Raw genomic sequence first — 144,179 nt, forward strand, 5'->3', positions numbered from 1 at the left:
GCCTTTGCAGAGAGTTTCCTTTTTTTTATTTTTTCTTTCACCAAATTAAGGAAAAATCAAACAAAAGCAAGTCTTTGGGTGGAGAAAAGACATGCTCAGGTTTTAAGAAAACATTTTATTCTGCCCGTACAATAACTTAATGGGGAAAATGTGAGCTTTTAGCAAAATGTCCCTGTGCTGCTGCAGCTGTTCCACCACTGTGATGAGTAACAGGCAGGCCTGTAAGACTCCTGTAGTTCATCCTATGTGAGGGTCATTGACCACTTATCACTGTAGGGTTCACTGGCATCAATGACACTGGAAGATGTGGAGGTAGCTGGATAAATAAATACTTGCAATTTCCTTTGCCAGAAAAAAACAACAACAAGCAAACCCTCAAAACAAAGCTATAAAAATAGTTATCCTCTGAGTTAGGAGGATAACAGTATATATAACTATCAATAGGATATATATAGTTATATAGGATATATAACATGTAATTTAAATAGTTTTATGACTGCTTTTTGTCCATATTCTTATGTTAAATATTATTATTTCTATCTGAAATATTCATCATTATTATGCTTTTCCAAAGCGAATTACAAAGTAATATACACCCACCTTCCCAAAATCTGATGATAAGTGTTTGCAAGTTTAATCACTTAGGAAGCAAAAGGAACCCCATGTCTCAGGATCAATAAAAGGTAACCAACAAAACTTGACAAAGTATATTAAATTGTCAATAAAGTCAGTAAATATTTTCCACTGTAGAGATAGATGCCACCAGTTCATGAATTTTGCTAGTACAGATTTAGTGAAGAAAAAGTAAGTCTGTACTGCCAAGTCACTTATGAGGTGTTCTATTCTACTGCCAGTACGCTGTGGGTATAAACACCACATTCTTCATACTCTCATCCATGAAGGAAGGGACTCCACTTTCAAATTTGGTCTGGTTTTGAGTTTAACCAACCAAACGAAAATTCCGTATGACAACACGGTGATGGCAGAAGGGTCAGTCTTTGCAATGAAAATCTAAGATTTCACAGTATATTCCTGATCAGATCTCCAGGGCTGAGTATACGTGGTTATTGTGGTGGCTTGGGTCTTGCTGGCAGGCAAACTTTCACCCAGACATTGGCTCATTCCCTCTGCTTAGGAGGAAAGGGAAAAAATAAGAAAAGTAGGAACAAGAAAGCTGCCTCAGGGAGGTCACTGATGAAACTGACTTAACTTGGAAAATCTTATTTATCACCACTTAAAACGAGTATTTTATTAGTATTTGTTATTATTAGGTACTCAGAGACAGCCAACCGGACTCAAATCACTAAGCCACCCATCTTGTTTTGGTAGTGAAATTGGAGGATGACAAAAACATATCACATTCCCCTGCCACAAATGTCTTCACTCCAATTTTAATAAAATAATGTTTTTCTGTATTTGTTTAAGAAATAGCTAATGAAAAGTTATTTCTTTATTCTAAAAATTATTCTATTACAAGGAACAATTCAGTCAATGCTCTTATAATTTACAATAGACACTAAAATACTCAAACCAAGTTTTCTTTATACTGAAATTCTTCATTATTAGATTGGAAACTCCTCAACACAGGGTCTGTAATGTGGTAGGAAGAGTGTTGTTAGGCAACAGACATATTACTAAAGACCAACTATATTCCCATTATTTTGCAATGTATACATTTCTTCAGCACACAATCACTGAAATTAAGACTAATTAATTAATGATAAATTATCTGAAAAAAGATGCGAAGGTGGTAAAGTGTACTGTTAATACAAAGTTACTGAGAGTAAAGACAGAAATGACTGAGGGAATGTGCTTACAGCCTCACAATGCTGAGTTCATAGGCAGGTGAAATTTACTGTAGATAACTGTAATGTAAACACAGAAAAAAATCCTAATCTTACCTATAAAATTATCTAGTGGATGTAGATGTTAACAATCAGAACACAGAGCCTGGGATCTATATACTTAACGCTGTGAAAACAGTGTTCAATGTTCAACAGCCCCACTTTCAACAATGCTCAGTTTATCTGCAGTCTCACTTCCCCAGCAAAGCAAAACAAACGAGAGACAGGAATTACAAGGAAAGAAACATTAATTGGACTGTGCTTCTGTCTTGAATACTGGGTGTAACTCCTGGTCTTCTCTGCTCCAAAAGCATATAGTGGTGCTCAAAAAAAGAAAAAAAAACCCCACAGTAACATGAAAAGAATCTGAAAAAAATATGCCCAAATTCTTCAGCTTACAAAATAAATGCAAGACTGAGGAAATATATATAATCATGAATTGAAGTGACGAGGTGACTAGAGAGAAACTGTTCATTGTTTCTATCACAATGAGAAGAATATCAATTAAGACAAGTAGGAAACTTTAAAAAAACCCCATATTTCACACTTGCATAGTCAAGTTGCATTGAGCAAGGACCTTTCCTTGTACTACTCTGCAGATGCTAAAAACCTATGTGGACTTAAAAAAAAAAAAAAGACTGGGCAAATTTGTGGATTAAAAATCTACTGAGAACTGTCAAGAATAAGACACCACTTCTGATTCAGAAAGTGCTGAAGCCACAGATGGTTGCATCCATGGTATTTAGGGAGCATGTGATATCCTATCTCTGTAGTCTTCCTCAGGCACTTCCTAGTCTCCACTGCTACAAATACACTCAAACGTGTTTTAATGAAGATTACACCACCAAATTATTTCTCAAATGCATTTATTTATAGCTGAATTCAAGGGAATTAAAAAAAATAAAGAATATCCATAAAAGCAAAGTATTTCTCAGCCTTAAAAGCATTTACAAGTATACTTGATTGTGGTCCAATTGATATCACTACCATGAATACAAGAAAATATAATAATCCCAAAGGAACTACACATTTTCCTTTTTCAAAACTTTTTAGAACTAATATGATGGCACAGAACCTTTGTTAAGTGTACCAAGTCAGAAGACAGTATTTTTCTTTCTTTTGGAAAAAAAAAGTGTAGGGTTATTTCTAACAAAGGAAGATGTACTATGGTATTAAAATTCCACCAGATTGATCTGCCTTTGAAAAAATAAATCATTCCTTATTTCCCTCCTGTGTACGGGAGTTACTCTATTTGCCACTGCATGCCGCATTTTCTGTCAGGAATCACGCTTGACGATTTCTGGTCAGGGCCAACTTTCAGGCCGGTGTCCTGCAGCAGCGCTTCTGCCACCCCACAGCTTCCACACACCCGCTGCTATCGGGGGCTGCTCGAAGGGAGAGAATCACAAGCAATGGCACCAAATCATTTCAAGAGTTGCTTGTTTCAATAAAAGAACCAAAAAGTGCAACCACTGACTTACCTGAACTGATTTCTAAACCAGTGTAAGTAAAGCAGTACAATATTATGTGGAAACATGGCTCAAAGGACCTTTGTTCTAAGTAACAAGGTAAACATGCACAGTTATAATAAATTTCAGAAGTGCTTAGCAGTTACTTTTCCAGAAACAAACAAACAATGAATGAGCACAGGCATTACTCAAAATCCCATTAGCTGCCTATTTTCCCTTACAGCAGTCTAAACACTTCCAACGGTCCGTTCCAAAATTATTATTTTGATCCATTCCAAAGGTATTAGCTGTGCAAATAAACCTGGTCGTGCAATGCTGTCTAGTCTGTAACTTAGTTAATGAGGGCGGAAAAAAAAAAAAAAAAAGTAGACAACTACTCTAATCCGTACTTACCTCTCGCCTGCTAAAAAAAAAAAAAAAACAAAAACAAACAAAACCCAAAACAAACCAACCAACAAAAACCACCAAAAACCAAAAAAACACCAAAAAATAATCCCCCCTAAAAAAACCGAAAAGGAAAAAAGTGATACTTCTCAGAGGGAAAACACTTCAATACTGTGTGTGCTTTACAGCCCGTATGAACAACTTCTCCGCGGCATCTCGAAGCTAAATGACAAGATAAAGCCCAAAGTTGCGCCCGTTCAGCTTCCCCTGCCCCTCGTTCGCTTCCCCACGAGTCCCTTGCTGCGGCTGCGGCGCCTGGCGGGGGCCGGCCCGAGCCCCTCACGCTGCCCCGGGGGGCGGCTGGGCAGACACAGACATGGAGATTTATATTTTAAAAAAGATCGCGGGAAGTGCGGTTCGCGGGGGAGGAGGGGAGGCGGGCGGGGCGGCGGGAGGCAGGCAGGGGAGGAAGGGGGGCGGCGGCGAGCGCTGCTCCCCGCCTCACTCCCACCCCCGCCGGCTCCGCCGCGGCCGCTGCCGCCGCTGGGCGCTGGGAGGCGGCAGCGAGTGCCCGCCGCCGGAGCCGTTTGAGGAACGCGAGCGGGCGAGCCAGACTTTTACCTTTTCTCTCTTTTTCCCGTCCTCACCCACCATGCCGCGGACGCCGCTGCCCGCGGGGGACGAGCGGCGGCTCAGCCCGGCGCCCTTCTCTTGAGGGGATGCGGGAGGCGCGGCCGGGACACAGCTAGCGCGACCCGCGCCTCTCCGCCGTCCTCCCCCTGCCGCGTCCCCGACCACCATGAGGGAAGAGCGAGAAGCTGCGGCCGCCGCCTCCCCCGCCGGGACCGGCAGAGCCCCGCAGCACTGCCCGCAGCCGGACGGCGGCGGGGCGGCCGCGCCCGCAGCGCTGCCCGGCAGCGCGGAGAGCCTGCGGAACGGATACGTGAAGAGCTGCGCGACCCCGCTGCGGCAGGACCCCCCGAAGAGCTTCCTCTCCTTGCTGCTCTTTCCTACCGCCTCCTCCTCCCGGGCTCGGTTCGCCCTGGGCGTCCTGGCCGCCGCTGTCCTCTCCCTCCTGGCCTTTCCCGGCCGGGGCAGCGCCCGGGAGCAGCAGGACGGGAGCAGCTGGCGGAGCCCGCGGCCGCTGCACGCCTTGCTGTGCCTGACCCGCTGCCTCAGCCCCCTCTTCAGCATCGCCTGTGCCTTCTTCTTCCTCACCTGCTACCTGGTCGGCGGCCGGCGCGGGGAGCACGGCGGCGGCACGACCCGCTGGTGGCTGCTGGCGCTGCCCCTGTGCTGCTACTCGGGGGACTTCGTGGCGCTGCAGTGGCTGCTGCCCGCGGAGGGGCACGAAGAGGAGCCGCAGATGTTCCTAGGAAGGCTCCTGACGGTGCTGGTCTCGGTGGCAGCGCTGACCCTGCCGCAGAGCTCCCTGAAGTTGCGCCGGAGCCTCCTCGTCTTGGTGTTGTGCAGCCTGGTGTGGCTGGTGTCGCTCAGCAGCCTCCAGGCGCTGCCCCCAGCGCTCGGCCCGCTGCTGGCCGGCACGGCCGGGGTGGCAGGCTGCCTCCTGGCACTCTGTGGCGGCGAGCACGGCATCTTCTCGGCGCAGAGCCGAGGAGCGCACCACCAGCATCACCGCCACCCACGGCTCCCCAGCGTGGAGGAAAAAGTGCCTGTGATCAGACCCAGGAGGAGATCTAGCTGCGTGTCCCTAGGGGAAACTTCGGTCAGCTACTACGGCAGCTGCAAAATGTTTAGGAGACCCTCGTTGCCTTGCATTTCCAGAGAGCAGGTAGGTTTCTCCGAAACTTGAAGGAGAAACTTTCGGAGGAATGAGCGCCACTCCATAGCTTTTCTTGACTGCTGTGTGTGTCTGTGCTGGATGTCTGCTCACTAACAAACTCCTGCTAGAGGAATGGAAGAGAATGTTAGTCCCTTAGCGGGTTTCTCAGCTCGGTTCTGCAGAGCCGATATAACCATTTATTTCTGCGTGGGTGCTAAATCATAATAATGCATTTGCTGTAGGACAGAAGGCTCCCTCGCTTTTTATGCAATCTCAATTATTAAACAGAAGTTCTTATTGATCAGAGCGAAACCTCAAACCAGTCAGCTTTAGCTATCAGTTACCTTGTTGTTTTGTTTCTTTTCCGAAGCCCCCCACCTCCTCCGCGTCTGGCAGCCTTTCCGAGAGAAAGAAACCACAGCTTTCTAAGCTGCTCGGCACTTCTGGTTCTTCCCGCTTTCTATCGGCAAACCATTGCCAAGTGCTAAAGAAATACCAGGTTTTGAGGGTTATTGTTTATCGAATGCTGGTGTCGTTTGGGAGGCAGCTGTCCTTCTGCCCTGCAGATTACTGTCGTTTGTTCCTCTCTCTCCCCCTCCCTCTCAGCCCCTGCTCCTCGCTCCACCTCAGTTAACGTTAGTTTTGGGTTGATGGGTTTTAAGAAACTTCTTTTTACTGAAGAGAGAGCTGTTCAGTAGGGGCTGGAGGGATGCCCGAAACGCTCAGTTTTCTTGAATGGAACTCTGTTGGTTTCTACCTCCCGGAAAACTTTTCAATGAGTCTTGTTTTTTGTAGCGTAAACCCCCGTGCGTGTGGGGGAGTTTGTTTTTATTTGGGCACTTGCACGTCAACTGCAGGAACATCGAGTTGTGTTGGAACTGGCCCGAGGCTGCTGCAAGTGGGTTATCAGCCCGTGGTAGGAGGGAGAATGAGGCGAGTGTATTTAATAAACGTGCAAGTGAGTAGTTTCTGCGAAGTGATTGTTGCTGCAGAATTCCCCGTCTGTTACTGTCGTGACTGAAAGTCATCGGTGCCAAATTAAATTTTCTAGTTTTTCCTTGACATTTATGCCATAATGCAGATCTTGTGATTGACTGTGAATGAGGTCTGAGGAAATACGAAGTGAATCTGAAACGGTGGAGTATTTTTCGAGTATTCCCCCCGAGTTTGCAGAACAGAATTAATACAGTAATTGTTTACAGTGATTAATACATTAATTGTTTCTGCATTAAAGGTTAAAATAGAAGTATGCTGTGACAGTCTTCCGAAATAACTCATTCAGCAAGTTGCAAATTATCTAATGCATACAATGAAAGAAACATTAAAATATTTTACTAGCAGTTAAGATATGTAGGCACTATCATATAATAATTTACTTTCTCTGTTCCATTCTGGATAATACTCTCTTTTGCTGTCACGTTTGTCTGTAGCACAGAAATCCCAGAAAATGTGATTTCATTAACCTTTCTAGATGATAGAAGATATTTGTTCATATGCAAGTTACTAAAAGCTTCCTTTGACGTTCGGCTCACTTCTTAAAGGCATGTGCATATTTCAAGTTAGGGCTTTCATTATTCAAGTAACATCATAAATGTCAGCTATAACTAAATACGTAGGATTTATTGGCAATGCTTAAATCATATATGTTCATAATAAACCACAACTTTTTGGTAGACTTCCAGAATTTGATGTCTTTGTTATCACTAGATGTGAACAACAAAGAGATATGAAGTTCTTAATTTTCCTAATAATCTATTATGCTTTACAATAAATATTTGTGCTTTGTTAAGCACAGTTTAAATGAGATTCACAGATACATGTTCTCTGCTGTATTTTATATGCAATTTTACAAGGATAACACAGGTTAAATCTTCTGATGTCCTATCTGACTTGGAGAGAGATCAGACATTGCAGAGCTGGTAAAACATCAATTGTTTGGGCAGGGGTGGGGAGAAGTAAGCCCGTAATGTGTGACTTTATTTGAATAAACAGTACAAGGTTTTTATATTGCTTCCTTGAAGCTGAAGGAATGTGTGTACTTAATGCTTTTCAGAGAGCATCTATTGTGTGGCTTTTCTTTAAGGGCTGATTACACATTTTGCAAATCCGTATAAAGCAGAACAGTGGTTCTTTTCCAATATTAATATTTCAAGGAGTTTAATGAACATTGTTAGGGAGATGCTGCTGGCCCACCATGACAGAAACACTTTGATGAATGAGAGATAAGTTATTGTGATTCTATTAGGTGTATTCTGTGTGACTGTCACAAGCCTCTTAGATGTAGAAGATGTTTATGTCGAATATAGAATAGCAGGTCAGTAGGGTACTCCAGGGATAATCTGGTCCTACCTTTCTTGGCAAAGTCACTGTCTAGACAAGTTGGCCCAGCACTTTGTCCAGCTAAATCTTAGACTTGTCCTATGTTGGGGAATCCATTACTTCTCTGGGGAGATTATTCCAGTGGCTGATTTTTCTCATTATTAAAAAAAAATCTCATTTTGTGTAGATTTTAGTTATTATTTGATGAAAATAGAGAATGTTAGTATTGACCTTAAATTTTCAGTAACATGTTGATTTGAAGCTATATGTGCTCTCTGTCTACATAAATATACAAGAAAATAATTATATTTATTTGAATTTTTTTTTAGCCAACAATTCCAAGGGCTCTGTGTGCATGGAGGGGGTGGGAACAGGATGGAATACTAACACAGGGGGGAATATGCAACCAGCAGCACACGAACACAAAAATTGGATGGAAATATCATTTTTATCTGGAGTACAAGTGGAAAGAGGCCCTGTAAGCATGATCCTGTAAAAACTTGCAAATTTGAGTAATCCTCATGACAAATAGATATTGCTTTCTGGACTTCAACAGGTGCAGGAACTATAAGGCTGGAAAGTTGATAAAATTAGATTCTTCTTACCATTTATATGAATATCTATATCTACTTAAGCCGTCAAAGTACCTAAATTCATGCTGTGTGTCTCTTCTGCAGTACATATATCTAACAATATAGTTTGAAGTGGGAGGAAAGAAACTTGAACAGATTATGTTTTTATGTAAGTATACTTGAATTCCAATATCAAAATACATAAATACACATAGAGGGAAACAATATGACTAAAATTATGGCTAAAATTTTTGCAAAGGCAATGCCTTTTCTGAGCTCTACTATATTAACACTTGTGCCTATAGAAATTGTTACAATTTTAGCAGTTAACAGGCTGTTTGTATTCTTATTTCAATATTCATCTCAGACCTAGAGAGGAATTGCAGTAAGACTGCAGTATTGATTGGTATTTCAAATTTTGTGTAGGTCATATTTTGACTGCATGTATCAATTGGAAGCTAATCTGCCTATTAGCTCTGCCTATTACTACTGATATCAAAGGGTTATCTTTATTGACTGTTGCACATTTAGCACTTAATTTTATAATTTTTTTTGTTTGAAAGCTAAATCAGGTCATCTAAAAGGTACTTGTCAGTATTGCAGATCTTGTAAACACTATGTCCTGAAAAATACGGTAGTAAGATTTTTTCTTTCTTTAACTTGATGGTGGACATGTATATGAGAGCAAACAACTATGTATAGGAAATCCTACATAGGAGCTTCTCAGAATCCAGAAAGAATATTCATATTTTTCCTTGAGTAAAGAATAGGCCTTCCTAATTAAATACACATGATACGTGTCCAAAGCAGTCTGCAAACAGACCTGATACACACTTTTTCTGGTTATCTGACTAGGTTCAAACACATAGGAAAGCTGGGATATTTCGTGGACAAAGACTGCTTTCATGTTGCACTCTGTTAATTACAGGAAGAATTGTCTTGTGGTTAGGGTTGGATTGACCACCACCTCTCTCCAGTTTCAGTTCCAAGCTATCTCGCACCTTTGATGTGTTACCGTAGGAAAATCAGGAATTGATTTCAGGAGTCTGAAATATTTGTGTAACTTGAAATCGATGCAGTTCCTTATTTGCTCAAGAAATTTACATCTGTGTCTGTTACCTATTTGCGAAACAAATTACACTTTTTCCTTAAGCTTTCAGGGTATAAACTTCCTAGTGCAGAAGCTGTCTGTTAGTGTGTATTTTAGAGTGTCTTAAAATTGTTCCACTCAGATACTGTTTGCAGCCCAGAAACAGGTGAACCTTAACCTGTTGAGTAAAATATAATTCTCCTTGCTATGTGTTTGACAAACCAGCTCTTTGCTAGTTGAAGTTTCCCCCTCACGTTTCTGATAACTGTTACCACAGCTGTACCTGCATGGCAGGATGTTTTTCTGTTGTTCACCAAATCTTCCTGTCTCTGGGGTTTGTCTTATGGGGGAAAAAAAATCAAGGTAGCAGTGTGTGTTGAGCTGTGAATCAATTCCAATGGGATGCAGCTGAGAGTGAGGAATGTGAAAAGAGAAGGATTATGTGGTGAAAGCAACAGACTTGGAAAACTGTTTCTGCAACCTTATTTTGGATAAGTAGGATTCTGTTTTTTCTGACTGGTTCTCTCTGACATTAACAAAATATTTTGAGCTAGATAAAATGTGAAATGAGAAGGCTCTTGGTAAAAGTTCCATCTTTCTTTCTCTCTTGTAGGATTATACCACAAAGAAAGGATGCCTGAATCATGGTTTGCCCATAGAGGGGTCAGAGTTTAAGATGTTATCCTCTGGCAAAGTTTCACCTGGGACCACGGAGAATGACAAAGAAGGGTTTTAGGGAGACTGAGTGCACTTAAGAACTCTGTTAGCTAAGTTTACCTTTAGCTGGCTTTTAGATATCCAAGACTTGGTTCTGCATGAGTAAAAGCAGGCAAGAGTGTCTCTGAGCTGTCCGTGTAGTGAAGGAGGTTGACTGTTGCTTCAGGTGTGTTTTCCTGGAAAGAAAGTATAAGTGGAGAAAGGAAGGAGATCAAAGACCACTGCTGTGGAAATGCTGGAGAAATTTATTGGAAGGTGGGGGAGGCATGTTGCAGAGCACCAGTAGGAAAGAAATGAAAGAAACTGTGAGAGGCAGTTCCAACAGCTGCATGATTGACTGTGTTGAAGAAAAATAGCAGAATAAGTTGCATAAAGTACTAATATTCAGCTTGGACCAGGAAGATCTTTTAAATTTATGAAAGAAACTTGTAGAGATGAGGAAACAAAAGGTGCCCAGGAGAGTCTCTAGAATGAAAAAGAGGGGACAGCCTCCATGCTGGGGTTTGTGAACAGTGTATTCTGGGAGGTTAAATATGAAAGGGAAGAGAATAGCAAGAAATTTGGTATATTTTCCTAAGAAAAAGACTCATCTTTTGACACAATGTATGTCTGTGCACGTATATGCCTGATAGTACTGTTCTAATAATTGAACTTGAGCAATGGAACTGATTGTAGTATATTGGCCTTACAAGATTAAATCCCAGCAAATTTAATGAAAAACCTATGAGTGGGAAGTGAAGAAACCTTATGGAATATGGCCCAGTGCAGGGCAAGTCTGCAGTGTGAGCTGAACTCTCAGAATGCCCACGACAGTGTCTCATGTCACGAGTGAACTCCAGAACGATGCAGGTGGGGTGGGGGGTCTGTCACAGCCTGAGCCCTATGTGACATTTGATTAGAAGTTGATATTGCTAAAAAAGCTTTTTTATTCCTGTTTTGCTTTTCTGATACTTTAAAATGTAAACTTCATGCAGCCTTACTACTGGTGAAAGAAATCGCTGAACAAAGCCAAATGCAACTAATAGATGATGCCAGTTGCTGAAGATGGGAAAGAGTAAATCCTGTACTTCTGTGCAAAGATTGGGTATTACAGACAGGGAAATTGGGGGATGTAGTCTATTCTGTTGTTGATGTAAAAGGTTCTGGAGGAAAACAGATGAGAAACTTGTGTCTGCCAAATGAGAAAAGAGAGGCTACAGACCTAGAATATTTTGCTTGAATCTCACTGATTTTTCCAGGATAAAACTATGTGGAGAGCAAGCTGAAAGAATAGTTGAAGATGAGAATAAAAGAGAGTGAAAAGAAATGTTGAAATTCAACATGTCCTTTCCAGTGACTGAAAACAATGCTTAACAAGACGCAGCTACACTACAGAATAAATTTTAATGGTGAAAATAAAAAAGGGGACTTTCCTGCAACTCAATAGCAGAAATGAAAATTCAAGGTTAAAGCTAGGGCTTGGACTGCTCAGGGCAGACAGTGCAATGTCTGAGTGGTTGTTACTGAAGCATAAAAAGGATCAATAACTTTAAGAATCCAGTGGCAGTAAAATTGTGCTAGAGCCTTCAAAACAGACATGAGCCGTGGATGTTAATAAATGAGAGTTCACAGGGTAACAAGTAAACTGGCAGATGATGGTATTTGGGGAAGGGAAGTGTTACCGATATTTGTGAAAGAAATAGGTCAGGGAACTCTGTGTTTAAGGAAGACCAGTTAAGTGAATGGCCTTATTGATGAGTGTGGCAAAACAAACTGTTCTAGGAACTGGAAGGGCCATAACAAGGCATGACTGCTGAAACAAAATGTCAGCTTCCAGAGCAGTTTTGTATTTGAAAATGGATCATTCAGCCATGGGGAAGGACATCATTCATATCAATACAGTCAGCTGGTGAGGAGTAAGTTTTGATGTGTTGGGCCATCCTTGCTTTTTCACACAGAGCTTTTGTATGTAGCACATTCCTTTGAAACAAGTGCAAATTTATTGGGAGAGGGACAGACCAGAGCACAGATACCCAAGTCGGTTTTTATATGCCTCTATTTGTTTGATAGTACAATATTTATGGAAAACAGTGCTGTTACACAGAACATTTGTGACCACCAGTATTCACTTCAGTTTGTACAGGGGTGTCTGAAAAAACCTGGCATATTTCCGATTCTGTGCCTGACCAAATGACAATGTTGACAAGTTCTGTTACCCAGTACTGAGTTGCCAACCCTAATGTCCCTTTATGTGAACCCAAATATCTTCACTAAGTTAAAGGCATGTTTGCAGCAAATGTTCCATTTGTTGTTAATTTGATAAATAGAAGTTTGTTTTATGGAATATGAAAATGATATTTTCCCTCTATAATTTCCCTATTTTTAAGTTATTCAAGATACTGTAGAGGGGGTACCATATGAGGCTGTATTTGAGAGCTTTGGATTTGGTTTTGAGAGATCTTCCCTCTTTTATGAGAAAAATCTCAGGCTTTTTGTGAATTTGCATTACAGGTGTGTTGGTTTAGCTGTATCCTTGCTGATGATGGTCACAGAAATAGGAATGGGTTTAATCTGGGGCGTGTTCATTCATGATGCCCAAAGCAGGCAGTGCTGCTCCCCCACCCCAGAGGAGCTGTACCTCCGAGGGGTGGTGTTACAGCAAGCCTATGTCACGCCTGCCTCTTAATATCTGCTGTCAGGGTGGCTTTATCAGCAAAGCTCATAATATAGAAGGAACTTTCCTAAAAGTGTATGAAAGCTTAAGTTATCAGAGGGAAACTTCATCAGTTTTATTGAAATAACAGCTTAATTATGACTCCCTGCATAGGCATATGGTATTAGCATGTCTCTTGAACCTTCATTACTGGTCATGCTTCATTTGTTTTTGATTAATTGACACACTTTAAAAAGATAGGAACTAAATTAAAGGGTAAAAAAGACATTCTTACACTAGGCTTAATGTCTGCATGACCTTTTTTCTGCTGTGATTTAAAACAAAAGGCCTGTGTTTCTATTTAGGGTCTTCTTATTTTTCTTAGTCAGTTGATATTGCATGTTCAAACAGAACATATTTTGAGGTGTTTGAATTTATTTAATATTTCCTCATAAGTATTGTTGTATGATACCTGTTTGCCACTTAAGGAATATAATTCTGTTCTTTCTGCCTAGTAGAGTCTCTTAAAAGAGTTCTAAATTTCTGAGTACTCTAAAGTTACTAATTTAAGAAATACAAAGAGTTTTTTCAAAGGAGTTTTTTTCTCATACCTTTTGGCTGCCCAGAAGAGTTTCCATCCTTGCACAGAAGTTGTTGATACATCTCCTGCTTTTGAACATTTGATGACTGCTCGGCAGTGATGCTGGGGTACCTCATTATCTCCTGTGTGAGGGCTGTGGGGTGGCCACGGAACCTCACACCGTGTGTGCTCTACAGGCAGGGATGGCCTCTCAGCTGGGCTTGTGCCTCGCAAAGTGAGCTGCCTTTTTGTGAGCTTTCTCCAAGGCAGGGACAGATCTCTGTATTCATAGGGTGTCATTAGTAGTTAATAAAACCCAGTATCATGTGTAGTTTAATGATGCTAACTTAAAAAAAAGGAATGTGTTTTGAGAGAACTCTTAAGTGATTATTATGTTGATTAGTGTTCACAGTGGCCTTCATTTCATTTGATTTGCCACTTAGACAGTGTAATGTGTAAATACACTCACAGGTTCTTCCATACTTGCTCTTGCAATTCCGTAGTTTCCTACACATTCTCCCTCTCTCATTACGTAGTATGAAATGACATTTCATTTACTTGAAAGTTAATTTCTCTAGATACAAGCAGTTATGTTCCAATGTGTGAGTAGAAAGGGAGGGAAATTTGTGTTGACACCTGAAGGTGTGATTAGCAGGCTGAAAAAGTTTAGATCCTGCTGTGCCTGTGAAACACCATCTGCTCTGGCAGCGACTGCCCTGAAGGAATTGGCTCAGACTGGAAGGAGTAAAGGCACGCTAGCACAGTTTTCCTCTCGGCCAGTCGGATCTACAAGAAACAGACTTCATTTTGCTCAGGGAAAGATGAGTATTGGTCCAGGTTTTACTGTTTACACTGAGATTGTCCATACAAAAGGACACTGAGACACAGATGTAAATAAATCATTAATGATCACCTGATAATTCCTAGCATGTTAGTATAGGATAGAGAAGTATATTTCCTATCTTAACTAAAAAAAAACAAATGAGCTTGTCTAGTCCGCCCTGCATACGTCCTCCTTCTGTCCTGGTTTCTAACTGCATTTTTGGGGCAGCAGAATATCCTTTTGAGGATCACTGGAACATGCTCACAAAACGGATTTTGAATGAACCTTGCAGTGAGACAATTTCCATAGATTATTCATACAGATGTTTAGGCTTCTTCTAGGTGGTGGTGGTTTTTTTTTGTTTGTTTTTTTTTTGTTTGTTTTTTTTTTTTTTTTTTTTTTGTTTTGTTATTGTTTAAATAGTAGGAAAGCTGTGGAATATTACTTAGGATCTTTCTAATTATTAAAGAACTATAATATGTCTGTCTGAAGTTAAAATGAGTTATTACCATGATATAAATGACAGCTATTTGCTTTATGGCAAAGCAGAATTGGAAGTATTTTGATTATAAGTATCTGTTAGCTAATTTTTAGGCAGATGTAGAAAGCATTAATTAGAATTTTTATCAGCATTTCTTGCTTATTTTTATTCAGCACAGCAGAATACTTCCATGCCCTCATAATACTGAAAATCTAATTTTTCCTTTTATTTGGAGTCTCTGCTTGAACAAGTTGGATTGAGAAGGAAGAGTTTGGAATAGCTTTTGTGTTAATGACCAGTCTTTTTTTTTTTGTCACTGCTGTTACTTAATTTATTTTTCATAATTGACAGCCTGTTCATTATATGCCAGAGAATTTCAAAGAAGTTTGGAAAGAATAAGTTTGCAAGTGATTTTCTATGATGTCAAGATGAAAATAAGAAAATGGGAGTAGATGAGCAGAGGCAGATGTGATGCTGGCTGTTGCTGTAAGTGTGGTCTGTGTTTTCAAATCCTCTGAGGCAATGTCTGTCATATCAGGGACATCTGCAGAATGGTCTGATTAAAAAAACCAGTACTTTATTCTATGTGTGATGGATAAGAATTTTTTATGAAGAGCAAAAATCAAAAGTAGATAAGAGACCCTAAGCTTCAAATAGTCATGTTAAAACTGAGTAAAACTCCATGCTTACATGTAAAATTTGCATAACTCATTATTAGGCATAACATTTCAGGACAAATTAAGTTAGGAACTGGCATTACACCTCTAAACATGAAATTGATATCTTGTTTAGGAAAGTGTCTCACAACTTTAGAAAATATTTAAACTGTTTCATGTAATAAAGAGATGCCATTTCAGGTAATTGCAAAAGTCAGTACAGCTTCAATAATGGACCTCTAAAGGTATATTTAGTTCTATGTGATTTGTCTTTTATGGGAGTAGTTGCTGTTAAAATCTCCTTTCTAAAGATTTGTAAGTCTTCCATGCTTGCCTTAACACTTGTTCTAGTCGGAAGCTCCCTAGAGTCAGCAGAGCACTTAAGCTTTCAAGTGGAAAAGAACATGTGTTTTGCAGTGTTTAAGGATTGAGATTATAGTCCTTACTTGTTTAAAAATTCACAGAGCTTAATGTAATTTATAACTTTAACAAGTGTTAACAGTCTTGAACACATTCCTAGAGCTATGTTTCTTTCACCTGTCTGGTGATGGATAGTTTTGGTGTGCCTTTAGAAGCCACATTTTTATTTTTAATTATTTGGGCCTTGAAAGTACAAGGAAAATAATTTTCCAGGAGATTAACATTCAAAAGTAAATTGCTTCTTTTCTTGTCTTTTTTTTTAAATATATTTTTTCTTTCTTTGTGCTTGTGTTTACCTTTTCTTCATTTACAATAATTTGAACACCTTTTCCTACCAGTTGTTCTTTCTTTGTTATAAGATCAGTACCATAATTTGGTGCAAAATTGCAATTGTCTGTTTCAGCAGAGATATGAAAATGTTCTGACTCAAAATATTTTACTATTTAAAAACTTAGCAATCAAATTATTGTTTAAAAATTATAGAACATTTTGTAACATATAACTTTTAACACAGAAGAATTAAATATTTATTTGTAGTTATAGCATTAAAACGTTTCCAGAATCTGTTACTTCTAACTGTCCATTATTGAAAAGTTATACACTGTTGTGGTTGAGGGAGAGTGAGTTTTCCAGGAAGTTGTGGGCAAACCAATCAGTGGTCAGGTTTCATGCTGGCACCTGGAGTAGCCACTGTGACATTGGACACGCCTCTGAGAACACAAGGGGTTAAAAGCAAGGACTTCAGAGGGACTGTCCCTCTTTTTGTTTCTGGTTGCAAGGTGAGCACACATCCTCCCCTTCCCCCCAGCTCGCGGGGCTGGGTAGAAGAGGGGAGGGGAAAAGCCATGAGGGGCCTCTTCAAGATGGAAGGGTGGAGGACTGTGGAGGTGCCCTCCATCCTCGTTCCCCTCCAGGAGAGAGACAGCCACTTCAGAGCTTCGGAATTGATATTGGCGGCAGCCGGCACCGAAGAAAGAGCGGGGTGGCGGGGGGAGGTGCGGGGCAGGAGAAAAGTTCTCAGCTGTGTAAAGATGTGCCGAGTCTGCAACCCTGCTGGGAGCTAAAAACTGTTGACTCTTTCTTGGCAGAAGAAAACTTTTCTAGACATTGATTCTCATAGCTGGTAGTTTGTAAGAAGAGAGAGACAGCTTGAGACTGAGATGATAAAACAAGATGAAGAGAATCCCAGATGGGCAGTGATGAAGAGTGGTGGCTTTTAGGCTGGACTTTTCTTGCGTAATGTTAGCCATAGACTGAACTTGAGTCTCTTTGAACATAAACTGCATTTGGGTGGATGCAGCCGGCTCAGCTTTGCTGCAGTGACTGACACTGTAGGAGTGGAGCGAACAGAGAAGAGAGGGAGAGGGTGTGGTGGTGCCCTCTGCCCTCAGGGAAGATCTCTGTTCTTAGAAACCCTCGGCCCCAGGGGAAAGATGGGAAGAGCCTGGCATGCAAGCATCCTTAAAAGAGCCCTATATGCAGCTTTGGCCCGTGGACAGTGGTGAGAGCAGTGGACATAGAAAAGAGAGTGTCACCCTGGCAGACTTCTCCGGGCAGTGCCATGGGTGACATGGAAACACATAAGGGGTGGACCTGTGTTTTCTGGAGTGCAGTCTATGGTGAGAGAGACTCTTCTCTCCCTTGCTGAATTGAAAATTAGTTTCTTTTTTGAGTAGTGATTGTTTGATATAGAGCCCAGGGTTTTGGTTTATGGAGGGTAACGTGTAAGGGGTGAAAATTGGGGGAGGAGAAGAAATGTTCTGAGAGATTTTCATTTCTGTTTTCTGTGTGTTTAGGGTTTTTTTCTTTTCTATTTCTGTTCTTATGTAGTTTAATAAAGTTTTTTTCTGTTTTCAAGTTTTAGGCCTACTCTGCTCTGTTCTTGATCACATCCCACAGTAGTTGTTAAGAAAAACATATATTCATGGGTGCATTAGCATCTGGCCAGTACCAACCCATGGCATACACAAATCAGCTACATTCAAGATGCTGCATACATTTATTTTTTACAGTCATGCATACTTTCTCTTTTACCTTGATGCTATGTTTTATTGTGAAGCTCTTTGTTCATTTTGCTCTTTTAGTTTTGCAGATTAGATGCAAGGTGATCTGCTACCTTCTCCGTAAGTGCAACTGCAAATTTATTTGTCAGATCTGAGCTTTTAAGATGTGAGCTCTTAAGATGGTGGCTAGGAGCTTATTCTTTGCTGCCCAAAGAGTGTCTGCATGTGTTTGGTAGTTTCAAAACTCAAAACAATCCCTTGTTTGTTTATTTCCTGGATGGAGGGGACAAAGGTTTTCTAGGTTGGGTTGGGGTTTGGCATTTTTGGGTGCCTTTTTTTATTAAGATGACGAAATCTTTAGACACCTTGTTTTTGTTTTGCCTTGCTCTCTCCTATTATAAGCAAGTGAGGAGGGAGAAATGAGTAGTATAGGCTCGAGGGCTGCAGTTGTAGCAAGAGGAGCTGGCTGACTAATGATAATATGGAATGAACTGTGCCTCAAAAAATAAATACTGAGCATCTTCCTCCCTTCAATTCACAATTAAGAATGGAGCTAAAGACTCAGGATTTGTATTTGTTGTACTTTCCTTCAGTGTTTGAGAGCTACAGGAAAGCTTTGTCTGATCTGTATAGTACTGACAATGAATTTAGTTGAGGTGTTTCATTCTGATTACAGGTTGTGTTGGCACAGGATCGATAGGAGCAGACGAATATTTTTTGTCCTGATACCTTGAGCTTTATTTACCTCCATTAGGCTAGCGCATTTAGAGTGGATTTTCACAGAACTTTTCTTTCTTTTTAAAGAAATTTTGAACTTTACCTCCAATATCTGAGTAATACTTTGGTTCAGCAAATCTGTTAGATTCCCAACTGTGTCCCAGGTCTGTCTTGTTCTTCCCATCAGCTCTGATTCACTCTCTGAGGTGTTCTGCAGTGGTACCCCTGCAGATTTCAGTAAGAGGGGTAAGCCAGGGGAAAACAGAATTAAAAAGGACAACTAGTTCCTTGCCTTGCTCTTATCATGAGCATCATTTGGGATGTCACCTAGCTTGGTGACCAGAGCTGTATTTTTCTTCTTGGGTCCCAGAGTGTAGCAGGAGACACAGCTGGAGAAAACTACATTGTGATGGTGGATTCCATAGTCAGTGGATTGTTACAAGGCAGAGGACAATTCTGAGGATTGTAAAAGTACTAAGTCAGTAGTATTTGGATAGATTTCCAAGCCTTGTAGAGGTTTTTGTTCATATTTGTATATAAATATCTTTTAGTGTCCTTTAACAGAACTTGTATGTGGGTGTGCTTCCACCTGGTTCTAGTCCACTCACCTAAAAACTCATTTTATCAAAGATATCCTTGGCAACCATTTTATGTTTTAGTTTTGTAGAACTTGTCTGAACCTTGAATCCCACACGCTAAAGCCATCATGTGGCTCATCACTTTCCTCAGGGCTCCCTAATCCACTGCTGGATACAGTTAGGGTGGGAATCTCCTGTAACCTTGCTAGCCTGTGCTGGTTTGCTTGTCTCCCCTATAGGGACATTAGGGTTCCTCAACATGCCTTGTGCCATTCCAGATTTTCTGCTTATCATTGCCTCCTCATCCCTGAAACTGCTTGACCTCATTCTGGAATTTCCATAATCACATACCAAACTACTGCCTTTATTTTTTCCCTGAGCTAGCTTTCCATTCAATTGAGGAAAATTATCTATGGGTGAAAAAGACATTTATTTCTGCTTTTCTTCTGCCTTCCTACAAACTATGTCGGTGCTGTAGCACAGAGGAATAACATGAGAGGAATGCAGGTGAATGGGAAGAAGCTAAGAAGTGATGCAGAGAAAAATCTATAATAATAAAGTAGAAAAGCCTATTGCTGGAAACATCTATATTTTGAGAAATACACTACTGAGATGCTAGCAAATAGTTAATTGCTGACTAAGCCGGAGCATTGGTCAGGTTGTGTTAACTTTTTGGTTTCTTCTTTTCTGCAGGAGTACAGGTGACTGTGTAACTGCATACTGTTCCCGGGAGTTTTATTTCAGGCTGCTCCTTTCTCTGTACCCCTGGGCTTTTTAGCCTACAACTTGTATTATATTTTGGAAAATTGTTACATTGTGATACTAGATTTGAGGAGGAAGGCTTCCCAAGAAAAAGGAGAAGCACAGTGTATTAGAAAGAATGAGAGTGCCAGTTAGTGGAAAATCAGGATGTTTTTGATCTCCTTGCAGAGCAGTTCTGCCGTGATGCGGACTGGCCCCTGAGTGAGTAAGCTTTAGGTAAAGGAATTCTGAGAAGTCCCTGCCATTGCCTCCTGCCTGCACCTTCACATTTTCAGTACCCAGTTCTCTTTGGTGGTCAGGAAATTGCTGTGACAGGTTGTTCTGGCTGGCCATCATCCATTTCAGAATGCTCGAGGGGGATTTCCCATTTGAAAGTGCACTGAAGAGATCACTCTGTGAAGGGGGGAGACTTTTTCACCAGTAAATTTCATGTGCATTATTCCTTGGTGAAGAATTGCCCAGAACTTTTAACAGCAACAACAACTAATTACTTTTATCTCACATTTTTGCTTTCTTTGTGGCCCACAACTATTCCCATAGTACAGAAAAACAGTCGTGTTTTACACCGGATAAGCACTGATGTCAGCACAGAAAAGCTCTGTGCTGAAAATAGTTTGTTTCATGTTTATTCATGTCCTGAAATGACCAAATTCAAATTTACATATAAGAAGTAGACTGTAAAATAATCTATTTTTTGTGTGTTCAGTAGATTGCCAGAAAGGTCAGCATTTGTTCTTTTTTATATTTTTTTTCTCCAGAATCTGCAGTTTCCCTGAACATCGATGAGATCCATGCTGTCTACATTTTTTTAGTTCAAAATGGATTTTTTTTATTCTTTGGTGTATATACTATTTTTGATACATTTTTAAAATATGTTTGCTACTTATAAATGAGTCTACATCTATTTGAATTGAATGAGAAGCAGTTTGATAGATAATCTTGATATTTGTATTTAATTTACTTTAAGTATAGTATAAAATCAGGAAAATTCTGTAGCTATAAAGTTAAGAACAGAGATACATATATAACTCATTGTTTTATGTAAAGTCTGCAGGCGACTAAATTTTTAAATTTAATTTGTGGCTGGAACTTTCAGTACTGCAAATAGAAATTACAAATGAAAAGATACATTTTAAAAAAACCCCAAATTTAAATTGTTTTCTTTCTCATCTTTTTCTTCCCAATTAAAAATAAAAAGGCAGTGTAGACAGCTGCTGCTAAGTTGTGAAAAAATGCAAATGCCTACACAAAGCCTGGCTGTAAAAAGTTGGTTTGAGCTGAGCTGGGCTAAGGGGAAAGATGTAACTCAAGGGTTAAGCTGAGCGTTTCTCTGGCTGCTGAGTGAAACAGGATGCAGTGACTACATTGTCAGACTGCTGGTGTGAGTGCAAACAGATGAGGAAATGCTGGATCAGGCACTTCAGCAACTTGGGCTGTTACCGAGGAAACTGCTTGCGTCATACTTGCCAGCAATTAGCTTACAGTTCTTTTATTTTTGATAGTGTTGCAAGCTGAACTCGCCTGTTACAAAGGGAGAGACTGGCTCCATCTCAAGCCCTCTGCTTGTGACTGCGGCCACGGCGCTCAAGAGAATTTGCAAAGCGCTGCTTGGGAAAATTTTCATTTTCTTTAAACTTTCCATGCTGCTTCTGTAAAGAACATTGTAGCTGTGCTTGATTCTCAAAAACATACAGTCACATTTTTGTGATCTGTATGAAAATGACCTTCCCTAGATGCCCAAATTAAGCGCTCTGCAAGTTTCACCAGCATTGTGGATATCACTGCCTTTTCCAGCAATTAATCTGAAGTATTTTTGTGTGCTACCTATTAAAAACTAATGGTACCTGAGGCTTAACCTCTAAAGCAATGGATGTTTTTCCTAAATCCTTTTATATTTGTTGCTTAAAATTCAGTTATTTCCAGTGGTTACCTAGCCACCAATATAAACCAGTTAGTGTTGAAAGCAGTGTGTGTTTTATCTCAGAAAATCATCATATCCTCTGTATTTCACTTAAAAACTGTAAACAAATTTACAGTAACTGGCTAAATATTGATGTATGTTGTTAGTATGGGTATTGCTTTGTGGCTAGCTATGCCTGGGTTTTTTTAGGGAAACATCACACAGTGACCAGCAGGTTAAACCAGAAAAGTTTGTGGTTTTATTTTTCCATGGATTTGTTGCATAGGCAAACACACGAATAAACTTAGATTTTAACAAATTAGAACAATAGTACATAGCTGAAGGCCAGAGTTGTTAAAACATCAAGGTTAAGACAGAATACGCATGTTCCTCAGTTCATGTAATGCTTAAAAAGTCAGTATAATTTAAATGCTTGAATAGTTGGATTTCCAAATTATTTTCAAAGATTTTAATCCTTATTAAAAGCATAAAGGAAAAAAGGCAACCAATCATCGAACCTTGCCAATTTCAAACCCTACTTTCCCCTCCCCTTCCCCCCCGAAACCCTTGGATACAAGGCTTAGAAAGATTGAGTATCTTCATTTCTGCACACTTATGATAAATTGCCTTGGCTGTAGGAGTCTGGCAGCCCATATTCTTAGGGCATTTTTTGGCCTGCAGGCCAGTGTCATTTATGGTTAGCTGGTCACTGGGGTTGCATTCCAAATGGTGATCACTGTCTGTGTGGCCTGGGACCTTTGTACAGGTCTCTCTTCAATTGTATTTTACTTAAATTTAAAAAAAAAAAAAAAAAAGTGTGGAGGTAGCTAAAACACCAGGGGTTTATTGGCCATTTAAAAGGAAGAGCATCAGGTTTTGCTGATATTTCAGAGTAGTTTGGCTGCCTTGCCTGGCCTCACTAAGACATTGCATGTGGCCACTGGTTGGTAAGGGCTGTATTTGGTGTGTGTTTGTATTGGCTCAGCTGCAAGATATGAAGTTTTACTGTTGAAGTCAATGGATATTGGGACTTAAATCTGGGTGATCAATAAAGAGCTAGTGTAGGTGTTAACAGAGCAAGATGTGGAAATCACAATTTTGAATTTTGTCCTTAATTTTCTTTGCCCCTTCAATTCTGGAGAGTAAAATGGAGGCTATGGTGTCATCAGGTCCCTGTTGGGTTCAATTATATCCTGTAATTCTGCCAATTTTTTAGGGCAATTCCTGCAAGTTACGCACTACATCAGGCATATTGGATATTTTGTTTTATCTTTGTTTAGTATTTTATCCCTGTAAGCCTTGTCAGTTTTCCTTCGATGAAGGAAATGGAGGTTACATGATCACATACTTATGTTTCTGCATAACTTTTAATATTATTTAATTATCTGTATTTGATCTTCATTCTGGCACTTGTTAGCTATTTTCAAAGTGCTTTTATGAGCTGACAATACTCAGTTTTTGTTTTGTGGGTTCTCAGCCAGACATTTTGGTGTACATGCATGTTTCAGAAGATAAGTCTGTAATAACAGATGGAACTGCATGCTACTTGGCTATTTAATCTTTCAGGCATTACATTAAGGGACTGCATGTTTTTCAACAGAATCAGTGATGTTTTGTCCAATTCCTGGGAATACATTTGGTTTATATCTGTCAGTGTCATGACAAGTCAACTTGTCTCATACTGTTTGTTCTGTAAAAGAACCAGTCAAATAGGTGGGGGCTATGAAAGAAAGGGGATCAAGGCCACTACCATCTCCTTCTGATTTTTACAAATCAGCAAAATATTGTTGCAACTTTTATGAACTATTTTGTAGAAAATTCCACTGAAAACAAGAAAAAAGTGACTGACTTTTTTTTTCTTTTTTTTTTTAAGCATGTGTGAAGCTAAAATGGCCATCAGTCTCATCACCTTGCATGGAAAGTTTTGCGCATTGGGAATGTTTTCATGCTTTTCTGAGCAGCACAAAGTGGTGTTTTCTTTGTTTTGTGTTCTCATCATATTCCTAAATGACAATTAGAATCCCTTAAATGGGCAGCCTTTAAGTAATGATAATGATAATAATAATAATTATTATTATTATTCCCATTGTCTAATTTGAATTACTTTCTTCCAGGTCTTTTTATTTTCAAACTATCTTTGCTGAGAATGTTTTTTATTTCCATGTAATCATTGAGATCAACAGTGGAAATTATGTAGATATATTTCTGTTTTCCAGACCCCTTCTCCTGATATTAAAATCTTCCTCTTTCTTATGAATAGGAAGTTTCTCTACATCTCCACCTTAGAACAGCACAACTTCAGCCCGTGGTAAACCTGTCATTTGGCTTCTTTGTTTGTTTTGGATTTTCAGAGGATAAAAGCTAGGGGGAATAACAGAGAGGCATGCCATAGCCATCTCTAAATTTTCCTGGCATGTCACAAGTTTTCCTTTACTACTTTGCGATTTTCACAGTTTATTTATTTGCTGTGTCCAAGTAACTAACTTGTTCCCAGTTTCTTCAGTGTTAGGCTTCCTCCCAATGTGTTTGGTGTCCACACAGAATTTGAGTCCTTAACTAATCTATAGAATGTAACAGTTTGCTAAAATCCTGGGGAACAGAAAGCTCGTTTGTCATTCTCATTGCTCTAGATTACAGTTGCAGATGATTTTTCTCAGTCTTCGTATTCCACTACAGTTTCCTTCTGGGGTGGTAATTTTATAAGCATTTTTGACTTAGTGTTATCCTCTGTATAGTGTACCTATTTAGAGGAAATGTTTTTATTAAGATGCACACTGGAGGCCAAGACTTCAACAACTTATAAAATCAAGTGATTTAATGCTGTCAATACTTTTCTATACCTCCTTCCTTTCTTCCCACCCTTCTTTATTTACTTTTTAAAAATTGGAATGGTGACCTCTTGTATTTTTCTCTGCGATATTCTATTTTTCCCCCCCAGTCTTCCTAATTGTTCCTTCACGTACTTGTGGGTTTTTCCTTTAGGGTTTGTTTTTGGGTGTTTTTTTTTTTGTTTTTTGTTTTTTTTTTTTTTTTTTGTTTTTTGTTTTTTTTTTTTGCTCGTAATCCCAGCAGCAGAATCAAGTAAAGTATGTGGTACAACAGCAGGTTTTTTTGGCTAGGAGGTACAATTGCAGTGCAAGTCTTGATTAAAGTTATAAGTTCTGAGGTCAAAGCATAATTTTTGATGCTAAGAACTATGTCCAATCTAGATTAGTTTTTTATATAGTCACAAAAGGTGATTCTGACCTTTGAACATAGAGTTTCTAATCTCAACACCTCTACTCAAATAGTCCAATTCCCTGAATGCTTTATGGTACTAACACTGAGAGGAGTAGTCCTTCCAAGCCCTGTCTGCTCATTCCTGCCCTGGCACCATCCTCCATTGTGCTGACAAGCATTCATGAGACTACACAGTGAACTAAATTGGGGAACTAATCCGTGTTAAAAGTAATCAGTTCTTTTCTGTAGCTCCTTGCCACGTGTCTGCGTAAAGGCTTTTGCTGCAAAAGGGAGGGAGTCACCCAGGGATGGGAATGAGCAGCAGAGGGAGGGCAGGACTGCAGCTTTATTGTGACCATGCCAAGTTGTGCTGATTTAAGAGAACTAATGGCACTGCCGTGTAAAGAATAGATGTTTTTAGAATTTCCCAATAAATCAGTCAAAAGAGCATCCCCTCATGCCCAAAAACCTCTGTATATTTTTCCATGTCTTGAATGAACCATATATTCTGCATTGTCTGTTTGATGTAAAGGATCAAAACACTTCAGCATTGGATGGCTGAAATATGGCAAACAGGTAGTTAAAATTAAGCAGTTGCCGGCAAATGTGGTACCATGCTTGCAATATACAATGTTTTACACAAGGTTTTCACAAAGGCTTTGGATGGAAAGGTGCAATTTATATATTTAAGTGAGACTTGTACATAAATGGAGCAGAGAACCCTCTGTTTGAAGAACAATTGAAGATCATGTAGTCACAGACAGAATCAGAGTGCATTGATACGTCAGTACAGAATGAACTGGAAAAGGGCACATGTGAATTAGGCTCTTCCAAACACCAGAATATTTGGCACTCCTTTAAAACAGCGCTTTAATACTGTTCTGTTTATGTGAAAATTCTTCATAATTCTTGGAGCTAAATAAAACAAAAACTTTTAAAAACTGTAACAACACATCTGTGAGTCACCTTCTGAGTCTTGGACTCTCATCAATCCATCATGCTTCCATTTACAGGAGTAAATGTGTAATGTAGTAGTGAAGAAAAGCTATTACCTGGGAATGCAGAAGTGGAAATCCTCTCATACTGAGGCAGCAAGTGTCCCTCTGATGCTTCTATGTGATGATTTTTCTGACTTTTGTGGGTACCTGAAGCTCCAGATAAGTAAGTTGCTACAGTCAGGAAGCTTCTATCTAGCTCATTTTAGTAATCCTCCTTGGCTCTTAATCTTCACATTGCCAAAAATTTGCATATGTGACAGCAAGAAATAGGAAAATATGATGAAAATGTTAGTTTCTCATTTATATTTCAAGCCCAGGCTGAATTTTATGGGATAAATAGGTCCTACGACTTTGCTCCATCCAGTTTAAAATTTTCTGTATTGTGGAGCTGGGCAATCCAATAATATATTTGCTTACTGGATTTATAATAACTCCTTGTCCTTGGTATATGCATTTTGTGGAGTTATTCTGTCTGTCACCCCTTCAGTAGAATCACCAGTGTAAGATGTATTAAGTCACCAAGACAATTTTTTGCAGAAGGGCTTGGGAGTGGAGATAGAAGCAGGAGCAGCATGTCTCTCATTTCAGCTTTTGAACAAATTCAGCTGCTGAGGAATAGACAGGAATGACTTCAGGTATCTGTTTCTTTTGTGAACTTTTTGTATTTTCTTCTACTGTCTGCTCAGGGTTTGTGATCAAAGAGAAAAACGTGTGAAAACATCTGTGGCCCTGCTGTTTGGAGTTGTTAGCTGTATTCCTTTATGAAATGTGAAATATTAAATCTTGCATTGTGCAACTAATGATGCATTCCTAACACAAGGACCATTGCGTATCACCTAATTATTATTATTAGCTTTGAAAATAATGTTCAGTAGGATATGGAGGAAATTTGCTCTTGATTAAATTCTCATTTTTTTAAGCAAAACATTAACAAAATGTTGATTACATAGATGAAGACAAAGATCAAACATGAGAGAACTGAGAGGGAAGTGAAAAATAAACTGGAGAGAAAGCTCTAATCACATAAAGAGGAAATTTTAGAAACCTGAAGTTTGTAAGTAAAGCCTAATATCAAGCTAAATTCGCTTGATCATTTTTGATCTTCCATTTCAGTTATTCCTAGCCAGAAGATGGAGTTGGAACTCTTTAATTTTATAATGTCAAATAAGCAATTTTTAGAGCTCTATCCCTTTGGTTCTAGATAACCAATGTGAGGTGTTCTAGACAACGTGGTGTGAAGTATGAAGGATGTGCAGGGTCCTCTGTCACCAGAATTCCTAGAATATCAGAGAATCATGGAATAGAAGGTCATCTCATTCTATACCCTCCTGCCATGGGCAGGGACCCCTTCCACTCAGATGGTGTCTATCCAGCCTGGCCTTAAACACTGCCAGGGATGTGCTCTGTTAGGTCTTTAGTAAGTACAGCTTCATTGGCACAAATACACTGAGGAGCTGAAATAGAACAAAGGCTTTTCAACTGAAAACATGATTAGACATATTTTGTAAGAAATAGTTGAAGAGAATTATTCATTGACTGAGGCAGTTTGGCAAGCACTTTGAAGACTGTGGCTCTTAGCAGTCATCCACTATAATGACGATAAAGAGCTATAAATGACCCTCTAATATCTCAAGAAAAGGGGCACAGTGACTCCTCTTTGTGATGGCCCCAAACCAACTGTATGTAATGCTGCTAATGGCTCAGTATTCTGTGAAATCTGCTCAGAAAATTGGGTGGGCATGGGTGGATATTTTGTGCTGAATTCCATTCTGCCATTAATCTTTCTGATAAATTAAATATTTGGAAAAGTAGCCCACAAGACTTGAAATATTTTGCCAAATCTCCTTGTTGTGGCTGACAAACTGTCAAAAGTTGAATGCTCTGTGAATTTAGCCAATGTTTCCTGTAAATGCTCAGTGCCATCAGGGATAAAACCCCAGGCCAGACCAGGCAATTCTAATCTGATTTCCCTGCTTTATTTTTTAAACCTCACTGTCTGGTGGCCTTCAGTCAAAAATCTGTCTTTCTTATATATTACAGGCTTGTTCTCAATGCAAATGTCCTGTGTGCAGATTTTAATTAATTAATTAGTTTGGTTACAGCCCTGTGTGAGTCGAGGAAAAGTAAAGGTCACCGTTTTATCTATTGGTCAGAAACAAGCATCAAACAGAAGTGATTTCAGAATCTCTTAAGTGTTTGCTTTGGTATTTAATATATGGCTTGATTCATGATAAGATTACAGATTTTTTTGTTGCTTTGTTAAAATGCTGAAGAAAGCTATCATAGATTTGTGTTTTTTAGGTTTCTTTATGTAAAACTTTTAGTCTCTCTTCTCTTGGAACACTTGTAAAGGATTCTTATTTTGACAAAGTGCTTAAAGATAGTACTTTCAGAAGACAATATTTTGTCAGAAAATTTCAACTAAGTATTTAAAATGTTTCAAACTTCCAATATGAAAACTAGGAATACTGACATGATAATTAATACCATTCATTCTCCAGCTTCTTGTAAGTTCTTTGTGTAGCTTTATTGGTTTTATTTGACGAAAGAATTGCTCTGTTCTGCTATGCTGGTTACTTGGTAGTGATAGAATACTTACTTTGAAGCTTGAATTTATAAAAAACCTCGTTATGCCACGAAATCTAAAAATTTTATAAAAGAAAAAAAAAGAAAATTAGAATATCCAGCATTCACAGAAGATACCTGCCTTCCCAACCCCATTTTCAGATCTGTTTATTTAATGACTGAACCATTTTGATGACTAAATATTGTAATGTTCCCCGTATATTCACACTGAAGTCTCCTAACTTCAAGAGAGTTACCTAACTTTTTATATTATTAAAATTGCCAATGTCAAAAATATAATCAAAAATTATTGGAATGAGATAACAGCTTTTTTAACATTTTGACATTTAAACCATACTGCTTAGTGTTCTGATTAGTTTGATAACTGATGTGAACGGTACAGAATGTCTTTGTTTAAGCAGTTGTAATAATTTTTAATAACCATTTATACACACTGAGAAACTGCATTTTCTAGTTTGCAGAATAGTAGCTCATTTTCTGTGGCCTGAGGCAGTTAATTAAAACTGTTTCAGTGTGAAAGTGGGAGTCAACATTGTTTAAACATAGTAAAGTGACTCAGTCCTATGGTGTTAGTAAGTTTGAAGTTTCTACATCAGTGTTTTCAAGCACCAATAGATTTTTTGTTATTGAAGAGAAATTAATTAAACTGTTTGATTCAGCATTTCTTTTATAAGTAGCTTTTCCTAGTCTTAACCAGCTTGTTTTTGTGAACTCTCAAGTTGGGTTTCCTCAATATCTTTCATATTTGAAGCTTTAGTTCTGAACTCGCACTGATTCTTGAAATCATAGCCCTTTCAAGAAGCTAAAGCACAAATACATCCCTAAAGTTTATGATAGAAGACAAAAGTCTTGAAGAAATAATTTCCTGTTTCCTACTTTATTTTCCTGTTAACTTCTGATATAAGACATTGTCCTGTCAGGTCATAACAACCCCCTGCAGCGTTACAGGCTGGGGGAAGAGTAGCTGGAAACATGTCTGTCAGAAAAGGACCTGGAAGTGCTGGTGACAGCAGCTGGGCTGAGCCAGCCTGTGTCCATGTGGCCAAGGCAGCCAGTGGCATCCTGGCCTGGATCAGCAATAGTGTGGCCAGCAGGACCAGGGCAGGGGTTATCTGCTGTGCTGGGCTCTGGTGAGGCCACACCTCGAGGGCTGTGTCCAGTTCTCGACCTCTCTATTCAGGAAGGACATTGAGGGGCTGGAGCGAGTACAGAAAACAGAGCTGGGGAAGTGTCTGGAGCACAAGTGCTGTGAGGAGCAGCTGAGGGAGCTGAGGGTGTTCAGCCTGGAGAGAAGGAGGCTGAGGAGAGACCTCATCACTCTACATCTGCCTAAAAGGAGGTGGTAGCCAGGTGGGGGTCTATCTCTTCTTCCAGGCAGCCAGCAGTAAGATGAGGGGAGATAGCCTCAAGTTGACCCAGGAGAAGTTTAGATTGGATATTAGGAAAAGTATTTTCATGGAGAGGGTTGTAAAGCCTTGGAACAGGCTTCCCAGGGTAGCTGTGTAATCATCATCCCTGGAAGTGTTCAAAAAATATGTGGTTAGGGTACTGGAGGACATGGTTTAATGGTGAACGTGGTGGTAGTGCTAAACCTAGTTGGACTTGATGATCTTAAAGTTCTTTCCCAACCTTAAAAATTCTATGATTCTATAATTGTATCTGGACTAGGTAAAGAATTTTTGTTCCCACAGATATCTGTTTTCCAGGTTGTTTCTGAAGTGGCTGTTCTGACCTTCTTTTTGGATACACCTCTCTAGGGTAATTTATTTGGGATAAAACCCTCTATTTAATGAAGACCTTAATGTGAATGTAGACAAATTTATATATCAACACACAGTGTAGGTGTGCATGCATTGTAGTTGTATTCAAATACCTTTCTGTCATGCAGTCATTCATAAAATGATAGAACGGTTTGAGCTGGGGCGTTCTTGTTCCACCCCTCTGCCATGGACAGGGACACCTTCTACTAGACCATGTTGTTCAGGGCCCCATCCAGTGTGGCCTTGAACACTTCCAGCTTCTCTGGGTAACCTATTCCAGTGCTTCATCACCCTCACAATAAAGAATTTCTTCCAAATTTCTAATCTGACCCTGCTCTCTCTCAGTTTGAAGACATTTTTCCCTGTCCTGTCACTGCAGTGCCTGATGGGCTCCCTCACTGGCTTTCCTGTAGGCCCCTTTCAGATTCTGGAAGGTTGCTATGAGGTCTCTATGCATCCTTCTCTTCTCCAGGCTGAGCAGTCTCAACTTTGTCAGCCTGAAGTATTCATCCTTAGTATCTTTGAAATCACTGCTTATTTCAGTGAAATTTGACAGAGGATAAACATCCAAGTCCAAGTTGCCAGGTAATTCAGTCATAAGAAAACCTGTAAGGATTTCATTTGTACTCCTCACAGAGGCACTTACCCTTTTACTGAAAAAGTCTGTTTATTGTCCTGATACTCCTTGTTGAGATGTTTATTCAAATTTTGGGAAGATTCTCTTCTATGTAGTGAAACATTACAGTGTATGTCCTGTGATGTTATAAGGACTTAATTTGTTGCTTGTCAGTCTTTATCAGTTATCAGAGTTGATTAACAATGACAGCACCAATATAAATGAAATGCTGACTTATTTATTGGCTAATTTTTTTTTGTGCTCTGTGCCTTTGTTGCAGAGACCACAACTTTTCTTTTCTTTCTTTTACTAGATAGAAATGGCAATGGCCATTCTTTGGAGGATGAGCTTAAACAAGTTTTGATCTGGGATGAGGCCTGATTCGCTGCTGCTGGGATGTAAAAGAAAGTTATCTCACTGGTATTTTATTTTGTGTTGTATCTAATAAGAAATAAAAAGATTGATCACAGTCTATTCTTCTGGAGCCCTGAGGAGTAAAATGGACAGCAGATTAAAGGGTGAAGCAAAGAAGCTCGCTTTTCAGGCAAAAGATGAGTTTTCACAGAATTTTTCACTAAATGACCAGAAAGCATGCAGATTTTTTAACATTGATTACCACTCATTTTCCTCAATATTTTCTGATGCTCAGAGTTATTTTTGCCCCATTCTAAGAAATGGAACATACGTGTATATGAAGAATGTTTTTCATTGGCTCTCCAAATTTACATTTTGCTTACAGATAAGATGATTTTTATGTTTATAGTTTATTACATTGCTCATAGGCATGTGTCATCTGTTTAGGCAGTGAGGTGATGTTTTCATTTGTTTTAACATCAATTGGCGAACATTTACAAAGGGAGGGTGAAGAAGGGGAAAAGACACTTACTTAAAATTTGGCCATTTCCAAGACCAGTTATTAGAACAACAAAATAATTCCCCCAGTAAGCCTTACCTCTTTGTGGGTCACAAAGCTGTCATTGCGGGAGCATAATTCTGACTAGAATTCTGTGTGGTGTGTGCTCAGTGCACAGGCTGCATTTCTTGGTAACAACTGGCCATTTGTTTCTCTCTCTTTCCTTCCTACCCCAAGTAATGTTGAAAAGGTTATCCAGGTAGCTTCTGAAAGTCTCTGTTTGGGAGGTTTACCAGCAGTGGGACTTGGGAGAACAGAGTCTCCTGCTGCTGCTGTCCAAGGAAGCACGGTTGAACTGTGCTCTAGCCCCTCAAAATTCTCAAAGTACAGGAGTTTGAACAGCAAGTTGTTCCCTTCAGCACCTTGATTGGTTCCAGATACAGCGGCAGAAAAGCGATGCTTTGTTCTCCAAGGGTGGTGGAAGACTGGCAACTCAGTTTTCAGCTGTCATGATGAGAGGTGTGATGGGCAGTAAATTCAGAATTCTGGAAAAGTTGACTTAGAGCCCAGGTACAGGCATATAAATCAGGAAGCAAGCTGAGGCGATTTCAGAGCTGTATCTGAATCAATATGTAAGGCATTGCTGAGTTTAGTAGAGCCATTTATTTCTTCAGATCTCTCTGCTTCACTTCCAGATAAACTACTTAGGCCTTTAGATGGTGTTGAAATGTTTCAGTTTGGGATCATATAGCTGTTCTTGGCCCAAATTGCCTCTGGGCTTTATCCAGAGATAATATTCTTTAGGGGTGCATTGGAATCACCCCTAAATTGGGATCACAGCTTTCTCCCAACCCCTGATAGAAGACAAAAAAAATACATAGATGAATAAAATCAGTCATTATCTGCTTCAGATCAAGTTGGTTTTACTTGCTCCTTTTGCTTGTTCTAGAGAATTGGCAAAACTCACTGCATGCCAGGAACTAAGTATTTAAAAAGGGAGGTTTACCTGTTTACTGCCTTTTCTATAGTTTTTCCACTTTGCATATGGATGGTGGGGTTTTTTTTGGTGAAGGACGAATGCTCCTGATTTTGATCACTTCTATTTGATATAACATATATTCCAGTTAGCCTTCCTAAATTTATGGTAATGATTATATTAGGCAGACTGTGTTCTCTTTCCATGCAGTTTTGGTTTTTTTGGTTGGAGATGTGTGCAGCAAAAAAACTGTGATAAAAGCACACACAAACTCTCAGGTCTGAGTAAATACTTACAGTTCAGGGGTTGAGAGGGGTGTTGAATGTGGGGTTTCATATTGGATATATGTCAAAAGCCTATGAAAATAAGCATTCTGGGTTTTGTAATATTGACTCAGATTATTCCGTGTTCTTCTCTGCAGTGTCCTTTCTTTGACCACTTGAGTTTTAGCTTCTTCCTTCATGTTTTCTCAGAGCCAGCAGGAGGAATGTGAGCACACAGGACACAGACTCCCTCTGTTATGATGTCTAACGTTACAGTGCATTCCTATTAGGCCCAGCTCTGATGAGAAAACGGCTTCATTTCCAGACTGGAGCTGGGGAGTGCTTACTAGAGGTATAATACTTGTACCTAGCGCTTTAAATGCCATTTTTTAAACTTGTAGAGAATATGCCTTTTTTTTTTCTTATTTAATGGATTTCCAGAAATGGTTAGAAACTTTATAGGATGTTGTTAGAGAATGGAAGGTATCAGGCTACTTAGAATTTGAGCTTTACTTGTAAATTACACTGGACCAATAAGTAAGTCTGTTCACAGAGTTTTCACACACATTTTTTCAAAATTAAAATTCTGTAATTGTAAATTCAGGTTATTTGGGAAGTTGTCTCAAGCAGCTTTGCATCTGCGCAGTTTTATGTTTATTCTTCAGGATCTTCTGAATAATTTTTCTACTGAGTTATTTGAAATACAACACTTCTAAGTTCCCTAAATACTAGACTTTCTAAATAGTTGATTACTTAGAAAAGCATGATGGAATGATTATTTCTATTGGTACAGGTTGTTTTGTGACATTTTTTGTTTTCTTGCTGTGGGAACAACAGGGCTTTGTCCCTGTAAACAGTTACCCAACTAAGTTATTACTGGATTTGAATTTTCAATTACAGATTATACAGAAGTGAAAGAAGCTCAGAACTTACACTCCAAACTGAAAAAACTGACAACTACTTTTTTTTTTTTCTTCTGGGCAGAGTGAAATTTCTACCACTGAAGATATAAAAAATAAATCTATTGCTCTTGGTATTCACCAAAAGAGATTTGAGCAGCTAAAATGTCTTTGAAAGCCCCCTGAATTTTTCCAGAAGCTCTTTTGTAGTTTACATGTATAAATTTCTCTCTCTTTTCCCAGCGCTCTGGTGAGCCCTGCATACTTCATTCTTTTTCAATTGTAAACATAGTTTCGGTACTACCACTTTTGCACCAAACGCGGTTCCTAAGCGACTGCTGACGTCAGTTGGTGCAGCACAAGAAGGTTTGTGTGTTTATCTGCTGTGGGCAGACTCTTAGAAAAGACGAAAGTATGTAACTAGATTAGACCAAAGAGATTACTGCTTTAAATAAGCATACGTACTGTTTGCAATGCCTTACTCTTTTTTTTTTTAATGTATTTTATTTTGATTAGCAGTTGTATCTTCTTTTGCATGTGCCACAGTATCTCATTTGCAGGGGATGATAAGGAGGGGTATATATTCTGTTTGCTATTGCTTTAAAGGGGCAGCTGCTTTACTTCTTTTCTGCAGCATGGTTAGAATGAGAATTTAAAAGGAGTGTGTGTCATAGCGTGAAGCTTTCACATACCTGATCTCAAGGTTAGAAATAGAACTGTTAGAAATGAAAGCAGGCTTACAATTTTCAGTTTAAGTGAAGCATATTTACTTAGAGATTTTTGGCCAGAGTCTATATGTTTGGAAAAACTGGAATGATACTCTTGGAATATTTTACTGCATGCCTTTGTGTCCAGTAGAGTTGGAGTGGAGCTGGCTAAAATACCTTTGTGAATTTTTTTAGTACTTGAATATACTTGCAGCACACCTACAATGAAGAGAAATTACCTGTAGCAAAAAATCTTTGTTTGAAAATCTTTTTATTCAAGTAGTGGGACTGCACTCATGGTAGGCCAAAAAATGAAGCTTTTGCAGTAGTAGTATTGAATGGCATAATAAGGCAGGAAGAAAAACAGCAAGCATAGAATCTCCTCTTCAGGTTAAAGAATAGAAGCAGCAATCTTCAGAACCAAGTAAAAGCCAAGAACAAGTGCTCCAAATAAATTTAAACCAGATTGAAAAAAATAAGTGCCTGTGGGGCATAGGAGGATATTAGCAAGTGTAAAGGTGAAAAGGTCAGGTTAAATAAGGTCCAGTTTGAATGTGGCTGTGGTGATGTTCTTGCCAGCCTTGAAGTCCCCATCCATCTTTTACCTGTCCTGTGCTGTTATTCTGTGCTATCCACTCCTGCCTTGAGAACCTCCATGGCTGGAGACTGCACGGCTTCTCCAGGCATTCTACTTCACCTTGTCTCCCTGCTTGTGTGCCCTCAGAGTGAGACGTTTTTTTCTTGCCTCTAGACTGAGGTCCTTGTTTCAACATTGCCTCACATCTTCACTCTCTGCACCACACAGGACAGCCTGGCTTTGTTGTTGTGATGGCCTCCTTGCAGACACTAGCAGGACTTTTGTCCCCAAAGCCAAAAATCCATTGCTTCTCCAGCCCGGATGAGCCCAGCTCTCCCAGCCTCTCCTTGCAGGGTAGGTTCTCCATTCCCTTTAACACATTCTTACTACAAGATATTTTTTCAGTTTTCAGTGGGGAAGGTAGACTTAGGAAATTACATTTAATTCAGTAAACTGCTCTTAAACAACTGATGAAGTTACTTGTGAGTTTCATTAGTATTAAAACACAAAAATAGCTCAGATTAAGAGTTCATTTATTTTAATATTCTTCTCTTATCTTTGTCCAATGTCAAGTTTAACATCTGTTCATAACAGTTAAATATCTTTTACATCCTTTGCTTGAAGATGTCATATTAAACAGACTTTTGGGGCCAAAGGGTGTGTTAGAACTTTTTCTGTCTGTCCAATGCATCTGCCTGCTACTGCAGTGTCTCTAGAAGCAGCACACCAAGGGAAAAAAATCAATAAAAGCTATAATCACAAGTTGCTGCTTATCATCTTCCCGTCCATTGCAAGGGCTAATGTGCAATTAAGTGCATTAAAGGTCATGGGGGAAAAGAAAGCAGCTGTAATCAGAAGCCAATGGAAGGATAAAAATATGGTCACATATGATACTCTTCTTTCTTTTCTCCCATCCCACCTTCCTACGCTCTCCCAACTTCCACCTGTTTTCAGCTCGGGGGACTTTCTGATGTGGTTTAGTTATTTAGTTGCAAGTGCTGTCAGTCTCTTTTTCAATGCATGGACCTTTCCTCCTTTGTCCAGTTTTCCCTTGAACTTATTTGAACTCCTTGAATCCTTTGATAAAGCAGGTTACTTCCTACCTGTTGGAGAAGAACTGTCTCTTTCTGGTTTGGACTGGCTTGTTCCTAGCCCATGCTAGTGGCATCTGATTCTTGTGGTGTAAAAAAAGTAATATGTTTAACTTTCTGCTGACCAGTTCCTTGGGCAGAGTTTGCAATAATCACGAGTTCGCTGTAGCAATGTGCATGACATCAAGCAATGACAATAACTGATTGATTTAAGAATTATTTTACAGTGCTTCAGAAACCCTCTTGATACAGCAAACTTCACAAGATTTTATATTCTGAATGTATTGCAGTAATACACAGGTTTTCTGTTTCCTGAAGGCTGGTAACTATTTGCCATTAGTATTTTTTTGGTCACAGACTGATGCAACTGAAAGTTCTGCCCAATCTTAGCAGATGTTCTTGTGGAAAACCCCTGGAGACAAAAGAAGAGCAGAAAAATCCACCCATTGAGCTAAGATACCGTGCTATTACATTGGTTTCCTTTTGCAGGGGAATGGTGTTGATTTGGTGTTGTGAGATCAGTTGGAATTACCTTAACTGTCTTTATATAATTCCTGGGAAATGGGTGCACCTTGGACATACAGTTTGGGTTTTTGCAAGTATTTATTCTGCTCTCGTTCACAGAGAGCAAATTTATAAAGATTTTGTGAAGAAATGGATTATTCAAAAAGTTATTCTTTCATTGTCACTGAGTTCAAAAAGCAGTCGCAGGAGATCCTAAAATACAGGTCTATAGACAGAAAAGGTTTCCTTGTTCATTTTTTATAACTTGTAACAGTCCAATTTCAAAATGTTAATCTGGGATACTGTACAAAATAAATTTAAATTTTATAATAATTTTTTAAAATGGAACTCTTTAATTTGTTAAGCAGTTTAGGCAGTTACTGTAACCTCTTCTTGAATTAAGGGTGTAAAATTAAATTTTTAAGAACACCTGTGACTTAACCATAATTATTTCGAATTGAGACAAAGCAACAGGCTTTTATTTTATTTCTTAATTGCAGTACAGCCTATAACAACCATTCTAGTCTCATGTTTCTTAGTTACCATCCTGTATGTTCTGCTAGTTTGTGAAACTCTAACTGGGTTCCGATCTATAACCTGCTCTCTGTAGGTTTATAATAGACAAATTGAGAAGTATTTGGGTCTAGATTTGCAAGAATAGCACTGCTGACTCTTTATAACTTTTTGATGACTTATTTGTTAGATTTTTTAAATAAGGAAATAGAATAATTTGGGAAGACGTGTATGTTACCATGAGATGTTGGAAATTAAATCATCTCCCACTGATAATTGGCTATCAGTGAGATATTATTTTTGTTTATATTAAGATTAGGAAAATACATATTTGACCTTTGGTCCTGTATATGTCCTCTTCCTAGATTTCATATGACTTTGGCTTTTATTCCAGATATGAAGTTGGGCAGTTATAAAGCTGTTATCTTCAGAAACACCTTGAAAGGCTAGGAGACTTCAACAGCTAACCAACACCTTGGGTTTGGTTAGCATGTGTTAGACAATTAACAGAAAAGTTGGATAATAGTGTGCACTTGTAAAGTTGCAAATCAAATATATTTGTACATATGTGCTGAAGATGATTTTTGTCTCTGTATCCCAGAATAAACACTTCTGCGAGGAATAGTTCACATTTGGCTACCAAAAATAGGGAAAGGTTTGTACCTAAGCTAGTAATGGCTGAAAGAACTAATTTCAGCTCAGTATGTTAATGCCTAATGGAATCTTTGGAGGCGATCTGGACATGTAGGCTTTATTTTGTGATTTCCTTTTGCCGTGCTTTTTTTTGGATCCAGCTGTTTTATGTGGTGTTTCTAGAGTGGATTCAGAGCACGTTTTCTGAAATATTACTTATTCTCTCTCTGTACTTGGTTGCTTTGCCTTGTTGCCTTATTCTGGAATCTGACTGTTCATCTTGGCCAAAAATTATTGCATTCTTATGTGTTGTCAGTTGTTCCCCAACTACTTGGGATGACCAGTGGTTGTCATCCTACTTTGCGTAACAGCAGTTGCAAAGGGAATTCCATCCCTGGTGTAGAAGCTTAACTGCTCATTATCGTTTGGAGTTCTAACCCTGGGAGAAATGAGGCTTGAAATGGAACTTATCACAAGGGAAATAAAATTGGCAACTACTCCAAAGTGAGAGGGGGATACGGGATAATTTTTATTCTTTCATAGAAAACATCTGCTATTGACACACTACGACTTTGTGACTCCTTGAGGTTCCTTTCAAGCAGAATTATCCTGGAAGACTGTACCTGTTGGTGTGAAGTTTGGTATAGACACAGCTAACTAGTGCAGGTACTGCTGAGGGCATGTTTGCAGTAGCACATGATTCTTCTCAGGCTGTGAATCCTGGGAAAGGAGCTGAGCAAATATTTAAGTATTGAGTCAATGCTGAACTCCAGCTACTCAGTGGCTACTGAGCTAGTACTGCCTGAGCTTTTTAGCTTATAGTTCTCTAGTTTTCTAGCATGCTCCTTGCTAGCTTTATGAATGAACTGGAAACATCTCAGTACCTTTGATGACTGCTCGTAACTCTCCTGTCATTGTAGAAATAGGCCATATTTCATATACATATCCCATCTTTCTGTTTGTGGGATTAAACTTGCAAAAAAACAGACTCCTATTGCTGTAACCAGACCTGGAACAGTCTGAGCTCATTGTGTTAGTGTAAACTTATCAGCACATATTAAATCTGTGTTTCAGAAGGTGGTGGGAACAGAATAAATGTTTAGTGTTCTGAAAGAGGCATTTAAGATGCCTATAACATTTTCTCATTCTGTAGCACAGCAGTCATAGTAACTGTGTGTTCAAGTCACATTGTCCCTTTAAATATCATTGAAACCAGAATACTTCTGATAACACAGCACAAACTTCTAGTTACTCTGATGTTTACCTCAGCATTTTGATTAAATCTTGTGGATTTTGGAGAAAAATATTCATGTGCTTTAACTCTGTGTTGCAATGCCCTCTGACTGCAGTATTAGTTGCCTTTAATCTCAATGACTGAATTCTTCAAAAATTAAACCTCTTGTGGCTATTTTTAATTTAGTTCTCTTATCCCAATCCTGGTGTGAAACTTTTGTTGATTTTGGATGCTGCTGTTTAAGGTTGCTGAAGGAAGTCATGATAGAATGAGCTTTGAAGTATATTTTGCTGAACAGCATAAATCTGTGCCTTCCTTTAAATGTCCCGTATAGAACTATCAGAAATTTGCACCTCCTAAACTGGGGAAAGAAGTGAGATGTGTGGTTCTTGTCCCTCACTACAGAGTATGTGATACAGAATGAATAAACTGCACGCATGCAGCTTTTCACAGAAAACACCCCTCTGGCCCCCCTGCTAGGAAAACTTTGCCACACAAACAAAGGTCCTTGCTAGATGTCATTCTCCTCCATCAGAAGGGGTACAGTGCTGACGTGTCTTTTGAGGCTTGGATTCTTTGATGCTTGTTAATATCTGCATTATTATAAGGGTTGAAGCAGTTCTTTGATGGACTGGACCACTAACAGATCATTACTAAACACTCTGTAACAGAAAAATATGCTTCTAAGGTCTATAACAATTCCTCATTGCATCAGTAGTACACTAGATTTATGTTATAGGATTTAAAAAGTTGGGTAGTCCTTTATACCAGGTTTTATGCAGAAAGTTAGAAATTAAAAGTGATTTTATGGGTAGAAATAACACACTAGCATAGTCTGAGTCTGAACAAAATAAAGAACACTTGCCATTTTTTACAAGTTGGCTTTCATGTTGAATTAAGAATAGTGAAAATCTCACAAGTAAAAAGAAAATCCAGGTAATTATAAATTGTTTGAGGTTGAATGAGTTGGAGGTAATATCAATATTAATTTTAACTGAAGATTTTTCTCCCCTCAGAGGTCTTGCATTTCATGGTACCTTAAAAATTCTAAACTACCTGAACTAAACATATCTTTATGTAGATTGTGCAGATTTTGCATGATGGTGGGGTGCTCAGATGAAATGTTTAGATAACATCAATGATTGTTTATTGGAGTAGACAACCAGAAAAGGAAACACAACTGTTAACTTCTTCCTGAGGAATCTATTTAGGATCTCCTTCAAAATAGCAGTCAGAGAACATTTCTGTAGTAATGCTTGCAGTGTCAGTGATCATTCAGAATTCATGTTGGAGCAGTGGAAGGCAAAATATCTGTTACATCTGGGCTCAGAAAAATTTTTAAAATAAAAGGAGAAAGTAAATGAAGTGGAATCCCTGCAGGCAAGATCAGGACTGTTCCAAGACATCATACTGGAAACTTGAGGCAAATACATGCCATTTATCAGAACAAGATGTAAAGATAAAAAGAAAAATGCCATGATTAAAGAGGATGCTAAAATGGACTTGTAGGAAAAAGTAAGTACTCTCAAAATAATTGTATTTAGAACAGGCAGAATAAATGTAATAGTTCAAGGCAGATCAAAAATAATCTGATGATCAACTTGTAGAAAATATATCAAGAAATTAATAGTATTTGTACAAATGCATTAGAAGCTTGAAGCCTGCTAGAATGCCTATAAGGACTAGCAGGCTCTCAGAAACAGAAGGAACCATCCATACAAGATGAGGCCACAGCAGGTAAAGAAAATATTCTTTCTGAAGAAATTCATTGTGGGAGAATCTTGAGAAAAACGCCTATGCCGGAAGTTTACAGGCAATGTTTCAGAGGCTTTAAGTCAAATTTAAGTGTTGCGAAGTAAATTTGCTAGCAGAAGAACAGCAAACTCTCAGGACCAGATAATGCATGCCCAAGGTTCTCAAGACACTTGAGGAAAAACCACCCAAACTGATGAATGTAATGTTCAGCTTTTCACTTGAATTTGATTAGATCCCTGTTGGCTGCAAGTTGGCCAATGCAAGACATTTAATGAAAGTTTCCAAGAAAGCTCTAAAGAACCGTTGGCCAATAATTATGACTTTCATAGCAGGCAAAATGGTAGAAATCATAAAAAATGATTAAATGACTCAATTCAGACAAAGATGTTTTGGGGAAGAGTCAACACTGCTTTTGTGAGTCTTGCACCAAACCAGCTTGTGAGAATTTTTTGCAAGTTTGTAGATAATAAAGATCCGTCTGCCGCAGTCTGCTTGGATTTCTAAAAGATTGTGCACTCTCCACTTTGTCACCTGAATTACCAGTTATCAGGAATTTGAGGAGCTGGAAGAATGTGGTTTGATTGGAATGCCAAAGACAGGGGCAGCTGGTGTGTGACAAGAATTACAGGATATACAGTAGGTACAGGAGGTACTTTTACTTTATGTATTTTGTTAGTAGGAATGCATAGAGTCCCTCTTGAGCAACTCAAAATACAAGCATGTAAAGTTCATTTTTATGTAATGCCATGGATCATGAAAATGTAAAACCTTGGCTGAACATAGATGAATTTGAGTAAATGTTTGTATGGTTTGTTTTTTTAGCTCTGCACATAGGAGATTGTTACATTTGTTAGGTTAGATAAAGGATTCTGAAGTGAAGTCAAGCTTCTGTTAAGCCTGTCTAGCCAAAATTGATTACTAAATTGATTTCTAAATTATAATCTAATTTGTCTTTGCCTCCCTTTTCCAAACGGAAAGCTACCAAATTGGCACATAGACTAAACTTGCCTTTTTCTTTCTTTCTTCTTCCTTCGGTGATTTGAATATTGTCTTGAAGTCCTCTGTTGTAGGACAAGACTGGAAGTTGAAGAGAAATGGCCTTTATGTCAAGGATGTGCAGGGTGTTGTCTTTCTGAAATTCTGCTCTCAGAGTAGCTGTGTATATATATATATATATATATATATATATATATATATATATATTTTTTTTTTTTTTTTTTTTTTTTTTTTTTTTTTTTTTTTTTTTTTTTATGTTCAACTTTCTTTTATCTTTGTAACAGAGTACCTGGGGACTTAATCACAATGTGTATGAACTGATCTGAAGTGGTCTTGGCCTGCAGTTTCTTCTCTGAGTTTGGGCTGTGCCCCAGAACAAAACAGGAGAACAGTTTCCTCTGTGCTTTGTCTCTCCCTTGCCTTGTCTTGCCTGATTTGATTGCAGCAGGGATAAGAACGGGATGTGGGTGTGGAGAAGAAAATAAGTCCAACGTTTTGGCAAGCAGAGGGGAAGGAGCTGGGCTTGAAGGAGAGGAGGCTCAAATGGTGGTTTGAGCTTGAATGAGGGTGGGATAATTTTATGTCTGGAGTAATGAGATTGACATGCTAGACAAGGAGGTTTTGGTGAGAACCTTGGGAAGTAAACATAGCTGGAGATACCTGAAGAATGAAACTGGAATAAGGAGGGATGGGGTGGGTCTGGATTAATGCTGAATGGATGAGGCTGTAAATCTTGTATTTGAGAGAACATGCTGAAATTTGAGCCTGTTGAGGAAGATCAGGAGCCTGGATGAGACCATCTCCCTCTGCTGCAAGAGCTCCTGAGAAAGGCTCTCAGTGCTCTCCAATACTCACCTGAAAAAGAAACCCTAACCTGACTTCTGCTATTTCCTGTTCCAATGGGACATATTTGTTGGTTTGTCACTCCATAAGTGTGATGACAAATGGCAGAATCTGAGAGTTTTGGTGTGCCTTAACAACAATTAGGAAGTAGCAACAAGAAAAAAATTAAAATGGGGTGTATTTCTGAAACATTAAAAAGCTAAATAATACTGGAAATAAGTGCCTATGACATTGCTACTCCTAAATATATAATTTGAACACCTCTTCTGTCCCCCTTTTCCCTCCAAATCCTGACATTTGTGGTATATCACAGTGAGCAATGCAAGATTTGGTTTGGTTCTATTTTCTCTTTTTGTTTTCTCGCTGTAGTTCCCAGTTCTGTGACCACAAGTAAGTGTATGGAATTGAGTTGGAGATCAGGTAGAAAAAGAAGAGATGAGCTTAGGCTTGAGGCAGTTAAACATTACACTGGAGAACTGAATTTTATTCTGACTTTGTCACCAAAATTTGTGTGTGTGAGATTTTTGGCGTTTCACTAAAATCTTGTTATTCCCAAGTGCTTCCTGATTGCCTGTGTGTGTTTCAGTTTTGTTATGTGTTAGGTTTGTATTTTGTGACTGGGGATCTGTTTTGCAGTAACAGGAACCATTCCTTGCTGTAACTGAAGTCCATCAATTCTACTTTGAGTGGCTGAAGTCTAAGTAATGGTGAAAGAAGCTGAACATTCAGTTAGGAATCCAAATTTAGCAAGATAATTTAATTTTTTGTTCTTAATCTGAGATACTGATCATTAAAGTACTGCAACATTTTGCAAGAATTTAGTTACTAATTTTGTAAGAATGTGTGTGAGTGTTCAGGTGTTATCATGGGAGGTACTATACCAAAAGCAGAGGAAGTGAAAAGAAAAGTGGTTGAGCAGTTCTCAATTGCAGTCAGCAATTTTGGGGCTGTACTCTGAACAATAAAGCAGCAGTGTACACTGCTCTTTCTGTGGGCCTCATCTGTTGTTTTTCAAGTGTGACAACTCACACTTGCTATAATCCTTGCTGGCAGACAAAATTTCTACCTCATTTGCCCATCTGGAAGTCCCTTAGAACTAAGTGTTTTGACGCTGAGGGTGTTTATTTCTTTTCCTATTTAGACACACACATTAGCATGATGTTTCCCAAACATAATCATTGCATCAAACCCGAGGCTACCTTATGTGACTGAGAACTTCGGAGATCCATTTTCTCCACGGAATTCTGACAAACGCTTTCCAGTTGCTGGAGTAAGCGATGATGAACTACTCACACGCATCACCAAAAAGGAATGTGACAGCTCATTAATTGTCCTGCTGCAATAGAACAAGTTCTGTCAGTCATGAATCGAAATCTTTGTTAATAACACGTCAGCACGTGGCAGGGGGACTGTGATTCTAAAACATTAACCGTAATATTTTTAGTGCCTAGAACAATGTCAGTGGTGCTTATATACTAAGCAACTTTATTAAATACACACGTATATATGTATATTATGTATTTTATACAATCTAGATTATACTGCGTGGGGGATTTTTACATACTTCAATTCAAATATTGACATTTTAAGTGCAGTAAAGCATGTGATGCATTTAAGAAACCTGCATTTATGCTTTGCAGTTCTGCCTGACATGTTGCCATACTAATAGCCCTCAAGTCTCTTCCATTGCACAGGATTATCATAAAACCTTTCCTTTTCCGGCAATCATTTTTCTCTTTTCCAGGTACAAACTGGATATGTTCAGTGAAAATACTCAGTGTTGGTAATTAGAGATATGCAATAAATTCTATTGTTGATGAGACTTTAAGAGCTGTGCCTTGTTTTGTTTCAGAGTTGAAAATATGGTAAGAGAGGATCATTTTGTGGTTGTAAAAACCAGATGACAAAGAATCTTTGCCTGATACAGCACTCTTATGCTGATAACCAAACCATTTCAATTGTCTTTCTGTCTTTGTCTTTAAAGTATTTATCATGGTGCTTTCATCTGTCTTGGAGAAGATGTTGTTTTAAATATCATCATAAAAAACACATTAGGAAATTAATCTGCATCACAGTTTGGAAGGTTTACAGTAAGGAACATATGAGGTCACACTAAAAGTGTGGAATAGAAAGAAATACTAAATTGTTTCCTTATTCTAGAATGGTCTAAGTTAACCTTTTATCCCATGATCCTGTAGTTGTGTGGGTGGGTGTGTTGCTATGGCTTGGCTGGTTTATGGTACATCAGCTGTTCTGCAGTAATTGCCCATGGATTTGCTTTTATTTCCAGTGCAGTGAGACATTCCCTGTGTATTATCTCTGAGGGGTGATAGTATTTTGGTTTTTAAAAAGAGTAAGATGCTTCTGTTGGAGCATTTGTAAAGTAGCAGTTCGAACCACACTAATTGTCTAATGGTTGTGTCTGAGGGGCCCTAATGCTTAGGAAAATGTCCCAGAGAGCTGGGGTAGTCACCTCCATCAGCAATCCTCATATCTTGAGTCAGGCAATATCACCCTGCTTCCATCATTTGAGAAACCTGGTAATTCACATTTCCTAGAATTAAGAGGGACATATAATGAAAGTCTGGGATTCATCCTGTTGCTTCAAAAGTTTATTTTAATTTAAGAGCTTTTATTACTTTTTCATAACTTCCAAGTGTTTACTTTGCACTTGCTTTATAATACTCAAAAAAAATTTGGATTACTGCTTGCACAGCACACATAAGAAAGTTAAATGGGTTAATTTAATTTATTACAACACCATTTTGAGGTATCTCAGCATTTCTCTTTGGTTTGATTAAAGGTTGAGTTAACAATTTCTGTCCTGTTGATTTGATGCAATAGTTTCATAGTGTCACAGGTGACTGACAGTTTTACACAGATGATAAAAGTCTCTTGAGATATGTATATTCTTTTTAAGATTTCATCATTTGACATATATTTAAACCTGAAGATTCAGGTTTAAACCGATGAAGTCCAGTGAACATCTAGTTGAAAAGCTGTCTCTACTTCCATGGCAGGCAATTTCTGTCATTGACTCCACTGTCCTCTTAAGTTTTTTAAACTGTGAGAGACCATCTCACAGTTTTTCTTGTCTACATCAGTGCAAAACTCTGCTCTTGAGAATGGCAGCTTGTGTCTGCTCACTGTGTAAGATGCTGATTTCTCAGCAGTTTGACTTCTTTGCCTTTCCTACCAGCCTGTAGCAATTTGGTTCAATATTTGCATGTTAATAATATCAGAAAAGTCAAATTTGCATCTTTTACCCCCAGTAATCATTTTGTATACAGACTGAGGATGCAGTAAGGAACCGGTTCTGAGAAGGCAACTCATGAATATAAATAGTCCCATTTTACAAGTATTTTGCCAAGGTCAGTGGGAGAGAGGAACGGGGTCAGAAGTAGCTCCTTAGTCACAATCACATCTGGAGCTGAAACAGACTCTTTCTTTGTCTGTAGAAATTTGGCAATGTCTAAGGGTTGCCAGAGTTTAGATGCTAAAATCTGGGACAATGTCAAAGAACTAAACTGTGCATATGTAGATTAACTGTGCATGGAAAGTATAATTTATCTGCATAATAACCACTTTTTCTAGATGCTTTGATTCTTGTGTGTTTGGAAAAACAACAGTTACTTCAGAAATGCAAGAAAAGCCATATCATAAAGGCTTTTCATAAAGCTCTAGATTTGGCCACTAGAACATAACTTCTTAATTATACAGGACATCTGGCAATCCTATGAGGTTCAGTCTGCATTTTTCCTTCATCACAGAAGAAATATTAATGCAGCAGCAAAGGCATTCTTTGGATGCAGTGATTATTGTTCAAGATAGCAATACTGGCACTAGGTTTTGACCTCTAAACTTGTTTCTGCTTGGCAGAGGCTTTTGGTATTGTCCAAGTGCAGACTGGTGTCTTCTTAATGCAAAAATATTTTTGTTTTCTCTTATCTTTCAATCTGTCCACTTAAGTAGCCTTTGCTATCATAATGTTATAAAATGCAACTTACAAGTTGTCTCTGAGTAGAAAAAAAAGCCTGTCTGAAAGTTCTGAAAAGGGTGGTGCTTATGTGGTTCTTTTTGCACTTTCTCATTTTAATCCCAGATTTTAAGGAAGATGTTGGGAATGTAAGCTCTTCAGGGGAAGAAGGCACAGATTGTTTTTAAAAAAAAAAAAAAGGGGCAAATCAAGATGACAGTAAGTTTATATTACTGCCACAAGAACCACCACAGTCAAGGGACATAGTGGGATAGTGGGTGGCACTTCATTGAAAGTATCTTCCAGACAAAGTAGTCTCCTTTTAAAAAAATTTTGTTCTGTATGCAATGTGTCAAACTGATGGAGTGCATAAACTTTTTCTGTAATTACTGACCAACCTTGTAGTTTCACTGAGCAAATATTTTGTGTTTGACAATCATAGTGCATGCTCAGCCTGGAATGATGCCATAAAGAGGAATCACTGAACAAATGCTTGAGGAACGAGATCATCGCCCTTTAGTTATCAGGTGCTGAATAATGCAAGCATTTTGTCCTCTTGTTGTCATTCTCCCTGAAACATTTCCACAGGTTTTGTGAATAAGGGGCTTACTGCTTTCCAAATTAAGGGCCTTTTATGCTACAGTTCAGCACAAAATCATGGTGCTGTGTAGATTTGGGACACTTGAAGTACTCTGAGATTCCCTACTGGCCATGATGACGTTTGTCTGGAATGGCAGAGCTGTGGTAAAAGGTTTTAAATAAGTTTGGTTCTCTCTGCAGTGCTGCAGCACTGCTGTTACCTGAGCTGATTGAAGGCAGGAGCTGCCTTAGCATCCCCTGCCCAGTCCCTCAGCACTCTGCCGGGGAGCCCAGAGAGAGCATTAAGCCTCTTGGGTTATTTGATTTAAGGTGTCTCATGTAGTTTGTCAGAGTGGTAACTTGAAAATAGGCTGTATCCTAACACCTTTCAAAGTTTTAAATGACACTATTTGAATTTGGTGTTCACAGTAGTTGTGTATCAAATTATGACCAGCATGTGTTATCTTTAGTTTTATCAGCAGCTCTGCTCTGAATGTTTTGAATTAAGACGGTTTTTCAGGAGCTTTTTTGGGAGACGTTTATTAGCCTGCTTCCAGAAAGGTTCATTGAAAGATGAGAAAACCATAGTGTGAACCACATAGATCTAATAATTGTAAGACATCAAGTTATTTTTTAAATCCCTCCTATTTTAGATCGATGCCATAAAGGGAAATAAATGGTGGCAGGAGGTATTTCAACTAAAATTAGGAAACTGATGATGCAGAAATCAGCCTATAGGATTTTTCTGTTTACTTTCATACCCCTGGAAATATCTACTGATTGTATTTGGTTTGTGTTTTGATAGTGAATATTTATATAACCTCATTTTTTGTTTCAAAATGTAATGACTAGTATAGAAAAGCAAACAAGGCAAAAAGCTCCTATTTAAGCATAATTAAGAAATCAACTTCAATCCCAATGCTAAGGTTATTCAACATGTCTAGTTATGGACTTATTGTATTTTCTTTCACAAAGTGATATGATGATGGGAAAAATATTAGAATTTTCTTGAAATTTAAAAAAATCTCATTGATCTCATTTGAGACTCTAAACTTGCTGCATGCCCATCACAGGGGTTGAGGTTGAAGAGGACCCTGGAGTTCTGTAGATTTTTAAAGACTGTCAGGTGTTACACTGAAAAATTAACTGGCAAAATATATTCAACTGGTTTGTTGAAATGTGATAGTGAGGCTTAAAGCGTGTCATTGTAGAGTAAAGTTCAGTTCTGACGTCAAACTTTTGACCTTCCCTGGTTTGTAGCACTTTGATTTTCCTGCAAATGTCTTTGTCATTGTTTTAACTTCTTTAAACACACAAGTGCTTATGGTGGAGGAGGGGGAATAAAGAGAAAAAAAAATATAAATAAGAAAAAATAATTTGGTATTATTATGGGTAAAATACTTAAGGAAATAATTCTTTAGCTTTTGTATACATTCTGGTCTTATTGTTGTGTGGGAATCATGTAACTTTTGTTACTTTTCAAGTTGATCCTTGCTCAAATGGACTGCATTACAAAAACTGAAATCTTACTCTTCACAGATTACAGAAACCACATTTATATTGCATAAAGATACATTTTCTTTTCTTTACTTATTATGCAAAATGATTATTTATGGGTTTAAACTTCCCATAAAATCAGGGGTATTGTGAAGTGGAATGGAAAATTTCACAACTGGGCCCTGGTATGGCTGACTAGAGATGCTCATAAGGCCCTTGAAGCACTTGCAGGATGTTGGCGTGTGACAGATGGCTCCTGGTTTTTAGAAGTTGTCAATCCTTGGCTTGTACCTCATGCCATGACTTTATTAAGTAAATGGCAGGCCCTAAATAGGCATTTCTGTCCTGCCAGCTTTATCCTCTCTGTATAAATAGTGAGGTAATAGGAAGCCTGTAGACACTTTTTCTAAAGCCAGTTATTAGTTGGGTAAATGCTGTGTCATAAAAGCTTGTGGAGTTATTATCTATCTAAATATTTTTGTAAAGGTTTTGATTGTTTTTGTTTCACTCCTTAAAGGTGACAAACGCATTTGTAAGTGTTGACAGTGCACTTTGTGTTGAGGCTTACAAAGCTAAATTTAGGGTGGTGCAAGTAACAAAACTGTGCCAGGGCTGAGGTCGCAGATAAATATTGACCTTATCTGAGTCTGAGGGGCAACTGCATGGCCTCAGCATTTCTGTGTGATATGGGAATGGAGAGACTGTGCAGTGGCAGGAGACAGACACAGCTCCTTTGCGTCCTTTCAATATTCTGGAGAGGTTGCCTGGCACTTTTTCATGCCCTTCTCAATTTTGTCATTCTAGAGTCGTGCAACCAATAGATTTGAACTATTATATTTCCTTAGTAGTAGCGCAGAAAGAACAATTCCTTTGGAGGAAGAGGTATGCTTGTTCAGTAAATAGTATTGGGTGTATAATATGTATTTTAGCTCAGTTTCCAAAGTAAGTGAAGCTTATATGATTTTGCCTTGCTGGCAGAAAGGTGCAGGGCAGTGTCTGTGCCGTCTTTATTTACCTGTACATCTGTCCCCTCTTGCTTGCTAGCTTTTGAATGTGTTGCATCATTTAAAATAAAACTGATAGAGAAGTAGATATTTTACTGATGATCCAGTTCCTTTAAGTTTTGGATTGTAGGTGTTAATGATTTCGTGGCAAGCTCCTATCTGTGCTCTACCAGGTAGAGATTACTGTGGGACAAAGACCTCACAAACGCTGTGAATGCAGGGCAATCTTAATTTTGATTCAATATTTTGGTGTATTGTTTTCAACTGTCCCCTTTTGCTCTTTTACCATGCAATATTTCATTACATGAATTTTGACACATCAGTCTTGAACTTTTGATTCTTAATTTTCTCACTTAAAGTGAGAACCTTTCCAAGAGATTTGCTAAAATTACAAGGAACAGTGTTCCTTTCAGTAAATCTTTAACTACATTGCAGGTGCCAGGTAATCAAGCAGGAGTTTCCCTGTTGCCTTCTTATCCTGGGGTTCCAAAGATGTGAAGCTCTTTATGGTTCTGTCTTCCTCCAGCTGCTCCCTGTCTACTCTAAAAGTGTCTTGTTGAGCCAAGTAGCTTGGTTGAGTAAGCATATGACTGTTATATACCTCTTGGAAGATGTTTACACTTTTGGAGCTAAAATTTGCCAAAATTATTTTGATCGTATGATTTCTAATATTCTGCTTTATTGAACATGATGAATAATTTCTGATTTTTGCACAAGTGTGAATAAATTCCTCTGTTTTACGAATGATTTAATATATTTTGCAGTGGGGAGAGAGAAAGAGAGGTGGCTGTTTTGGGCATCTTCTCAGTTTGTCTGAATTTGAAACTGATATACTTTATACTCTTATTTGGGGAAGTAATGTTGGGATAGAACTTGTAACAGAGCTATAGTTGTACTCTTCATTTTAGACTATCTCCTTTTGTAGTGATGGTTGCCAAGCAGTGGTACTGTAATAATATTTTGACAGACAAGTATTCCTGCTATGTCAGGAAACAAAACAGAAAGCTGCTACCAAACAAGGTACATTTACATGTTTAATCATGTTTCTGGTTTGATTTTTCTATTATGCACATGGATCAGTCTGTGTTCTTTTTAATAAACCTGGAGAAAGTCTCATAATACACAGCTCCACCAGTTAATCTGACAAAACACAAAGTGTAGACTAATCTTTTTATCTCTAACATAGCCTACATCTTCCTGATGAAGGCCTCCAGAGACTGAAACGTGTAGACCTTAATTTTCCTGTATTTTGACAATTAGTGAAACTTGCTGTGAACAAAAGAGCATTGAAAAATTAATTTGATTTGACACAACTGTCAAAACTTACTCAGATGTGCTCAGCTTGAATCTTGCTTTCTACCTGCCAAAAAAATAACTCTTGGCTGCATTTCAGTTCACGTCTGGAGAGGATTTCTTTATTAAATTTTAAATTATTAATTCTTTTTGAAAATAAAATATACGAAACTCAGATGGTGATATTTGAAAGAAGACAATAGAAATAATGTTCTAATTTGCTCGCATAGGTAGGGTAAAATAATGTCACTTGTGTAAATCATTATTGACTCTTTTTTCATGAATAAGAACCCTGTGCTTTTTGGATGAAAAGTAGCATTATGCAAACCTTGGGGCTTAAGCAATTATTTAAGATATTTCCTGCAATTTAAATATTGGCCTCTGGGTTCATATTTTTGAAGAAGCTCACTAGGCAGGAAAGATCAGGTGGTGCTGGAGCATCCATACAGTGAAGCTGAATGCTGAGAGTTCCTTCGGACTGTCCCATGCTCTCTCAACCCTGTTCTGAGCCCCAAGATTCAGAAATGCTTGCATAATTGGGCACTGCTTTGTGACTTATTAATTGCTCTATTGGGTGTACAGTTGCACGTGAGCCAGGTTGGCCACTGTCCCAGCTTGCATCACTGGCAGCTGTTTTGCTTGAGGCAGATGGCTTCTGAGAGAAGCACCCATAAATTAGGGCATGGCTTCTTTTTTGAACCATTCTGTGAAAGCAAACCTGATGAGATGATGTTTCAAAGTGGGTTTTGCACACCTGGCTAAATTTCTTTGGAAGTGTCTAAATAGCATGTTTTACAGCCGTCTCTATTTTTTAAAAAGAATTGCAGGATGGTGCAGACACTACGATGTAAGCAGCATGAAAATGTTAAATTATATTAAAAATCATTGGTGATGCTGTCTAAAGAAGACGGTGAAAAAAAAGTTGTATCAGAAAGAGGAAATGGCCTTTATATAATGAGAGTAAGAGCATTTTTAAGGGCTGTAGCAAGAGAAGAAATCCAATAGCATACAATAGGAAAACTTCATTGGTCTACTCAAGTGTTTTAGACATGTGTGTAACATTTTTCTTCTGGACTTCATGCTCGCAGGTAGAATTTTAATAGCTAGAATCCTAGAAAACTCCTTCTAAATAGTAGAATGAGACTTGTGCAACTTCCTTCTAGTTAAGAATTCCCTTATTGTGTTTCTTAATCCATAGTTGAATTCCATAGGTGTACGCAAATATTTCTTTGGAGACTGGAAGAATTCTTCCTCTGTCAGGACCTATGATGGACACTCACACAAACCTTGCCTTTCTATGTATCTTCTCACTGGCATAAACCAATCTAATCCTGAAAGTTTAATCCCAGAGTCACCATTTCTTAAAACTATGCAGCAGTTTTAAGCCTGAGTAATTTACTACTTTTGCTGAGTAATTGTTTGTTCCCATACTGTTAAACGTCTGTTAAAACAAATTGCTTTTGGTCTTTTCTAGTTTGTACCTCAAAGATTCTCATTTACACTTAATCATGCCTTAGAACCATCTTTATTACAGAGGCTGCTTCAGAGCTGGATGTCTCTGTGTACACCTTTGCAATTAGACTTGTGTTTGAGAAACCTGATATTTAATCTTGACTCGTTCCCAGGAATTAAAGGATATTTTGGGGAAACACCAATAATTTCCTCCAGTGAAGTCCTACACTTTCATGCTCTGGTGGCAAGTTGGGAAGGTTTCTAAATGTACATCAGGCTCAGTTAGGACCTGCTATAAATGAAGGGGAAATACGTTCTGAGAAAGAATTGGTCTTTAACCAAATTTATCTTGAAGAAAATAGTTTTTGCTTCTTCCTTGAGGAAGCAATTCTCTTAAGCTGAGCTGTGTCAGAGCTTTTGGTCTGTAACATTTGAACAATCTGCCTTTGTACTTGGGCTGCTGTTAAATCTGTGCCTTACTGCCTTACTGTGAAGCACCTGGGAGCAGTTGTGCTCACAAACTGCCCACAGAACCAAAGACTGTCTGTCTTTATCATTATGTTATTTATAAATTGCTTCTTAGTTGTTAAAGCATTTAAATAGTTTAGCTTTTGTGGTTATGGTAGATGTTCATCCCCCAGCCCCCTAGTATTTGTGATGGTCTTGAAATGAAAGATTTGTTTATTTTACTCCTGAGAGGAAAAGCTTAAGTGTAGCAGTGATCCTCCTGCTCTGCTGAGCTTGTCATAGGACTCCTCCTTGTACATGCAAAAGATACTGTAAGAAGTTGGAATCTGAAGAGAGGTATAAACTCTCTTGCTGTAATTGTTCAACACAGAATCAGTTTTTAAAATAACATTTAATTTTTGGAGGATGAGTTTTCTGTGCTCCCATGTAGTCTGGGGAGGTGAAGTGATTTAATGTAATCATGCTGCATATGACATAATCTAGAGCAAACATTTAAAGCATTCATTCACACATACTCTTTTTCAACTAAAATTAACTTCTGTGATAAGACCCAGACATTGTCATTAAAAATAAGTTCTAAAGTAAACCAGTTGGCAGTTATGGGATGGGTGCAGAAATTACTATGTTCTGCTCTGATTTATGTAATTAGATAATAAAATTAATCCCTCTGGGCTTAATATTTCATAAGTGGTTGTGTATCCTGTTTTGTCATCTGCTGTTAAAGCTGCTGTGGCTGCTTTTCCTCAGTGTTAAAAGATACTTTCAGCAATCAATGGCATAATTGAAGCACAAGGGAACAGAGGCAACTGCCAGCACAGAGTTCCAAAGAAGAAGAGTGTCCTCCCTATTTGATTTAACCTGGAATTAGTAATGGGTCTTTCTGGGACTTTCTGAGAATTTCTCACTGATTTCTGAGAATTTCTGACTGATAACTGCTTGACAGAGGAGCAAGGCAGACCTTGTCGAAATCTGCAGCTACATCAGGAGGAGCAGGCACTCATCTCTTCTCTGTGGTGACCAGTGACAGAACCCAAGGGAATGGCACGAGACTGTGCCAGGGCACATTTAGGTTGAATATCTGGAAAAGGTTCTTCACCCAGTGGGTGTTTGGGCACTGGAACAGCTCCCCAGCATCAACCTGACAGGGTTCAAGAAGCGTTTGGGCAATGCTCTCAAGCACATGGTGTGACTCCTGGGGTGTCCTGTGCAGGGACAGGAGCTGAACACCATGATCCTGGTGGGTCCCTTCCAGTTTGGGGTATTCTGTGATTTATGGTAACTGTCTTCTCTAAGAAAGAACTACTACACATGTGGGCCTGGAAAGATTGAAATCTTAATGGCCTGATGGAGAGAAGGGGTTGAAATAAGGGCAAACTGTAATGGGTTTTTATTGTAAAAATGTGAAAGCAGGAAAAAAAAAGAAGCAGCAAATGAAGTGGGTAATTTTCAGGTGAATTGGGTTGGGGGTTTTGTTTGTTGTTTCTTTTAAAATGACGTCTGTCTTCCTTAAAATTTGTGAGATTTTTGTTTGTTTGGTTTGGTTTTTTTCCCCATCAACTTCCTCCTGACTGATCTTTGGGTCAAAATTGCACCTGGCAATATGCATGACAATTATGTGATGTCTTGCTGATCTAATTGCCCTTATTGGCAAGCTGACTGTCCTTGGCAGAAACAAATACAAAAAGGTTAGGCAGATTGAAAAGAAAGAATTAAAAAAAATAAAAAAGAAGGAAAGGAAAAAAAGGTACCATAGAATAAATAATTCTGTGTTTCCTTGTATTTCAGACAAAGTGTTGTCCATCTGTTTTTACATTTCTGAGTTTATGGCTGCCTGATTTTAACCTTTTGTCTGCAAAGTATCTTTATTTACAATGGTATCCATGGTGTGTAAAATTATATGTCAGTGATTTTTCTTTCCAATTTCATTAGCATAAATAGAACTTTTTCTATATACAATTTGTTTATTTCTTTCTTCTTTCTTATGGATCATGTGATCATGAGCCATCACCATCAAATTAAAAATTAAGCACTTGTGTAGATATAGCAGATCATGGACAGTATGAAAATCTGAGAAGTCTGTAAAATACTTTAAAAATAATAAATAATCCTTTTGGAAGAAAATAGCAATTTAGAATCTCACAATAATATTTTCTTTCCTTAGTTCTCCTTTGTCGTCATTTTCTCCTTTTGCTGCAGTTTATCTAATTTCTTTCCAAGCAGTAATAGTAAAATTATTAGAGGATAAAGAATGGGGAAAGAAGTCATCTTGTTTTCATTTAGAAATGTAATTAGTAATGAATACATTCACATTTCAAATGCAGCTTCTGAAGGTCTCTAGCTAGCTTTGAGGGAAGTGCTAATCTCCTGAAGAATTCTTACACATCTTTTCTGAATTTAGGTTCTTTTAAGCTGTTCAGTGATGATCAGAGATGTGTCCCCTGTGCCTGTTACAGCAGTTATAGTTACAGTTGTGACAGTGCCTGTCATCTTTGGATTAGACTTGCAATTTCCTCTGATCTTCAAAAAGTAGATTCTAATTGGATGTGTGATAACAGATTGATCAATGTGTTTGATTAGTTCAGCATAATTGTAAGCAAGTTCTCAGCTCAATTGGCTTGACTTCAGTTTTGTGTTTAGTATTTGGTGCTGCATTTTGTTACTTGGGATCTCTGCTGCTGGAAGTGCTGCTCTTCCCCCTGTTTGTCTCTATTGAACCTTCCTGATTATTTTTAGTTGCCTGCCAGATGTTCACATTTTGAAAGTGTAATGAAAATAAGGGATGAGATGCATTGCATAAAAAAGTTCTGTAGCTTACTTTTCCTGTGCATTTTCTGAGCATTATGCAAGGTGTTGTTTTAACGTTTCTTTGTTTATTGTTAGTTTGCTGATGCTCTAGCATGACAGAGGTGATAATACTGTTAGTGCAGTGATATGTTTTAAAGAGCTTTTATAATGTGATTAGATAGTCTAGATCCCTTTTTCTATAGAGTTTGTGTGTGTATATGTGTACACATACAGATATATATGCACAGACGTGTATATAAAAATACAGACAGCCTGAAAAGGAATGTAAAATATAGACAGCCTGAAGAGCAATGTAATTAGACTTTCCCAAGCTGTTTGATCTATTTTGTAGTTAAGTTTTGAAGAAGCCACATGCTTAGTTATTACTGGAGGAGGGCTAGATCATTAATGTCACTTATTCTGCAAAAGGAACAAATGGATTAAATAATATCTGAGCAATAATATAAACAAATCAGGATAACACGTATTTTATAAAGAATATTTCTTTTAAAGTGAATGACTGGGTCATGTGGAACTCTCTGGGTCAAGTAGGAGACTGCTGCTGCCCTTGGCAGCATATTGGGTGGGGAGAGGAGAAGAATATTCCAAACTACAGGAGTGGAGGAAGAATGCTGCACCTATTTAATTGAGAAGAGAAGAGAGCACTGAGAGGGGATCATATCAATGCATACAAATATCTCCAAGGTGGATGTCAAGAGGATGGTGCCAGACTCTTTTCAGTGTGCCCAGGGATAGGATGAGGAGCATTGGCCATACACAGTAACACAGAAAGTTCCATCTCAAAGTGAAGAACTTTACACGGAGGGTGGCAGAGCACTGGGACAGCTGCCCAGGGAGATCTGGAGTCTCCCTCAATGCAGACATTCAAACCCACCTGGATGTGTTCCTGTGGCACTGCTCCTGTGACCCTGCCTTGGCAGGGGGGTTGGACTGGATGATCTCCAGGGGTCCCTTCCAGCCTGAACTATTCTGTGATTCTGTGAGATTTACAGAAAGAGGCTGGAGACCTCTCATGCAGACAGAAATGGATGAGAGGAGCAATTCTACAAGCAGGCCTCATTAGGAAACTTCCCAAGGATATAAAGAACAGTACAATTTCATGCAGCTAGGAAGATTTCTAAGATGGGCCCATTTTTATAATTACTTTCTTTACATTAATTGGAGATAATATCAAACTGGTCCACTCAGCCCAGGCTTTTTTATCTTTAGCAACAGTCAGTGGTGGCATTTCTTTCAAAACTTTTTCTTTTCCTTCTGGGGTTCTCTGCCATATTTTGTCAAATCAGAATTTGGGCCATCCTTAGCTAGAGGATACATATGTGCTGTGGTGAGTAGTAATGGATTGATGAGTCTGTGTGAAGTTTTTAACATCTTTGGTTACGTGTTTTTTCTGCAAAAACCAGCAGCAATTACTGCAATAATTTATTTATGTAGTGTGTGAGAAATACCTCCTTAGGCTTGTTTTAAGCCTGCTGCCAGATGGTCTAATTACATGGCCCCCATTCTAGTGCTTGTGAACAGCATGGACCAACCATTCCATGGCACTGGTAACTACAGAGCATTGTAATAATCCCTGTTTTCCTCATGCTTGAGGGATCCCAGTCTCACAGTCTGTGCAGCTCCTCACAGTAGAAACTGCTCCATCCCTCTGGTTTCTCTCATTAGTCTGCCCTTTTTTATTTCTTCAGTACTTCTGTCTCTCTGCAGCTCAGACTGTGGGTATTGCTCAGATCTACGCACTGATGCTGTTTTGTCTGTATTGTTTGATATTCCTTTTCTAATATTTCATTTAACATCTTTGAGAATTGCTGAAACAATTGAATCCAAGGTCTTTTTTCTGGTTGTTACTGCTGTAATATAAGCCCAGCTTCCTATATAAGTAGTTTAAAATTAATTTTTGTTCTCACCATTTACTCATTAGTGCAGAATTTCAGCAACGTTTTATTCCTATTTAATGACTATATTAAGGCCTTTTGCTGGTTTTTTCACAATTAACTCCATTTCTGAGTATCCTCAGGAATTTTTTGCTGTCAGTGGATGTTGAGACTTCAGACATTGATTGCTCTTTCAGTTCATTTTGGGTGGGCTGATTAGGATAGATTCCAGCTTGAATCTTTGAGGAAGTCCCTATTGGCATTTTTAAATTTTTTTTAAAATTTTCTTGTAGACATTCTACTCTCATTCTTTATTTTTTATGTTTTAACAAATTGCTAATCATGAGGAGAGCCATTCCTTCCTTCCCATGTAAATATGATTTCTTCAGGATCATTAAGGGGAGACCATATCAAAGTTGTTAGTTGTGTTTTGTTTGTGTTTGTTTTTAAATCAAAGCACACTGACTGCCTGGACCACTTTTATTGGTGTGTGCAGTCTGTTTCAAAAGTCTAGTAGATTTCTTTGGCAAGGTATTAGTGTAGAAAACCCTACTGATTTTTGTCAATATTACATTTACATGGTGTAGCTATAAATTAATTTTGTCAGATTCTGTCCCTAACTCATCCCCCCAATTTCTGTTCAAAATTTCTGATGTTTTCCTCATTTTTATGAATCCTTTTAAAAACTGATGGTGTAGCTGCCATTTTCTGGTCCTGTGGTACAAGACACAGTTTGTGATTAGTTTTAACACAATGTACAGATTTTAATACTTTGATGGTTCCTAGAATAAAATCTTATCTTACATCAATGACTAAATACCTGAATATTTGTTTTGTCCAGACATTCTCCTACTTTAATTTGCATGTGCTTTGCAAGAGTATTTGATTAATATATATATTTTGGACATAATAAGTTAACTATTGTTAAAAACACTCAAATTGAGAAAAAATTCTAAGTGCTTCATATCAGTTTAAATTTAGTAATGAAATGCTGTAGGAGATATTTTTATATGTATTAATCTGAGAGTAAAATGATAATTTCTGAAATGGAAAAAACATGTGTTTTTAAAGGTGTATAGCTTTCAGTTAAAAACACCCAAACTATATAAATATTTGCCTTTTTAATAAAGATTATCTGATTTTAGCATTTGTGTGTTTTTTTTTTTAATGGAATGGCAAATTACAATGGTCTTGTAACTTTTGTCAAAGCTTTCCTGCTTGTCTTGCTGGGACAGTATTTTTCTAGTCAGATATTGCTGGGAGCCTTGGCATCCCATTGTTTTTCTATGGTTAAAATTCTTGGTATTTTCCCTTTTTCTGCTTTAGAGAAAATAAATCAAGACATAAGCAAGGTCTATGAGATGCTAGTTGAGAGATGAATTTGTTGATAAGAACACAGAATTAGTCACAGATGAGTGTAGGTTTCTTTTTTTAAGGTTCTTCTTATTAGTAACTATTTTAAAAACACAGTCTGAAAGAGATTTCATAGCAAACACGTTAGACATTGTTAAAAAAAGACTGAGAAACGAAAAAAAGTTAGTGTTGTTCCCCAAGGAAAGTTCCTTTGCATGCATTTATAAAATTTGATGGATTTATTGGGCATGCTACTCTGCAACTTTATTGTGAGTAATACTTGTCCCAAATGGCAAATTATTTTCTCACTGCCAATGTTGTTCTCTGTAGATGTTTATGTAACTTTCACTATTGTGATGATTTTGCTAAAAATGTCTTGCAGTTTAAAAGAAGATTCCAGTGCTTTTCTGCTTGCATAGAAAAAACTGGCAAGCTATCCTTATTATCTTACAGTCACTGGAAGACACTTGACCCATCTTGACCTCTTTCTTTTATATTAGTTTCTCCATCTGAGTCATGCTACCAAAATGAAAGAAAAAAAAAAGATTTTGTGGACTCTGGGTATTTATAAGATATTTATTCTTTTGGAGAGGAGTGGGAGGTTTGGGTAACGATTTTACTCATCAAAATCATAAGTAAGATATGTTACAAGAAACTAAAGTTTGATTGTTTTAAAAGTTTTCTTTTAATGAAGGGGAGGTTGGATTAGCATTTCACTCATCAAAATTGTGGGAAAACCTGTAGAAACAAAACCAGGGAACAAGTCAGCATCACTTTCTTTTTCACAGTTTTTTTTTTGTGCTAGGCTTTGATTCAATGGTATTTAGAAACCTTTGCAATAACAATGCTGTACAAATAGGGTAGCAAAGGAGCTTAGAGAGTAAATCAAAACAATGGAATGGAACTAGGCTTTTGGATGCAATTTTCCACTACCTTTGTGCATAGTAGGTTGCACAGTTATGTCTTCAAGTGTGTGAGAGTTCTGTGATAGCTGAAACAGCAGAATGGAACATAATACATAAAAAGCCAATAAGAAAAGAACTTCTGATTTAGGAAATGTTGATTGTGGGACAGAGATAATTTTTCTGTCACTTAAAGAAAGTGCACCTTTCGTTACCACATTAGCGGAATGTGAAATTCAGTTTACACCTACGTAAAGAGGATCTCATTAAGAGGGATATGCTACTAAACCTTATTAAACCCACAGTATTTCACCATGACTTCTGGAGTTTGAGGCTGGTTGGGATTCTTTTTCCCTGTTTTAGCTGAAATCTGAGGCCATTCATCCCTCAGTCTTTTAACAGAGAACTCTTTCACCAGAACAGTAAATGGTAACCAATACCATTTATAGTCTGGCTGCATATTTTCTTTGATGAATCGATCATGAGGCAAAGGTGCAATGGTGTTTGTGACCCTCCCATACTGCTAGTGGTAATTCCTTTGTTCACTTTGCACATGCAAGATAAACAGGTATCTATGCAAGATTTGCATTTTGGGCACAAAGTTGATCTTCCCAAGTAATTTTGTTTAAGTTAGTCATCACCTAATGCTACTACAAGTGGGAAGGCATCATTGTTGTTTATTTTTCATTTAGAAGAGCATCACAGTGTTACTGTGTGGGAAAAAAATCTGCTTTCTTTCAAATTTGCTGTCATTTGATTCTTTTCTCAGCTGCTTACGAAGCTGCCAACTAAAGTACTACTTACCATGAATACATTAGAGAAAAGTAAATTGGCACTTTCTGTAGAATGCAGCAATTTGCATTCCCCTCTCTTTCTGAGAGCAATCTGTATTATATTCTTCAGAGTTTCAATATTTTTCTCCCCCTAAGAGATACCATTTTGTATTTCCTGGCACTTCAACCAGAAACTTGTCCATTAATATAATTTTTCTTAATACTGATTTAACTTTCATTAATGTATTTGCTCTTGCAATCAGTCTCATAATTATATTCTCATCTGTTTTTAAATTATTGCTTTTAAGTCTTTAGCTTGAGCAACTGAGAATGGAGTCAGTTCAGCCACAGTGTAAAACTTCCAACCAAAGCACTGCAGCAATATTTGCTTTCCTTTATGACATAATATCTTCTTTGGCGTCTTGACCAGTTTCTTTCAGCTTACTCCTCTAACTCCAATCCCTGTAATATTTCTTTTTGGGTCACCCTCAAGTCATTGAAAGAAAACAACACTCATTTGTGTAAAGCCTGTATCCTGTGGCAATTTTGTAAATAAAAACCCTAAGAGAGCAATTAACACAATCACTGTTGTTCAGTGATTTAGAGGGTTTGTTATGCTGAAGGTGCCGTGTCTTTGAAGTAGCCTGATGGATATGAAAATGCAGCCTCGTAGTCTGAAAAAATTTCTCTTGTGCCTGAAGTCAGCTGGAGAACAACTCAAAGCTTTTGCAAAAACAGTGTTTGGTGGAGAACTGCATGAAAGTGCTGCTGGTTGTTTGCTTCCTCACTGTACAGCAGATCCAGAATGAAAAGGAACTTTGCAAACTCTGCGTTTAACTTGTGAAATGCCTTTATGTGTGATGTTAGATCTGTCAGAATGTTATGTTAGGTCTGAGAAAGACAAAGGTGAAAAATCCCCTGGCTTCTGTAATATACCTGCAATATATATTGTAACATGTGGCTTCTTGGGCTGTGTTGCTGTTCACTTAAGAATATCCTTATCTTGAGGTGACTGTCGTTGCTAATGACAAGATACTGGCCTAGATGATCATTTGGTCTAATTAATTTGATGCTAACCATTCTCAGATTCACGTGCAGTTTTATTTTATGTTTCTTGTTTTAGAGAGGGAGTGGGGAGAGAGGAAAATATAAATATTTTTATGTGTACATATGAGATTTTAAAGAGAAACTTGGTGAGAAAACTCTGGGTGAAAAATTCAGTATCCCCTTTTTTCAGCTCATTCTGAAAAAACCCACTTGTGCTCATATGGCATAGTTTCTCTTTGGTGAAAAGAAAAAAATCCAAGATGAATACCTGTATTTCAGGGTGGAAAAACACCAAGTGATTGAAAAATGTAAGTCATAAGAAGGAGAAATTGGTTCATCTCTAAGTGTTTTTAGTTACTGCGTTAAGAATACATCAGTGTAAAGTGAAATATTTCAGCATAAGAATGTTGCACATCCTTCTGTTGAAGGAAGATAAAATGTATGGTTGTTCCCTCTGTCTGTTCCAACATGATGCATTAACAGTGTGTCAACACAGCAGTAAAGGCTTTTACTGTGTATAATTGTAAAATAATGCCAATAGGTAAATGGGAAAAGGATGTTTGGGGAGCAATTTCTAGATCTTGCTTTCTGCAAAATAAACACCACTTGAAAAAAAAGGCATTGGGTTTTGGATGACAGTAAAAGTGGTGCAGAATGCCAGAACACCAAAGCAACTGCACTGGAGCAGAGCAGTAATCCACCTAGCACTATTGCTTTCCTTTGATGGTGATTAGAACCACATGCTCCAAAGGAAAATGCTTATAATGGGCAATTAAAGGATCTGCACATAGCAGGCTTTTTTTTCCCCCTCTGCCCTCCCTCCCCCAGTTGCCATAAATTACTGGTTGGCCTTTACTCTGACGTGCAAGTCTGACAAAACCTAGAAGGAACAGGAAATGACCTAAGTGTGGTTTTAGACAGTTTTTTTTTCATTACCTACATAATACGAAAAAAAAACCCTCTACTTTCTACCTTTTAGAACCTTTTTGAAACCTTTAAAGATCTTAAATATATATATATATGTTTATAAAAGAAGATCAGATCAAATAAAACAGGCAATAAGAACTGAGAACTTTCTACAGCAGTCAAAGTAGACGCTGTCCTGCTGATACTCCTGGGTACAAAAGCAGAAGTAGCATGTCTTTTTAAAAACAACCAAATGAAACAAACATGTAAAAAAAGAAACAAAACCCCAGCCAAACAGAAGAATATTTTTCTGTTTGCAGGGAGTAGTATTAGCTGTAAGAATAAGCTTGCTGAAGGCTTCTTTGAAACTTTAGCATATGCTGGAGCATTTTTGCTCTGTTTTTGTATCTGTGCTGAGGGCAAAGTTACTGAAAATAGTAACTAAGCTTGTGAAAACTCTAAAGTGACTTACTAAAGTTTACTTAGGTGCAGCTCTTGTCAAAGATTTATATTTGTAGGGAAGATCAGGATACTGTGGAGTCTGCTGGAAACGTTATGATGGCGAGACACCTGCATGATCCAGTGTTGTTCTTATTCGTGCCACCAAATAAATTGTAGGTACTATTTAGTGTATAGAAGAGTGTTAATTAAAGCAATTAGGAAAAAGCAAATATCTTTTCATTGGAGGAAGATTTCAGAGCTCTTAAAAAAGCAAAAGTCATGTCTTTCATAAAAGAGTGCAGCAGAGTCAACAACGGAGTCGTTGGATAGGGGATGTGACTGTTTCCGTCAGGATGTGTGTCCAAACCTCAGAACCAAGAAAGTACACACAGCTTCTGTTCAAAGATTGTGGCTATCTGCAGACTTCACAACCCTTTGGCCATTTTATAACCTTGGATAAATAAATTGTGTATAGAGTCAGGAAGTGATAAGTATTAGGGTTCCAAAAATACCCTAGGTTTTTTTCCCTCTTCCATTTATTGTCATGGGAAGGTTTAGGGAGTGGAGAAATACTATCATGATTCTAAATGCCCAGGGTATGGTACTGAGGGCTGTATTTTGTCTTGATCACAACAATCTACTCAAGTGGCTGCTGTTTTGGCCTGCAAGTTTCGCAACAGAACATTGTCTTTGTTGTCTAAATAATGTTGCCTCTACTTTGAGAGTCATTCTTTGGTTGCATCACCTTTAGTTCATACTGAATACAACTTAACTACTTAATAACATACTGTTTTTCAACATTTACCTTCTCTACAGAGAGGGAAAAGACCTCTAATAATAAGTAAGACCCCTAAGACTTCAAGGTTGTATACTGCTTTGGTGGCGGTTTTGGGGGTTTTTTTTTGTGTTATTAAATTACATGGATAAAGAATGGTAATTGATTTTAAGCTGCTACAAAAGACTAATCTAGAAATAAAAGCAATGGATCAATCTTGTTTGAAAGGCAGTCATGAAAAGAAATGGGTATATAACGCAACATTTTTCATATTTTACAATAAATTCATTTCTCATCTAGTTGCAGAATTTGGCTTTTGAATGAGGTGATTTTTTACAGAGTTGATTTCTGAATCAAGTTGCTGTGGTGTTGGTTTCATTGTTTAGTTAATTCTATGCTTGGTTGCTATGGAAATACTTATTTACGGAGCTAATGCCTAATGGTGTCAAACAGATGCTACTGGCAACTAGGAATCCTTTATATTTGATCAATGAAAGACTCAGTCAGAAGTAGAAACTCAATTTTGTCCTCATTTTTCTCCATTAAAATTTTGGAGCATGGAATGGAATTGATGTTCTCAAATAGGACAAATTTTCTTTTCGTTACAAGCATTAAAGCACACTTTGAATCTCCTAAAAAGTATCATCACTGAAACAAAATCCTGTTTTAGGTTTAGAGAATCATATAACAATGATAGAAATCTTAACATTTTGTGTGACCTTAGACAGCGTGCAAGTTTCAGCTTGGGGAATGCTGAATAGTGTTGGTTATAGTCAACTTTTAAAATTGATTTTTAGATTTCTAAAGCTCTGAAATATTCTTTTTTTAGCTATGTATTTTAAATCTCTGCAAAAGCATTAGTATTGTTCTCACTTTAACTTTTCACAAATAAATAATTTTGGAGTAACTAAGCTGATATGATTTTGTAAGTTAAATTTTTAAAAACCATCATTGCACAGCTATCTAGTTAAATATATTTTTAGTTTAAGTTTGAAATTTTTTTTAAAAAGGTTTAAAAATGCTTGTGTGGTTATATAGTAATTTCAGTGGTAATAACAGTGTAGTAATTTTCAGCTTGACAAAAGTAAAATACATAATCTTTTGTCATGCTTAAGCCTTTGGAAGTTGAAAATACTCCTCAAACAGGTCTTTAGACAAATGGAGTTGTGGTAGTTGTATAAAGATGATCTAAAAAGCCTCCACCCTCTGTGGCATCAACTCTTCTGAGAGACACATCTATTCCAGGCCCCGGAACAGCTGGGTACACTGTGATAGGAAAGATAACCTTTTCTATGGAAAAGTTATTAAAAACAAAACAAAACCCCCTGAAGCCCTGCCGGTTTGCCTTGATTGTCTTCTCTCCTTTCTCATCTGTTTTTAGTTTACTTAGACTATAAACTTCTCAGAGGAGCACTTACTACCTATTATTTTGTGAAAAATAGTGTTGCCTTGCTGCTGCTGTTGGAGCTAGAAGCTGCTTTAGGGAAGGCCTCTGTTGCTGTTACCTTGTTATTTTTTTAACGTGCTTCTGATGCTGCTAACAGTGTGTGCTTTGCCAAAGTGCCATCCTTAAGCTTTGGTGATGCTTAGGTTGATATTCTTGCATTCAAATAGCATGGGAACTCCTCTGAAGTGCATGGAAATATTGGTTTTATTGTTTGAGAAAACATAGGCCTGATGCCTGCTGTCAATTTTTCATATATCCACTGAGTGACAGGAATTTGAAACCTCCTGACATCTGACTGAATACCCATAGTGCAGAATATAGTCTTCATTGTTCAGAACAGTAACTTTAGGGAGAACGTGTTGAGCTTTAACAACTTTTTCAGCCTTTAAAAAACCTTATTCAGCCTTATTTTCAGTGGTGCAAATTCCTTCACTTGAGGCTCTTAGCATGTTTTGAGTGACAAGTTTCAGTTTGACCTATGCTGGCTGATGATGGCCAAATTGGGAAAAGTCACTTGTCCTTAAAGGGGTTCTGTAAGCTGGCTTGTCTTCTTTTAACCATGTTGAAATTTATTTCAGAGACCAAATAGATTCAATTATATAGTTAAAAGTAATACAGACCCTGCCTGTTACAGAACAAGGCATAGTATATGTGTGGGGTTTTGTTTTTGTTAGGTTTTTTTCCTATTTGAAGCTGTCCTCCAAACCCTCGATCAGCTTGTCAGGAAATTATATCAAACCAGGAAAGAGTGTTCATGGCTGTCTGGATAAACTGGGAAGACTCTGGGGTTGGAGTCAGGCTGTTATGAGAACTCCTCCAAACTGACTGGTAATTTCCTATACACATTTCTGGTGGGAATGGCTATGGTTTTGCCCCCTTTTAGAAGTTTCATCTGCAGTGTTAGAGCCCACTGAAGTTTGATTTTCAGAGGAGCTCCAAAACGTGCGGTTGCTGTGATGTTGCCGCTGGCGAGGGACACTCAAAGCCAAAGTGTGTGAGTTACTAAGCAGAGGTCTAAGTTGCAGCTTGGAACTTTTATGACTCAAGTCCATCCTAGATAAGGTGTTTCTTGATGGAGGAGGTGAGGGAAGAACGTTATGTGCAATGGATTACAAAATCTTAGTATTACAGAGTACAGAGCTTTCTGCAACAAGTCTCATGGTTGCAAAATCAGAAATTGCTGAGGCTCTGCCTAAGACCTATTTTAAGGTCTCTTGGTCTGTTCACAGTAGGTCAAAATAAATGGTGTCTTTTCACTCCTGTTGTAAGATTAGTGGTACTCTGGGAATACTTTGTAACTTTTGTTGACGCACGGTAATGAACTTAAACTTCGGCTGCTAAGCTCTCAGCAAAAAGTAATGCCAGAAATGCTGCTTGTTTAGCATTCCCGATTTAACTTGCAAGGCATGGAGTTTGGCTGCTTAAACTAAGTCTGGTATGTAGGGAGAGAAAGAGTAAAATTCTCTTAGTCCTAAGGAGAAAATTCTTCTTTAAACGGAGAAATAGAATTTATCAGCTGTTAACCTTTAAAATCGTCACCCTCCTTGTCTTTCAAACCCTGGCAATTCTGCAGAAGGTGTGTTAAGGAATATGCTGCTGCTTTCTGCTGCTTTCTCCCGAAATTGTTTTTGTGGGAAGGCTTTCTGGATTTTGAGTGCCATCTTGTGGTGTGTTCTCAGCACCCAAGGAAAGGTAACCCCCCTCTCACTGCTAACCTCCGAGGGTTTCCTGAGTGTGGAGATGTACGAAGTCGGATTTACTATGGAAAAATATTCATTGTTTAGAAATCTGCGGGATTTTCCGAGTCGTGCTTAGCAGCAGAGATTGCTCCTAAACTTCTTATCAGTTCATGTTAATTACTTTGATGTGTGGCAGGTGGAATGACCCCTGAAAATGTGACAGACTGTGGTAGCTTGCTAGTTCTGTTAATATACTGTCTTCTCTCAGAAGATATGGCTTCTAATTAATGATGATATATAATGAATTAAAGAAAAATCTGATAGCAAAGTACATGTAAACTGAAGATCTATTATCAAAACTGTTTTAGTTTCTCTGCTGTAAATTGGAATCGGAGGAGAAGATTAAATCTTCTGGTTTGAATAATGACAACAGAAAATTTTCAGTGACGAATCCAAGCTGTGAAATTTTTCATTTAAATAAAATTCTGCATAAAATGATGCCTCATCATTTGAAATATCAAACAATTATTTGCACTGAAAGTAGATTAGAAGGTTTTTCTGCATTGTGTTTACTGGGTGAGCATGGGCCCTAGAGAGCTTATTTATTTACTATAGCAGGGCTAAAACCAAAAGGAAGGTTTTGAACCTTTTTAGTCACAAAAACTGACCCCCAAAATTATAACTTATGTGAGCATGTGTACGTGTACATGTGGCTTAAAGGATAATAAAGGAGTTGAAGTGAATGGTTTGGTTCAGAAATTTTCTGGAGTAAGCAAGATGTTTATTGGTTTGTTTTTTTGTTTGTTAGTTTGTTCAGTTTGTTTTTTAGTTGCTGGTTTCATATTATTATTGTGAGCTTATTTGTAGCAAATAAATAAAATTAGCTAACATACCACATATTTAAAAGAAAAATGAAAAGGAAACCTCTTTTGTGTCCCCTAATGGAGGCTGCAAGATTACAAGCGAGCTGACGCAACCCTGGTGCCCATTAGTATCAAAGGTTACTAATACAACTAACAAAACCCATGTGGACAGCTGATCTTTGCTGCTGACTGAGGCAAAAGTTAATGAAGCAGATTAATGCAGTCTCTGTGTGCGAGCACAGAATGAAACCAAAAGATTTACTGATGTTCAATACAGCAAAGAAACGTCAGTCTTGAAAGAGAAGCTTCATTCACAATGAAGAAAATTTAATAAAACCACTCAAACATACAAACAAATGAAAAAGACCAACCCCGTCTGACAACATGTTGCAAAAACAAAATGCATCATGGCAAAGTGGGTATGGCCAGAGAATGCTGGTCGTTATCTTACTGTTTGTCAGAGACAGAAAGCCAAAATAAGAAAAAGAAAACTAAACAAACAAACAAACATGGTAGCTAGATTATTCCCTTAAAAAATCCCCCAAACTCTCAAATACCTAAATTCTTAATTCTTGATCTGCTTGCTTTACCCTGTATGATTTTCTGATAGAGCACAACTTACTCCCAGTTCAAGCACATGCTTCATGGCAGATCTCTTCAGTTTTCCGAGCAAGTGGATGTCATAACTATTAACTTTAAACATGGTTTAGTGGCATCTCTGTGAAGATAACTGAAAAGAAAAAGATCCTTTAAGTGCCTCCCTTGCCTGGGACTGCTGGCATGTCCCCACCTGTGTTTCTTTTTCGACACTTTCTGGACCTTCCTCTGGATAAGCACCAAAACATTGTGTTTTCTCCATGGAAGTGCTGTTAGTCCTAGAGGAACAAAAACATACCTAGTTCTCACCTATAAAAATAAGCAAAAGAGCTTCCAGGATTGCAAAATATGAATTAGCAAGTGGGGTATTGGCATGCTGTTTTTGCTCTGTAGCTATGAAAAAAAGCGAAAAGCTATGTTTAATTTGTGAATACACATTTTGCAAATGGATTAATTTATCAGAGAATAATTAGAATCTGTCGAGAAGTCATGAAGATTGAAAGCTTTTGAAACAGAACAGACATCTGAATTTCATTTCTTGTATGTTGTTTTCATTTTTTGTCAGTATAGAAGACAAATTAAGTGAGTACTGTTGACGTACTTGAAGCTGATAGCATCTTCAGTTTGTGTTGCTGACGTTCTTTTGTGGGTTTGGTGGGTTTAGTGAGGTTATTCAGAACATGGGGCTTTGTAGCCATGTTCAAGCAAAGCCTAACAAAACCTTCTGCAAGAAAATGTTTTTTAAAGTACCAATTTTTAACCTCTTTTTGGAGAAATTTTTGCCTCCCTTTAAAAGTACATGATTTAATGTAATGCTTTTCTCGCTGTATTTACAAAAATTGCTTCTGTTTGAATGATTCTGGAAAGAAAAATATTTTGGTGGTTTTAGGCTAGATTTGCTTTTGTAGGTTGAGGTGAATAGAAGCAGGAAAGCACCATCATCACCAAAGTTAATGTGCATGTTGAATGATTTATAAGCAATCTAAAAATATTGAAATAAGGCCATATTATTCTGTGATCGTGATATCTCTGTTGCATGCAATTCTTTTAAACTCTTCTTTAGGGCTCTTGTTGGGTAGCATTAACTGAGAATATGGCCCAAATTATATATGAAAAAAATGAACGGAGAAACATTTCTCATTGCATCATATAATCAAAATTTAAGCCATTGCTGTTTTCCAACATCAGCACATCACCTATTAATCTTTTTTCTTTTTTTTTTTTTTTTTTAACCTTTACAGATGATACTTTGGGATTGGGATTTGAAGCAATGCTACAAGCCCTATTACCAGGTCAGTATATTACGAATTTGAGTTTTTTTCTGAAATGTAATTAAGAGTTCAAAACCGTCAAATTGTTTAAAAATGTTCAAACTGTCAGATTTCAGTTCTTCTGTTGATGCTCTATTTGCCTAATTTTTATCTCTGTCTCTTATATTGTGGTAAGCTCTTCTTATTCCTGTTCAGAGAATTAAAATTAAAAAATTAAAACTAATCACTTTTGTTTGGACAATTTTTTTTATAATTTCTTTCAGTAGAATCAGGGTTAATAAAAATTGGAAGGTTGTGGAAATTGTACCTCTGTAAGGGGCTCTAACAGTTTGACTGCCAAAATTTGTTGATATTGTTGGAAGAGAAAGGATACCAAGTTTAATGCTGAGACAAAGTAATGAAAACAGAGACAAATTGCCAACAGATTTCAAATAGAGAAAAATAAACTGAAAGCTAATGTTGAATTGTGACTTATTTTTTATTTTGTGAAAAAAACCCTGCAGAACTGTTGTCTGAATGTCTATATATATTTTATTCAGAAGAAATTATGTTGCACTGATTTTTTCAAATTTATCTTTGCAACATTTGCAATGCAGAAGATACTTATTTAAAACAAAGAACGCAGTGAAGTATTTTGACATATTAATAGTTTGCAACATTTCCATCTATTCCAGAGTGCTGGCAGTGGGAATGGAGTGGATGTCTCGGTACTGCACGAGGCTCGGAACATGCTCACGGAGCTCCTGAGTGACCCGTGTCTCCCACCACATGTGATCTCTTCTCTTCGAAGCATTAACAGCCTCATTGGTGCTTTCTCAGGAGCGTGCAGGCCAAAGGCCAGCCCATTCACACCCTTTCCTGGGTTCTTCCCCTGCCCTGAAATAGAGGATCCTGCTGAAAAGGACCGCAAGCTGCTCAAGGTCATGTGGCTTTCATTTTCATTCATGTGTGTGTTGCAATTAAAAAAAAAATAGATAAAGGAAAATTCATCTAGAAAGAATGCTCCTGTATGTGTAGCAGGTTCTCTACTGAGTACCCGTGGACAATGTTTAAGGTCAAAAGGGAGCAGCTGTGAAAACTCATTGAATTGAAATGGAGATAGGTACTAAAATGCAAATTCAAGTGGTTGATGGACAGACAGGTACAAGCAGTGGTCTGCACCCTGACCATATCATTCTTCAAAATACCAGCAAATATAAACTGAAGATGTTATAGTCTCATTGTATGGGACAAACAGGGCTGATCTGATTCTTCCACATTCTTTATCTAACCATTACTGTCAGTGTGGCTTTTTCATTGACCTTTTTTTCCCCAAGAAATTTACTCTTGTGGACAGCAAACCAGCCATCATACAGAAGCAAATCAGCCATGTAAAAGGAAAATTATCCCTTCTTTTTCTTCAGCAAATCAATTTATGAGACCAGTGTAAAATCTACTGTCACTTCTCCATTACTCGAGGTTAATAAGTGAAAGCAAGACTGTAGTTACTACATGAAATGCTAAGGAATGTGGTGGAAAAAAAAATACAATATAGAAGCTCAGCTGCAGAGCATCAGAGCTAATAATTCCAGCCCAGTATTGACAGCTTGAGCCTGTTTATTGTGGAGGCTGCTGTGGGACATGCCCTGTAGTTGTTTATGTTTCCAGGAAGTGGGCAACCTGGCCCAAACTGATCATCTGGTTGGCTTAGTATTCTGGAGCTGGATTCAGCCTGTGAAATGTCTGTTGGGAACCATATTTTTGGGGGAAACATAATTGTCTACAGGTTACTCTGTGGAAGATCCTGCAGAGCCACTGCAGTATGAAATTCCTTGTAATGTCACATGGATCCCTGCAGGAATCAGTTGGGCAGAGATTGCAGTCATTCAGCATGTTTTAATTTGTACAGTTCTTTAAAAGCTGCTAAGGATTGGCATGCCTTTTATTTTTTAAAATTTCTTAATAGCTAGTCAAAATAGTGTGAAATGAAAAATATTCACTGCTGGAGACCAGTTATAGAGTCTGTGAGATGGAAATATTATGGGTTTTGCAGCTATTCTCTTTTTCTCCTTCGTAAAAGTAACTTTATCGTCAAATTTTGGGGGGTTTCTGTATAGAAATTTGCCTAGTGCTTGGCACGATCATTCAGTAATTGTTTGGTTTTGGTGTATGTTTAAGAGTAAGCCCAAATATTTCCCCCTTGTAAGTTACTGCAAGAGAAAGATTTCTTTTGCTTTTAGAAAGCAAGTAAGTGAGCAAAAATTCCAGGTTATAGCACAGCAAAGAAAATATTATGAAAGTGTTTCTTCAAAATGGATGACCTTGGAAGGTTCCCATTCTCTCTTTCTCCGATTTGGAATAAAAAGGTCTCCTCCTTTTTTTTTTTTTTTTTTTCCCCTGTGGATTATGTGTATCTTTATTTCTCTTCTCTGACTGGTTTCCAAAGTGTGTTCAGTTATAATTTGCAGGTTGATTAGGGGGTCACCAAGTTGATTAGAGGGTTGAAGCACCTCTCATACAAGGCACGGTTGAGAGAATTGTGATTGTTCATGGTGGAGAAGGCTTTGGGGTGACCTGCTTGTGGTCTTCCAGGAGCTGAAGGGAGCCTGCAGGAAAGGTGGAGAGGGGTTATTTACACAAACATGCAGTGACAGGACAGGGAGGGAATGGCTTCAGACTGAAAGAGGGCAGGATTAGATCAGGTATTAGGCCAGGTTGGATGGGGCTGTGAGCAGTCTGGTCTAGGGAAAGATGTCCCTATCCATGGCAGGGCGGGCTGGAACTAGAGGATATTTAAGGTCCCTTCCCACACAGATTGTTCTATGATTCAACAGTGAACTGCCTGTTCTCCTTGATAGGAAAGGAATCAAAAACAAGGAAAAGAATGTAACTGAAACTGGGCTTCAGTCCTTGGGCTAGTCATAACTGGTTATCTAATGCTAACCCTTCTCCCTGGGTTTATTGGAAGTGTGAACTGCCCAGTATTCAGAAAAAAAAAATTAAATATGAAACAAAAAAACATTGCAAGGCTACCCTGCAACAGAAACACTTGCCACTTCCATCAGGACTGTCCCTAGAACTGTCCTCAGGTTTCCTAGTGTATGACAGTGGAATGCTTGCCAGATGGGTGAATTTCTGCTGTTACTAGCATGATTTTAACAGATTTCACAGAATAGGCAAGTAAAAGCTGTCTAGGCAAACCCCTGAGTATGCACATCTCTTATGTCCTGGCCTTATTGCCCTTGGGAGACCCCCACCTGGAGTAAGATACCATGCCTGTGGTAAGGTACCACATCAGCTGTTTCACTAGAAAAATTAACAATAAATAGCCCTTACAAACCATAAATAAAATTTTAACATCTGCTTTTACTTTCATGGATTTTAACCATGGTCAAATTACTCAACAGGGATTAAGTAGCAGGAGCAGCCTGCCTACCCCACAGCTGAGACGATCCTCAGGAGTTTCTGGCTTGTCACCTATAGAATCAACATCATCTCGATGGGAACGGAGTAACATTAGCAAGAGATCCCATCAGGAGTATAGCACACCAAGGTAAGCACTGAACAGCATTTTAAGGGCAATAGTAAAGCTGGGATTTGGCAGAAGTATTTGATGTAACATCTTGTGAATTAAGTCTCCAAATTCTGCCAGCATAAACTGGAAAAGTTAATTATGTACTATGCTTTGTAACTCTGGTTGATCTTATGTAGAAATCAGGTCATTTTGAGGTTAAATAGTGTGCTCTGTCATAATAAGTAGGCCTTGATATAAGCTTGAGTAGGAAACAGAAAAAAAGTCTAACATACATGATTGCAAAACAAACTAGTTTAGTCTCTAGACTCGTACTGACTTCCTCCTTCTTTTTTTTAAATATATGTATTACTTGCCAACTTTCATATACCCATACATAATTAAAAAGGTGAGACAATTTTCTTGTGGTTGGTTGCCACTGTTGTGTGTATTATTCCTCCAGTCATCAAGCAAGGTGTAAGATGCTTGGAGGTAATAATCTCTTCTCTGCTTGTTAGTAAATATGGTGCAAATAGAGTTTTTATTTCCAGAATTAAGATAACATTCTGAATTAGGATTAAAATTATTTTTTTCTTTTTGTGAAATGTTGTATATTAGTGAAAATTCACACATTTAATTTTATTTAAATGTATAAATGAGTATGCCTTTGCTTCTGAAGTCTGTAAAAATGTATGTGGTTTTGCTTTTCTTGTTTTGTTGGTTTTGTTTGGGCTTTTTAGTTGTTTGCTTGGTTTGTTTTTTGTTTGGTTTGTATTTTGTTGGGTTTTTTTCTTAATGGTTCTACATAGGTCATAAGGAAACTATAACAGATATATTTTTAAAAAACTTGTGAGTTATACTGATAACTGGTAATTATTAGTAGTAGATGGAAATTTATATACACATGTGCAAGAATTTACTTACCATTATTTTATTTAATATTAAAGTGAAGCACTTAAATAATTTGGCCCTTTCAATGTTTTTTCCCCCTTGAATAAAATATGATTTTAAAGGTTTTACATTGTAAAACTTAATTGTGGTTTATGTGTGAAGTATAATTGAAGATTCTAATACGAGCAGAAGTAGTCATTAAAATATTATATTTTCTTGCTGACTTGGTGCCCAGTGTCCAGATGAACCTCCCCAGTTGTATCCACTGGAAATAATCAGGGACCAGAGAAATGGCTTTAACCTTAGCAACCATGGGATTTCAATTTGAGGCTCAGCCCTTCTGCTGCAGTGTCAGTGTACATTTACAGAGGGCTTTCTTACTTTCCTTACTATTCAAAAACAGCTCTTGGGAACTTCTGTTCTATTTGTATGCAGATTTTTGTTTGGTTTTTTATTCAAACATGAGCTCAAAATGTAAAGTTCTTTCTCATGTTGAGGTGAAGTTTCTAGTGTTTCAGTTTATGGCCATTGCTCCTCCTCCTCTTTCTGGGAACCACTGGAAAGTGTCTGGCACCATCATCTCAGCCCACCATTGAGATATTTATAAACATTGGTGAGATCCCCTCTCAGCCTTGTCTCAACTAACCAGGCACAGCTCCTGCAGCCTCTCCTTATATGGGAGATGCTCCAGACCCGTCCTCATCTTTATGGCCTCCACTGGACCCTTTCCAGTAGCTGGGCATACACAGAAATAAATCCATGTTTATTCTGGAACTCATTTTTTAATATTCATGTATTTAAACTAGCGATGGGAGATCAAGTATTTTTTCTGTATTGGACTTTTTTTTGTGATTGGCTTAAGAAAGATTAAATCTGTTTTGATAAATACTATTTTCCCCTCCTGAGGTGAAATAGTTTTTTGTAAACTCTTTTCACTTCGAAGTAAACACATACAGTTATTTTTAATTGCATATAACGTTTTCGTTCGTGAAAGGAAATGTATTTTTAACTTACGGAGTGAAATTTGGTCCCTGGAACAGCAGATGGCAGGATTGAGCAATTGAGTAGAAGGACTTGGCCGCTGACGCAAAACACGCTTTGATGTCAAGAGCAGCTTTAGTTTTCAGGTTATAATACATAAAATAATTAATTGAATGTCCAAAATTTCTTTGGCTGTGTAAGGTTTTCATTGTATTTCCGAAGTAATCAATTCTCAGATCTGTTAGGAAACAGTCTGCTTCAAATGTCCAAGGAAGGTAGCGTGTTAGAAAGTAAAACCTGTCACACATTGTCTGAGTATCTTTACTGCATCATTTTAGGACTGTGTTAAGTTTTTTGTTGCTTTGAATCAGTACACAGCAGTTTTTATTTCACATAGTTGACATATATTTTCTAGCTGGTTTTAAATTTGATTGCTATGTAGTATTCTCTTTTCCTTGAATGGTGGCAGACCTGTTACAGGGCAGTGTAGCTATTTTTAAAGCATTTTATTTAATAAAAGTGGAAAACAAACTAGGAAACAAAGAAAAAAAAATTCCTTACTGTTTTCTTTTCAGCCAAGGATCTCACTCAAATGGGTCTTTTGGTGCAAACTTGCTGACAATACCAAAGCAAAGATCATCCTCTGTGACCTTGACTCATCACATGGGTCCCAGACGAGCAGGTAGGATCATACAATTTGTAATAACAGAATGGTACATCAAAGGTTTTTCTCATGTAAGCATAGCACTAAAATAACATCAGCATGTCCCTCATTGTTTAAATCCAGTCTTTGTAAACACCGACGACTTCATTGTCATCTGAACCCTGTGTAATGTTTGTTTTGGAAGGTGCTTCTCCTGGCCTGAGTCCCGTGGGTTCACCAAGCCATGGATCTGTCTCCAGTGGGGCTTTCAGCAACTGGTCACCCGTAGAGTTCCCTGACACTGCTGATTTCCTCACTAAACCAAGCATTAACATACACAAGCCTCCAGGACACACACCTAGCTCGCCAGATTTTCAGCAGCCAGTTAAAACACCTGTAGGTTATATGTGTAGCAGGTACTGTAAACTCTGTTATAATTTCAGTCACTTCAAATGGGTTGGAAAGAATGCAACTAAAATGAAACAAAAATATTATCAAGACCTATGCTCCTACTAGGATTGAAAAAGGGCATAAATTTCATAATAATCTGTATCTGTGTTACTCAGGGGAAAATAAACAATGCTGAGTGTATGTTGCTGCTTTGACACGGCCCATCCTTCTCAGCAGCTGTTATTGTAGAGGAACAGTATTGTATGGAGTTTTAGAAAAGGAGGGTTTCTTACTTGGGAATTGGATTCTGTGTTTCTGATTACTTTATTAATTATGAGCTGTACTTTAATAATTCGGGGGTCGAAGTCTGGGGGAGGTGATGGTTGATTATTACCTAAGGACAGATTAAACCTATATGTGCCAGATTTAGGAGAAAATACTCAGGTCAGTTGTTGAAGGAACCTTCACAAGCCTTTTTAAAAAAAGTGATCTGCAGATATTTTTCAGTAGAAGACAGCAGTAGCAAAACAAGAAAGTTACTGAATGTTGTAAATATTTTTCATGTATTCTGTAAGCTGTGGACGTCAGATACTCAAGCCTGTTCCAATACCAGAACCAGACTTTGCAGAATACAGAGACAGAAAATCAGGTGGGATTTCAAAATAGACAAATACTTGATGTCAACTTGCTGCCTTTTTTTCCCCCAAGCCAGTTAAATTAAAATTTTACTATTTCTGCATAGTTTTTCCTATATTTTAATGTATGTATTTAATTTTGTTTTGTGTTTTAGAATAATCAAAATAAAACAAAATATTTCCTGCTTCATAGTAAGGGTTTTAAAGCAGGCTTCTACTAATACCTTTATAGTTCTGTGCCCCATGTACTCCAGTGATCTACCAAATAAGCTAAACTAATCAGTGAACCAATTTTTTCAAATAAAAGCTATGATTTTATCTCTCTTAATCCTCAGATATGTTTTGTCTAATGAATTTTGTCCTTTACTACCTTTTTTTGCACATTTCTTAAAGAAAATGGTTTAGAAACAAGCTATTATTTATATTTGTGACAAATCTGTATGATCAGTTAAAAATGATTAAACAGTAGTAATTTACAAATCAGCTATTGATATAGAATTTCTGTATGTGTTTTCTTTAAGGTGAAATTGCAAGTGCTAGTGTATCCAAAGAATCTTTCCACCATATGGAGAAGAGGAAAGATGAAGGGAAGGAAATGATTGATCAAACACAAAATAAACTACTTGTAAGCATGTAATTGCAAAAAAAACCAAAAACTTGCTATAACTTTTCTCAATTCAGTATTTCCTTATCATTGCTAACTTGCTGTGAAGAGGCCTATACATTGCTAAAAAAGTAATTTCTAAAGGGTTATGATGCATGGTTGGAATTCAAATTTTCAGTTAACGATTGTTTACCTTGCATAAGCGTCATTAAAAAATTACAAGAAAGGTTGTGATTGTATTGATTTTGTTGGTCAATATTGATTTGTGTCGATTTAATGTTGAGAGGGTATGCTCAAACACCGATTGGCTAATATTTTCTTTTGGAAGTTTATGAAAGATGCAGCAGTTGCAGTGAGACTTACAAATGAATGTTCAGTACAGTGCTATTAACATTTTGGGTTTATACTTCAGGTGTATGGTTAATTGTCCAATTAACCTATTCTTAAAACTCAGAAAATCTTTGGTTAGCCTATGCATATGTTTTGCTTTGTTCTATTAACTCATCTTGTTTAAAAGTAAATAAGAAGGAAAATTCAGCACCATCTCAGAAAGCCCTGGAATCTGCTGCCCAGAGCAGGAAAAGTCAAGCCTCTAAGTGTGCTATTTGCGATATTGATTTATAATTTTCTCATAACCGTAGTTGCAGCACCATTCAATAAATTCACTAATGATTTATCATTTTCAAGGCTTTTTTTTGCCAAGACAACTGATAAATTAGTTTTCATTGTTATTTTAGAGATGATAAAGTATCTTAATCTCATACAGGTGGAACAGAGTTCTACATTAGAAGCAATGTTATTAGACCATGATTCACTAATGGAGAAGATGAACAATTGGAATTTCCAAGTTTTTGACCTTGTAAAAGAAATGGGAGATCAGTCTGGAAGGATCCTTAGCCAGGTTTGTTGTCCTTTATTATATGAGGGAGGGTATGTAAAGCTGTTCTTTATTGCAACCATGAAGAAGTTTTGCAGTCAACATTTATGTGAATGCTATCTTGAAAAGCAGAAATATGACTTCTCATGTACTCCATGTCATTGTAAACCATAAAAAATGGCTTATCTATAGAGAATGTGTTCCACTTTTTCTGAATTTTATTCTCAGTGTAAATAAGTTAGGTTCATACTGACTAGGTTTTGCCATAGTCTGCCATTTCCTGTGCAAAATTATGTCCCGCTTTCAGAATTACTATTCTGTGAAACCAATGCTTTTTTCTTTATTTCAGTAAAATACTTCTGCCAGTGCTACACCTGGGAGGGAAAAGAAACGATCTTTGAGGCAGTCTTTTGCCTCCTGATCCTACAAACAGTGGGATTTTTTCCATGCTGCTTTCTGCACGTCATATCCCTTTTATCTCTTTCTGACTTATTACTAAGCTCTTCCGTGCAGTTTCATGTTTGCTAAAGCCAAACCTGCTGGCAGGTGCAAGAGTAGGATTCTGTTTGCTCTTCCCCAGCTTCTCCCTTTCATCAAGGTCATCTGGAAGCTTCTGCCTCTTTCTTTAGAGTGGATTTAGCAATCAAGGACCTTCTGATCTGACCACTAAACAGTTTTCTTTCGTATCTTAGTTTTCCACTCTGGAGTGGTGTCCCCTAATTTGGGAGTTCGTGTTCCTCTGAGCACCTCCCATGCTTCAGAACTTCTTGTTCCTCTCCTGTGTCTAGGAAAAAAACTTATAAAAATGAGTAGCAGTGACTTGATTTATTTTTTTTTTAAATATTTGCAGCCTTGGGGAAGCATTAAGCTTTGAAGTACACTAAGTTCTACATGTAAAGAATAATATATGGTTCATATACATACATGGAAGTTCTGAGTACCTGTTTGAAATACTTCGTAATTTACCAACTTATTTTGTTAAAAACACTCAAGATAAATCATAATAAAGACAAGAAATAGGATCTTTTTGCCAAAGTCTCAAAAACAACCACAATATTGGGGAGCTAGTGTTGTTTCTTTCTCTTTATTATTAATGACTCTGCTGTTACAAGTAAATAATTTGAAATTTTGAATAAGTCAGAATACAAGTTTCTTCTTTTTAGGTCACTAATGGAATAAAGCATGACTTATTTAGTCTTATGAAAAATGTTGAGGTATATTATTAAAAATCAGTTTTATCAGTGCATAGAATTATCAGTAATGAAATTAAAGCTTTTATTATTCTTTATTGAGAAGATCATATTAATCCACATTTTTGTGCTAAAAATGTATTAAATATATCTTTATGACAATAGCATTCCGATAATCTTTAGTGGAATTTCAGTGATTTCCATGTCTGTCGCTAAGTAAAATTTTAAAAGCAAGAATATTTTTAAAGCTGAAAAAGCAAAACATGCATTGGTACATCTTTCTGACTTAAATTAATACCAATCTTTGTTTAGGTAACTTATACCTTGTTTCAAGACACTGGCTTGTTTGAAATTTTCAAAATCCCCACTCAAGAATTCATGAATTACTTCCGTGCGCTAGAGAACGGCTACCGGGATATTCCCTGTAAGTGCTCCAGGGTTACACATGGAATTTCTATATCATTGTCTCTCCTTTGGTGTGTGCATTTATATTTGTAGGCAGCTTAGTGTGTTTTTAATGGATGCACTTGACAGAGCTTAGAACGCGTCTAATGAATTGCAGGACAAAGTGGGTGGACTCTAAAACCGAATTTGTTAATTTGGAGTTTGAAGATAATCTTAAGGAATTTGAATTTGTAGTTGAATCAACCACGCTGAAGTCAGTGGGAGAATAGTTGCTGATTTAACAGAAATTTGGGTGAGGTCTTTAATAAAATGAGAAGAAAATAGAGAAATTTTTAGGTAGTTATTCACCTTGCTGTGCAGGGCAGACAGATTTATTGGAAAACAAAACAAAACCCACACTTCCCCACTCCACAGATGTTTGCCCAGCCCAGGTGCTTGTAGGCATCAGATTGCAGGCCATGCTTGTTTCTCAACATTATTGATTTAAAAGGCCATTTAATCCCTTCCTAAGGCCCAGGTAGGATGAAGTATGCATAGACAGTGTTTGATATTTATCTAACTGCCTTCTTAAAAATGTTCAGTGATACATAAACCTACTGCTGACATTTCGAATACTATTTTTCCTTTTATAACTAATTAAAATCTCACTTATACCTTTTGTCCATTTCTCTTTTTTTGTCGTCTTTGTTATTCCTTTTGATGACATTTCAGGTAATATTTTTTTCTTGTGTCTTGTTCAGATCACAATCGTATCCATGCCACAGATGTTCTCCATGCAGTGTGGTACCTGACCACACGGCCCATTCCTGGATTTCAGCAGGTCCGTCATGAGCATGTAATGGACAGTGATATAGGTATGTATTCACACAGGTTATTTCTGTTTGCTGAAGAATGTTATAATGAAACTACAACAGGTAAACCAAATTGCTCTGGAAGAAAATGTCTTATTATTCTTATGAGTCACTTCTTTTTTTTTTTTTTTTTTTTTTTTTGTGCTTTTATATAAGGCAGTAGAAAAAAAATCACAAAGCACACACCGTTCAGAAATATCATGCAATTGACTTTTAGAAAAATTATTAGATGAGTAATGGTTAGTTTGTTAGCCAAGAAAACTGGTTCACTTCATAAATTTTCTATGCTGAATGAAACCTCTGTATTCTGCCATAGTCAGGGTATTTTTAGCATTTGAAATACATTAGGCTGATATTTCTTAACTTTATTGGAAAGTTAAATAGACCGAAGAAAAAAATACCAAAGTATTTGACTTAATTGAAGTTCTCCTTAATGGCTTCAGTATAAAAATTAATATTTTAGAATTCTATGTTAGGTATCACATGCAGACTTTCAAACACTGAAGTGACCACCCCAACAATAACTGCATAAGAGCATCCCTGAAAAGGAAATAATACCTCCAAATTCAACTGTTACGGGAAGTTATTTCCAATTAAGTTTGCTTTTGTGTTGTCTGTGACTTCATAGAGGTAACTTTTTAATTTAGAATTTGTAATTTTTACCAATTGTATCCTGTAAGTAAAGGATAAAAAAAAAAGGTTGTAAACATAGACTTCGATGCCAAAGGGTTTGTATTTCAGAAAAATTAAAAGGGGAAATCAAGCACTCTCCAAGAACTCTGTTTTATGTGTGTAGTAGAAAAAGACAAGACACGGGTCATGTGGCTTTTAAAGGGCGGGAATTTTGTCTTTTTTCCAAGTTTGTCCATATCTATTGATTGTACCCCATTGTCTTTTCTTTCTCCAGGTGTTAAATGGGTTGGGACTGGACACTTAACTGGAGAAAAGTGATAAAAATAATTTTATTCTCCTCTACAAAAAAAAAAAAAAAAAGAAAAAATAAAAGAAGAAATTATAATCTTATTGCTTGGAAAGTCTTCAATATAGATATTTTCAGGCTTTTAATCCTTGCTTATTCTATTAAGGCAAAGGAGTTCCACTTATATTATGCAATGATGAAATAAGTGCTATTCCTTTTCCTTTTTTTTAAAGTAGTGACTTTGTCCACGGGAAAGAGGATAATAAAACTGTCAATCTTCTTGTCATGTAAATGTTCCCAAATTAATGGCGTTAATTCCTTTTGTGGTAGTTTCCACTGCCCCCTCCAGGTTTTCCTGTAGGTTTGCAAGTTCAAGGCATGGGAAAATCAAAGAAATACGAGGGAAGATGCTGATTAATCTCTTCTGGGACTAGTTCAGGTTGGAGACAAGCAGTAGAAGGCTCGTTAGTGCTACAAAGTTGCAACTCAATGCATTTCAACTTTTCTTCAAAATTGTTAGTTTATAAAATAATAATAAATATTATTAGGACTTCTTATTTTTTTAAATATAAGTCTTTGCCAATTATTCAGCTTCATGACAACATGGATAATTGTGCCATGTCTGCAACAGTGTCTGGCTGTTTATACGCATTTATAATATATTACAAATATGAATGAAATACTGTTCTAAAAAAATATTCTGGTTTTGTACTTTGAATTTTTTTTAGATGAAGCCAGTGATATTGCCCCAGTTCAAGTCATCTACACTTCTTCAAAAAGCTGTCCTATTGCTGATGATAGTTATGGTTGTCTGGCATCAAACATTCCTGCTTTGGAACTGATGGCTTTGTATGTAGCAGCTGCCATGCACGACTATGATCATCCTGGACGTACAAATGCTTTTCTAGTGGCCACAAATGCACCTCAGGTAAGAACCTCTTCACGCAGAAAATTATTGTTTGTGTCTGAAATCAATATAAAGAATTTTTTTTCTATTCTATATCGCTAAAGTAAGTTGTTTAGGATTTAATATTTAAGGCGCAATTTAAGAAATGAGGAAATTAATGTGTACTATACTTGTGCAATATTTTTATTTTTCTTTCCTGTTAAATTCTGGTGTGTTTTGTATGTATTGATTGTGTATGCATATAGAATCAACTTTGAATTTGCAAAATTGAAAATAACAGCATAAACCAGTGCAGGATAGAGCAAAGGATTATTTCATAGAGAGCTGGCCCTAGGTCTAAGCCACTGTGATGGCTATTTGGATCTCTCTTAGTAAGTTACAGAGAAGAAACTTAAATAACAATAACAACATCATCAACAACGATGGATCAGAAACTGGTACAGCTTCTTGGGAGATAAAGACTTTGAAAGTGAACTTTCCAATCAGTTTTCAACAACTCCTTATTAAAAGAGAGCTTAGGATGTAGGCACTTAGGTATTTCTGCTGAAAACAGCACACAAGGAGGAACAAAACCAAACAACACAGACATCCATCACCGAGTTTCAAAAATACAAGCATTCTTTGAAAAATTTCAAAAAACATTGGCCAAATGAAGTTTTTTTTCAGATTCTGTTTAATCTATATTTGATTAATTATTTTCTAGGGTGTTTATATAAAACATGGATGCTGTGAATAGAATCTGCTACTGTTTTTATATTTTAGTTAGCTTGTTTACAGTTAAAATTTCTGCATTAAACATAGCCCTTTGAAAACTAGTGTTATGATACTTTGCACCATTTTCCATTATGACAATTCTTATGTGTTTTGGAGTCTTTTTTGTGTTGGGGTTTTTTATTTGTTTTGTTTTGTTTTGGTTTTTTTTTTGTTGTTTGTTTGTTTCTTTGTTTTTGTTGGGTTGGGGTTTTTGTTGTTTTTGTTTTTCCAACACAATTAAGAGGAAATAAAAGCATATACTTAGATCTCTTTTTTTCCTTGTTTTCTTTTTTACATTACTGTATGATGTAAAATACACGTTGTTCCACACATACACTGTTCAAAGTCTCAAGTGGTTTGTGTATGTGTGCCTAAAGTCTGAATTCAGCTGTAAGTAAGGCATTGTTAAGGACTTTCAAGAAACAAAGAACTTTGCTAATTGTTGAGTTTGGGGGGGTTTTACCTCATCTGTCTTTTTTGTGTCATTTTAACCCCAAAACTAGAAGACAAAAATTTTTTTTTATTTTTACTAACATTGTTTCTAACTAGCCTGTAAACTTCAGAATATTTAATGATAACTTTAAAACTTCCCTGTGTAATTTACGATTCTTTCCTTGTTTTTTTTTTTCCTGTAGGCTGTTCTCTACAATGACAGGTCAGTTTTAGAAAATCACCATGCTGCATCTGCCTGGAATCTTTTCTTATCACGACCAGAATACAACTTTTTATTGAACCTTGATCACGTAGAATTCAAGCGCTTTCGTTTCTTAGTGATTGAAGCGATCCTTGCCACAGACCTCAAGAAGCATTTTGATTTCCTTGCAGAGTTCAATGCCAAGGTTTGTTCCACTTTAGTGGCTGCACTGATCTGGTCTTGATATACCGATGTTATCATTGCTTCTCAGCAGTTTTAATCACATTCATTTAAAGTTTTATATTATTTAAATTTAAGCTCTTAAAATGCAAATAGAGTATTTCCTTTGTACAAACCAGCTGATTGCCTAATAAACCCATGGCTGAAGAGTTTTAACTCGATGTCTGTGCCTACCCCAGGTCAATGGCATGAACAGCAATGGCATAGAATGGAGCAATGAGAACGATCGCCTGCTGGCCTGTCAAATATGCATCAAACTGGCTGATATTAATGGCCCAGCCAAAGTCAGGGACCTGCACCTGAAATGGACTGAAGGCATTGTCAATGAATTTTATGAACAGGTGGGTGTGGAAAGAGCAATTTTCTCTTTTTAATGATGGGCAGATGATTGATTCTTTGTTTTACCAGTGGTTTAAACTAAAATAAGCTTTATTCCGTGTTTTAAATCTTCAGGTATGTCCATCTTCTCATTCCGAATACTGAAAATTATTTTCACATGTAGCTTACTAACATGATGGTTTAGTTTCTAATAATTGTGTTAGAAAACAAGCTCCCAGCCAATATTTTCCATTTTTCTGATATTAGGGGATTTTTGAGGGGAAGAGCTTCTTTCCTTAAGATGATGCTGATAAATCAAAATAACTTCTTTCACTTTCAGAAGTTAAGTTCGCAGATGTGTTTCTAGGTGAAAGAATATGTTCAAAATCCACAAGACTAAAAATGTATGTTCAGCTCTAGAACGATAAGGTCCATGGAAGTGCTGAGATAAGTAATTATAGCTCAGATTTTTCTACGAGCAACTGTTCAATGTTTCATTTCTTCAGTTTATAAAATGGGAAAAAACCCTAAACAAACAAAGAAAACAAACCACTTTACTCTGGATATTATAGCTCATTTCATTCTTCTGTGGCCTTGCAGGGCATGCTATTATCAACATGCCTTGCTATGGCTGGTTACTCTGACACTTTCTCTGCTCATCAGCTCAGCAATTGAAGCTGAATCTCTGCCTCCTCTGCAGCCATCCTGTAAAGGCAGAGGAATAGCAGCTCCAGGAGAACTAGTTCTCCATCCAGACACAAGCAAAGCTGGAGGGAGGATTATGGACTGTGCAAGTCTGAGCCACAATGTGTCTTTATTTTAAACTGGCCTAATTACATTTTCGTTCACTTGGTCTGTACAGTTATACTCCCCATGTGATGGTTCATGGAATCACAGAATATCCTGAGTTGGAAGGGACCACTGGGGTCATCAAAGCCTGACTCCTGGCCCTGCACAAAACAACTGAGGATATCCAACCTAAACCTTCCCTGATACAGTTTTGTGCCATTCCATCAGGTCCTGTTACTGCTCACTGGAGACATCAGTGCCTTTCCATGTGCTTCCCCTCGATAGGAAGCTGGAGCTTACTCAATTCATTAGAAGTAATTTTTAAAATAAGTATTTAAAGCTAATTTTATGAGAAATTCTGATAGGTTTTTTTCATTTCTTTTTCAGGGTGATGAAGAAGCAAGTCTTGGGTTACCTATAAGCCCCTTCATGGATCGTTCTTCTCCCCAGCTTGCGAAACTGCAGGAATCTTTCATCACTCACATAGTTGGCCCCCTTTGTAATTCCTACAACGCAGCTGGGTTGCTTCCAGGGCAGTGGATTGATGAGGAGGAGGGGGATACTGAAGATGATGATGGTGCACAGTTAGAGAGTGATGATGAAGAAATGGAAGATGATCTTATTTTAAGTAAGTTCCTGTGTTTCTGTTGGTGCTTAGTTGTCCTTCAGTAGCTTCAGACATAGCAGTGACAGTTGAAATTGTGCAGTTCAAATCTTGTAGATTTTGGTGTTAGGTTGCTTCATACATTCTCCTCTTTCAATAAAGATTTTGTTGCTACCAGGAGACTTGCAATTTAAAACAGAAACTTGTTGATATCCTTTGCCATGCCACTGTTTAAATATTCAGAATAATCATCCGTGTGCCTCGCTCAAATTTACATCTCGCTTGCAATGTACCATTGGTTTTGTGTGTGTAAAATACAATTACTTGGAATGTCAAACAATCCAATATGCTTATAATTTTACAGAAGCTCAAAGAAAAAAAGGTAGACGAATATTTTGCCAGCTAATACACCACCTCAGCGAAAATCACAAAATATGGAAGAAAGTGATCGAAGAGGAGGAAAAAAACAAAACAGAAGGAGCCAAACTGCTGACTGAAATCTCATCTTTACCTCAAGCAGATGACATTCAGGTTATTGAGGAAGCTGATGAAGATGATGAGCGACAACTAGGAGAAGACAAGACATGCTAAGGGAACTCCAGTGGAGTCCAGTGTGATGACAGCCTATGTTTATTCCACTGTGCTGACTTCAGACCGACGCAGTTCACATAAAATCGAAAGGCCTTAATACTGTGAGAGGATTCTTTTCACCCTGGTGGAATCCCACTCCTATGCACTTTCGCCACACAGAATATGGAACTTTATTCAGAGATTGAGTATTGTATACCCTGATGCAAAGTTCTTTATGCCTTAGTTGGTATAAAATATCCTGATATAATGCTGCCTTGCTGAATATGGAACTCTTCTTTTCCTTGAGGTACCTGCAGTTTTTAAAAAAACGTTCAGTGACTTTGATTACCAAAGTGGCAAGAACTTTTCGCTAACAAGGAACCGCGGGATGAATCCTAATGTTGTCTTGAGTTGCTTATTTCATGTTGTTTTTGAACATGAATGAGAAAAAAGTCTGTGCCTACATGAAAACTGTGTTACTGCTGCAGTGCAAGCCTGTTGTGGGGTGTCTACCTAGTGCAGTAGTGTGCTTCATGTAGTCATCTCAGAGCAACTGTTCAAGGACTGTGACATAAATGCTGAATTCTGATATTTGTGGTTTAAAAAGAGGAAAGAAAATCCAGGTGCATCTATTTCTGATGCTTTTTATTATTGTGCATAATCTGATGTTTTATTTTTGCAGAAAATATTCAGGTTTGCAGTGGATGTTCATGATAATTCATTGAATACAAGGCCATTCTCATCTGTTGCCTTGCTGTTTTGTGGTAGAATATTAAAACCTGTTCAGCTACTTAAATTATGAAGGAATTTTATTCTTTTAGTCGTAAGTAGTGTTGTGTTTCCTGCCCTTACTCAGGTTCACATTTAAAAACAACTCAACCACATCATAGATTTTTATCTTGCACCCATTTCCCGTATTAAATTTTAAGGAAATAAGATCGTATCTCATTTATTCTTTGTATGTAAAGCTTTAGGAGAATTAAAGATTTTTTTTTTAAAGACATAAACTAAACTGTTTCAAAGTGGCTCCTTTAATTTGCCCCACACTTCTTCTTCTATCACAGACACAGCTTTTATTGCCTTCAAGTTTGATGTACATCCTGAAATACACATATGGAAACCAGAAGGTGGAAACTTTGAGTAAAGCCTGATAGAAGATGAAAATAACTGTACTGTACTGCATTTTAGATTGTTGAGTTTTAAAGTAAACTTGCACATTCCACCCAATGTATTTTTAGAAACACTACCATTGTAGGTCTAATTTGTAAACAAACAGGTCATAAATTAGGCTACAGGTAAGCAAGCCACAGATAAACCTAGTTTTAAAAGTGCTCCTTTTAGTACTAAACCTTTAAATGCTGTGTAGTTGAACTGAATAAAACCCAAGTGCACGTGTACTATTTCTAAATGTGTCTCAGCATATTTGTGTTTGCATCAATTGACTTGGAAAAAAAAGAGATAACTTTGTGTAAAGTGTATTACACTATTTTACACAGATTTTCATTCTGCAATTTCATTGGCCAGTTTAAATAACTGAAAGGTTTAGGTGGTTTTTTTGCATTTTTTGCTAATAAGCCTTTTTGTGGATACACTTAAAAGATCACTGAAATGTGCTTTTGTTATATCTTCAGTGCCAAATTCCCCTTTGCTGCCATTATCACTATCACTGCAGGTTTTTTGTAACACGAGCAGTGTTAAAACAGTATTTCTGTCGTTAATAAAATGTTGCACTATTGAAGCTGGCACTTACTGATCATACAGCTGTATTTTACATTTCTTTGATCATATATTCTTCTTACAGATAATGTGAAGACTAGAAAAATCCTGATTCTTACAGTATGCTGTATTTTCAGCATTTTGTGTTTAGATAGTGTGTTTGTGTACATAAATGTCATTTTAATATTGTTTAATATCATTTTGCTTTGTCTGAAAAAAGGATATTAATTAGTTTGTCTAAAGTTACTGTTCTGTTATTTTACATGACAAGGTTCCATTTTTAGTTTCCCTTAAAGTGTTATTATTTTAAAAAATAACAGAAATATAATAAGGTAAAAATTAAGATTTTATCTTTAACTAGAACACTGGCAGGATTTAGATTTAGTGACATCTTTGCCAGCAACTTTCTTATCTCAGGTTTTTCTTATACTCTTTAGGAATAGTGAAGCAATTTTACAATCTAGTAACAGTGTTTAATAAACTGTAATGCTAATATGTATTTCCAATTAGATATTTCCAAGTTACAATAGCTTCCTTCAAAGATATGTTTAATTACGAATGTGTTCTAAACCCACTTTAAAATCTCTGTTTTTTATGTGTGCACAGTATGTGACTAATTGTTACTCTAAGAGCAAAGGGAAAAGACTGGAGAAAAGTTAACAAGGCTGGTTCAGGGAATGTTTGCAGAAGTGGATGTGACTGTAACTAAAGGTGTCTTAAAACTTTCAAAAATGGTAATGGAGCATCCTCTGAATGTTGATTGAGCTGTTGTCCAAAAATAACATCTCTCCATATAAGGCATTTCATTCTTAAATCTGTGATCACACTTCAGTAATTCACAGCTACCAGGGGATGCTAGGTACTGCTGAAAACCACACAAAGGAACACACTTAAAACACTTTCTAATGCAACACTACCCACCCCCACACACACTTTTTTTTTTTCTTTTTTTTTTTTTCTTCCAAGAAGTGGACCAAATTAGCCTACACTGAAGTTTATGCCACGCAAAATACAACTTTTCTGTATAATATTCTCAGGTTTAAGTTGAGTCTCCCATCTTCTCATTGCCTTCTTTTATGATGTATATTGGATTACTTGCACCCATACACACAGAACTAGACCTACCAAGTTTTCTATAAGGACAAAATTCTCTCTGTGCTTTCTGGAATCCTCTGGATGTGAAGGAGGTGCTAAACCAGTCAAAATTAACAACTTGGAACCTCTTCCTGTGAGTTCTTCTACCATGACAAAGTTAAATGGTGAGTGTAAGGTTCAAAATGAAAGGAATAGTATAGCACTGCCCCAGGTGAGTCTAGACTAATTAGAAAACTAAAGTTTGTGTAAGACCTGATTTGCTCTGTGCATAGAACCATTTCTTTGTATTTGCATCCAGTTTTAACCACAACCAGTGGCAGGTGAATCAGCAGAAGGAGTTAGCAGAATTCAAGAGCTCAAAGTTTTAGCTTTGGTGCTTGCTCCTGGTGTAGATGTAGCTGAATCTTGGCTTCTGGATCTTTTGAAAGCATAGTCAGAATATGAGGTAATCCAGAGCGTGTTATTGCCCATAGAGGGTCTGGGGGCCCCCTCACTGGAGATATTCCAGAACCATCTAGACACAATCCTGTGCCCTGTGCTCTGGGATGGCCCTGCTGGAGCAGGGAGGTTGGACCAGATGACCCCTGTGGTCCCTCCCAGCCTGACCCATCCTGTGGCACCAACATTCCCACGGCAGCACTTCCCCTTTTGTCCTAAAAAACATTTGAGATAAGCAGAATTGTAAGTGTCTCATACAGTGGTGAGTGTGAGAGCGGGAATCCCAGTCTGAGAGATGCATTGGACTAAAAGGATGGAATTAGGCTGAATGGTAACTAGAAAGAAAACGTAAGGATGGCACAGACACACAAATATGTGAAAGATATTCAGAAGAGAAACACTGTTTATTGTCTCAGGCCAGTTTGTATTGAAAATATTACAGAAACAGTATGTCTTTATCAAGTCAGAAGACTTGGATTTTTAGAAATTAAATGAAAATGGTAATGGAAATAATGATGCAATTATCACAACTTCAGCTGGGATACAAGTTTTAGGAAATTGATCCTTCAGTGGCTAATAAAAATTAGATGAGAGAAAACAAATATACAAAGTTGGTTAAATGAGGTACAAAAAGTATGATCAAGACAGTATTTATTTTGCTTTTTTTCCTCCAGCTCTCTTCAGAATTGTGTCTCTGGATAATGTGCTGCTTCATTCATATCTATGTTAAGGCAAATGAGGTAATGAATTACTTTCACTTTTCCAGTGAGGAATTTTCCTTTCGATATCTACTGAAGTCAGTCTTTAACTTGCTATAAAATTATATTGTGGATTCTCAGAGATGAAGCCGACAAAAGAACACAATTTTTAATTCCTCTCTATCTGATCTTTGTTTAATAGGGCTGTAAGCAATCAGTTTATTTGTACTCTGCTTAATGCGAAGGGATAACACATTTGTAGAGGACAGAAAGAAAGCTGATGGACTAAGCTGCTACAGGATAAACATTCTATTGCACTTGGCTTTAGGTATGTGATTGACACTTACTTTGTTCTGTGTGACACTTCAGACACCCTTTAAAAAGGACACAGCACAACCAGAGATGTTTGACAGAAAGATTTCTTTTGGAATCTGTACACCACGAGTCATCTTTTGATTTCTGAACTTCAGGAGATCACAGGTGGTAGAAGCTGAGTCTGTGGTAGGGTCTACTCCACAGGCGGTTCTGCCTGGCACAGATTCTGTGGAATCTGATAGAGTAAAAAATTTCCAGTGAGGTGAAACCTTCGGTCTGCTGGTTTATCTGTGAGGTTTCAGAGGAGAAAAAACCAAACCAAACCAAACAAAGCCAACCACCACAACAACAACAAAAAACAAAACAACAACAACAACAAAAACCCACCAAAAAACCCCACAACAAACTAAACAAACAAACAAACAACCCAAACCAAACGTAACATTTAACCAACCCAGTAAGTACTGGTGAGAGACCATGGTGTTTCAAATGATCCCTACCAGTCACCTTGTTGTTTGTCCAGGTTCTAAACATCCTGCCAAAAAACAGGTGATGAGTCACTTCTGACTCATCTCTCTGGATCAGCAGAACCCTTTGCACCTTGAATGAGATCAAAATATCTTAATTTTAATTGCATATAAAACAAAAGGTAATGCTTAGCTTAAAATGCAGGTATCATACCAAAAATACTGAGGATAGGGTTGACATTAATTATTGCACACGAGGAGCAGAGTGCAGATTTTGTTCCCTGTGCAAGTCAGATGTGAAAACTTGCTCCTATATATAGATAGTCATTCAAATGGGCTTAGCATGCCCCTTTCTTTTATCATGACATTCATCCTACTAGAATTTATTAATCTGTAGTATTGCTAGTTTATCTGACTCATATTAACTAAGCTTTCTTTCAGTCAAAGTAGTGGATAAGTAAGCCCCTCTGTCTTTGAGAATGGGTTTGTAGTCTTTTAATTTGATTCATCATAACGAAGTCATTACCAAAACACTGTTTCTAATTTTGGATGCCACACCCCAGGAAAAACACCTGTTCTTTAGACAGATTGCAGAATTACAGTACAGACCAGTGAGCCTGATGACGTGGCCTGAAGAGAAGGAGAAAGATAAAATTAATTAAGAAGATTTTTTCCTAGTCTAGAGAAAATGAGACTCGAGTGAGATATTCTAAGGTTACCTTGTGAGACTGTTTCAGAGTAATCAGAATAATGCTTTCAGTGTTTATAGTGCTTAGGACAAGAAGTAACACCTTTAGGTTGTGAGGCTCAAACATGACTGATTGTCTAAGGGTTGAGAGGGCTGTGACTCACTGAAACAGATTGTCTTGGGCTACTAAGAAAGTCTCTGCAAATAAAGAAGACTGAAAAACAGCTTTTAGTAAAACTGTTAGTGCTCCAGATGAGTGAACAGCATAACTTACTGAGATCCTTTCTGAACCTATTTTTTAAACACTAGGACTAGAGTAGATGTCTGGTATGGAAACTTAAAATACCAAGAAAAAATGTGCACAGTTATATAAATAATAACATTCAAACAGGGAGAATTGGAGGCATCAACTCCTGTATTTCAGTAAATATTAAACCCTTTTTATTTTAAATGTGTTTCACCCATAATTAATCTCCCACCAGAAACAATCTTTTTATTTGTTGGGAGAGCTAGACTCCTCTTGAAAAAGTAGACCAGATTTGAACCTTAGCCAGAGATAAGAATCTGTCTAATTGTCAGACTGTGAATAAATAGCGAGGCAGTAGTCAAAATGTTTTTTAAAAATATGATTATCTAAAGCTAGCTTGCTAAAGCTAATTTTATTTTAAATATTTGTCAAGTTATGTGGGTCTTTCTAGATCTTAAGAAAGTGCATACTTAACACATTGGGAAGTGTAAGATGATTTAGAAGATGATGTAATTCATATACTTAGCAAAAGAATTAATATAAGTGAGTAGGGATTTTTAGACAAATTTTAGCTCTTAGCACTAAATTTTATTCCAATCAAAAATGAATTATTCTTACAGTCTCTATATAATCATGAAGTTCATTATGGCACAAGGAGCTTGAACATTTTATAGATTATACCTACAATTGTGGTGAAGTAAATGCAATATTAAGCCATGTTGCATTTCTCTCTATAGTGTGGCAGTTTAGACTGTACATCCTTGAGAGAGAAATGGTGTGTCCGTACAAAATGTAAAATAATATGGAACAAGATCTGAAAATGCCCTAAAGTGACTTTATGAAGCAATTATTATGCTAAAAAAAAAAAAAAGAGCAATAAAATTAACTTCCTAAACTGTATCAGTTAAAGAGAGGTCGTAAGTATCAACGCTTTTCCTGGAAAAATTAGGCTTATAAAATTCTGCTGTGGTGCATGTTCAGCACTATTATTATTACCGTTGTTGTTATTATTATTATTATTATTATTATTATTATTATTATTATTATTATTATTATTATTATTTTAAATTGAGCTTATTGTGTAAGTTAACTGAAAGGGCATTTTGACTCTTTAAACAGGGATGCCTGGGGAGAAAGGAAACTTAATTACCTGAGAATAAGTGGAATTCTTTCTGATGTTTTATCTAACTTTCACTCCTTACTGGTATGAAGCTGGAACTGTTTTACCTGTATTAGTGAGGGACCTGAACAATGAGGCATCCTTTATTCCCTTCTTTTGGGGAGGGTATAAATGTCCATGAGACATGGATGAGTGGATCCTGTTTTCTGGATGCTGATGGACCTAATGTGGGTAAGCATCTGAACAAATTAACTGTAATATAAAAAAGCTTTTTAATACATAATATTTTTCCATGCTTCTGATAATTTGTAGTTTACATAAATTAAAAATATTTCCTTTAAGGTGTTACTTTGGTTTTTTTTTTTTTTTGGCATGAATGTAGAAAAGGAAGTCAGCACTTGAAAACAGCAGCAGAATAAACAGTAAGTTTATTCTGTTTTCTGGAATATTGCTATAGGCTGATCTACATCACATGTAAAATTTTTGGCAAGCAGCCATCTGCTGCAGTAATAGCAAGATATTGGATTAGATTGCACATTCCTGATATGCTCCCATTATTTTAATGGTTTTAATCTATTTGGAATGTTATTTATTCGGAAGAATGTAACAAATGTAACGTCTCCTGAAGCCTGGCAGTCTTCCGAAGGAATGACCACTCTGAGTGTGGGTTCTGCCCAGTTCTAGTGACATGGAGAGGGCTGACAGCCTTCAAAAATGCCAGAAGGGATAATCTAGAATGGGGAGAATCTGCTGATGCCCAATTTACATTGTTATGACAGGACAGAAAAAGGCAGAAGATTTCCAGAGCCGTGGTTTAGTTTAATCTTGATTAGAGAGAGGGTTTGAATTACCAGGGCCAAAAAAACACCTGGGACAACTTGTTGGTATGAAAACATATACCAACCTTCTGTGTGTACCTTCACAGAGCAATTTATGCTCAGAGTTCTCCTTTCAAGCTCTTACTGAATAGCTCTCTGATCTTGGCCATGTTATCTTGTGTTTTCACCAGTCCATCTCTCTCAACCAAAGACAAATTCTGATCTGGCATCTTCCCCATTATGATTTCTCCCCCTTGTTTACCCTGAATCTTTATGTTTTCATATCCAATGCATTGTTACGAATTTACACAATCTAATTTTCACTCATTTTTAAAAGCAATTTTGCTATTTTTTTTACTGTGTTTTTCTCTGAGCTTGCTACTTTTCTCATGAATTTGCTGTCTTCATGGCAACATAATCTGCCTCATCTACTCTCTAGTGCTTGCACAAACCCTTAAACTCAATTCAGGCTAAACTTATTTTGGATTCATGTAAATATATATATATCACAGTTTAAAGTTTAAACTACTGACTTTCAGAGAAGCAATAATGTTTCTTGAACTTTCATGAAATCTTACTCTGTATAGTTAATTTCTGAACTAATTAATTCATTAATTAACCTTCCTGCATTTATTGGGTTCATACTAAGGATGTATCAGTATCACTGAAATTGCTGGAAGTTCAGGAAATTAAGTGGCAATGAGTGAGATTTTTCTTCAGCATTTTTTTGGTGTCATATATGACATCCTTGTAGTGTTCCCTTTTCATTCTGTGGGGATGCTGACATGGCCCAAAACAACCCAAAAGCTAAAATGTAAGGCTAGACATTTGAGAAGGAGGATTTAAGACACTATGGTGGTTCTGACTGCAGCTCTTCCAGCAGTGACACTGGTTAATATATCAACCTTTAATCCTAAAACAATGTTAAATAGCAGCTAGCTGCTATCTGTCCTAGATATTTCAGCTGGAATTATCTGAACATCCCACCAGGAAATTCTGAACATCTGGCTGGCTACTGTAATCACTGTCGATACAGTGGAGAAATTCCAGAGGACTAGAAAGAACTTCTATTATGTTAATATTTCAAATTATTAAATTGGATCCTTAGGATAATCCTAAATCAGAGGGAAAATAATGAAAAAGTTGATAGAGAATGAAACATGTAAATATGACTAATACTGATACAGATTTAGAAAAAAGACTGTTTGTCAAACGTATTTGATTGCTTAAATGAGACCATAAGTTGGCAGATAATGGTAAAAATTTGGATTGATATTCTGAAGCTTTTATAAGGCACTTTGATTTAGAAACCAGAATGACATATAATCAATATGGTTCTCATTAAATGGATTAAAGACTAGCCAGGAGTTAGATCTCAAAATATCTCAGCAAAAGGGAATTATAACTGGTCAGCTGCATTTTGAGCATGGGTCCCTGCAAACTCTGGCTGTCAGATCTAAGAGCACAGGGTTGGGAACAAAGGGAGAATTGCCATGAGTCCAAAACTAGTGCTGACCTCCTCAGGATGGCTTCACACTGAAGGCACCTAAGTTCAGTAAATTCCACAATTTCTCCATAGTCATTTCACAAGCACACAACATCTACTTGCTATTCAGAAAAACCTTGATCATGACTCCTAAGCCTCCTGCTTGCCAATGGCTTAGGAGTGGTTTATTCAGTTTTCCTTGGTGTGCCCAATGCACAGCAATCAGGTTTGCCTCCTTCCTCTGGTTTTTGAGTTTTAAATCGTCTCTACATAAGGCACTTTTTCAGGAAGTGGAGTGGCCTGCCCAGCCTCTTCAGAGAAACAGGAACTTGTATTAGAGCTGCTCTCTGAGACATGAGGGTAAAATAATCTGACCCTGCTGCATCTGACGTCAACAGGCAGCAGCCTGTGACTGGACTGGTATTAGCTCTCTTTGATTTTTCTCTTTTGCTCTTTCCAAAGAAAGGAAGCATTTCTCAGTATAAGCTGAAAACATCAGGTCAGCAAACAAATGCCAATTCCTGCCTTTCAGCTTTCCTGCAGTTCCAAGTTGCAGCACTATTTGTGTAAAACGTCAGGTCAAACACTCAGCCCTGTCCTTAAATAGCTGCTTGCTTGTTTTGTTCTGGACCCTGTCCTGAGGCCCTCTCTCCCCACAGAGGGGACTAAATACTGTGTTTGGAGTTTCAGCTGCTTCCGCAAGGTCTGCAGATACAAATCTTTATCTCCCAATAACCATAAAGCAAGAACTGGCAAGGAAAGTAAATTAAACTGGCAGAAGCATAGCCCTTAAACCTAAAATTTGTGCTTAAAATTCATTTAAAATCTGTTTCTCCCTATCCTGTGGTCTTGCCCTCCCCAAAAAGTCCCTCCTTCTCTGGTCAGAAGGGCAAGCAGTCTATTTTCTTTACTCGTAGTATAGTTGCATGTGACTCTGATAACACAGATATTGCTTTTTTCAGACTATTTAAGCAGAGATTAATCATTACATAGTACTTGGTATTGGGAGGCAGGGGATGACAGGTGTCTGGAAATGTAATATACTGGAGAAAAAAGGCCCTGTGATTGTCAGGAGTATGGCAATAATTGAACACTTTGTGTATGAGGCTAAGTGAGAAGCAAGCCATAAAATATCTTAAAAGTGAATTCACAGTTATCTGATTCGCTAGGAAATTATGACCAACTGGGAAGACAGGACAAGGAGAAAGAAGGATTAAAATGCTTTAATAGACAATCTGTTTTTCAAGGCTGGAAAATATAGTTTATTCTTGGTTACAGATATTTAAAGAGACACCCCTTAAAACCCTTTTAACTATGAAAATTAAATGGATAATTATAAAGAACAGCTTAGCTGGAATAATGGAAATAATATTTCCATGGATGAATTCAAGCATAAACATTTTGAACCATATTCTCCATGCTTATGAAAATGTCCTGTCAAAGTAAAATGCCTTGCTAAATAATTAAATATTTAAAAACTATATTAGAAGTTAGATTCAATATAGTCTTTTGGAGTGAAAACATCAGTTTCACACAGGATGTGTTCCACACCTTTGGTTCAGGTTTGTTTTTTTTTTTCTTTGAGAACCAAGTAAAAATAAACTATTAGTCTTCTAAATTTTTGTTATTCTGGCTTGGACACGTTTAGAAATAGAAGGCAAAGTGGATCCTGATGCTCCAGCTGCCCATCTCAGCCCCTCCCGTCACCGCCTTTCGGCGCAGATGAGGTAAGGCTGTGGTTGTAAGGTCATCCCTAATCTGGGCTTGAGCTCTGGGATCACTCCATGAGGAAAATGCAGGTGGAATCGTTGTAGCAACGAGGTGAAAAACAAAAACATTTCCATCCGAGCCAGTTGTTCTCCAAGACAGTGTCTTCTTCCTGAATTGAAAAAAAGGTTTTAAAAAGATTAAGATATCTTCAGTCGAATTTTCACTCTTATGATGAATAGGAATGGTCATTTCTGTGTTCTAGGAGTGCTGTGTGGTGGTATTTTGTTAGAAGGATAGGTGATAACTTACACTAAGAAACTGATTTTAGAGAATTTGTTGCTCACAAATGCCACTGAAACCAATTAAGTCGAATTGATTTAGATACACTTGTTACTTATTGTATCTTGTCTTGAAGTGCCAATCTAGATAGAAGATGCTTTAAAAAATGACATTGTGAATTTTAGCCTTTTCCCCCTGCTATTTTCTTAATTACCTCTACTGCCAGTCATTATTAACTGGCAATTATTAGAACTTTGTGGGGAGGATTTTTACGAGTTTATATATAATACTGAGCTCATCTATACAAAAGATGCTATGCTGAAATTTGTTATCTCCAGAACGCATTATATTGAATATCTTTAAATTGAATTATATTGGATATCTTTAAACCAGAACTGAGGATATAATTTTGTCCATTTCTTGCCATCCCTTACACTTCACACTTCTCTGGATTTGTGAAAAGGAACACTGGAAGGAATAGCTCTTACCTAGGGAAAAAGGAATAAACGCATCTTTCTTGACAAACTGCCCATTACTGTCCAAAAACCTCTCAGGAAAAAACACTTCTGGATTGCTCCAGTATTTTTCATCAAAGTGAACAGAGTAGAGGTTTGTAATGACTGTGGTGCCTCCAGGAATGGTGTAACCACGCACAACAGTGTCTTTGGAAGTGGCATGGAAAATCCCCAGTGGGACGATGTTGCAGAACCTCAGAACCTCGTGCAGAACGGCCTCGGTGTAGGGCATCTTGCACTTCTCCTCCAAGGTGGGCATTTTGTTTGAGCCAATGACAAGATCAATTTCTTTTTGAACTTGCCCTGTTAGGAATAAAAGCTGAGGTTTATTTTGTAATAGCCTTTACACTCTAATTTAAGCTATTTTTGTATAGATATACATTTTAAAAGAATACTGAAACATGATATACCTTATATAAAAAAGAATAGCTTACAAGCTTTTAAACTTAGACTCTATATTCCTACCAATGGTTAGTGTTATTATCCCCATTCTGAAACAATGGTGAAATTGATATTACAGTGGTATTTTCTGGTCAAAGTACCAATTGTAAATTTCCAAGTTATCTGGGCCTCTCTGCCTCCAAATCCTGGAAGCCCCAACTGAACCAAGCACTGCTGTGGTTTTGGCAGGAAAAGTGAAGAGGAGGCAGTGAAAGCAGGAACGTGACTGTTCACTTCTAGAAACCAAACTTCTCCTCAGAATCTATTGCTATCTTACTTCAGAATGACTGTAGCATATCTTTTTATTTTTAAATGCCATTTCTGTTCTTCAAAAAGTATAAGTATTCCTGTCTATCATTTGTAAATCTGTTGTGAACTGAGGCACTTAAGATAAAAAAGCATTGTACCTAAATTGTTAACCACAACCTGATTTACATTTTTGCTGACACTTGTACGTTTTTGATTTAGTTTATTACTTTCATATTTAATTACATTTCCTTATTATTTATTAACTACATAGATTAGTACATCTGCCAGCCAACAGCAGATCATGCATCACAATGCTAAACTTAAATATATTAGAAATAATTTAAAGTATTGAAGCTTCATAAAAATATATTCACAAAATAATATGTTAAAATTTTATCATGGCATTTGACTTTTGATATCCTCTTTGTCTGCATTTAAAACCAGCTTTCCACCTCTGTCCATAGTATATTTGGCAAATGATGCAATAGAATAATATATTCAAAGCTGTTTTTTGGTGATGATTATGGATCATTGCACCACTTTGAAAGAGCATTTTAGATTTGCAACAGGAAAGTGAATCAGTTCTCCAAAATGTCAAATTTCTTACCTTGAATGTTTGGATAAAGAGCCATAAATAACACTGCCCATCTTAAAACATTTGTTGTGGTTTCTGTCCCAGCAATGATGAGTTCTCCAACGGAGAAAATTAAATTTTCTCTTGAATATGTAGATTCTGGGTCATTTCCATTGCAATCCATCTCATCTAAATATGCATCTACGAAATGTCGAGGTGACTGAGGCTTCCTATTTTCAGAGACACGTTCAATAAGCTCATGAAGAAACTCATAGACTTCAGCTGCATTTTTAAACAGCTGCTGGTGTTTCCCAAATGGCAAGATACCAATCCAAGGAAAAGCATTATATAAAAATACAGAAGCACTAGCAGCTAATTCAATGTTTTCACTAAAAATCTCAATCATGTGCTGAAATTCAGTATCTTCATATGTGAAACGTTCTCCAAAAATAATCAAATTAGTAATGTTTGAAACAGCATTTGTTATCAAGTGCTTAAGATCAAAGGGTTTGCCTTTGTATGTATCAATGGCATCAAGAAAAAACAGAGATTCTTCTGAAATTTTGTGTTCAAAGGACCTTTGACCATATCCAAAAATTCGAAAGCTATTTACAGCTAATTTGCGGTGTTCTGTCCATCCTCTGCCATATTTACTGTTCAGTAAGCCTGAAAAAATATTTTGACACAGTATTTTATGCAATGCTTTATTTTTCTTCCCCCATAAGATAATAAAATCATTCAACAAGACAAAAAATGAGACAAAATATTTCAGACATCTTGCTATGGAACATAGTCCATGAGTGACAATCCTTTCCAAGTAATATCTTTAAAGAAGCATCAAGCATTTAATGAAAGGACATCAAGTAGAGAAAATGGCTAAGATGCTTCATGTGATTTGTTCATCTATGGGATACAAATTACATTTTTATACAGAAGACATTAGCACTCACCTCCCATGTTTGTCAGCTTCTTGAACAAGGGCAGAGATGGCCTGTCTGCAAAAATCTCACTTTGATGGACGAGGCATTCCTTCACTGCATCATAGCCATTCAGCACAACAGCAGATATACCCCCCAGATCAAGGCTGAAGATCTTGGGGGGAAAAAGGGAATAAAAATGTCAAATGCTATTGCAACCCAATCCTGAGCACAAGGAATGAAAAAGTGAAACGACACCGAACATCAATGCGAAATGCAGAGTTGAATAACCTTCAGCAGGGCACACAAGTGACCAGAGGTGGGACAGCTGTGGCATTACACAGGAGACTAATTTGCTTTGTTAAAAGGTAAAATTAGTTAGCCCACACTACATTCTGTGCTTTGCTGTGCACCTAAAGACAGCAGCTCTCCAAATTGAGGACTGGGGACACTTTCATATGGTCCTTAGAGAGGAGTGAGAGCCAAGGTGATAGCCAAAAACTGAGAGCAGAGCCCAGCTGGGCCCAGCTCCCGCTTCCACAAGTGGTGAGCACAGGGTGCTTTGGAGAAAGGTACAATACAGCCTGCAGAAGGCACATACAGGACTAAAAAAAAAAAAAAAAATTAATAAAATCCAAATCTACATTTTAAAAATTAAAACTGAGCCTAAACTCAAGACTGAAACCTAAGCTCCTTTTCCATACATTCCCTCGGCCTTAGAAATCTATATTTTTACCATTACAAATCTTTTGATTTTTCTCCATGTCAAAGCTGGTGACCTCCACAATATGAAATTGTGTTAGTCTAATTATACATTCTGTGACAACAGGGTTGCCACCCAAAGGGTTGTCAGGCACTGGAACAGGCTGCCCAGGGAAGTGGTGGAGTCATCATCCCTGGAGGCATTTAAAAGCTGTGTAGATGTGGCATTTGGGGACATGGTTTAGTGGCAGACTTGGCAATGCTGGGTTAACAGTTGGACTTCATGATCTTAAAGGTCTTTTCCAACCTATATTGTTCCACGAGTCTGTAACTATTTTATTATAGCAAACTTGTTATTTTCACTGTTATAATGGCTCTTCTTTTTTATGTGTCAGGAAGACACTCCAGTATATTTCTGCAAACCATTTGTGAGTTTTGTATACTCTGGTCTAGCTTATTTATCTTTATTCCTATATCATACAAGTTTATTTTGGTTTGGGGGGTTATTCGTTTGTTTGTAAAAACCTCACTTTGATTGTATTTTTCCACAGTCTCCTAAATCCTAACATGCTTTCCATGTTCCCTCAAATTCTGTAGGATCCTTTTGGAGAGCAGATGTCTAAAACTCCATACAGCATTACAGCCAAGTAAAAAGCTTGGTGTATTTGACAACACGTTTCCCTTCCTATTTCCGTTCCATTTGTGCTAGTATTTTGCTTGAAGAACATTTACTTTTTTATTATTATTACCAAAACACGTTAGATCTAGTTTGGAGTTAGCTTTTATGAAGCCCATAAGAGGAGATTGGCTGCTTAAAACTGGCTGATGGAAAGAAACGCCCCATATAGAAGAAAGTACAAAATAAGAGAGGAAAAAGAAAACAAGAGAAGGATCCGTTTTGACACAGTTACGCTGGCGGGCTGTAAGTATCTCAAATACCGCGCTGCAGGCAGTTTGAAGCGCGGCTCCAGAGCCCTGCGCTCCCGCTCCCGGCGGGCGCCCCGCCCGCAGCATCCGCCCGGGGCCGGGCCGGGGCAGGGCGGCACATCCCGCGGTTCCCCGTGCCCGGGGCAGGGCTGCACATCCCGCGGTTCCCCGTGCCCGGGGCAGGGCTGCACATCCCGCGGTTCCCCGTGCCCGGGGCCGGGGCAGGGCGGCACATCCCGCGGTTCCCCGGGCTGCCGGGCCGGGGCAGGGCTGCACATCCCGCGGTTCCCCGTGCCCGGGGCAGGGCGGCACATCCCGCGGTTCCCCGTGCCCGGGGCAGGGCGGCACATCCCGCGGTTCCCCGGGCTGCCGGGCCGGGGCAGGGCTGCACATCCCGCGGTTCCCCGTGCCCGGGGCCGGGGCAGGGCGGCACACCCCGCGGTTCCCCGGGCTGCCGGGCCGGCCCTCCCGCCCCCGCGGGCCCCGGGGCGGCGGTACCTGCCCGTGGATCTGGCTCTGCCGCCGCAGGTAGAGGTGCGGCTGCTCGGCGCCCAGGGCGGGGATGTTGCCGAGCAGCGGCAGCCCCGCGGGGCCGGGAGGGAAGCCGGGCGGCCGCCGCTGCTTCAGCAGCTGCCGCACCACCAGCGACAGGAGCAGCGCCAGCGCCGCCGCCAGCGGCAGGAGCCAGGCGCCGCCGCCCGCTGTCGCTGTCGCCGGGCCCGGGCGCGGCCCCGGCTCCGCCGCCGCCCGCATCGCCCCGCGCCGCTTCCTCGTCCGGCCCCGTCCCGCCGCCGCGCATTGGCCCGCGGAGGCTCCGCCCGCCGCGTCAGGAGCTGTTCGGCTGCTTTGGTGGGGGGATGTTCTTTTTTTTTTTTTTTTTTTTTTTTTTTTTTTTTTTTTTTTTTTTTTGGTTGCTGTTTGGCTTTGTTTTAGTTTTGTTTATTTCCTGTAATAACACACAGAGTTGGTCCCTCGGGGTTTGTGTCCCACCGCTGGCTGCGCGCTCCACACCCCGACCATGGCAACCGAGGGGAGGAACAAGCAGCTCTCTGCTCCTTGTTGAGTCTCTCTGGCTCTCTGGAATCTCAAACTCAGTTCCAGATGTCTTTCCCACAGGCACTTCAGGCCTGGGCGGATGATGCCGGCGGCGATTTCCCCTGGCAGATGTGTGTCCCGTAGAGATGTGTGTCCCGTAGAGATGTGTGGCAGTGGGTGATGTCCGGCAGTGGGTGATGTCCGGCAGTGGGTGATGTGTGGCAGTGGGTGATGTGTGGCAGTGGGTGATGTCCGGCAGTGGGTGATGTCCGGCAGTGGGTGATGTGTGGCAGTGGGTGATGTCCGGCAGTGGGTGATGTCCGGCAGTGGGTGATGTCCGGCAGTGGGTGATGTGTGGCAGTGGGTGATGTGTGGCAGTGGGTGATGTGTGGCAGTGGGTGATGTCCGGCAGTGGGTGATGTGTGGCAGTGGGTGATGTCCGGCAGTGGGTGATGTGTGGCAGTGGGTGATGTGTGGCAGTGGGTGATGTCCGGCAGTGGGTGATGTGTGGCAGTGGGTGATGTGTGGCAGTGGGTGATGTCCGGCAGTGGGTGATGTCCGGCAGTGGGTGATGTGTGGCAGTGGGTGATGTCCGGCAGTGGGTGATGTGTGGCAGTGGGTGATGTGTGGCAGTGGGTGATGTCCGGCAGTGGGTGATGTGTGGCAGTGGGTGATGTGTGGCAGTGGGTGATGTCCGGCAGTGGGTGATGTCCGGCAGTGGGTGATGTGTGGCAGTGGGTGATGTCCGGCAGTGGGTGATGTGTGGCAGTGGGTGATGTGTGGCAGTGGGTGATGTCCGGCAGTGGGTGATGTCCGGCAGTGGGTGATGTGTGGCAGTGGGTGATGTCTGGCAGGGGGTGATGTCCGGCAGTGGGTGATGTCCGGCAGTGGGTGATGTCCGGCAGTGGGTGATGTCCGGCAGTGGGTGATGTGTGGCAGTGGGTGATGTGTGGCAGTGGGTGATGTGTGGCAGTGGGTGATGTGTGGCAGTAGGTGATGTCCGGCAGTGAGTGATGTGTGGCAGTGGGTGATGTCCGGCAGTGGGTGATGTCCGGCAGTGGGTGATGTCCGGCAGTGGGTGATGTCTGGCAGTGGGTGATGTCCGGCAGTGGGTGATGCCAGGCAGCGGCTGCAGGTGCGATGCCCATGGCTCCCTGTGCTGCGCAGCCGGGCCTGTGGCCAGTGACAGCAGCCAAGGGGCCCGGGCTCCCTCGTTGCCCTCGAGGCAGCACGGCGGGGAATGTCCCCGGCCCGTGTGGCCAAGCAGGACGGGGATCACACACGGGGATCACACGCAGGACGTGCAAAGGTTGTTGTTGTTTAGTGCGGCGATGGCTCAGGCTTGAGCTGCGCAAGAGACCAGGATCGGGCCAGGGAAGGCAGAGGTCAGAGAGCAATGTTGCCATGCCATGTGACATTCTTGGCAAAACACTTCATAAACAAACCCAGGTTTGTTTCCAGTCACACTGCTTTTGTTATTACGTTCATACTATTTTACAAGCAATTTTAGAAATACCAGAAGCATTCCTGGCCCATCACAGTTTCTGTGTCTTGTGTTTCTAACTTGAGATGTCTTTCTTTTTGAATTCATCTTAATAGCTGTACATAGATTTTTTAAGAACATGGATAAGATCTAAACAGATGAGGAATTTATGCTGATGGAGCTCATTAATAACCTGTGTCAATGCCAGCATCCTGTATCAAGATCTTACCAAGTTTGTCAGAATACAGAGAAGTGGCTTGAGCCCTGCTGGAGGCTTATTTTTTTCATTCTTCTTCCAAGTTATTTCTTCATCCTTTACTTCAGTTTGATACTGACTGGTGTCCTAATTATTTGGGTCATATCTGCAAAAAATACTAGCATTTTCAATGTCAGTGCCTAAAAAATTCTCACCAAAAGGCAGAAGATTTAGGACCTCAGCTTGGCTCCAGTCAGAGGAAGAATGAAGAGAAATTGCCAAGGAGTAAAGTAAGATGTGCATGTGCTTAAGTATCTGAGAAAACATAGGAAGAGGTACTATTGCATTGATTTATTTTTGCAGCTTATCTTCAATGTTCTGTTATTTAAGTGTTTAATACCTAAAGTTTTAGATGATCATCATTTCCACTGCATCTGGTAAGAAAAGAAAGGTGATTAACAGTTTTGGCAGCAAGCATTTTGAAGGGGGGGAAAAGGGAAAAAATAGTATGGGAAAGACCCAAGAAGAGGGGAAAAAAAGATACAGAAGAAAAGTCAAAATATTTGACTAAAAAGGAAGGAATAGACTTGTAGCGGGGGGAACCCAACGATATTTGACTATTATCTTCCAGCAGAGGAGAGAACAGTCAAAACTGACCTTACCATAGTGTTTGAGCCATGGGGATGGAGAAGAGAGAAGTGTTAACCACTGTAACAGAGGAAGGGAAACTGAAGAACATGATTGCAGAAAAATAAAATCAATTTCAGTCAAGCCAAATGCTAAAAGATGGTGAATAAACCAAGATTAAAGGTCCGAGAACCTCTAAAAGATGCGTGATTAAATGGAGGTAAAAAGCACCAGCATGGACAAAGATGACTGAAACTTGTCAAAAGTACGTGATAAATAAACCCTTGTAGACAGATGAAATGCAGGTTTAAGGATGCAAGACTACAATTGCTGTCCAAGTGCAGGATCCCTTGCCAGTTTCTGATTGATCTTTTTATTTTTCAATTTTTTTTTTCATTCATTCATTTCTTCAGAAGTGTGTGGGCAGCTTGTGCTGAATTGGTTCTTTGGGAACGTTTTACTCATCTTAATCATGGATGATCAAATGAGCAAACTTATAGGATGAATAAAGGTTTTTTATTTCAATTATAAAAATGATGGCTAAGTAAAGAAACCCATTAAAGCATGTATCTTTATTAAATTCTAAAACATTCTAGTCATCAAGTTTTACAATTACTTTGCACTGGAAATTCTGTAAGCAGAAGTTAGAGTAACAGGAAATGATTGTGTTCCTGTCCTCTTAAGAAAATCAGAAAGCAATTATTTGGCTTTGTATTCTTTGACTACACATACTTATATACAGCTTTGACTTTTGAAGAAATATACTGCCTGGTGTGGCTGTTCTCTGAGTAACGATGTTAAGATCTTGGTAATAACTCTGGGGAGAAAAATTGTTTCCAAGTTTCATTAAAAATCTGACAAACTTGCATTTAGCTACAACTTTGAAAGAGGCTTTGGTTTTCTTATTCTTCAGGGTGGACATTGTAGCTGGAAAATAAGGTAAACCTTTATCAGGTTAAAATGTTTTCCATTCCTATAATAATGTCTCTTGTTCAGTGAAATCATGACATGATTTATAAAATGCAAGAAAACAACTTCTTTATAGACAGATGTGTAAAGATTTTGCTCCTTGCCTTTGATGGTGGACTGGGGAAAAGAGAGAGATATTTACAGATGTATGTAAAACAGGCATGCTTGTCATGACAGAAATTAATTTCATAAGCCCACTGACAAGTTGAGAGTCGTGTGCAGATGTTATCTGTTACACTCACAAAGCTCTTTTTAACCTGTGTCATCATAGTGAATGATCAACTTCCATGTTACAATTATGTCCTGAGCCAAGCCTGTCATGATGTGGGTGCTTTACAGATTATCTGAAACAGTAAAACACATCGATGTTTTCCCTTGTGAATTAGGTGACTGATTGCTGAGAAGACCCTCACTTTTTCCTTCAGTCACACCCTTTTCCTTCATCACGGTGCTATTCTGCCTAAACATTTCATGTCTGTCAAGCAGACTCAGAGGGCTAAGAGACTGGCTTAACTTCAGAAATAGTTTTGGCATGTTGTATTTTCTGATTCTTTCAGAGTATACTTAGGTCAATTTTATGCATGAATTTAGAAATTCATCTTTTTAATTGATGGTCTCATATGACTATGGGTTCCGAGAAACTCTGCTGAAAGTAGATTAGCAAATATTATGTTGTAATAGCCTTTGCCTTCACATGCTATTTACCAGCACTGAAAACACAGATCTTTTTTAGCCCCAAATTTCACTGAAGGCAGAGGCTAAATCAGTGCTGTAGGACCTAACAATGTCAAGATAGCTGCATGGCTCTGGGATGGACTGAGGAAAGCTCTAAGGTACCTTTAGATGTGGCTTCATCAGACCTCAGTACTGACAAGAGAAAGAATGAAATGACAACATGAAGACTTCCACTCTTCTAATATCCTGTAAAGAACAAGCAAGGATTAACTTGAGGGCACGTGAAAGAATTTCTCACCCTATTTTTGCTGACATGCTCTGACATCTAAGATAGTATCACAACACTTGTGCAAGCAGTGAAATCAAAGTTTTATAACCATGCTATTGCTTAACAGGGTTAGTCTTCTGTTCTGAGGTTGTTTTTTCAACTCTCATTTTACTTGCAGAATGGAAAAAAAAAATGGAGTGCAAGTAGGTGCTGATTTTGAAACGTTTTCAGAGTGAGATTTTCCTCCGCAGTGCATCCCCTCAGTGCTACCCTGGTAATGCTGCAAGCCTGACCCTGCCTCTGTTGAGTGTGAGGGGTTCTCCTTGTCAGCCTGCTGGAGGTGTAGCTTTGGGACAGAACTGGAATTTTACCAGTTGTCAGAGGGAGGGAATGTGTTTTCAGGTGGCAGGAGAGGGCTGGAACCTCAGTAAAGCTGCTGGGAGGCTGAGCTGTGCTGAGGCAGGACAGAAGATGACAAAGCCATAGCAAACTTCCCTGTGGTCAGGCCCTGCTGCCTGGCCAAGGAAACTTCAGTGCAGGACAGTGGCCCAGTCTGGTTTAAAGGATTATTCCAAGCTGGATTTTGAATATATCCAGGGAAATTGTCACAAAACCTACAGAATCTTTTTGGGTTTTTGTGTGACAAGAAGATTTCAAGGAGATTAAAACAATGTAACACTGATCTTCTGTTTAAAATGTCTTTCATAAATCAGTCTTGGAGCTTTTCTAAGGCATTTTGGAGGAAAATTTGCTTCCAGAGTGATTCATAGATTTTTCATTAATTAGCTCAACAGCAGTTCCACTTTCTGAAAAGCAGGCACTGAAGCAGCCTAAATCCAGATTTAATGTCCATTAAAAAGGAAATGCTTTAGTGTTTGGGATTTATATCAATGTTCTGGTTCTCAGGAAAGTACTGCATTTTTAAAAAAAGAATCCTTTCTTTTTGGGCCAAATTCAAACCAAACCACAAGATAGATTGGTACAATATTATTTATGTGTATAAGCTTGATATGAGCTTATACTAAATATGAATGTGGTTTTTCAGAGACTATGGGAGCAGGATTGAGGAAATAATTTGATCAATTAGATATGTAAGTTTTGCAGAACCAAATGCCTAAAAAAGTTATAGTGTTGCTTTCAGAGTTTAAGCCATTCTCCAACTATTCAAATTATGATGTCACAGAAATTGGAGGGGAAAGATATGAAGAGAACAAATGTAATGGATTACATTTCTTTCCCAGAGCATCTCACTTATATGTGTCACTCCTGACAGATGTTAGAGTAACATGCCATGAAATCTTCCACTGGAAGAGGTGCCATAACTGCAATGCAACCTATCCCTGCCTGTCGTTAATCTCAGTTGTAGAAATGTGTGGTGTCTCCTTTGTTGCCCTTCAAGACTATATATATATAATATAGTACCAGATTGCAGATTATTTTTTCATGACAAGTGAAATTTCATGACAAGAAAAAAATTATATTTTTGTTATCACCTTTCTCCATAGTCTTCCCTTCTGTTATGTTTCCCTGATCTTTGAGTTTGTTTCCCTAAATCATTACATGGGATCTCTTATAACACTTACTGGCTTTGTTTTTTTTGCACTTTCTCCAGCCTGCCCAAGTCTTTTTGTTCTAGATCTTTTCAGCAGAAAATAGAATGTAAGGATTACCTCCCAGGCCTCGAATAAGATACTCCTGCTAACACACAGCTTGCTTTTACAGGAGCACAACACCGCTAACTCTGGCTTAGCTTATTTCATTTTCTGCAGAATAGGTTCCAATGAAATGTTGGAATGTTAGCTCTGCTCACCTTGCCCCACATGGCTTGTAGAATCTTCTTAAGGACTTAAGCCAGTGTTTGTTGCCTGTTCACAGAGACAGGATCCTGGATCAGAAGGACCAGGCACCCATCAAAAACTCAGTGAAGTTTTGACTCCCCAGGTTCTCCTTGTAAAGAAAGAGCACTTTTACAGCTGGCTTTATCATAACTCATCCTTACCTGAAAAATCTTAATTAGTTGTTATGAAGAACTTAGAAAACTTAGAGAGAGCAGAGTCCTGAATCACACTCACCTGCATCATGGAGAACTTACTGTGTTTGTGGGTTGTGGACTCATCAGTGTGTCCCCTTTCATTTTTGTAGGGTCCACTTTTCTCTGATACAAACCAATCATGAAGGGAATGAAGGTTTTACCTGTGCAGCTCACAGTCTTATTTTTCCTGAAGAATTACATTTAGTATTGAACAAAAATTGCACCATAATACATAAATATGTTATTTTTGTTTCCCAGCATGTCAGCTGGTAGCATTTCAAAACTTCACTACAGTGTCTGTGGCTTCTCAACATAATGGCTATATTTACAGTAGAAAAAAGTGCTCATGCTTTTAAGTGTATTGGTTAGATTATATCAAAGAGTATAATATTGTAAGAAGTTGCATCTAGTGCAGAGAAAGTCACTATAAAATAGCCTAGATTTTTCTTATTCTCTACAAATGAAAACAATTTTTTTGAAGACAAATTTCCTTTTACTTGGAGCTGGGGGTTACATTAGATAATATGATTTCTTATAATAAATAAATGACAAAATCCAGTCATTCTATGGCTTTTTATTTAATCCACTTTGACCCTATATCCGGTGCTGAAAAAGGCAGAACAAGTTCCTTGGAACAGATTGTTTCAGTGAACGTCTAATTTCTTCATGCCTCTCTGCTAGATTTTCCATGAACACTTGACCTCTAGTTTTGGATTTATCAAGCAACAGAAGAACATCATCCTGTGAAAACCCTGTCTCTTTTTTTACAGCTTCAAACATAGGCAAACTGGTCAACTGCCCTTCTTCTCTGTCTCATGTACAAGAGAAGAGATATTTGCAAAAAGAAATCATGTTTGGGGAGACCAGATGACATATAGCTAAAGGGGAGGGGGGGAATAGGACAAGCGTTCCAGCTGGGAGTCCCTCCATTAGCGCTGGCAAGGAGCAGCCAAAGTGCCTGCCAACATCCAAGTGCTACATCATCTCTACGTGCACAGGAGTGGATCAATTGGCATTCGTACCTGTTGGTTTAAATTTACACCGCTTCCTGTGAAAGCTTAAAGTAGAAATGTTGGCACCTGAAATCCTGTAATCACCGCTCCAGCCCCGGAGCGAGCCACACTGGCAGGAGAAGGGCTTGAACTGACTGGAATCAACCACAAGGCAAAACGGAGCCTTTTCCTCCCAGAAGGAGGAAACTGAAACACACTATTACGACAGAATTGTCTGCAATTTTATTGTTTTAACTTTAAACCCGGGAATATTCTGTGTGGACAAGGAGGAAATAATTCCCCAAAGGAAATGGGAACAATTAACTGTTAGCATGGAAAAAGAAAAGGAAGAGTGGAGTTACAGAGAATAGCAGACTGGCAGCCCAGTCATTTAAGTTCCTGCACTTTGTTTCCGTTGGTGTAACTGTATAAATCATAATAAAGCAGCAAAAGCAAAGCCGAGCCATTCCTTTAGGTGCTGCCTAATATTTGTAAATGCATCCTCAGAAAAACTACCTTAAAACCGGGACAGGAGTCGAGAAAACGGAAGAGATTTTAAATCAAATACTTAGACTCCTTCTCCCGAGGGATTCCCCTGGTGGGCATAAGGGCGAGGGAGCTGCTATTTAAAACGAACTTTCAAATTTGCAGAGCAGGGAGGGAGGAGAAAGCCTTCCAGGGAGCGTCCCCTCTGCCACCCCCTCTAGGGCTGCAGCTCGTGAAGGGCTGCGAAGACGTGTTAGGAGAGGAACAAAAAAATCAACCCAAAAATCCCCCCAAAAGTGGTTTGGGTTGTCACTTGGAAAAAAGCAGAACCGAGACCCCCCAAACCGAGAGGGTTCTGACACGGTCGTTCTGCAAAGCGAGGGTGGCGAAGCGGCGCAGCGCCCGCCCGCGGCCGCCCCCGCGCTCGGAGGGCCGGGGCGCCCCCAAAGGCGGAGGGCGAGGGACGCGGCGGGCCCTCCCCGCACGGCAGCCACTCGCCAGGGGTTTCTGTGTGTTCGTGGGCTTTTTCTAAACTTCCCAGCTAAATCTCATCAACAAAATATCACCCGCCCCTCGGCTCTCCCGAAATTTATTCTCCACCCGGTGAGCACACGGCTCCTGCCGCCGGGATCCCTGTCACTGGCGGCTGTAAAAACACAAACGAAGAGCCGCCAGGATGTTCCCAGGAAAGCTCCCCGTCCATCTGGACGGCCAAATGCGCCATCCAGCCGCGCTGGTGCCCTGTTGGCTGCGCGGCCGCGCAGTGTGCGCGGGGCTCTGCTCGCCGCCTGCCACCGCCGGGGACAGTGACAGCGGCACAGCCGCCTCCCTCCGCACAGCCGGCCGTGCCCGCAGCCGCCGGGAACCGGGCGGCGATGCAGGGGAGCGAGGGCAGGGCCGGGGACCCGCGTCACACCGGGGGTCCCGAGGACGGTCGGGGACCCTGCGCATCCCCGCCCGGCCACCGCCCGCCGGGGCATCGCCGGCTGGGCAGCCCCTGTGCCGGCGCGCTCGGCAAACGCTCTGCGACTTCGGGCGGGCACGAAAGGCGCTCCCGGTCTCTCGGCGGGCGGTAGAAGCGCTCTCTGCGCCCAGGCGCTGCAGAGCATCTCTCCCGGGCCGCTTCTCCCCCTCCCCGCGCCCGCTCCGGGCGGCAGCACGGTTGTGTCCCCCCCGTGTCGAATGTCCCCGCGGCCGCCCCCGCCGGGCAGGGGCTTGCTGCGCCTGGGCAAACACGGGCCCAGGATGTTTCCTGAGCGGGCAGGTGCTGCCGTGACAGAGGGTCCTCGGCGGGTGATGCATGGGCGGCGCGCAGCTGCCCGGTAATCCCCGCCGGCGGCGCCCAGCGCGGGGGCGAGCCCCGCTTCCCGGGCGCCTCTGCCGTGCGGGGAAAGGCGCTGCACCTGCCCCTGGGGCTGCGTGATGGACATGATGGTGGCGCTGAGAGTTCCCTCTCGGAGCGCGGAGTTACTCCGCGGCCCCGGCCCGGTAGGGCAGAGCACGAGAGCCACTCGCTGCTGCCACGAGGCTGCTCGTAGGTGCCACTTGTCCCTTGCCCCGGTGAGGAGCGGCGGGTGCAGCCGCCAGCGCTCTCTGCTTTGCCGAGGGGTCCTGGGGCGCTCCCTTCGGGCAGCGATCAGCACCGCCGCCCGCCGTGCCCCTGCCCCGCTGCACGTCCCGCCCGTGCCCGCCGGTGCGGCAGCCCCGCCACCCACTCGCGGCTGCTGTCGGGGCGCCGGGAGAGCGCCGGGTACGCCCGGGCTGCGCGCCGGAGCCGCGGCGGCGGCCGGGGGGGCGGGAATTCCCGGGGAGGGAGCGGCCCCGCTCTGCAATGCGGTCGCACCGCTGCAGAGGTCGCCACGCGTGAGCGGTGCAGCGGGGCCGGCGGGAGCGCCCCCGCCCCGCCCCGCCCTGCGCAGCGCCCCGGCCGCGCCCGGCCCGCGCCGCGCTGTTTTTTTTGTGAATGGGACGCTCGAGGAGCGGGCCATGACGTCACCGCCGGGCCCAATTGGTGCCCAATGGCGGAGCGGGCGCTGTCGGGCGGCCGGCGCGGTGATTGGCTGGCGGGCGCGCGCGGGCGCCCACGCAGGCGGCGGCGGCGGCAGGTATAAAGGGGGCGGCGGGCAGTGCGGGGCACCGCGGATCTGCGGCGACACCGGCACCGGCACCGCGCCCCTGCTCCGCCCGCGCCCCGGTAAGCGCCGCGCCGGCCGCCGCTCCTGCGCCGGGCGGGTCGCGGCAGCCCCGAGTGTCTGCCGGGGAGCGGGGCTTTGGTACCTCCGTTCATGTGCTCGTGTACGCGGGGCAGCGAGAGCCAAGGCGGGGGGACAGTCCTTCCCCGCTCGGTCACATCCTCACCCCGCCGATGCGACGTCCCGTGTCCGGCCGGGACAAAGTGCTGCGGCAGAGGTCACGGCCGGGGCGCCCCGGGGAGCCGCGGGGAAGAGGGGCATCCTTTGGGAACGGGCTCCGAGCTCCCGTCGAGTACCGGGTGCCGGCAAAAGGAGGATGATGTGGTGGTTGTGGTGCGCTCCTTGGAGTGCAAGACACTGATGCTGTGAGAGAGGTGTTTTTACAGCTTTTTTGCTTATGATTGATTTTTAACTTATCCTCTTCTCTGGTTTCAGAGTAGAAGTATTTATTGAAATTAAACTACTTAATTCTTAGTGTAATCTGAACTGGGGTATTAATGTGCTGGCTGACAGGAATCAAGCAGCTTCAGGTAAAGTGCTAACAGGGGCACTTTGTTCTCAAAAATGTTAAACGCCTGTTGTTTTTCCTTGTGGTGTGTATCTCTCCGTGTTGGACACATAGTCTATGACATTATGTGCAGCAGTTAGAGGAATGTATTTCTGCCAGTTTGAGGAAAGCTGCTTTAAGTTGAATGCAAATAGCTGCAGGTCTGAAAAGCCACATTTTTCTGCCCTGTAATAGTGCCAAGCTATAATAAAATTTAGAGAAAACTAAAGCACAATAGCAATAATCAAAATAAACAAAAAGATGAATTTAAAATATAAAGCTATTCATATTTGTGCTACTTGTGGCTAGGAAGCAATGACCTCTTTAGTGGAACTTGCAGGACTGAGAGGGTTGGAAAACAGCCATTGCTTGATGTACCTCTTTGTTGTAGAGAGGAAATCATGGTTATGCTGAAGATTTCATCTTTCCTTGCTGTTTATGCCTTGGTTGTGTGCCAGATGGACAGCTTCCAGGCAGCCCCAGTCAGGTAAGGAGCTGGTCCTCTTGCTGAGTACTCTGTCTGAATGGTATGAAAATGCTTAATATTCTTGAGAGGTCTAGGAGGGACGCAGACCACGGTGAAGGAGAAAGGCGGCTGCTTTTTGTGCAGTGGTGGTTTGATTCCATCTTTAAACCGCCTAGCACTGCGCGTGAGGGGAGCGCACCGGAGCTTGCGTGTTGGCACCCTGAAAGGCACTGTCAATGACACACAGCCTGTCAAACGCCTCTCTCTGCAGCAGTCTGGGGTTTATTCACCCTGTTCCCTTGCCTCTGCCCAGACCTGGCTTGGAGTCCATAACGGATCGAGTGACTCTCAGTGATTACGAAGCCCGGAGGTTATTAAATGCGCTGGTGAAAGAGTTCATACAGATGACAGCAGAAGAGCTGGAGCAAGCCTCCGAGGGGAACAGGTAAGGACTGCAGTCCTGGGCAGTAGAAAAGCAGTGTGGGAATGTTATATGTTCGATATTTAGCAAAAGCCATTTGAACAGACCCTCTGCAGATCAAGATATTTTTGTTTTCTTGGGGTTATGGATAACTGGTAAAGGATGATGCTGCAGAGACATTCTAGTGTTGGTGTCAAAAGAATGGCTTCCACCTAGTTAACCTGCCTCTATCTGTCTCTTCTGAAAGTGGAGGGCGATTTGAGCTTGAATGAATAGGTTGTGTTAAAATATGCCAGCAAAAGGTATGTCTTCCCAGTGGGAGTGTTAGGGGGTTACTCAGTCAGTCTTGGATTCTCTGTCGAGCAAATGCATGCTGTTGTAAGGCATGGAAAGTCCCTGGCAGGGGGGATGTGTTCCTCCTGATGCACGAAGCGCCACTCTCCCTGGGACCAAAGGCATGCAGGAGCATTTGCATTATCCTAACAGGATTTGCATTGCAATGCATGGGGATGGATGAGACACTCAACAGCATGTGGGAGATGGAGGAAGTTCAACTTCCTGACCCCTGACTGTAGGAGCATCCAAAGGGCTAATGGACTTGCTTGTCAACAAAATTGGATTCATTAACAAATAGTGTTTTCCTTCTGACTGCTTTGGTATGGACTTGCCTTGCATGGAATGTGATGCGGAGGGTTTGGATTTATTTTGAATGAATTTTTAAGTTTCCTAACGGTAGATCTTTTATGTAGGGAGGAAAAGCATGAATGTGCATGTTTGAGGTTACTCTTCCTTTGGGCATGTTTTTATTTTTTCCCCCCTGCAGCCTGGATAAACCCATTTCCAAACGCTGTGCCAGTCTGAGTACTTGTGTGCTGGGCAAACTGTCTCAAGAATTGCACAAATTGCAAACTTACCCTCGCACTGACGTCGGGGCTGGAACTCCTGGCAAGAAGCGGAATGTGCTGAGTGACCTGGAACATGAACGCTATGCAAACTATGGGGAACCCCTAGGAAACAACTAGACATGCTTATTTCTCCCCCTCTCCCTTTTTTAACCTGATGCATGTGGATCTAACTTTGATTGCTAACTTTGCTGTGTTCTTTTGATTCTGTTTTCGACAGAGAATGTTTGAGATGGGACCTAATGTTAGGAAGACCAAGAACATAACATGCATACCAAACAAGGGGAAAAAATAAATAAAAATGATCAGCACTGCCTTGACATTCCAAATGATTTTCTTAGACACTGATTAAAAAAAAAATCTAGAAAAAGTTCTTCATTTCTGGCTGCTAAATGTACAAGTAGATTCTTTCTTTTGTGCTTGCCCATGCACTTGTTCAATAAACCTATTTTTCTATAAGGATTAGATCTGCTTGGTTTAACAGTTTGTTTTAGAATGTGAGATTTCTAGATGAGGCTAGAAAAATTTTGCAACTTGTCTTAATGTTCAAGACAGGCAATGCTAGTAACTTCTAGAAAAGTTGGAAGAGAACCTAGAAGTCAAAATTCTACTTATAAATTCGTATGTACTGCCGTAATCAGGCATGCTTGCAATCCTGCTGGTAGGGACCCTGAGAAGCAAAGAAATCAGGCTCATACATACTCATTCTAACAAACTAGAGATGTAATCCTATTTAAAACTGGGTACTGAACATTTCCAGGTAAGAATTTTGTGGTCTTTCTCTTTTCTTATTTTACAATAGGTCTTTACACCGTATTTAAGGCTTATGTACCTTTAAAATATTTGTTCTGATTTACAATTCACCTCTGTTAGCTTGTCTTGCATTAAGAGCCAAACCCAGTTTTCTTTACAGTTCTGTTGCAGCACTGCATCTATCTTGTAATGAGAGGCCTCTTTCAAAAGCTTGGCATTGGTTGTAAAAACAACTCTTCACTGTTAACATTAATAAACCGCCTTGTGATGCTTAGCTGAGAAAAATCCCTCCTAGTGCAAGAAAAACTCATTGCTTTAATAGAAAATTCTTCAAGCAGGGATTGTGTGAATGCATATTCCTTGAAGTTCCCCATCTAGCAAAACTGTTAGCTGTAGTCTGACTCATGAGCAGAGAGCTAATACTCTCAAAGTCTGAACTGCTCCATGGTGAAGTTCTGTAGTGGACAAAGGAGCAAAGAGAAGTTTTCCCATTCCCACCAATTACCTGGAAGCAGTGTCTTTATGGCAGTTCAGCTCTGAAGGCAGCTGGTCAGAGTTGCTCACAAAGCACGTGTAGTGATCAGTGATGCTGCAATTCCATGTATTTTCTGGCTGTTACGGATCACAGGTGTTGGAGAGGGAAGTGAAAAATGTCTGCTATTGCCTTTCAGGAACACCTCAAGCAAAATACAAATGTGAGCTTTTGGAGGAAGCAGGGTTTGTTTAAATTCTCCAGATCTCAACCTCCTCAGCTCCTTTCTGTGGCCATAGTGCCTGGCTGCAGGCAGACAGTAGCCCAGGTGTGGCTGAAAATCTGGCCTGGATTTAGTCTTCAGTCCAGCTGCTTTTATGAAGTGAGCCTGACATTAAGAAAATCAGAAAGAGGCTTCTTTTAGCAGCTGTAAGCTGTGCACAGAAGATGCATACGCTGCTGCACAGCCAGCCTGCTTTTAATCCTGCAGAAGAGCCTTTGCTAGCCATAGTGATATTTCAGTGTGGGAAAACAGTCATGTTTTGTGCTGAGGGGAACTAACTCTTCCTTTTCCTCCTGAAAAGCAGTGTAACAGCACAGAAGAGGGCCTGCAACACAGCCACCTGTGTGACCCACCGCCTGGCAGACTTCCTGAGCAGGTCAGGGGCAGTGGGCAAGAACAACTTTGTCCCAACCAACGTGGGCTCCAAGGCCTTTGGCAGGCGGAGAAGAAGCATCTGAGAAGCTGAATGGTGATGTGAGCACGGTAAACACAGGGCACCAAACAGAACCTGGGGCACCAGCAGCATTTCAGTTCTGTGGGGGGAATAACAGACCTGCAGTGGTAACCTCTGAGAACACAGGGCGAGTAAGAGTGTAGAAAGAAAAAAGATGTTACTAATAGAACAAAGACGTGTAGACTGCGCAGAAGAGCTTTTGGAGGTGTTCTGGTGGGTAACTATCTTCACAGTGCATTAATTAAACACAACAATCTGGTTGGAATTACTTGCTTGTTTTGCCACCAACATTTCTTTATCAACATATCAATAACTCTGGTTTTCTTTCTTACAGATTGCAATGAAGCTGAAAACTCGACTTTAATTTCTAATGGAAGCAACTCTTCTTCATAAAGCAAGACCACCAAAAAGATTAATTTTTCATCCTACTATTGAAAATGTTTTATTTAATACAAATGAAAACACTTCTGTTATGTATAGTAAAAGAGAATCTAGTTATTAAAGTTAAATTATTGTATATTCTTTTTATATGCAACTCTATTTCAAATAAAATGTGACAGCATCTATTATTTATTTATCTTCCAGCTTATGTGATCCATGCTATTTACCCTGGCCCTACTGCCAAATCTCGGGGATTATACTAAACTGCTGCCTGGCAAGGCATATGTGTATTATACAGTGTGCTGTGCCTTGATGTAAAACACTTAACTATCCTGATTGTACAGTATGTTTAAAAAAAAAGAAATCACTTCAATATTGTATTATTTGTGAATTTACGCAAAATTAAAAAAAGTATTTTAGATACACTTGGATTGAGAAACTGATTTTTCATTTGGACACGCTTATGGAGACATGTGGCACTAAGCCAACATCAGTGCAGATCAGCTAGTCCATTGATCTGCTCCAGCCTTATTAACTATAACTACTAGGGCTTGAGTCAAGAGTTCAGAACAGAAAGAATAGCTGCTTTTTATATATATATATTAAAAAACTCCAAATGAACCAAAAGACACGACTTAGTGAGACTTCTGTTACAGAAAAAAAAAAAAAAATTAAGCCACAGATACATTTAGTAAAAACATGGAGACAAATTTCATCATGTGAAGTTTAAAGCTAGATTTTTTTACACAGGCTGTAGCTTAGATGAAATGGCCTGACATCAGCTGTAGATTTTTCTGTACGGCCAAAAAAATGAATTAGAAAGGAAAAGAAAGAGAAGCTACAGAAATGTACATTTCTTTGAAGCAATCCTGAGACAGAGTCTATTTAGGGATCAGGGATAAATAATTAGAGTGAGTGGAGAAGAGGGTAGCTGGATCCATTCCACGGACTTCTAAGTGGTGCTGCCAACTTCCTTCTCAAAGCTGCTGCTGTTTCAGTTTAGTAGCTGAGTCAGATATTTGTTTAGATTAGTTTCATGCTTTACAGCCTGACCCTAAAATCTGCTCCATCAGTTCAGATGAATCCCAGAATGGGTGAGGAAAGAGGCCACAGGGGCTCATGTGCTCCCTCCTCTGTGCTCCAGCAGGGTCATCCTCCAGCACAGGGCACAGGAGTGCATCCAGAGGGTTCAGGATTATCTCCAGTGGGGGTGACTCCACCTGGCTATGCAAAGCAGAGGTGAGGGTTCTCACGCTGTCTCTATGTCTCTGCTGCAGGTGTAATAGAAGAGAGGAGCCTGGCCAGCCTGCTGGGGACAGTGAGGCCGCCCAGCACTGACGCTTCCAGCCCGTGCTCCTTCCCTGCTGTGGACTCCTTGGGGAGCACCAGCCCTGGTAAGTCAGTGTGCAGAGCAGGCTGTGTAGGAGATGAGCCACTGCACTGTCTTTGTGCAAGGATCTGCTTGGGTTAGGCCAAACTGCCAGTTTTGGAGCCTGTAAGCATTTGTTGCCACGTTTCAGGTATTTTTTCCCCATTTTTCTTTACACAGTGGGGGTTGTATGCTGGGATTGCCTGGCTACCTCAGCAACAACTTTCCCTGTCACTGCAGATCCTTTGGGCACAGGGGGCAGCTTGTTTCTTTTGTTTCCTATTAGAGCACTCAGCAGTTTAATCTTCTCCAAGACAGAATGCTAAGTACAGTTATTGGGGTGAATACATGCAATTTAGTGATCATATTCAATAAAAGCCAGGCAATGTCCATGGGCCTTTTCTGGCTTTAAAGTCTAAATGGTCAGGCAGTTTATTTTTGGCCATTTACAGCCATTCTCTGCTGAGAGGCACCTGAGGCTTGGTGTAATTGAATGTCGGCTGTAGTGTCCATCTCATCTAAAAACTATTAGTCCTTCTTTTCAGTTTAACAAAGTTATGCATCTTTCTGTCAGACAAAGGGATTTTCTCAGACCAGCACTGTACAGCACAGCAAAAACCTAACACATAAAACATTCTAGTAGCCTTGGTGCTGGCTTCTCCATTGTCCTGGGTATAGGTGAAACTTTTGATGCATGGTTTTTGTGTTGATTGTTGTTTTCTTTTTCCTCAGGAAGAACTAGCTACTTTCTCACCTCAAGATCTATTCCTGTTGTATCTTCTGTCTCATTTCTCCTTAGAATCTCTGTCTGCACATCAATGCAATACACTTCACAGTACATATCCCTGTAAAGGACAGAGGGTTGAGCACTGTGGAAGCAAGGGGGAATACAAAAACTTTTCCATGATGTGAGGAGACAGAAGCCCTTCGCCACAAAACTGAGAAGCTCAGAGCTTTAGAAGAAGCAGATTGTTATTGAAACTTGAGAAAAGCAGAGTTGTAAGTGGTAATATTTTAAATAAAGATTTTGTAGTTTTAAGGCAGTAAACATGGTAGAAGGAATTGCAAAGCTGCTAGAAGGTTGTGAATTGCTTTGACTGACTATGAACAAGTGGAAGAAATTGCTTCCAGTTTTAAAAGTTACTGTTCTGGGTAATATTACCCAAACTTGTCAGCTCTCAAGTAAACCCCAAACCTCTACTCCAGGAGAAAATCTGTTTTGGAATTAGCATTTAAAAAGGAAAAGTCTGGTTTCTAATGTACTTTTCTTTCCATTTTAGTATGTTGCCATACTAAGAATACTTGAAGCTGGTGGAAAGTGATTCATTGGTGCAGGATATGTGAATGGCACCAAACCCAAGTTTCTTAGCATTCAGTATTCATGCACCAGTGTCTATGTTCTGGTTATCTGGCAATATCAGCCTGACTGTAGTTTGGTTCTAATATTTTTAGATGTCTGTCGGTGTGTGTTTTCTTTAGCCACTAAGGTTTTTTGTGTTTTGTTTGTTTGTTTGTAATCTGAGTGCAAATGAAGTTCTTGGGAGAGTACTTTGCAAGCATAGGCAAAATTGGAAGAAATTTCTGAGAAGGAAAGGGGACAGATTGTGATCTGCTCTGAGAACCAGCTCAGGTTTTGATTCAGGATCATTCACCAGGACATTGCTGCACACACTGATAGAGCATAATTTTGAAATAACCCAAGTGGACTTCCACTGTGGCAATTTTTTTTCTCCTTCTGTTAGTGAAATTTAATTCATCTTCCTGAAAGCTTCTATTATCTGCAGTGTGAGAAAGGAGCAGAGCTAATGTTATTGCTTCTGACACTGAACACTGCCAAAAGCAACTTATATCAGGCAGTAGTAAATTTTGGTATTGGTTATCTAATCCAGCATTGTCATGTCTAATTAGCAGATTGAACATCTCTAAGAGGTGAAGAGTTTAAAACATGCTGGAGAGTTCGGATCCGTGCATTTTCTAGACTGAACTGTCTCAGTACAGGTGAATACTTATTAGAGGTAAACTGGGTGTTCAAGCCTGGCTTCACCCAGGCTGAGCCCTGGCAGCTTGGTTCCAAACTGGTCACAATCCCTGCCTCTGGCAGTCAGCTGCAGGCTGCCCTGGCAGCTCAAAGGGCTCTGCATGGTGCACACCTTTGCTGTCTCTTTAGTGTTCTAAAAGACACCACATCCTTTCCCTATTCTCTGCTTTGGATGCTCCTTATGCCTTCTAAAATTCCTCTCTTCTGCAGAAAATGTCTGAGAGTAGCCCTCTTTTTTTTTTTTTTCCCACCACAGGAAATAATTTGCATGTCCAAATTACATCTAACATTGTCATCCTTTCTCTCTGAACTTTCCAGTCTCTGTGAGATTTCTGATTCAATGGAGTAATCAGAATCATTGCAACATTTATCTTTTCTTTCTATTCTTGGCTTCACCACAGCTCTTATTTTCACCAATTACTCTTTTGGCTGGGGCTGAGGTGTGATCCTCAGCTAAATTATTAGTGTCACCTCCACAAAAGCAAATAATTACCTCCTAGTCTGAGTGTGAAGCTGGAGGGCTTTAAACACGAGACAGTTTGTGTGATGACAAACCGCGGATGCCGAGGCAGCATTGTCTGGGACCTGCCTGCCACACACCCCAGGCGACCCCCTGAGAGGCCACCCATCCCACTGGAGCACGGGAGGTGGGCAGGACAACCAGGGTGGGGTTTTTGGTCACTAGCTCCTGTCCTCCCCAACAGCTGTGCCCCAGACCCATGCTGGAAAGTGCCTCCTCCTCTGCCAGGGCTGATGGACACAGCAGGCTCTTGGCAGGAGAGCCTCTGGAGACAGGGGAAGAGGAGCTCACGCTGGAGCAGGTTTGTTGGCAGGGCTTGTGTCCCCATAAGAGAGCCACGCTGGAGCAGCCTGTTCCTGAAGGACTGCACTCTGTGAAAAGGGAATGCTGGAGCAGTCCATGAAGTGCAGCCGTGGGAAAGGCTCACACTGGAAAAGTTTCTGAGGGACTCTCTCCTGTGGGAGCGGCCCCACTCTAGAGCAGAGGAGGAAAGTGAGGGGTCCTCCCCATGTAAAGAAATGAGCTGCAGAAGCAGTGTGTGATGAACTGATCACAGCACTCATTCCCCATCACCCTGCACTGCCGGGGGTGGGGACAACATAGAGAAATGGGGAGTAAGGTTACACCTGGGAAGAAGAGAAGGGGGGGGGAAGGTGTTTGTAAGACTTGCTTTTACTTATTATTATTTAACTGTGATTTGCTTGTAATAAATTAAACAGATTTCCACAAGTTTAGCCTGCTTTGCCCCCCCATGACAGTGAGTGCTGAGTGATCTCTCCCTGTTCTTATCTCCTCCCATGAACATTTAATTATTGTAGGAGAAGGGAATACAGGTGACCTTACCCTGATAAGTAACAGCTGTGTTAATTACCCAATAGAGCCTCGCCCTAATGAGTCACAGCTGTATCTAATAAAGATAAGTGTGATAAAAGGGAGTGAGTTAGCTGGGCAGGAGGATCATGGAGGAATCTTGAGGAACAGGGAACGAGAGGATGATGAAGATGAAAGAAAGATGCTGGGCAGAGAGAGAATCACTGCTGTGAGGTCAGTCTGGGTCTGCAGTCAGAGCCTGTTGTTGGAACCTGCAGTCACAGTCTAGCTGGGTAAAAGCTGCAGTCAGAGTCTGCAAACTGATACCTGCAGTCAGAGTTTAGCAGGAAATAATCAGCAGTCAGAGCCTGCAAGGGAAACCTACACCAGGAGCTTGCTGCAGCAAGAGTCAGTGAATAGTTGGAGTCAGGATGGCTGAGCTGTAAAGAGGGATAAACCAGGCCCCTTTTCATGCTGTGATAAACAAGAGGTCTACATCTTGTCTCATTTCTACCCTCTAACAAGAGGGCTGTTGCAACACATTGTATTTTCCCTCCTATGTCTAGCTGAGGATGGAGAATGACAGAGTGAATTTGGTGGGCACCTGGAGTCTAGCCAGCATCAACCCACCACACTAAAGGAACATAATCATATGGCTGTTTGGAGCCTTTATAGTTTTCTGTAGCTTTGCAGACACTTTGAATGTCCAAAGATATTGTGTCAGACACATTAATTTGCACATTATTCTGCTGACGTGTTTGGAAGACTGTTACTTCACTGTCTTTTTCGGGGGAGTGAGCCAATTATTCCAGTTAGCATATGTTCCTGAAATAGTTGAATAAATAGTTTATAATTCCATTTTTAGCTCATTAAATGCCCATGATTGTATATGGAACCATATCATAGTTGTTATTTGTAGTAGGTAGGAATGACCTGTTACTGGAAATAGATTCCAAGGAAGTGCATCAGGGGAAGGATGACAGTCCTTGTAGTTCAGTGACTTCCATGTGGACAGGCAAATTTTATATATGGAACAGTCTTAGTCATTTAGGGGAACTTTTTAGCATGTCAGTCCTGCTAGGTTGAAGAAGACAATGTAGCCAGGGTAATTTTTGAGTGTGGACATTTTCCAAGGAAGGTTTCACTCTTAGTTAATGCATTCCTTCTCTATCATTCTGTACTTAAAGATGTTATCTAAGAGTTAAATTAGTTATGAAAATTAATATTGATTTGTGTTCTTAATACAATAGAGGTAGACAATTACATAGAAAAAGGAAATAGTTCTGACCTTCAAATACTGGAAATACAGAGTTTAAATAAAAACTGCCATAATTTTTGTTTAAAGGGCTTACAGATAAGCAGATGAGGTACCAAGCCATTTGAAGCACTTTACATATATGAAAGGGAAGTCAAAGATTTTTTTCATAAACTTTTTGCTTTGGCTATCTCTAGTTTAAGCTGTCTTGGTAAAGTTGCACATTTCAGTGGACAAAAGGTTTGTTTGCATTATATGAAGATACTGTTTGCTTCTTCCTCATGGCTTCAGTTCTCATCAGAAACAAAATGTATTTATTGCACCTTTTCCTAATAGACAGTGGCAGAGCTATGTGTAACCTTGCTCCCCATGTACCAAAGCACTGGGTTTGTTACTGTGTGTTTTAAAACCACACACATTTAGTATTTAATTTAATGAAGTGCCTTTGTGACTGAAATTTTTGATAGGATTTGTGTCCCTAAAATGTTCTGATGACTTTCTCCTCAACAAAAGTTTCATTGCTTGTTTGCTATCACTTGTTAGATTTGCAGAAGCTGCACTTCATAGGCTGCCACTGTTGCCATTGCAATGATGTGACAGGCAGGATTGGAGGTCAAGCTTCTACTCTTGTGAAGACCTGTAATCTGGCAGATGAAAACCACTTCTAGTTCAGGTGATTTTGATGATTTGTCAGGATAAAATTAGCTTGGATTGTCTCTCACAACCTGCCTGCCTTAAGCTGATCGTGCTCCATCAGCTTCCTAAACTCCAAGAAAACTGTTTTTTCCATCAGGTTGTTGTGGGTTGTCTAGCAATGGACACCAGGATTATATTTCTTTATGGCTGTTTCCCCTCCTCAGGCAGGTGTTGCTCTCACAAGTTCAACCTGAAACCTGCTGGGTGTCACAATGTACAGCTTTCAGCCTGCCATTTGTGCATCAGGGTTTTTTGCTGTATACCATAGAATGGCTTCATTTAATATCCCTTATATCCCCCAACTCACTTTTTCCTCAACATTGCTATTTCCAATTCAGTTGGCATTTCTCTGGTGAGCTGAATCTCCTTTACAGCACTCACAGAGGACTTTAAATTGATATTAACATAATGTGTATTTATAAATCGCATTTCTATCACCACATAAGTATGAAGTGCCTGTAAGGTAAACAAAAATCTAGACTAATATTTCCTTGTCTTCATTTCAGTCTCAGGTTATAGTTACATCTTGGAGGAAGAGAGGGAAAGGCATCATTTTCTGGTTTTGCAAGTTTTTAGGGCTGCATTGAAATGAAAATTCTATAAACCTGCTCCAGGTTAAGGGAGTGATTGGTAAATACATCGTCTAGAAGCTAGAGGGCACAGCAGCCACAGAAAGCCTCTGGTATAACTCAGTTACCAGGAAGTGTGAATGAGTCAGAGTAACTTTTGCTTCTTTTCACATAAAATGGCACTTGCTACTTAAGTTCAAACAGCTCTTTTTTTTTTTTTTTTTTTTTTTTCTAGAGAGAAGTGATGGAAAATCACAATTGTCTTTCTGGATTTTTATCAGTTTTGCAGATAGTCTAGAGGAAAATCAATTATTCGTATTGCTACTGAAATAGGTGAAGTTGCCAATATATGCTTACCATTTTTAATCCAGATTAGTTCAGTAATAATGTCGTTTTCTGCAGCAGCTCCTATCATTAACCATTTATAGAGAACTACTGAAAACTGAATAGAAAAGGTCCAAGGTAAATTTATGGTCAGAGGACTTTTGCTATCAAGCCTAAAACCACAGATTTCAGATTTTCACTTGTGCAACTGGTCTGGTGGAACGATCTGATAATTTTTCCTCACTCTATAACAGAAATACTCTGTAAGTCTTAGTGTATTTTACGTTACAAGCCATGTGTCTTATCAGTGTAATACTTGTGTGAGAAGGACATTGGGAAACTTTGTGGTACAAAGTTTGTTTGCATTTTGAAATGAAGTTCACAGGCTCTACTCTAAGTGTGTAAGTGGAACAGAATATCCTGACTTGCTCTTTGGAAGGCCTCCCCAAATTTCAGTGTGTTTTGTTTTCAGTTCCAAGTAAGCCAGTGAGAGAAGAGAACTGTGCCAATTTGCAAAGGATACAAGATGTATATACAGATTAATTTATGCTGAGTTTCTCAGGGCAGTTGACTTTCTCCTTTAAGCAGAAAATCAGAGATAATGTGAGTTTGTAGGACTCCAGCATCACAGAATGGATTCCCTGCAGCCTTTGTGAATGCTACATTTTCCACTGGCTTTATACCAAAAGTCAGGTGGATGCCGAACCACAAGATGATATTCCAGTAAACAAAACAGCACTGGTGGAATAATGAAAGTCTGCTGAATTATTCATTGGGTCCTGAATGATGTAGAGAGAGTTTTCATAGTAAACAGCCCTGGAGATGAGAGCAGTGCCAAGCACAGCCCTGTGTTATGCACCTGGCCTGTTTTCTCAGGTAGGCATCTGAAAAAAATCATGTCTTTGCATAAATAGACTGGAACAACCATGTTTGGTAGCTGTCAACAGAACTCATCTTGGAATTTATGGCTTGTCTTGGAATAGTCAATCCAATTCCAAAAGCCCTGCTTAAGTGCAGGCTCTAGTGCCATGGACAGAACACTAAAAGCACACTCAAGCACTTTGGTACAAAGCAATGGACTACTACACATTTTAAAAGGGAACATACCTTGAAAGAGAAGCATCTAGCTTGTTGGACGAAATCTGAGGATGCCTTGTAGCAAATGTTTCACATAGCTACAAGAAAGCAGAATACATCAGCCAGGTTCCAAAAAAGCCGTGTGTACCAGCAACACAGTTTTAGCCCATGAAGCATTTTCCCAGGTGGCCTTTGGAAGCTGAGGAACAGCACAGCCTCATCCCAAAGTAGGTATCTCGAGGTACATTACTCCCACTGTTGTCATGGTTTAAGAATGACCAGGCAAGTGTTAATGGGAGTAGGAAATTTAAAGGAGGGCATCCAGCATGGGCAGAGAAACTGGAGTGGAGAAGATTATCATGGTGAGGCCAACTGTGTCTATAAAACTGAACTGGTCTTACCAATAAAACATATCTGGAGGTTTAGATTTGGATGATGCTGAGAGGGAGTATCTGCTGAAGCCTGCCAAGAGTGATGGTGAGTGAAGCAGTGTTTTGCTCTATAGCTGTGGAGGAAAGATTACATTGGGGGTGGGGGAGGGAAGAAACCCCTCTGTGGAGTGAGTTTGGAATCCAAACCTCCCACCTTCCCAGCAGCAAATTAATTTTCCAAAACCCCACTATAAACTTTGGTGGAAGCAATAAAATGTGCAGCATTAGGTCATGATAGTCTGGTTGCTGGTATCCACTCGTGGCAGAGAAGCACTGGCAAGGAGAACTGTGTTGTCACTTCAGATTTGTGCTGGGCTCGAGCGCAGTAGTGATGAAAACTAGGTGCTATGAGAAAATCCAAGAGCAAAATGGTGGGTAATACCACAGGGTTTGAGAAACATGAGTTATGAAATGCTGTTCATTGGGTGCCATCTGTACTATCTGCTCAGTGAGGCAGAACCCTGCAAAAAAACAACAAACAAACAAAAAACAAACAAAAAACAAAACAAAAAACCACCAAAAAAAGAGTATGGGCACATAAGCAGGGCAACATTTTGAACTGGGCAATAATGATCCAAGGAAAAGCTGGTGCATTCAAGCTTTCCCTAAGTGGCTTTGCATCTAACATAATGTGTTTTTAACCTTATATTAGCATTAAATCCTAGTATATAGAAATGCACAGATTAATTTAACTGAGCTGATATCCCCCTTTAGATGTCTGGTTGCATCTGATGGTGGTTGCTGCTAAGAACTGTCATTTTAGTTGAAATTTATCAAGAACAAGGTGCAGAGCTTGCTTTATCATCAAGTGTCATAGAATAATTTCTTTTCAACCTGTAATGTTTTTAAAAAGATATAATTTACAGTTTATTACAACATTTTTCTTGTTCATTAAAGACTAAGTAAAGCTTAGTCTTGTAACCTTAGAGTAAAATGTAGCAAATTAATCATTGTTGTAAGGATCCAAAAATTGTTTTGCTACTGGATATCAAAGCATATGGCTGTTGGAGAATGGGATTTTGCTTAAAGGCATTTTTTTCCTGATAGTACTTTGTGGGAGACTGAGACATGGCTTGTCCTAACAGTGCAAGTTTAAATTTTATATGATATTATCAACATCATCCAGTCTTTGACTTTCCTGTAGCAGATGTGTATCCCACCTTTGACAACGCCATTCAGTGAGACCATGTTGCTAGACAGAGGCTTGGAAAACTTCTAGTGTTATTTCCCTGAAATGAGACATATTTATATGCTGCCACTGTCAGAGGCCTCCCCTTCCTTGCCTGGTGACTGGGGCTATCTACTGGGTTTGGCACTTTATTTTCTGTGCTTGACTTGCAAGAGATCATAATTTATAGGGAGAGGGGAAAATGATGGGAAACCATTCACTCTAAAAATTTAAATACTCATGATTGCTCCTGCACAACAGGCTTGCAATTTTTGACTTGATTTTTTGTGATATCTTTGCCTATAGAATTGAAATAGGATGACGTTCAGTTCCTGCTTCTCTGAACTTTTGACACTCTTGCTGGCTGTTTTCTGTATGTTATTCCCTATCCGGTCCAGATGTTTTTGCACACAAGCCACCCCGCCATTCAGCTTGTTGTTTTTGGAAGGCAAAGCCTTGATTTTGTCTTGTGGTGGAGGATAGCATTAGAACACGGAGAGTACCCATTTTTTTGTGGAAGGACTCCAGTGGCTTCAACATTCTTGCATGATTGGATGTGGTTACTGCCCAACTGCTGCTTTGAAGCTGGCTGTGGCAGAGGTTGTGTGATCTCTGAAGGGCTTCTTTGGCCTGTTTTTGGTGCCCCGTTATGCGTGCCTGAGACTGTAATTTGAGCTCGTGGAAATCCCACAGGAATGGTCCTTGGGATTGCTGGCCCTCCTCTCAGCCTGCTTCTGTGATGCTGCCTGCAGCCTGCACTCCCAAGGGACCTTGATGCTTTAAGCCCAAATTTGGATCTTTCCATCCCTTGAAACATATGTTGACTTGTAGTATTTCTAAAAAAAGGTTATGTGAAAAACTGGTTGCTCACTCTTCAGGCCAGGTTTCTAAACTAGCTCTGCACCGAGCATGTCTCACTAGGATGACGGAGCCTGGCTGAGTGCTGCAGCCATAGGCAAGACAAACTTTTGCAGGAATATTTGTCAGAAAAGCTGACTTTGGGCTATCTTGGCAAGACACTAATTATACTTCTTGTTTTGGGCCACAGTGCATGTATGGGTGGGAAGAATCTGTGGAAACCTGGCCTTCTTCACAGAGCTCTTGGCCCTGGTTAGGGTGTCTGGGAGGTGAAGATCTGGGCTTCCTCTGGCTTTCCCTATGGCTTGTACAACACCTTTTCATATTCTTGCATTGCTGGAATAAATCCATAAGGGAGGCAGAAGAGGAGAAAGGAAGTTCATATTATTTAGTCAGACTAAGAATAAACGTCAGTGGTGGTTGTGGGGGGCTTTGGTGTGTGCCTTGCTGTAGGCACTGCCCAGTTACTGCTGGGGGCAACACGAAGCAAAGGCTGAGCAGAGACTGAGAGCACACAAAAGTGAGAATATGGAAAAAGCAAAATGAGAAAAGATAAACTGGATAGGGCTGAAATTCAAACCTTAAATTCCAAGAGGGAAGAATATTCTCTTTCTCCTCCTTTCAAGTTTTAGGAGGCCAGTTTTGACTAAAAGGTTTATGGAGGAAGAAAATGACCTAATCTTAAGAATCTAATCTGCCTTGGATTTTTATGATTTAACCTGGTAGGCAGATTAACACCACACAGCCCTCATGCCCTTTCCCCCTGCCGCCAGAGGGATGGGGGAGACAGCTGGGAAAAAAGAGTGAAATCTGTGGTTTGAGAAGAAGACAGTTCAGTAGGAGAGAAATGGAAGGGGAAATAACACCAATAATAATGATGATAAAAAATTAAAATACACAAAAAGTGATGCAGGACGCAACCACATCCAGTAGCCAAGAAAAGAAAAGAATGTTGGTGGTACCATTAGGAGTGTTAAGGAACACTGGTATCAATACCAGTGCGCACTGAACAGTTTGAACACTTACAATGAAAATAATTAATATCAGTTTCCTGAGAAGGTGGTGGAATTTGCCAAGCATCCAAAAAACAACCAGACCATTTTCAGCTCCTGATTATTTCGTGATGAACTGCTTGACCTCAAGGGCCTATAGCAGCCATGACCGTCTGCCTTTGCAAAGCCCCTTAGAATAGATCCATTCAAATATAGACATAATTACACCTCTCCTCACAATATTATATTTCAAATATCCTCCCAGTAATCAGAATCACTGCAGTGTGTGAGGAGTGAAGAGCCCCTTTATCCTTACAGCAGAAAGCATATGAACTTTTCTGAACTAAAGAAGGTTACTAATGGGAAAGGCTAATAGAAAAGGCTTTGAGGCATCGTCATAGTCACAAAAAAGGCATGAGGAAATCTGAGAGCCAGTGACAATGCTGTCCCTTTACCAGAAAATGCCCCGATGGAGTGCGAGTGAGAACAAGAACCCTCTGCCTCCCCCGCAGAAAATCACAGCTACAGAGGAGTTGTTGTATATTTCAGTTTGTTCCCATGGTTGTAATCTTCTAACTTACTCTAATTATTCCTATTCGAGGCTGACTTATGTTTGGCAACTTTACATTAGAAGGAGTTTCCTTTAACAGAACAGCACATGCTTGCAGGCAGGATGGGGGGAATATGTGTTCAGATGATGTGTGAGGCAGCTATTTGGCCAAGAAAATCTCTGACACTGCCTGTGCAGACAGATTTTTCCTTATTTGCAGTAGGCCTTCGGTTTTCTGTCTCCCCTTGATGAAGAGCAGCAACGTTGACATCATAAGGGATTCCTTTTGTTTCCCGGGGTTTTTTGATACTCATACATAGTTTTTTTAACAACTGTATGTTTTTTGCATGAGCATACGTAACACAGTAGTAAATCCACAAGAAGTTTCCACCAGCTGTGCTGTGTTATGCTGCAGCATTGTGCTTTCCAGAATGGAGAGCATGTTTTTGTCAGCTGTCCTCAGTACCCTCACACCAGGATGGTGACTTTGCACGAGGGAGTGGGACACACCTGACAGCTGTGTAACCAGCAAAGTCTGAGAAATTCCAATGTGTCATGGGCACTAAGTGTCTACAAGTTGTATCAAAATCTGTCTCCTACTAGGGGAAAAGCGAGGGAGTAGCTGCTCTTGCTTTTTTTTTCAGGAACTGCCTGTCATCTGGAAATGAGCTTGAGGGCCTTGTTAGAAGGAAGCAGGGGAGCCATAATGGGTGTAGCATGGCACATGGCAAGGAACTGAGAACAGAAAGTTTAATAAACAGCATGGAAATCCATGGGAATACAACCTCTGCCAGTTCTGCTGCCTGTACAGAGATGTGGACTTTGCAGTTTCTCCTTAGTGGGGACAGCTGGCAGCTGGGGAGGTACCATTTTTCCAGATAAAAAACAACCAGTATCAGTGACTTTATCATGGGACAGCAAATGAGACAGAGCAAGCAAGGGGCTGAGCTAGAAGGGAAGCCTGGAATTATGGCCAACCACCCCCAAAGGCATTGCTTTGGGATGCAGAAGGTGACTGATGTGCCTGCTGCCACCTTCACACCCAGATACACCAGCAGCTTGTAAATTGTGTTTAAAATGGAGGGGTCAGTGAGCTCTGCACCCATGAGCATTACTTCAAGAAACTTTACTGAAACAGTCTCCAAAGTCTGTGGACTGTAACCATACACAGTGAACAAAATGTGCTGGTTTGACTGAAAACCTGTAATTTGTTAGATTAGCAGTTTACAGGGATAGAATTTAGCACTAAGTAAGGGTTGCCAACTGAAAAAAAAAAGAGAACTAGATAATTGATTTGTCTAATTATATAGAGCGTTTATTTAAAGTGGAGATTAGTCTGCTTTAAAAAAAAGATGTATTGAGTAAATGTATTATGAGCTCAATGCATTTATTTTTGGAACCATGGGATTCCCATATGTGGTATTGTTTCTTTGGTTTTAGAATGTATTAAAAATGCATTATTAGTACCAAATTCTTATTTTTGAAAAAGTATAGGTGACCCCAGGTTATGTCTATGGTGTTATCAGAGTAACATTTGGCTTAATGAAGGAGATTTTACATGCCCCATGGTCATTGGTATTTCTGAGGAGAGTAGCAAGGACTTTGATAGTTTCTCTGAGGAAATAGTGCTGGATCTGCATGACAAACTGAGGGAGATGGAGCCATGTTTTTGTGTAAGCCATGTAGAGGTGTTTTCCTTGTCCCACTTTGTCTCCATGAATCCTGGGGAACGAACTGTGGCAAATGACAGATTCCTGCTGGATTTTTTTCTCTCTATTTTCATTAACCTCTGAATAGATATTATTTTAATTAAAATAATCTTGACAGCACCTGTGAAAAAGCTGTGGGGGTTGTAACAGCAATTAAGTGTGTTGTCAAAGATGATAAGCAGCCTGGTATCACAGGAAGGAAATTAACACTCTGACCAATAACAGAACAGTAATCTTAATCCAGTGCTTTTTGCCTTTCAGGAGCTCTTTAAAATGGATGGATTTTGGAGACCAGGCAATTTTAGAACAAGACAGTTAAGCAATCAGTGCCATAAAGCATCTCCATTTTAAAAGTCAATGTCATACCGGTGTAATAGTGGCTGATGGCCAGCCAGCAAGAAATGTGATGTTAATTAGACATTAACAATGCAAAGTCTTGATGATTTTCCTATATTTTGGATATCAGGATGATTGGGAATTGTATTCAACATCAGGTGCTGGTGGTGGAGTTTAACAGTGATCTGCATCAGTGCCAGGTGTCTGTTTGGGGTGGCCACTGCAAGAGAGAAGGCATGGAAATGCTGGCAGCCCCCCTCTGCTGTGAGGAACATAAGGTTTGAGAGCTTTGCTTTCTAGGTTGTGTCACCACAAGTCTTTCATTACTTAGGAGCTGCTCTGAGCACGTAATTCACAGGTCTTTTTGTAAATTACAAACTCCCTAAATTATAGTATTTTGCTCATCTTAAAAGCACCATTCATCCTCTAGGTGACCAGAATCACACTGGGGCAAGCAGGACTAAAATCAAACCCTCTGTGCTGGCCCAGGTAGGGAGGCACTGTCTCCTCCCCGGGAGGTGCAGGTGGAGCTGCTGTGGGTGCAAGGACTGGATTGCTCTGCCCAGCACAATCACAGGGAGCTGGAGAGAAGGGCTGCCCAGGAAAGAACAAGCTTTAAAAACAGCCACAGTTTTGCTGTGGGAGAGGGTGGCAAGGGATTGAACTAAAGGTTGGAGTCAGATGGAATCTTGGAAGAAGAGAACTGGGAATAGTCCATCTGTAGGTGCCAGAGCAGATATGGGCAGGCTTCTAGGATATGGAATGGATGAAGATATGCTTATTCATAAAGTCTGAGGTAAAAATGAGGCTAAAGAAAGTTTGTGGTTTCCTGGGTACTCCTGTGGCTTCTCTACATATCACCAGTGAGGGATTTCCAGGTATCCCATAGGAAAAGACTGAAGGGAGAGATTCAACCCCTATGTCAACAAGAAAAGGGCTGATAAGTTTAATAGAGACAAGCCTGCCTTCCCAGGTGTAATCCAAGCAGAACTGCTCCTTGGCATTTAGGGCTCATTTTGCCCTTCTTCTGCACCCCTGTGCTCCAGCTTGTGCTCCTCCTTCACATTTTCTTTTCCCACTCTCAGCAAACATGAGAATTCAAGAGTGGAATGATAGCATGTCATGTTCCTGGTTGGAGAAACCTGCACTGTAGTGTGCCTGAGATGTTTCCAAGGGAAGCAGCGTTCCTTGTCCTGCTGAAGCTTTAGTAGCTCACTGTCATTTCTAGCAATGTGTGGGTAGCAACTAAAACCAATCTCTACAGTTAGCTGAAAGCTGCATCTTGGAAGAGCTGTGATTTGAGGAAGAAGATAAGTAGCAAGTTGTTAAAGAATGAGCTTATTTCTTGTTTTGCTTTGCAGTGTGAAAAGACTGGATCCTGCTACTCCAGGGACTAATTCAAAATGTAGTGTGAGAAAAGTCCTACCCCAAAGGCATTTACACTTTAAGGGAATGTAAAAAAATCCAAGTAAAAACCCAACATGTACCTTAAGAACCAGGGAACAGGGGGACAAGAAGTGCTCCTTTTCTTCTCTATTAAAATATGTACTGTTTGTTCCTTGCAACCCTCCAATTTACAGTTCTCTCATGTCTTCTAGCACATGTGGATGAAGGCTTTGACCTGAGGGAGGATGACAGTCAGGACCAACTCACTTCTTGGACTAAATCAGGAGGGAGTTTTTCTACAGCTTTAGGAGCAGTGTGTAAGGCAGCCCAGCAGGCAGCAGTGGCTGGAGATGCCCCAAGACTGAGGCTGGGCAGGACCTGGAGACAGGGACTCAGAGCTGCAAAGAGGACTAAAAACCTGTGCATAATGGAAAAGGGCAGCAGTGGAGCACATCAGGGGAGGATGGATGAGTGCAGAAGAGCAGCCACTGTGAAAGGCACAATGGATGAGCGAGTTGGAGCAGAGGAGAAGCAGCAAGGACAAAAGTTCATCCTAGTCAATGATGACAGAGTTTTGGGGAATTGAACTAAAACTTCCCTTCTGAGGAAAGTCTCAGATCTGAAGAGCTCCATGGATCTGTAATGATGTACATTGAGTTTCAGAGTCAGCTTCCAGACTGAATGTACAGGGGAAATGGCCATACTTTCTTACTGATAGAACAAGAACAAAATTTAAATGCAACAGAAGTCAAACATAATTTCCAAGGTATTTTCCTACTTGAAAATGCCAGAAGTTTAGAAGGTTTATTTTGTAAGACAACAACAGGCTACATGTGAAGTACTTCTAAGGAAACACCTGTGTTGTGTAAAACCAGTAACATACCAGACATAACGTGGGTGGTAAACCAAACTTTTAGTGCTCTGCATAGTTTCATTAATTTTTTAGAGTAAAATTATTTAATTAAAAAATATCAGTCTACATTTGTTGCAAATGTGTTGCTGTCCCACTACTGACAACAATTCTCTTTAAAAAAGAAAGGGTTTTACAACTTGCTTCCAGTAAACCACATCTGGATTTTTAACTTTGTTGAAAGTTTTAATGTGTTTTTATATCAGATTGTATTGTAATGGAATTGTTATTTATCTCCAGGTTCATCCAGTTCCTCCTTTGTGGACTATCTTACATTTATCAGGGTCTTTAATTATATTCCTGTACTAGCTGACCACTACAAAAATTGAAATCCTCACCACAAATCTGTAAAAATGTTTCCACTTGCATTGGGAGACAAAAATAGAATAATTCCATGTCTTTTTGGACGGATGCCTAGCTGAAACTATGCAGGGTTTGACTGACAAGAGGATGTAGTCTTTGCTGAGAGTGCTTTCTTTACGGTCCTTTTTAGTCTTCAGGAACATTTAAGTAGATGAATGAAGAGAGGATTTATGCTGGTTTCCCTTCATTTTTGTTAACTCTGCCTGCTTTTTTGTAACTTTTGTCTTCTGCAACAAAATCTTTTCAGCTCTTCAGGCTTGCTGAATATATAATCACAAGCTGGTAAGTAGCAACTTCAGAGAGTTTTGGGTTGAAATGGCACTCTATTCTTTTGTGTACAGCTGTGGTAGAGGAATAAAACCCCTTTGTGCAGATAAGGAAAAGCAGAATTATTTAAACGCTCAGTATTTGCCAGGGTTATAACTGTAAAGTGTAGTGTTTCTGTGGTGAATAAATACAGTTAACACATAGCTGAGCCTGCGAATGCAGTGGAGAGGCTTTACTCGAGTGAGTTGGGAATTCTTGTGCATCTGAGTGAGCTCTCCTCGCTGTGCTGCACGGCACGTTATCCGTTTCCTGGGGAATGTGGAGGGGAGCTTACGGCACAGCAGGTAATTGGCTGCTCCAGTAGGAAAAGCAGAAAAAGGATATTTGTTGGTATATACAAAAAGATAATGAGGACTAATGGTAATGGCTGTTGGGTGATAATATTTGTCCATAGTCTTCTGTGGTGTCTGTGAGATGAAATCCATGCAGGCACTTTGCAAGGGCATTGAGTGTGTTAAATGTAAAGTTTGGGCAGCTGAGCAACTTTTTCTGTCAGTGCAATTTGGACTGGAACTGTCATATGCTTTGAACATAAGAAACAAGGTGAATGCTTGCATAACACAGCTTTTTTTTGAATGATTTCTTCTGCTGTTCAGGGCTTGTGTTTCTGTATCTCAGCATACATTTTTGCGTTGCTACTTGGTTTTGAACCATATCTTCATTTTGTGTGAATGATCTTATGTCTGTGGAAAGCAAACACAGCTCAGCCTTTAAGAACTTTTTTCTGTATTTCTAAACCTGGCGTATGCTGAGGCAAATATTTCCTCTTGGAAAGGGAAAGCTATTACTGGGTTAGGTAGTTTTTCACAGTTGCACATGTGGCAATTTCTACAGACAGACTGAAAAAAAGCTGTAATGGTATATCTATGTTTTTTGTTTAAAGTGGTTTATGTCCAGGTAGGGCGGGGAAGTGTGTTGGCAGTGTAAAGACAGATGTAACCAGGTTCCTCCTAAAACAGGGTCATTTTCCTGGAAAACATTTCGTTCCCTGCTTTTTCTCTGCTTCCTCTCTTTAACTAAATGAAGCACGTGGCTTAAAGTCAAGGGTGATAGATATTAAAATAACACCAAATCTAATTTAATTTTCATAATATTGTGTAAAACCCCCCACCTATCTGGGGTTTGATATTTCAGAAACCTATGCCTATGGGTAGATATGTATGATAGATCTCACTGGAGTTGATTGAGACAAGAATATAATATTTACTTCAAAAATGTTTGCAGTTTTATGTTGCAGGATTCCAGTCCTTAGACAGTTTGATTTTAATTTGTTTCCTGAAAATCTCACCAAGAACAATGTACACTGTCTTGGATGTTGAAATTGGGCTGCATGTGTAGAAAGAGGCAAAAATGAAATATTTTATGGGTTTGTAGGGCTACATGGCTGTATGTAGGGAGAATACTTGGAAGACTGAAAAATAGATTATGCATTTTTAGCATTTTACTAACTGTAGCAAACAAAGGTTTCCTCCCCTTTAGTAAAGAGGAAATCCAAGTGATTCTTTACTTCTTTTATACACCCTTGTACTCTTTGATATGGCTTTAAATTTTCATCAGTGTCATATGAGGCAAAATGTATATTAAGGAAAATGGGGTTAAGACATGCACTGTCTAATAAAAGAAATTAGTATTTTTTGGCAGCCATCCTTTGGCCTGTGTGATTTTTTTTCCAAAGGGCACTGACATTGCTCATGGTTCCTTTAGGACTGCCATTCTGTGCGTGGACACGTTTTTTACCCATTGACCTTTTTTTATTTGTTTTCTTGAATGCCAAATACTTGATGTGTCACTTCTAGCAGAAAGTTCTGGTGATCAAAGAGGAAACAACCCAGGCTTGAAGCAGGTTGCTGGAGAGGCACACACAGGATGGCACAGCCATGGAAAGCTTTTTTTTTCCTGCGGGAGTTGTGTACCAGTCCTCGCACAGACTTAATGAACACAGGAGGAAGCACATATTTTCCTGGGCCTGGAAAGCAAATGTGGTCTCAGCGTGCAAGGTTTACAACCAGGATAATCAGCTAGAGTGGCATGAGTGACCGGCTGCCAAATTTCTTTTGCCTCCTGTGTACCTGGCCCAATTAACTCCATTCTTCATTCTTCAGTCATCTCCCCAGGTAGCTACCTGGTCTTAATGATCCATAAAACACATGGCATTGGTCCATATGGAAATGTTTTGGGGTGTAGGGGGTGTCTTAGCCCTTTGCAGGGGTCTCTGAGAGTGTCAGAGGCAGCAGACCCGTCCAAAAGGAAATTCAGAGGATGTACCTGTGCCCTCCTCCTGATTACTGGAAGTCTCTTTGGGTGACATAGTCCATAAGATGAAAGCTGGATTCATTTGGGAGAGCTGCACAGAGGAACCAGTGGAGTAACTTCAGTTAAGCACAAAGGGAAGAACTTCAGCTGGGATTAGATACTGTTGTTCTTATCTCTTAAACAAGATTTCTTCTTTGCGCCTGCCTGCCTCCCTCCCAAGTGGGGATTAACCATAACTTTTCTAATTGGGTTTGTAAATGGATTGTGCTTAGTTACAAGTCCAGCAGCTCAGTTCTTTGCCTGCCATGGCCCCTGTGCTTCCTGGACTCCAACTCTCCATCTGCAGAGCTCCATGGGGTGGGAAGTAGCAGGGGGCAGATGGTCTGCTGAAAGACATTCATTCCACAGACTACAGTTTCCAAGGACAAAGCCCTAGGAAGGCCTGAACCTCTGAAAGGAGGGAAAGCACCTCGTGCTGTGATCCCAGCAGAAGGCAAGAGATCCCCAGATTTTGGGTAGGCTCATGTTTGAAAACGTTTGAGCAGGATTGTGACCTTTAAAAGAGATTAGAGCTAGCTATTAGTTCATTTCTACCTCCAGTGTTCGTTTGAGTGGGTGCTCTATATTAGCTGTGGATGGTATGCAAGTGGTACTTCATAGAAATTGTGTAGAGACAAGGAATATATTTGATTACCTGTAACTATGCCTTGGGGTCTTCCATGGAGATGTGTTCAATCTTAGGATATTATCCAGGGCTTCAGAATTAAAACTATTGATTGAAACTGGAGGAGATCACTGGGACTATGTAAAAACTTAGGGCTAAGCCAAACTTCTCAGATCCTGTCTTCCTTTGCATATTTCTGAGTATCTATGAAATCCAGTTGTTCCCATGGGGACTGAGAAGTGGGAAGTTGGATTTCTGACTCATATTTTTCTGGGAAAGTTGAGACATATTGGGATAATACACCTGCTCTCTGTCACTATAAGTCATCTAGGAAATTTAGAACATTTTGTGAATTTAAACCTGCCCAGCTCTCCTGTCATATAGGAAAACCTGTGGAATCAAATTTGCTTTTCAAACATGCTTAGCTTTGCACTTTCATCCTCAGTTAGCTCAAGGGACAAAAATCTTGTTTTGGTGGTCCTGAGGTCTGTAACGTGGAGCTTCATATGAAAATTTCTGATACCCAAATTCCAACTTATCAAAATTGCAATAATTCAGAGTTACTGAGTTGTGGGTTGGTTTTTTTGATTTTTTTTTTTAAATTTATTTTTATTTTTAATATTTTTTTTCAGATCTAACAGAGACCAGGGAAAAGCTACTTATTAAGAAATGATACTGCTTTTATACCCTCACATCCCCAGACTCTGCACTCTGGCAGAGTCCCAGTGTAGTCAGTAGAGCCCTATTAATTTGTCTCTGGCCAGGAAAAGCCCTCATAGGTAAATCATGCCTACATGAAATAATAATAAAATCTGTGAACTTGTATCATACAAGCATGCCTGGAGAGGGATGAGAATAAAACCAGAGATGCTGGTGCCTGTCAGATTAATTTAGTGACCTCCCCCTACAACCCCAAACTCACTAACTTCTAGAACTGTTAGGGAAACCCAAAATGGTGGTGGGTCACTGAGGGGTTCTGATGCTTTTTGTGTTCTTGGTTCGGAAGGAGTTAAAACCAGTTCTGGGAGTGAATTGAAATATTCAGATTAAGATGTTCCCAGAGGGGGCTCTGCTGACTGAGGGTGGACTTTTCACTTTCTGCGTTTCTCCTGCTCTCTCAAATTGTGAAAGGTGTAACAAACCCAGTGGCTATGGGGGCTCCTGGGGACACAGCAAAGTAATTTGGTATTTGCCTAGTTCAAGCAATCCCAAAAAACGTCAGGCCTGGCTTTGAGCTGGAGCACAGTCCCAGGTGGCTGAGAGCCATCCTGCATTGCCCATGCCAGGCTGCCCAAGTCAGCTCCCTTGGGAACAGCACCCAGGTGCTTGATGTGACTGAGAGTGTTAGCTGGGACACAGACATGCTGAAAACGTTTCACTGCTGTAATTTCAGCAGAAAAAACATGACAAGGAGTAAAAATCAGACCATCTGGGCTCTATCTCCCATTAGAGGTTTGCACACAAGAAGAAAGTTCACCTTGTCTGAGGCAGGAACTCTGCTCTGGCTGGGGTTTAAACCCCCATTTCTTTCCATAGCTATGCACAAGACACACTCTCTCTCACCAGCTGTGTGTCTCCCCTTGTGAGGAAGAAATCTTCCTTCTCTAGGTTTTGCTGTGGGGCAGTAGCTGCCGAGGTCCTGGTGCTGCAGGGAGGTCACTTCCAGGGCTAGACCCAGAGAGGCAAAAGCAGGAATGCTGAACAAACCTTGGCAAAAGCTGATCATCCCTTGGCTAAAGCCTTCATTCCTCTGGCCTCCTGAAGGTCTGCTGGGGGAGCCAGAGAACTCATGCAGCTCTGCAGCCAGCTGTGCATGCCTGGTGCAGGAGTTAAAACTCACTCAGGCAGCATGTCTGTTGTCTTATTCACTCTGAAGCATGTCATCCCATGTTAATGATGCTTTCCACGTGTGTCAGAAGTGATGTGTGTAAGGATATTTCAGGTGCTGCCCTGGGTGCCGTGTCAGTCAGACGGTGGCAGGGTGCAAGCCGTGCTCGCTGAGCCCGTACTGCAGGTGGGAACTGCACCGGGCTCCTGACTGCAGCACACCGGGCTGTGACAGGGCATAAAATTTACATTCAAAACGCATCTTGGAAGCATTTCTCAAGAACAAAACACATTGCAAATGGTGCGTTTGTAGCCAGTGAGGTCTGCTTTAGTAATAGCTTTTCTGTTAGCTAATTTCTGTCCTTAGAAGGAAGCAGCTTCCTTCCTCTCTTCATTTAATTCCTTTGCCGTGTTGACCTTCACCTGTGTGACTCGCTCCCTGAAATCCTCTCGGGAGGATCAGTGTCAGTTCTAATAAGCCAGCTGTCACTTTACACCAAACAGAAAGTAAGTGTTCCATTTGTTAAATGGGCCAGGAGAACCCAGTGGCTTTTTCTACCATCCTCGTTTTATTTTTTTTTTCCAGGGGAAAGTGTTTTACTTTGACGTGACTGAAAGTGCATAAAGCGGATTTGAGGCTGCAGATTTAAGTGTCTTGAATGAGGACTGCCATGTAAGGCTTTTCTTTATTTATCAGCTGTGCTGGAACAGGATCAGAGTTACACTGCAGGGCACAATGAGTTTTCTTGTGTTTCCAGTCAGAAGATAAGGGATACGCCGTGTGAGGAACACACTGGGAATTTCTTGCCTTTAGAAAGCTTCACAAGAAGACACAGGAGATTGTTACACTGAGCTGCCGATGCAGGGTGCTTCTTGTTGGGAGTTTTGCCATTGACTTCATTGTGAGCAGGACAGCTTTTCTGTCCCAGCTGTTCACTTATTGCTCTCCTTCTACTGCAGTTTGGTGCTGACGAGCACAGCCTGTGCTTCTCCACCAGCTCACACAGGTGGGTTATATTTACACCACTAAGCATGGAAAGTATTTGAGAGTGGGAGTGAAGGGGAGCGCTACCTTTCTGTGCCTTTCACACAGTAGCTGCTGTTCATAAGCTCAATTTGGCAGCTTATGGAGCACAGGTCTGAAAGGGTGTTTGAAAAATGTGAACTCAGTGTGTGCCGCTGACTGACCACTGCTGGAGAGCACCTTGGGACAGGAAGAGAAGGTGACAGCTCTGGTGCGTGAGAGGAAGGCCATGGTTTTTTCCCATGAACCTGGAGGCTGTGTGAGTATGGCTGCTTCTGGGGATTTGGCTCTGTGGTGGGGGTTTTGAGGCTGAGAAGAGGGCTGTGTGTGGAGTCAGGTGAAGATGATGAAGCGTTGCCCCCTGGCTCCATGGTTAAGCTCTGTGAAGCCAGCCCCTCCTCTCAGGAAAGGGGAAGCCGTTCTCCTCAGGGCCTCCACAGAACTGCAGCGACATCCCACAGGCTCTCCCCTCCCTGTGAGCAACCTCCCAGGGGCTTCTCAAACTCCTCCTGTCACTGCTGCTCCGTAACCAAGAGAGGGGCTAAGGGACAGCAAGGTGCTTTCTGGGTGTTACAGGAGGCTGCCCAAGCTTTACCCTGGCCATGATCCTTTCTCCTTTCTGGCTCCAGAAATGGGGAGGGCAACTTGCCTCTTGTTCCTCTGGACATTTATTTTGTCGTTGTCCCATGATCTGCATAGGCTGGAGGCTTGGGCCAAAATCTCTCTTCATTGACACCCTAATTTGTACCCTAAACTAAGTGTTTTTAGTAACTAAAATAGATATCTGAGAATTATTTCAGGATATTTAGATCTGGTTACGTATTCAGTATACCATCCGTCAGCCTGAGTGAGCTTTGAAACTGTGTGTGTATGACAAATATGCATCTGTCTTCTCTGTATCTTCCCACGTGTGGGGAAAGGCCTTAAAAAGTTCAAATCTAGAACCCTGTGCTTGGCCCTGCTCTGCAATAAAAAAACTCCAAAGAGATGATCCTGGCTTTGTACAGATTTTGTGTTGGATTTTTTTCTTGGATGTGTTCCTAAGGGTATGACTTACAGAGAGTGGTGAAGCTGACATTTATTAGTGGTTAATTTTTTTTCCCCTCTTGGTCCACTTCAAATAACCAAAAAAGAGGGCTACCTAATCTTTAGACCTTCCCTCCTTCCCCAAAACTTCTGACCATAACAATACTGTACCTTAAACAAATGGCTACCCAGCAGCTATTAAGCCACATAGCTTTGAATAATTGATTTTCTCAACAACAGCTGAAGTTTGTGGCTTTCAAGTCAATGGAACTGGAACCCACAGAATCATTGTCTGTTCAAGGCACTGCCCAGGTGGGCAGCAGTGCTGGGTAATGAGCCAAAACTTTGTATATATATGTAAAGGATAGCTTCATTTTCAGGAGATTTAGGATTGAATTTATTTTAAATGAAAATGTGTATGTAAGTGTATGTCTTATATGGAACCAACAACAGATAATCAGCCTGAAAAATGTATAAACAACAGAAGTCTTTCAGCATATGTTACTTGGATGTAAATCTAGAAAAACAAAAGAGATTCTTTTGTGGTTAAATCTCATAATGTAAGTGAAGTCAAGTAATTCCTAGACTTGGTGTAGTTTCTTGCTGTTATAGTTGGAAAATAGGCAACACACAATTCAAAAGATAGTTTAGACCTTTTATCTTTGATAAAACTCGGCCCATGTTACTTCCCGAGGATGTGAGAACAGTTGCTAATTAGGAAAGTGAAATGTTTCCTTGTGTAGGTACAGGGCTCTGAAGACAGTTAATTTAGTATGCTGGGAGAGTACTGAAACTGGGCCACTGAACACTTGTTGATGTTTAATCAAATTATGATTTATGGACTCAGATTTCCATCTGAACTTTATATTACTTAGAGCCTGTCTAAGTGACAGTTTCTATTCTAGAGCAAGAAATGATATAGCACATTTTTCATACAGGGAGCCTATCTATTGCAGAACTTTGCCCTGTATCAGATGCAGGGATTTCATTATTTGTAGTCTGCATACATGAATTAATAAAAATGTAGGTGTTCTTCTTAGCAGCTTGTGATCTAGGTGTTTCTCTAAGGCCATATAATCCCGGACATTGTAAAAACACCTTGGAGAGGCAGATTTAAAACATCAACATCCTCACATTGTCTCACTTAAAATACTCTCATTGTTTTTGGCTGGAACACCACCTCACTCTCATCATTTACATCAGCCTTTCTTCAAGCCAGTTGTGAGAAAGCTTTCCTGGCCAGAGAACTCTGTTCCATATGTTAAGGATTAACTGACTTAGTAACTTTAGGACTACATTTCCCTTTTGTAACTGTATTACTCAAAAAATTCTTGTAGGTAGGAATCCATAGCAATCACTGAGTGTGATGGTCCTGAGTGCCCTGCTGCAGAGGTACCACCTGTGCAGAGGCATAGAGCTCTTGGGAAATGAGTTATCACAAGAAAAGCAACAAAACCAAGACTCAACTGGCCAGACAGTCAACGTTGGGTGATTTGGTGAGGAAATCTAAATCACTGCTTTTTTAATCTAGTGTCATTTTGAAATTAGTAATGTGTTTGAAGCTGGGATAAATCTTAAATATGCTTCCTGGTAAAGTGTCCTCTAAGGTTTCATTGCTATTTTTTTTCCCCCTCTACAAATGGAGAGGCCATTAACTGCCTGTGAAATGCAGGATTTGGAGAGAAAATTGATTATGTACTATATGTGCAAACCTAACTTTGCATTTACAAGCTGCAACTGAACTTGTAATGAGTGACTCTTATCATAACTAGGCATGAATATTTGCACTGACATTCAATATTCAATATTTGCATTGAAAACCACTTAGCAGTTGGTTTTCTATGTTTTGGAAGGTGGAGTGAGTTGTTAAATAATTATTTTTTTTCCTGCTCAACTAGAAATAAGTCTGCCTGTTAGCTGGGTTTATTTTTAGGAGGGAATGGAGTATGAAAAAAGAAGTTTACCTTGTAGTTATCGTGTGAGTGGGAAATGTGTTCCCAATTGTATGTTAGAATTAATACAACCAACACCTGTGAGAGCCTGTTTCAGTCAAACAGCAGATGCTGTAAATTCCTTAGTAAATAATTTGGAGCTAGTATTCTTCTTCTGAGTGTATAAATCTTGCCTCTCCACCCCTTTCTTCTTTTAAGCCCCCCAGATCTACTTTCCTTTTCTGTCTCTAAAATGATCCCCAAGTCCTCAGAGTGTGTTGATC

At 39.6% G+C, this 144,179-nt stretch overlaps 3 protein-coding genes across 7 annotated transcripts; 2 read left to right on the forward strand and 1 right to left on the reverse strand.

The window, feature by feature from the left end:
- The first annotated feature begins 4,101 nt into the window (after positions 1-4,101).
- Positions 4,102-87,843, forward strand: PDE3B (phosphodiesterase 3B). The gene is made up of 16 exons (XM_063398064.1): positions 4,102-5,489; positions 69,726-69,776; positions 70,430-70,675; positions 73,142-73,287; positions 75,693-75,799; positions 75,966-76,176; positions 76,726-76,799; positions 77,307-77,410; positions 78,156-78,290; positions 79,769-79,880; positions 80,602-80,715; positions 82,360-82,559; positions 83,927-84,130; positions 84,345-84,506; positions 85,660-85,900; positions 86,241-87,843. Exons 1-16 carry the CDS (start codon positions 4,497-4,499, stop codon positions 86,465-86,467), a joined length of 3,327 nt encoding a protein of 1,108 aa, XP_063254134.1. The 5' UTR covers positions 4,102-4,496; the 3' UTR covers positions 86,468-87,843.
- Positions 87,844-96,741: 8,898 nt separating this feature from the next.
- Positions 96,742-102,737, reverse strand: LOC134551020 (vitamin D 25-hydroxylase). Of its 2 annotated transcripts, XM_063398065.1 has the most exons (5): positions 102,347-102,737; positions 100,253-100,394; positions 99,336-99,968; positions 98,012-98,341; positions 96,742-97,413 (listed from the first exon to the last, which is right to left on the reverse strand). In XM_063398065.1, the coding sequence occupies exons 1-5, from the start codon at positions 102,599-102,601 to the stop codon at positions 97,238-97,240; spliced, it is 1,536 nt and encodes a 511-aa protein (XP_063254135.1). In that variant the 5' UTR covers positions 102,602-102,737; the 3' UTR covers positions 96,742-97,237. The 2 variants fall into 2 exon arrangements, with proteins under 2 accessions (XP_063254135.1, XP_063254136.1); XM_063398066.1 differs by lacking the exon at positions 102,347-102,737 and having other exon boundaries at positions 99,336-99,532; positions 100,253-100,391.
- A 9,935-nt stretch (positions 102,738-112,672) lies between these two features.
- On the forward strand, positions 112,673-118,641 carry CALCB (calcitonin related polypeptide beta). Of its 4 annotated transcripts, none has more exons than XM_063397314.1 (5): positions 112,673-112,805; positions 113,742-113,837; positions 114,130-114,261; positions 116,949-117,130; positions 117,436-118,641. In XM_063397314.1, exons 2-4 carry the CDS (start codon positions 113,752-113,754, stop codon positions 117,103-117,105), a joined length of 375 nt encoding a protein of 124 aa, XP_063253384.1. In that variant the 5' UTR covers positions 112,673-112,805; positions 113,742-113,751; the 3' UTR covers positions 117,106-117,130; positions 117,436-118,641. The 4 variants fall into 4 exon arrangements, with proteins under 4 accessions (XP_063253384.1, XP_063253387.1, XP_063253386.1 ...); XM_063397317.1 differs by having other exon boundaries at positions 116,952-117,130; XM_063397316.1 differs by lacking the exon at positions 117,436-118,641 and having other exon boundaries at positions 116,949-117,181.
- Positions 118,642-144,179: the final 25,538 nt, after the last annotated feature.

This window comes from Prinia subflava, chromosome 5 (genome assembly GCF_021018805.1).
Source record: "Prinia subflava isolate CZ2003 ecotype Zambia chromosome 5, Cam_Psub_1.2, whole genome shotgun sequence".
NCBI classification, from domain to species: Eukaryota; Metazoa; Chordata; class Aves; order Passeriformes; family Cisticolidae; genus Prinia; species Prinia subflava.

What these genes read in the sequence shown, in the direction of transcription:
- PDE3B (XM_063398064.1), top strand. Translation starts at nt 4,497, where the DNA reads ATGAGGGAAGAGCGAGAAGCTGCGGCCGCCGCCTCCCCCGCCGGGACC. An exon ending in CTTGCATTTCCAGAGAGCAG is followed by an intron (nt 5,490 to 69,725) that starts GTAGGTTTCTCC and finishes TAACCTTTACAG; the next exon opens with ATGATACTTTGGGATTGGGA. An exon ending in CTGGAAGGATCCTTAGCCAG is followed by an intron (nt 78,291 to 79,768) that starts GTTTGTTGTCCT and finishes ATCTTTGTTTAG; the next exon opens with GTAACTTATACCTTGTTTCA.
- LOC134551020 (XM_063398065.1), bottom strand. Translation starts at nt 102,601, where the DNA reads ATGCGGGCGGCGGCGGAGCCGGGGCCGCGCCCGGGCCCGGCGACAGCG. An exon ending in TCTTTATCCAAACATTCAAG is followed by an intron (nt 98,342 to 99,335) that starts GTAAGAAATTTG and finishes TATTCCTAACAG; the next exon opens with GGCAAGTTCAAAAAGAAATT. An exon ending in GTTTATTCCTTTTTCCCTAG is followed by an intron (nt 97,414 to 98,011) that starts GTAAGAGCTATT and finishes TTTTCAATTCAG; the next exon opens with GAAGAAGACACTGTCTTGGA.
- CALCB (XM_063397313.1), top strand. Translation starts at nt 113,752, where the DNA reads ATGGTTATGCTGAAGATTTCATCTTTCCTTGCTGTTTATGCCTTGGTT. An exon ending in TTCCAGGCAGCCCCAGTCAG is followed by an intron (nt 113,838 to 114,129) that starts GTAAGGAGCTGG and finishes GCCTCTGCCCAG; the next exon opens with ACCTGGCTTGGAGTCCATAA. An exon ending in CAAGCCTCCGAGGGGAACAG is followed by an intron (nt 114,262 to 115,060) that starts GTAAGGACTGCA and finishes TCCCCCCTGCAG; the next exon opens with CCTGGATAAACCCATTTCCA.